We start from the raw sequence: 144,179 nt of genomic DNA on the forward strand, positions 1-144,179 counted from the left end.
AAATAAGTGTATGGTAGAAGCAATAGTACCAGATGTATTTAAAGAATGTCTACCTAGAATGATGATATTATTCGGGCAGACAATTTACAACAAAATATTGTGTATCTAGGATTGACATATAAAATGATAAGATACATAAAAGTAAAGCAATTTAAGTATATAGAATAGTGTATACGTTAAAAGAAATTATGATGTATTTGAAATTTAAAATAAAAGTTATATAAGCAAGCTAGATCATGTATGCACATTATTTTAATTTACTGTGGTATAAATGATTTATTAATTTGATCTATTGAGGTTATTCACGCTTGATTTGGCTTTATTCTAAGTTATTTTTTAATTTTTTTTTGTACCGAACATTGTAAACACATATTTTGAATTCAACCGTTAAAATTAAAGCTAAACTCCATTATTCTGAGAGCAAATGATTGAAGAAAATAAAGAAAAAATATGAATAAGACAGCATAAACTAATATCGAACAATCAAAATACGATTGAAAAATAAAATAATAATTATAACAATAATAACTAAAAAAAATTCATTTTAAGTTAGCTTAAATTATCCGGGTCTTAAATAATTTTAATCTTGATCATATATAAAAAATAAGAGTATATACCCATTTTGGTCCTCAAAGAATTTTAGACTGAACACTTTAGTTCCCAACTAAAATTAATTACTCGATTAGTCCCTAACAATTAATTCCGTCAGTCACTTAAGTCCTTTACTCCGTTAACTCTAATGGAGGACAAAATAGTCCCTGACAACTCTAACAGGAGACAAAATGGTCCCTGATCTCCTTTGTTCGTAAACGACACTGTTCTCTCCCAATTTCCATTATATCTCGCATAACACTAGCAGTCTAATACTATAACTTCAAACTACACAATGCACACTCTATAAATTTAATGTTCACAAGAAAAAAATCCTCAACTTGTTCTCAAAAAATTCATACTCAGGAAACTAATGCCTATATCTCTCAACTAGTTATCGTTTTCAATGGATCCTCTGAATCTAGACAGCAAGTCTGGTTTGTTAAGACCCGTCATCGTCGTTGCCATCTCCCTTCTCCTCTGTCCTATCATCTCCATGACTACATTGTCCACCACTCCGATTGCTTCCTTCAGCTTCTTCTCTGAATCAATGTTTAGCAATCACTTCAGTTTTCATATGAGTAGCAACGGTGACATTGCTCGTTGTACTGATAGCTTGGATGCAAGATCGAAACTGTCTGCCAACTTGGACTCTAGAAAAGAAGGAATGAAGCACTCAGTGTCTATTTCAAATGAGAATTTGCATATGATGTCGAAGGAGAATCTTCTCATGATGTTCTAATGTCCAACAATCTATATTGCTTGTCAGAGAGTGGAGAAAGGCATGTCCTTGGAGTAGTTGTGAAACTTGGTCTTGAGGATGTCGTGGACGTGTTGGGGTTGGAGGTGATGTTATCGAAGACGTAGAAGTGGATGCTTTTGGTGGGTGAAGTGCAGAGGAAGTGGATGTACCAGTCACAAAAATTTAAGAAGTGTGTGGTCCATGACATGTTGGGGTAGGTGCGACACGTGTGACAATTACACCATGGCTTAATCTTGGAGCTAAAGAGGAGAAAGAAAAGATGGAAAAGAAGAATGTGAAGGTAAAGAAGGAGAGTTTGAATGTTAGGGTTATGCAAGATATGATAAAAATTGGGAAAGAACAGTGTCGTTTTCGAATAAAGGGGTTATGGATCATTTTGTCCCTTGTTAGAGTTGTCAGGGACTATTTTGTCCCCTGTTAGAGTTCTCAGGGACTATTTTGTCCTCCGTTAGAGTTAACGGAATAAAGGATCTAAGTGACTGACAGAATTAATTGTTAGAGACCAATAGAGTAATTAATTTTAGTTAAGGACTAAAGTGTCCAGTCTAAAATTTTTTGAGGACTAAAATGGGTATATACTCAAAAAATAATAAAATCAATTTTATTATTTAATCGAATGCTTGTATAATTGTACTAACACTACCAAAAATAAGGGGTTTAGTCACGGATTTAATAAAACTGTGACAATTATGCTTTCGCAACAAATGAACATCCGTGGCTAAAGAGGGCGACGCGTTTTTAGTTAGTCACGTCTTTACTCCAATAGCCACGATTTTAATACCCGTGGAGACATTTTGTTAGCCACAACTTTGGCACGTTTAGCCACACTCTTTTCCGTGACAAAATAAAAGAATGCATAACGAAATAATTATTTATGCCACACTTTACCCGTAACAAAATTAACCAGGCCAGACTTTTTTGCCACAGTTTTTTTCATAGCTAACGATAAAAGTTAAATTAAAAAAATCATAATAAAAATGTTCCTTAATATAAAATTACATCATATAATATTAAAAAAATAATCACATTCCTATACGTATTATTCATAGTATAAAAATATAAAATTAACAAATACTTAATATTGAAAAATAAATATCCTAAATTAAATGGATTTAATGTTAAAAAAAATATCCAAATAAAACTATTACAAAATAAATATCAAATTTTGCTAAAATAATATCCATTTCTTATTACACAGACGATCCACATGCAAAAATATTTCTAGGTAAATAGTAAAAAAAATACATCACTTCAGCCACTGTTTGATACTCCAGTTGTCTTGTGTGCTCCAATAAAATCTGCTAAGCAAGATAGAGATCAGGAATTAAACTAAGAAAGATAGAGATCAGGAATTAAACTAATGTATTGATAGTTGATACACACAAGGAATATTGGGAAAAATAGTTATTAAGCATACATTTAAAAGAGTTGCTTAAATTCATCATTTTTAATCATGCCTCACTCATCTCCACCAACAACAAGATAAGAAGAGAAAACTTAAATCGACGCGAGACTTGTATTATAGTATTTTAGAGAGGCAAAATTCAGAGAGACAATTTAGAGCACTACCTCCGGAGAGAATGACGGTGAGGGAGGTGCAATAGAGAAACTTAGGGTTCCTTTAAATCTTCTTCGTGATTCGGATTTGTCGATAGAATCAGATTCCGTCGATTTTACTTGCTTCTTCGGTAACTCGGATTGTCGTACTCGAACTGCAAATCGTGGTCCCCTACTCTTCTACAAAAATGTCCACCTAAAACCTAAACAAGAATGGATTGAACGAAACAGATTTGCTCTGAAGGTTAGCTAGCGGAGGAGCTAAGAAATTACGATTTGGAGGAACCGAAGAGAAGGCTTTTATTATCAAACTCAGCTAGCAAACAGGGATTCAGGGAATAGTAGGAGGAAGTTATTCTTAAAACTGTGTGAGTGGGCCACTGGATAAAAGTTGCACTTAACATTGCCACTAAAAATTTCATTTATCTTATTATAGATGTTAATTTGAATTTTGTTTAGTGAATTAACTATAACTCTTTAATTTAGAGTAAAATTTAATTTTAATAAAAAAATATCAAATTGTAAAATTTATAACGTTAAATTATATTTCAAAAATTTCACATACTAATTAAAATTTTGACTCGTTGAATTTAAAAAAAAATTGACATCTAAAATAGATAAACTTAAAGCTTAAAAATTTGATACCTTTGGATTGAAAAAGAATAAAAATTTTGTACATAGTTAAAAAATGAACTTCTATAAAATTAATTTTAATTTATTTTTTTATTAAATTAATAAGATATAGGTGTGAAACTAATATTCTGAATTTTAAAAATTAGGATTCTATTCATTAATGTTGCCATAAATTAATAGTGAGTAATTAATAATGAGTAATTAAATTAGTTATTATTCCAATCAATCATAGTTAGTATTTTTTATTTTCTAAAATTAGTTAAAAATATTTTATCAAATATAAATATGTACTCTTTTTATACTCTTTTGGTGCTCTTTTTATATTTTTAACATTCATTTTCAATTGAATCATTTTATTCCATTACTAAAATCTCTAAATTTATACATACTATAAAATTGGGCACCAAAACTACATTTGATCAAGAAGAACACAGACAAAAAATGTAACTAAAAAATTTAAATAGTGAAATTGTATGTATATAATTTAATCTCTTTAATTACATTACAATTTAATTTTTATACAAGTAATGAATAACACAACTACGTTTAAAAATTACTGTTAAATAAAAAAAATTAACCAAATCAGCGGATAGTTGGTACTAGATAAAAAAAAACACATAATTCAAAGATATGGCAGAGTTTAAGAATCATAAGAAATGAGAAAATTGCACGTCATCAACAACATTTAAAATCAAATCATTAACATATTTTATTAATTTGTCAGTGGCACCACTCAAAAGGAAGGAGAAGAAACTAACAATTGAGAAATTGAAAAAGCTTGCACCCTGATAAATCAAATTTATCTTACATTAGAGTTTAAATTAAAAAAAGTATAAATTGTATAAAAATATTTTGAGAGAGATGGAGAAAAATACTAAATTAAGTACGGGAGGTGAAAATTATTTGATTTTACTACGGTAATCAATGAATCTGTGATAATTGAGAGAACTTATCTCAAATTAGCTACGAATAAACAAAATTCGAAAAATTGTACAAAATTTGGCTACACAAATACAAGATCATATAAATTTACCACTATTCTTTGTTCGTGGATATCTTTCCGTTGCTAATGACCCGTATTTCTAGTAGTGTAAGCTAGAATCCCTGATAAAAATATGAATGCCAAGTATGTGTTATATGGAACTAAAATTATATACTAGATGGTGTTAAAAAATGAGACATAGTTTTCCTCAAAACTATGTTTTTCTCTGCAAAATTGTAGAGATGTTACTATAATTGGGTGAAGTGGTATATATGTATTTGCCAAATAAAACTATATAGTCCATTAATTTCTAAGATAAATTAGCATATCTCCATCAATCCTTTCTTTCTCCCAACAAACATTCAAGTATCCCAAAGCTTTACTATGTATATTTTTTTTTGTTATTTTGTAGTCATGTCTCTATCAAAAAGAAAAAGATATTTAATATTTTTGGTTTTAGTACAATGATTCACCAGAAGACAATTGAGCCAACAATAATAAGCACCAACGAAAAGAATAATTTATTTTAACATTGTAAAATAATAAAACAATTATGACACTGAAATAATTTTCCATTCAAACTCTCTAAGAGAATTTGATCATTTATTTTATCATTGTAGAATAATACAACAAACTAATAGCGTGGGATGAACCATATGGAAAAAAATAATGCCTTGTAATACTCATTTTCAAAAACTTAATGGAGTCTACAACGTTCATCCACTATTGAAGTTCATCAAGTCTCTCGTCAAGGTCTGATGGATTTGCTGACCAATCAGAAAATATCAGTATCACCATTCTAAAAAAAAAAAATCAAGTATTTCATTGGAGAAGAAAATACGTGAAAAGAGATATGATTAAAAATTGAATTCTATTTAAATTAGATAAGAATCTAACTATATGAGAAGTTATTTCATAATAGAGAACCAATCCAAAGATAAAGTGAAAAACGAAGATTATAAATTCTATTTAAATTAGATAAAAAATCTAATTACTCCAATAAGAAGTTAATTTTATAAAATGAAAACTAATTAAAAAAAAAGTAAAGATAGATTTTATTTTAATTAATCAAAAACTAATTTCTAATAAAAAACAAATTTCATAAAATAAGAATCAATTAAAATATACTTTCTTAATGCAATAAGAATATCCTAAATAATAAATTCTCAAGATATTAAATGTTAAATCCTCAATTCACACGACTTGCTATTATATTAGATTATACACTTCTTTCTTACTTTTATATAGTTATATATTGTTAAAAAAAGAAACATAGCATCATTGGTTAATTTTCTAAAAGTCTCTCAGAGCTAAATTATTAAAAATGGAATAGGGAAAAATTATTCCGATTAATCAAAATGAAATTCCAATCCGACACGCCTACTTTTTCGTCATTTTATTATTTTATGGTAGTATATATATATATATATATATATATATATATATATATATATATATATAATAAATTTCTTTTGATCAATATAAAGCTTCCACCTGTAGATACATTGGATTAGGGATTTAGCTAGGGTACTTCTCCAATGAATAACTTGTTCAATGTTTTAGCCATGGTTGATTTTTGTGAGGTGGCTTAATGACGTGAAGCCACGTTAAAAAAAAACAAGTGATATTGTTAGCAGTGATAACTGAAAAAGGGTAGCATTTAATATGATAAGTGTGTGTGACCCCTGTTTGTATATATAGCAGGAAAAACCTCTTGTACATAAACTTCTAATACAATTTCAAAAAGCATTTTCTCTTTCAGTTTCATTTCTTTCATTAAAAATATAATATGGTATCAAGAGTCTCAAGATCAAGTTCTTGATCATGGCCTTTCTCATTTCTGCTTCATCCTCAACAAAACAACCTCTCATTCTCATCGCTGAAAAGCTTGATGACAAAAATTTCAACACATGGCGCCATCAAGCATGGCTCACAATTCAGAGTCTTTCAATGGAGACTCATCTTGATTGGGCTAATGCTCCTAAGAGATTTGAACCGATGACGAAGTCTCCGCCTGCAGCAGCATCAAAAGTTGATACAACAACCAAATCTGATTCTGCAACAGAGACTTCAACAGATCTGCTACAAGAAACTGAAACATTCAAGATCTGGAAGCAAGATGATCTCTCCCTTACCACATGGCTCATGGCTTCAATGACTACATCATACAAGAACAAGATTGTTCATTGTGCCCGCTTCTGTTATGCGTGGACCACCATCATCACCTACTTCTCCTCAACATCCAAGATAAGAATTCAAAGCTTGAAATCCCAATTAAAATGTGTCAAGAAAACAGGTACTGTTCATGTTTATCTCTCCAAAATTCAAAAGCTAGTTGATTCCCTTTCTGCTATTGGGTACCAATTGGATGATGATGATCATATCCAAGCTATTACTGATGGATTGCCTGAGGATTATAGTGGTTACATAACTTCTATCATGTCCAGATTGGGCACTTTCTCTGTTAGTGAGGCAGAATCTTTTCTTCAAGCGTATGATGATATTCTTGATAGATTCAAGACTCCATCCTCATCAATTCCCATGACAAACTTCACACAAGCTTTCTTGCCGTCATCAACTAGAGGAATGGGTGCAAGACGAGGTCGTGGTGGCGGTAGATCCCGAAGGGGTGGTCGAAGCTCATGGCAACCTCCAAGAACAATATGCCAAATTTGTGGCAGGGTAGGTCATGCAGCATGGAGCTGCTACCATCGCTTTGATCAGCAGTTCCAACCAAACCCACCACGTCCCACTCCTCCACCACAATTTCCCTTTTTCAATACATGTCCTCCATCACCTTCTGCATCATTCCATCAGCCACAAGCATATATGTCTACAACATCCTCCATTGGAGACTTATCCTGGTATGCTGACTCAGGAGCATCGCATCATGTCACTGCCGACCCCAACAATTTGCTCTCTCATTCTCCAAGCAATCTTGATCATGAGCAACTTTTTGTAGGTAATGGTGCAGGTATTTCTATTCATAAATCTGGTTCCTCTTTTCTCGTTAATAAAAACAACAATCTTGGCTTTAAATTGACAAATTTATTATATGTTCCAACAATCACACAAAACTTACTTAGTGTTTCAAAATTTGCTCAAGAAAATGGTGTTTTCTTTGAATTTTGGCCTTATCATTGTACCATTCGTGATCAGGTAACTCGGGCCCCTCTTCTTCAGGGAATCATTAAGAATGGCATCTATACATTTGATGATCTTTATGTACCAAAATCAGTTTTTTTGTCTGAAACCCAATTACATAATAACTCTCATACTGCTACTACAAATTTTTCTTCTTCTTTAAATTTTCATTGTAATTCAAACAACTTTAAGCATAGTTTTAGCAATCAAAATGCTGTTTTAACAGCAACTTGTACAAGTGTTCATGATGTAAAAATTTGGCACAAACGATTGGGCCACACTTCAATGAATAATCTCTTTCGTGTTCTTAAACAATGTGATATTTCTTTACCTACAAAACCAGCTCATTCTAAAATTTGTGAAATCTGCTCTATTTCTAAGATTCATGCTTTACCTTTTAGTGATTCTAATACTACATATAATTTTCCTCTAGAGTTAATCTTTGTTGACATATGGAGACCATCCCCTATTGCATCTAGAAATGGTATGAAATATTACATTAGTTTTGTAGATGCATGTACTAAATATACATATATTTACTTGTTGACTAATAAGTCCCAAGCTCTTAATGCCCTTCAGAATTTTAAAAATCAAATGGAGATGATGACTGACATAAATTAAAATCTTTGCAGACAGATAATGGAAGAGAATTTGTATTTGCTGCCTTCACTACCTTTTTAACTGATAATGGTATTAGACATAGACTCTCATGTCCATATACACATCAACAGCAGGGTAGTGTAGAGAGAAGACATAGAAGTATAGTTGAGATTGGTCTTTTATTATTGGCAACAGCATCTCTTCCCATGTAATTTTAGAAAGATGCTTTTGCTACTGCTGTTCATATAATGAATAGACTACCTACTGTTGTTCTTGATTTTATGTCACCATTTGAAAAATTGCATAATCGAAAACCAGATTATAGTGCGTTAAAGGTGTTTGGGTGTACTTGTTTTCCATTTCTTCGACCATACAATAAGCATAAACTTGAATATCGCTCTGAGAAATGTTTATTTTTAGGCTATGACACTAAATTTCATGGATATAAATGTATGAGTAAGTCTGAAAAAGTTTATATGTCTCGCCATGTGATCTTTGATGAGTTGAATTTTTTTTATCATGATTTGTTTCAAAATTATTCTGCTCATATTACTAACACTGAATCTGTTCCTAGCTATATTACTGATGCTTATTACAGCTTACCCTCCACATTAAAGCCACCAAATACTACCGTCACAAGTAACTCGTTCTCAAATCACACTCAAACTGGTGGAACAACTACACATTTGCAATCACCTACACCTACTAGCGTGCAGGACACTAGTGTTACTCCTAACCCAGTTTTAGAGACTAATGTCTCTATGCATAGTGAGGCCACTGGTCAGGGACTTGATCCCCCTCTAAGTAAGGTTCCTCATCCAACCACCAATATACACAATATGGTAACAAGATCAAAGACGGGTATACACAAGCCAAAGTCCTATATTACACATATTGATATTGATCTTAAACAACAAGTACCTACAACTGTTGCTCAAGCTATCCAAACCCCTCACTGGAAGGAGGCTATGGACGCTGAGCTTAAAGCACTAAGGCAATGCAATACTTGGTGTCTTGTGACTCCCCCACCGAATGCAACTATAGTAGGGAGCAAGTGGGTTTTTGCCATTAAACGAAACACTAATGGTGAGGTTGTTCGTTATAAAGCTCGTCTTGTTACCAAAGGTTTTCATCAAACCGAAGGCATAGACTATGAGCAGATATATAGCCCTGTGATAAGGCCTTCTTCTGTTCGTGTTGTACTTACTCTGGCCATCACACAAGGATGGGTTCTACGTCAGTTTGATTTTAATAATGCTTTCTTAAATGGAATTTTAATGGAATAGGTTTTTATGACTCAACCACAAGGCTATGAGGATAGTAATACTAACCTGGTATGCAAGCTGAATAAGGCCCTATATGGCCTGAAACAGGCGCCACGGGCATGGTACTTAACTTTAAAAGAAACATTGACAAAGTTTGGGTTTGAAAGTACTCGATCCGATATTTTCCTGTTTGTAAGGAAAAATACCAAATCAGTCGTATACATGTTAGTATATGTCGATGACATTGTTGTCACTGGAAATGATGCTAATGAAATTGATCTATTAATTAAGCAAATCAATACAATTTTTCCTCTTAAAGATCTTGGTAATTTAAATTTTTTTCTTGGCATAGAATTTTTTTATTTGCAGGGAGGACGTGTACACCTATCTCAAAGAAAATATGCAATGAAAATTTTGAAAAAGGCCAACATGGAAACGGCAAATGCCTTGCCTACTCCTATGGTTGGGAATTTGAAACTCTATACAAATGATTCTGAACCTTACTCTGATCCAAAGCTTTATCGTTCTATAGTAGGGGCTCTCCAATATTTGACTATGACAAGACCTGATCTTGCATTTTCTGTGAATAGAGTTTCACAATTTATGCACAACCCCATTCTTAATCACTGGAAAGCAGTGAAGAGGATCTTGCGGTATTTGAAAGGAACGGTAAGTGATGGGATTATCTTTTCAAAGTGTACTGATTTTAGACTCTTGGGTTTTGCTGATGCAGATTGGGCAAGTGATCTCGATGACCGGCGGTCTGTCACAGGCTACTGTGTATATCTAAGAACAAATCTAATTTCTTGGAAGTGCCAGAAACAATCTAAAGTCAGCCATAGTAGCACAGAAGCTGAGTATCGTGCGTTGGCTTCCGTGCAGTCTGAACTTGTGTCACTACAGCATCTTCTCAGTGAACTGGGAGTATCTCAAAAGATTGTTCCAACAATTTACTGTGACAACCAAAGTGCGTGTATGCTTGCAGCCAACCCAGTTCTCCATAACCGTTGCAAGCATTTGGAATTAGACTTGCATTCATTAAGAGAAATGGTGAATAAGAAAGAACTATTTGTAGTTAACATTTCTGCACTTGATCAAATTGCAGATGTGTTAACAAAACCATTATCTTCTAGGTTGTTTGAATTTTTTAAAGACAAACTTAGGGTCAGTAGTTTACTCTCCCAAAGTTTGAGAGGGAATGTTAGTAGTGTAACTGAGAAAAGGTAGCACTTGATATGATAAGTATGTGTGACCTCTGTTTGTATATATAGTAGAGAAAATCTCTTGTACATAAACTTCTATACAATTCCAAAAAGTATTTTTTCTTTCAGTTTCATTTCTCTCACTGAAAACCTAATAAATATAAAAGTGTTTTTGTGCGTACGTTGATAAAACTTTTTGACGGAGAATATTCAATTAATAATCTTATAAAATAGGAGTCAAATCTTAATTAATTCAGTTCGTCATCTAAAAATATCTAATTATTAATCATATTTATATGCAGTAATGTATACTACATATTCCATGGTTCCATCTTGTTGACCGTTTACTTTATAGACACAGTTCAAAATTATCTCCTTGTTGAAACACAACCATCAATAATTATGATATTAATTATATTGGTCAGCATTTGAATAGTACTATTCTATTACTATTATCTTAACATAGTAAAACTTGAGTGACAATTTTGACCTTTTTGACACCTTATTTTATCGTCATGCAGATTAGAAAGGAGAACAACATTGACAGATATTGTCGTTTTGCTAGTAGGTTTTTTTTAAGTTAAAATGAAAGATTGGGTCAACGATAAGGATTTTTTTTTTTGGGTGAATTTTATTTTATTTTTTTAAAATAATATATAATTTATTTTCTGAAACTTGTCAATTTTTAATTGATTGATATTTTAAAATAGATTATTGTCCCTATTTTTAATCTTACTTTGCCGTTGAACAAAACAAAAATTTTTCCCTCCAAATTTAATCACTCTTTTTTCTTCTTATGACTTTCGCTCCATTTTAAAACTATTATTAGTCTTAAACTATAGTGAAAATTATTTAATTATGGAATTATAACTATTCATTATTGTTATCGAATTATTTTTCTAATTGGTAAGGTGAGATAAATTGAGCAACTTTAAATTTAAATATCAATGCTTCTTTCTGTAAACATGGATCAAATTGAATAATTTATGTCCTCAAACTGATATTATGTGTATTCTTGGATTTTTGGCGCATTTACGATTTTTTTAGTTATTGAATTTTTTGTTGGGCTATCGAAATGAGACCCTCTTGTGCAGAGCCGAATCAAAAGATAGCCAGATGATTCAATTTTTATATTTGATAATGATCTTAAAATGGAGTGGAAGTTAAAGTCATGAGAGAAAGAAAAAGAGAATTACTGAGCTTGAATTTGAACCAGTAAAAAAAATAAAGCATTAATTAGGAGTTTTTTTCTTTTTTGTTGTTTATCGGCGATAAAAATTTGGGGGAGGAAGGAGGGTTTGTTTGTTAATTTTTTAAAAATTATTCAATGGTTTATTTTAAATAATAAGTTATTAATTAAAAACTAACCATATTATGATTAAATACTAGTTTTGGTTAAATTTAAACAACTCAAGTTATTAATATAGTGAGTAATCTTATTAAAATATCGACCAATCAAAAATTGACACATCATAAAAAATAAATTATATGTTAATTTAAAAAGGTAGAATAAAATTCATTTTTTTCTATATATTTAAACAATAATATTTCTAATAATAAACACATTTTGTTTTATATTTATTAAATAAAAAATCATGTATTTATATTTCTAATTTTTCAAAATTATGAGTGTTTTTAAAAGTACTTCAAAATTTTTTAAAATTAATTTATATTTATTAAAATTTTAAATTTTAATATAATCTCATACATTAATAAATATTTAAATTTATTCTTATAATTATATCTGTTATATTTTTTTAAATTTAAAAATTATTACTAAACATAATTATTTTTTGTGTGTGTAATTTATTAAAAGTCATTTTTATTTTAATTTACTAAATATAAATGTTATAATTTTTAAAAAAAAATTTAAAAGTCAACTTTAATAAATTATTTTTAAAAAATAAGAATTTTACGAAACCAAATCTAAATGGTAATGTAAGATTCCGGATTTTTAAAAATTAAATAATTAAATATTTATAAGTTATTATATTATATTGAGATTTTGTTTTTAAAAAAAAATTAAAAATTATTTATCATAAAAATAATTAAATAAAATTTATAATTATTAAAATTTAATTTAATTAAAACTCATTTTGTTAAATTTAAATTATTTATCTAAAAAATATATTTTGATAGACAAAAAAAATTAAATTAAATTTATTATTATTATTATTATTATTATTATTATTATATTATATTATATTATATTATATTATATTATATTATATTATTTATTTATTTATTTTCCTTTTGGCCGAAGCTAAAGGAACTAAAAAGAAAGAAAACCAAAGCATAACTTTTTTATATATATATATATATATATATATGAAATTAAAACTGAAACTTGGTCATATATACATGAAACGTGACATGTATGCATGTATATGTATATAATACAGATGACACCTAATGAAGCTTTGAGTTAATATTATCAATCCATACTCATCTTCCATTTCCCTTCATTAATCACCAATTGAACTAAAAAGAAAGAGAGAGGCCGAGAGTGTCACAGAAGAACCGTGACGTTCCATGAGCTTTTTGGCTCCGATTTTTTTAAAATCCATAACTCCAATAAAAAATCTAATCCGATAAAAGTGTTTGTATTTTTCTCTTCTACACATTGACGTTATTTTTATTCGGTGAAAACTGATGGTGACGTAGCTTCTCTTTTTCTTGAGTTCGATAGTTTTAGGAGGCACAGACGATTCTTAACGTTTTCTTCTTCAACAGTTCGGTCAGAAAATTTTTCCAAAGGTCCCGTTAGTTTGATTTCGTATGGAGGTAGGGTTTGATAACTTTATAATAATTAAATGTGAGTTTGATAAGTGAATGTTGATTTAGCTGATTATTGCGTGAATTTGAATGAGTTTATGTTAAATTATTGTTGAATTATTGTTGTTTGCTTGAGATTTTGATTCAGTTATGTATGAACAACTAGCTGGGACGCTTTGATTATTTTGGGAATAAAAAATAGAATTTTCAAAAGCTTAACGAAATATATTAACTGATTTTGAATTATTAAAGAAATATTTTTGCTGGTGGAGTCGGTTGGATTATTAATTGTTTTAAAGATTTTGGAGAATGGCATAAAGATGTGGTTTTAGTTTTAAAAGAAAAAGAGAAGATAAATCGACACGTGTACTTATGAGAATGATTGAAAGGTCACGAGAGAGTGACGAAAAGTAAATAGTTATGGTGCCGATGTGAAAGTGTTAAGCCGTGGGCTTTGTTTCTGAATGATTGTGCGGGGACGCCCGTGTGTATGGAACGGCTTCCAGGAGAAAGTAGCACATGCTTCAGCTGGAGAATCAGCGCCTGCAAGTACTTACAGAGGTCATGTTCGGCATACTTCAGCTGGAGAATCAGCGCCTGCAAGAAGTAAAAACTTGCAGAGGTTATGCCGCTGGAATGCCTTATCTGACTTGCGGGTCGGATTGCGTCGGGTGCGGGTCGAAACCGACAAATGAGCTCATCATAAAAAATAAATTACATGTTAATTTAAAAAGGGTAGAATAAAATTCATTTTTTTCTATATATTTAAATAATAATATTTCTAATAATAAACACATTTTGTTTTATATTTATTAAATAAAAAATCATGTATTTATATTTTTAATTTTTCAAAATTATGAGTGTTTTTAAAAGTACTTCAAAATTTTTTAAAATTAATTTATATTTATTAAAATTTTAAATTTTAATATAATCTCATACGTTAATAAATATTTAAATTTATTTTTATAATTATATCTGTTATATTTTTTTAAATTTAAAAATTATTACTAAACATAATTATTTTTTGTGTGTGTAATTTATTAAAAATTATTTTTATTTTAATTTACTAAATATAAATGTTATAATTTTTAGAAAAAAATTAAAACTCAACTTTAATAAACTATTTTTAAAAAATAAGAATTTTACGAAACCAAATTTAAATGGTAGTGTAGGATTCTGGATTTTCAAAAATTAAATAATTAAATATTTATAAGTTATTATATTATATTGAGATTTTGTTTTTAAAAAAAATAAAAATGATTTATCATAAAAATAATTAAATAAAATTTATGATTATTAAAATTTAATTTAATTAAAACTCATTTTGTTAAATTTAAATTATTTATCTAAAAAATATATTTTGATAGACAAAAAAAATTAAATTAAATTTATTATTATTATTATTATTATTATATTATATTATATTATATTATTTATTTATTTATTTTCCTTTTGGCCGAAGCTAAAGGAACTAAAAAGAAAGAAAACCAAAGCATAACTCATATATATATATATATATATATATATATATATATATATATATATATATATATGAAATTAAAACTGAAACTTGGTCATATATACATGAAACGTGGCATGTATGCATGTATATGTATATAATACAGATGACACCTAATGAAGCTTTGAGTTAATATTATCAATCCATACTCATCTTCCATTTCCCTTCATTAATCACCAATTGAACTAAAAAGAAAGAGAGAGGCCGAGAGTGTCACAGAAGAACCGTGACGTTCCATGAGCTTTTGGCTCCGATTTTTTTAAAATCCATCACTCCAATAAAAAATTTAATCCGATAAAAGTGTTTGTATCTTTCTTTTCTACACATTGACGTTATTTTTGTTCGGTGAAAACTGATGGTGACGTAGCTTCTATTTTTCTTGAGTTCGATAGTTTTAGGAGGCACAGACGATTCTTAACGTTTTCTTCTTCAACAGTTCGGTCAGAAAATTTTTCCGAAGGTCCCGTTAGTTTGATTTCGTATGGAGGTAGGGTTTGATAACTTTATAATAATTAAATGTGAGTTTGATAAGTGAATGTTGATTTAGCTGATTATTGCGTGAATTTAAATGAGTTTATGTTAAATTATTGTTGAATTATTATTGTTTGCTTGAGATTTTGATTCAGTTATGTATGAACAACTAGCTGGGACGTTTTGATTATTTTGGGAATAAAAAATGGAATTTTCAAAAGCTTAAAGAAATATATTAACTGATTTTGAATTATTAAAGAAATATTTTTGCTGGTGGAGTCGGTTGGATTATTAATTGTTTTAAAGATTTTGGAGAATGGCATAAAGATGTGGTTTTAGTTTTAAAAGAAAAAGAGAAGATAAATCGACACGTGTACTTATGAGAATGATTGAAAGGTCACAAGAGGGTGACGGAAAGTAAATAGTTATGGTGCCGATGTGAAAGTGTTAAGCCGTGGGCTTTGTTTTTGAATGATTGTGCGGGGACGCCCGTGTGTATGGAACGGCTTCCAGGAGAAAGTAGCACATGCTTCAGCTGGAGAATCAGCGCTTGCAAGTACTTGCAGAGGTCATGTTCGGCATACTTCACCTGGAGAATCAGCGCCTGCAAGAAGTGGAAACTTGCAGAGGTTATGCCGCTGGAATGCCTTATCTGACTTGCGGGTCGGATTGCGTCGGGTGCGGGTCGAAACCGACAAATGAGCTCATTACCTGCGATAGGAATAGACATGCATCATGCTTGTTTGCGCATATCTCTGTGCTGTGTAACTCTGTGATTGTGTGTGTGTGCTGCGTGATTGATTGACTTCTGAGTTCTTTTATTATTCATGCTTATAAGTGTTTTGTTGTTAGTTGCGGTTGGTTAATAATGGCAAAATAAAGTTAACATCTAACCCCGACCCTACTAAGAACTTCCCGGTTCTTATCCCCTATCTCCACCCCTTTCCAGCTACAGGTGCAAAGGCTCATTGTCAAGTTACGGGAGCACAGATCAGAGGAATATGTTTATAAGTTGAGTTGTTAGGATTTGTTTTCCCCTCGCCTTGTTAGTTAGAGTTTTTAGAGGGGTAGGATTTGTTTTTGGGAATCTTGAAATAAGTTTATGTATTTAATACTATGTGAATATATATACTTTTGTGATTTAGTGGCGTAAAATAAAGTCTCTTTTCATTTTCTTAATTAAAGTTTCGGTTCGTATTCGCGAAGGCTCAATATTAAATAAAGATAGTATACAATAAAAAGGTTTAGAGATAAGTAACACTCAGACTTTTAGTACGATCATGAGGTGCTAAAAGTTAGGGTGTTACAGGTAGTACTAGAGATATTTACGTGTATGAATAATCTTATTATCCACTCAAAACCAATTTGATCCGATTGTATTGGTTCTAGATCTGATGATAATTGGATACAATCGACTCTGATCCAATCAAATTCGACCTTAATTGATTCGGGTATTGGTTTTGGGATCGCAAGAACCCAAACCAACCAAATTACCTAATTAATTTAATATTAATTGAAATATAAATAAAATCTAATAATATATATACAAATTTATCTCTTATAATAGTTATTTAAGTTTGAATTGAGGATGTATTATTTTTTTAATATTATTATTACATATTTATAGTATTTAGATTTTTTTAATTTTATTTTCAATTGATATCCAATTACTCGAATCGATTCAATTTGGTTTTAATCGGTTTAGATTGATTTAGATCTACTCACTAAAAATCACAAATCTAAACCAATATAAACTAAATAAAATTTAATCGGTTCAATTATTTTTTTTTAAATTCGAACAAACCAGACCTGTAAACATCTTTATTTAGTACTTCGATAGTTTGATGACAATTTAATATTTTAATATAGTTATTAAAAAAATTTAAAATGTAAACTAAATAAAAAAATTCTCATTTATATATGAATAAAATATCAGAAAAATAAAAATAAAAATAAAAATTTTACATTTTAATTTAAATTTTAAAAAATAAATTATTATTTTTATTTAAAAAATTTAAAATATTGAAATACTTATTCATGAATTAATAAAATTGATTTTGTAATCATAAAAATGAGTAAATTACTTTTTTCATTCATAAAAATTTAAAATATTAATAAATCTATCGATGAATGAAATTAACGTTTGAATACTTTTAATTTTATTTCAAATATTATGCTTTGTGGATCACACTTTGGTTTATTTTTGAACAACTTTTTAGCATTTTAAATTTTTATGTGTAAAAAGAGTAGTTTATTAACTAAAAAAATTGTTTTAATAAACTTAATGCAAAACGAAATGTTAGTAACTCCAAAATATTATTCAAAATCATTCTTCAATTCATTAACATATATAGAAGCATATATTATTGGGCATTTTGATAATTTTTTTAAGAAAAAATACTTTAATATACGGGTCTCAAAAAAAAAAACATTAGAAACAAACTTATAATTTTAAAAAATAGTAGGATTAATATTTTATATTAGGTTAATAGTTTATTTTTATATTATTAAGATTTAGAGTTTGATAGTTAGAATTTTAAAATTTAGTATTTAAGAGCAATAAAGTTAGACGATAAAATATTTTACTAATCAAGTCAAATTTTCTTCTTCAACAGTGTTATCTTGTTTTTTTTTCATTTTTTTATACATGTTTAGTAAAATTATTAAGCACATAAATTTTGATACACAATATAAATATATTGGGATATATAATACAGAAATTTTAGCGCACAAAATATAAATTTTAAAGGATTATATATTCAGAACATTGATACCAAACCAATAAAATACATAAATTTTGATGCATAAATATAGTGTACAACATAAAAATTTTGTAGAAACTATATATCTAGAACATTATTAAATTATTCAACCAATAAAATACATTTGTATCAAAATTTTATGTGCTATATGTTAAAATTTTTTTTGTTATTCACAAAATTTTTTATGTTATATTAATGTTATGTGCTATGTATAAAAAATTATGTATCATGTGTAAAAATTTATATTATATTAATAAATTTTTGTAATATTCAACAAAAATGTCTATATTAAAAAAGTGTGAAAAAATAGAAGCAAAATATGTGACCTATGCTTGCGTTTTATTTATTTATTTTTTTAAACTTCTACTAATTTAATTAAATTTAATTAAAAAATATTTATACATATAGCATTACTATTTTAAAATTTAAATTTGGATAAATATTAGTTAAAAATAATAAATTTTATTAGTAAGTATTCTATAATTTTTTTGTTCGCAGAAAATGAAGTAACAAATTACAAGGTAAAACATCAATTTTTTCTCACCATAACTAAGGATGTATTATATATTATACAGCATTAGGTGGCATTCATGATGTCATCATTAGGCTAATTTTGATCATTTTGTGTATGACGGCATACCAATATAAAATATAAAACACAGATGGTGTAATAAACAAGCTGCTAACTGATATGTATTTAGTCTTATATTATTGACTAATAATAAACCTAATCAGGTCATGTGAGGTGAACAATTGACAAATTCGTGTTACGCAACACAATTTTTTTTCCCCTAAACACCAAAATAATAATAAGAAAAGGTGAATCAAGAAGCAACTTTCAACTTTGACATGGAGGCAATTTAAGGAAACCTTATATTAACACATTTTCTGATTTTTCTGCTTACAGAGAGACTCTTAGATTCCCACTGCAAATGGAAGGCTTTACAATAATGATTCTGTTCTTTCTGATGAACTATATGGTGGTGGCTTCAACTGCAAGGGACACTATAGATTCACTGCAATCTATCAGTGATGGTGAGATAATAGTTTCTTCTGATGAAATCTTTGCATTGGGATTCTTCAGCCCTGGAACTTCCAAGAACCGTTACGTCGGAATCTGGTTTAACAAAGATCCATCCAAGACAGTAGTTTGGGTTGCAAACAGAGAAAAACCCCTCACTGACTCGTCAGGAATTCTGAAGCTCAACAACACTGGAACTCTAGTCCTTCTTGATCGTAACAATAGTGTTATTTGGTCCTCCAACGCAACAAGATCCGTCATGAATCCAATTGGAAAGCTTTTGAATTCAGGAAATCTTGTTGTGCAAGAAAGAAGTAATAATGGTGCTAGCAAAGAAGATTTTGTATGGCAAAGTTTTGATTATCCATCCGACACGCTCTTGCCTGGACAGAAGTTAGGAACAAATCTAAAAACAGGACAGAATTGGTATCTAACGTCTTGGAACAGCTCGGACGATCCATTTCCAGGTAGATATACTTTAGAATTCGATATCAACGGATATCCTCAATTAGTCCTTAAAGATGGAGGATCTAAAAGATGGCGTGCCGGATCATGGAATGGAGTTCAATTCAGTGGAACGCCACAAGTGAAAGAAAACTCAGGCTTTAGATATAAATATGTTTCTAACGAGGAAGAGATATATTTTATGTATGAACTTATCAACAATTCAAACCCTCATAAGGTGGTTCTAACGCCGGAGGGAATCAACCAGAGAAGCCAGTGGAATCCGGACACATCGAGTTGGACCGACTTGGCAAGGCTACCCGCTGATGATTGTGACTACTATGAAACATGTGGAGCTTATTCTAGTTGTAATGTTAACAACTATCCAATGTGTAGTTGTTTGGATGGATTTGTGCAAGATAATAATAAGAAGGAGCAAGGTTTATCAGATGGTTGTGTAAGAAGAACATCATTGGATTGTTATGGAGATGGGTTTCTGAAGTATTCAGGGCTGAAATTGCCAGATACAGAAAGATCATGGTATAGTAGAAATATCAGCATTGAATATTGTAAGATGATGTGCTTGAAGAATTGTTCATGTGTGGCTTATGCAGCTCTGGATATAAGTGAAGGCGCAAGTGGTTGTTTGATGTGGTTTGGTAATTTAAATGATATTAAAGCTCTGACTCCATATTCTCTTGAAGATATTTACATAAGGATGGCTGCTACAGAACTAGGTATAAATACTTTCTAATTTTTTTAATTAATTAATTGTATATTTTTGTTTAACGGGAGTATTTTTCTTCTTATAGAAGCTATGCAGGAAAATGAATCACACAAATCAAACATCCGAAAGAAAAAGACTATCATCATAGTTTGTGCCTTATCTTTTAGTGTTTTAATCATATGCTTGGCCTTCATCGTCTTTAGATGGAAGATACGAAGAAAAGGTAGTTAAGTAACTCTTATATTATTTAAGTGATGTGGGGAAACAGAGCATGTATTGCATTTACATATCACATATGATACTACTTATGCAGGTGTAATGAATGACTATGAGGAAGATCTGCAATTGTCTTTGTTTGATATGTCTACAATTTCTTCTGCAACAAATAATTTTTCAGCTGATAATATTTTAGGAAAAGGTGGCTTTGGTTCGGTATATAAGGTAATGGAACCATTTTACTTTTGTTTTACAAAGCTATAGAGAATCATAATCTTTTGCCTATGTGTTTTTATAACTTTCAGGGTGTATTAAAGGATGGGAAAGAAATAGCAGTTAAGAGACTCTTACAAAATTCAAGTCAAGGAATCCAAGAGTTCAAAAATGAAGTTATGCATATTGCCAAACTTCAGCATAGGAATTTAGTGAAGCTCCTAGGATGTTGCATTTATGCAGAAGAAAGATTGCTAGTCTATGAATTTATGCCCAACAAAAGCTTGGACTACTTCATATTTGGTTTGATTTCAGAAATCCTTTATGATCATTCAATTAAGTTGCAACTGTACTCTAACTTGGTGAATGAGAATTCTTTGTTTTTTATTTTGAAAAATATATAAAAATGAATAGACCACAAAATATTATTTTTCTTTCCAACACTTGTTAATTCTTTTATCTATAGAAATTACATGAAACAGATTTTCCACTTATGATTTCTTATTAAATTTTGAGATAATCTATTAATGCATACACTATTTAATTACTTCTCAACTTACAATCTTACTACAAGAAAGATATAATTGGCTACCTTTTGGACAGATGAAAAGAAGAGTATGTTACTAGATTGGACAAGGCGCTTTGACATTATCAATGGAATTGCTCGAGGTCTTCTTTATCTTCACCAAGATTCAAGACATAGAATAGTTCATAGAGATCTCAAAGCTGCCAATGTTTTGTTAGACGGTGAAATGAATCCAAAAATTTCAGACTTTGGACTAGCTAGAAGTTTTGGAGGGAACGAAACAAAAGCAAACACTCGGCATGTTGTTGGAACTTAGTAAGTCTCTTATGCTTTGCTGATTATTAATATGGGTATGTTGTATGTATGATGGCTTGACTATAGGTTTGATTTTTTATCCTTTTCTTTTCCTTTGGTTGGATGTGCGCAGTGGATATTTATCACCGGAATACATAATTGATGGAGTTTACTCAATAAAATCTGATGTATTCAGTTTTGGTGTATTGGTGTTAGAAATAGTGAGTGGAAGTAGAAATAGAGGATTCATTCATCAAGATCATCACTTTAATCTTCTAGGACATGTAAGTGTGTAACTGAATTTTAATAATCACCTTTGTTACATATGCTTCTAATCTTAACAACAAGCTTTGCAAAATATATATGCAGGCATGGAAACTATTTATGGAAGACAAAGGGTACGAAATAATTTATGCTCCAATAAGAGATGCATCTAATTTATCTTCAATGCTAAGATCAATTCATGTGGGACTACTTTGTGTGCAAAAAAGTCCAGATGAAAGGCCAAACATGTCATACGTTGTTCAAATGTTGAGTAGTGAATCCACACTACCTCCACCTAAAATGCCTGGATTCTTCACAGAAAGAGAAATGGCTGATGAAGGTTCTTCTCCAAGTAATAACAGAACATACTCAATCAATGATGTCACTGACAGCATATTGGAGGCTAGATAGGTAAAGTTTCATACGGGGATAAAGAGATTCTTGTATATATACTAGAACATCTTAGACATCAATTGTATTTTAAAAGTTTTATATATGATTATTTGTATAAACTTACTACTGTACAAGTTAATCTAGTATACCAGTATACCACTATGAATATTGCTTCTTTGAAACAGAGTTAATGCAAGAAATGGTGAACCAGCTCCCATGTGCTCAAAGCAAATGTGGCTTCTGAAAATCAGATGATCAAGAAACTTGTCAAGAGCTTAGTAGGTTGCAGCAGGAAGCTGGAAATCAAATAAAGTGTTGAAATATATATAGTCTATATAAATCTGATTCTTCTAAATTTGTTTTTCAATTGTTATAAAGAAAAATAAAAGCAATCTACATACAATTAAAAGATAGTCAAATTACGACATAACTCTTCTTCACAATTTTCTTTTGAATTATCAACATCCATAAATTGTACATTATAATATTTATTCTTAAATTATTACAAAGAATAAAAAATACTAATTTCAACTTAATTTTCAAATATCAAATAAATTAATCTTGACTAATTTCATATTGTTATACTCTCTCTCTCTCTCTCTCTCTCTCTCTCTCTCTCTCTCTCTCTCTCTCTCTCTCTCTCTCTCTCTCTCTCTCTCTCTCTCTCTCTCTCTCTCTCTCTCTCTCTCTCTCTCTCTCTCTCTAAATAAGTAAATATGCAACGTTTCAACATATCTTGAATAAACAAATTAAAGCGAATGTCTACTTTAATTGTGACAAACAGCTATATAAAAATTATAAAAGTGTCTATAATGTGCATTTAGCTATTTAGAAATAATTATACACTTGCTTCTTTCTCACTTTTATATAGTTATATAATTGAAAAAAAAAAATTGAAACGTAGCATCATTGTTTAATTTTCTAAAAGACTCTCAGAGCTAAATTAACAATGAAATGGGAAACATTATTCCGATTATTCTATGGTATAATAAATTTCTTTTGATCAATATGTAGCTTCCACCTGTAGATACATTGGATTAAGGATTTAGCTAGGGTACTACTCCAATGAAATAACCTGTTCAATGTTTTATCCATGGTTGATTTTTGTGATGTGGCTCAATGATGTGAAGCGACGTTAAAAAAAAAAAAAAAACCAAAAAAACAAGGGATATAGAAGTGTTTTTTTGTGTACGTTGATGTTAACATTCTGACCGAAATAGGATTCGAATCTTAGTTATATTAATATGCAGTAATACTATATATTCCATGGTTCCATCTTGTTGACCGTTACTTTAGGGTAAGTTTATTTATAGGCACGACGTACTAACATACAAATATAAAGATTCAAAATCATATTTAATAATTGAGATAGAATATAAACATTATATCTAAGAATATTAAATTTCTATATTGTATGTTTTTTTTAACAAGAAGAATATCGAAATACTATTTTATTTTTTATTATTTTTTATAATTATATTTTTTATTAATATATATTTTTATTTTTTGTATAAAAAATTAAAAATAAATTAAACTTTTATAATTTATTATTTTTATACTTAATTTATTATTAAACAAAATTTAAAAGACCAATTTTTATGTTTCGATTTTTTATATCTTATTTTTAATATTTTATTTAATTCTATTTTCGAAACTAAATTCATCAGTCTCGCTCGTAGACACGGTTCAAAACCATCTCCTCGTTGAAACACAAGGCATCAACTATGGTATTAATAGGTCGGCATTTGAATAGTACGTACTATTTCTAATTTTCTATTACTATTATCTTAACATAGTAAAACTTGAGTGATAATTTTGACACCTTATTTTATGGCCAAGCAGATTAGAAAGGAGAACAACATTGACAGAGATGGTCGTTTTGCTGGCATTTTTTTTTTTTTGTTAGAAAGAAAGATTGGGTCAGGGATAAACAACTTTTTACATATTTAAATAACTTTTTTTATTTTTATATAGATAGATGCACCAATAAAAATTTTATAATTGTCTTTATATAGATATATTTTATTTTGACTATTAAATAATAAATTTTAGGATTTAATTTTTATATGCTATAAAAATATTATTTTTATTTAAAATGTAATAAAATAAATAAATTATATTTTTTAAATTAAGATCATCATAAAAAGATATTTTTAATATTTTTATTAAAATAGTTTCTTTTTATCTATTTATAAATAGAAAAATATTTATCAATATACATTCACTCTTTTAAGTATCTGGTTAAGAATGACCATATTAATTTACATCTATCACATCACTATTGCCATAAAAGAGAAAATCAGTATTGCACGACAGATAGAGCCTACTAGTTCGATGGTTTTCACAGTTTAAGTATTTATTGGTTTTGCCTTTAATAATATTAAGAAATTGAAAATTTTAAAAATAAATTGTATTTCAATATTTAATTTTTATTATAAATTCAAAAATTAATAACACTCTTATAATAAATATTAAAATTTTATCAAATGAAAAAAAGAAAAGGATATAAGATTCGCGTTATATTTTGATACTTCTTGTATAATGAACATTTTATGCGTTAGTTTTCTTTGTCAAAAGCGCCTTTCGGATATGCGCTATCTAATCAAGATACGAAAAAATAATAGGTACTACATGAAAAATAACGACATGTAAATAAATAGTTTTGAAAGAGTGGTATTTTGATAATAAATTTTAGGAATTGTGGCATATTATTAAAAGTCAAAAGAGATAAAGTGAGTGGAGAAAAAAAAAAGAGAACTCTTTAATTTAAAAAAAAAAGATAAATTTATTTTAATTATAATAAAAAATATTACGTTGACAAATTAATAATTAGTGATAATATACAGAGATAGTGGTGGAGTAGGTGGAGGAATAAGAAATATAGAAAAGAAAAGAAGAGAAAGAAGAGACCTTGATTTTGGAGAGAAATATTTTAATTTTGTTTTTGCTGAGGTTTGGGCGCTATAATCGGTGAATACTCGTAAGTTTTTTGTCAAGATGAGTTATATGTCGGCAAGAAGAAAACAAGGGGGTGGATACCTGTAAAAGATATTCTGACGCTCAAGTCAGTAAGTATTTAAGAGGTATAAAAATAATTTTATGAATATAGAATGTAAGACATGAAATAGAAGTTATCATATGTAGTGTGTCTATAATAATTCTATGAACATAGAATGTAAGACATAAAATAGAACTTATAGAACTTATCATGTGTTGTAAGTCTATAATAATTCTATAAATATAGAATGTAAGACATGAAATAGAATTTATAGAACTTATCATCTATTGTGTGTCTATCTTCAGATATAGAAATTGGTGCCTTTTATAAGCATGAAATTGATGAATGATATTCATGTCATGACCGTTTGGTTATTAAGATGGAAATGATGGTCATTAAGTCGGTAATGAAGATGTCAGTTACAAGCAAAGAATGAATGATAGTTAACGCTGAGTTATAACTCATAATGCACAATAAAGACCGAGTTATAAGGTGACGGATCACAACCCCCAAGTTTTGTTTGCCGATCATACGATCCATGCTAAGTTTAAAATAAAATAAGTTATAATTCGATTAAAAGATAAGTGAATAATGATATTGTGAGCTCCAAGTTAAGTCGGGTTATTAGGTCGGCATTTATTCAAAAAATAATTGAGTGATAAGAGCCATTCAATCAAGATAGTTGTATGGGGGATATTTTTCTGCTTAAGAACAATTTTAGCATTTGATTGTATGTGAATTGAAAAATTCAAAAATAGATATCCATTGACAGAATTGATTGTATGATCCGAAGATATAATGGCTATCTTGAAAATTTTTCGGCCCACAACAACTTATTGATGAATTTCTCGCTTGCTCAAAGTAATTAGTTATTGAATATTTACGATTTATAGCGAATGTTATATGACATGAATAAGATAAATTGAGAAAATAAATATGTACAAAGTCGCAGCATATATTGAATAATATATTGTAAAAGTAAAAGAATTCAAAGTAAAAAAAATATACCTTGAAAGTTGATAATTGTAGAGAAGAAGACGACATATATGAATATCGCACATGTCAAATATGAATATTTGAATTTTGTTTTGTAGGACATGTATTAATTTGATAATAAAACAACAAGATAATAGTTATTGAATGATACATTTAGTATAATATCTTTAGCAGTTACAGTATGATGAGGGATATTTCTAATGCAATAATAATAAATTTTGAATGTTTGCAATTTTTTTTAATTTTTTGTATTAAATCAATAGTAACATAAAATTTAATAAAATGAATACTACAATAGTGATATATTGCTAGAGAATAATATATAATCAATCAAATGACATAGAGCTATTAGGATTATTTTTGACCAATTTAATTTTGAATTTAAGTTCATGCAAAAGTACATTTAAATTTATAAATATTGTAGGAAAAACAAATGAAGTATTGATAATAAAATAAATAATAAAGATTGAAATAGTATTATTGAAAAATTTTATTATGAGTTTCGAAAGAATTTAATTACATTCCAGACTTGGACTCATCTAATTGTATAGATGATAATAATAAAAATAAATAAATATAATTTATGAAAAAAAAATTAGCATGATCGTATAGAAATTATAATGCCATATAGAAATGATATGTTTGGAATTTGTTCATAAGTGATGAATAAATTCATATATAAATTGAAATTAAACATACTTTTAATTTGATGTTGTAGTTTATCAAACGTTAAGAATGATTTTTACATTTTTTTTATAAATTTGCAGACTTTGATTTTGGAGTATAGAGAACAAATTTAATGAAACTTGAATAATAATAATTATTTAGAAATATTTTGAGTATAAAGAAATCTTTACGTAACTGGAGTATAGAAAGCAAAACAAGTTCGACAAGTGTGACACATGGATAAAAATAGCTAATGTAAATAATGAATCATGGTACATTTGGATTTAAAATGACAGTGATATATAGGGAGAGGTTTTATCAACACTTTCATGACAATAGATAAGGAAAATATAAGAGACGAGGCTACTGTGTAGTAGATGATCCCAAGAGTTGAAAACAAAATTATAAGTGACTATATAGTAGGTTTTATACTCTTTCCACTTTTGGTTAAAAATAAAAAATATAGAATATGGCAAGTAATTAAAGAAAGTTTGTATGTAACATACAATAGTTTATTTAAATTTTTAGGAGTTTGAAGTGCATATTTTTAGGTTTCAAATTATTGATAGAAAGTATAACAAATTAAAGATTAGTGTCAGTCATCTCATTATTCTAAATAAATTGTTTGTAAAATCCTCAATGAATATTATTTGGCCTTATGAAAGTGAGTTTTGAGTAGAGGTTGATAAATAAAAAAAATTAGAATACATAAATTACTATTATGCTAATGTTATTTAAAAATTGATTCAAGTATTTGAATGTAATTCAAATTCTTTGAATCTATTCGGTGGAGCAGGAAATTAGTTTACCGGCCCCGTGATGGGCGCCAATTATTTTTGTAGAGGTTTGGCCGCTGTATAGCTCATTCATCGGTGAATACTTGTAAACTTTCTGTCAAGATGAGTTATACGTCAGAAAGGAGAGAATAAGGAGGTTGACAAACCCCAATTTGACGGTTTATCTTATATTGATTTTAGGAGATTTTATAACCTTTCACCCACATTTATTCAATGAAATAGCATGATTTTGTATATTCTCCTTTAATTGTGCTTAAGAGTGAAAACATGCTTTTTAGGTCTTAAAATAGCTAAATCTAATTCTCCTTGATTCCATTAGATGCCTTGATATGTTTATTAAGTGATTTAAGGTTTAGGAGACAAAGATTGAATCAAAGGAATGGAGAAAGAAAGCATGAAAAGTTGGAGAACTCATGAAGAAATGAAAGAACCGGAAAGCTGTCAAGCCGACCTCTTCGCACTTAAACGACCATAACTTGAGCTACAGAGGTCCAAATGATGCGGTTCCAGTTGGGTTAGAAAGCTAACATCCGGGGCTTCGAAACGATATAAGATTTGCCATAGTTGCTACAAGTATGGTGGCGCGCACGCGCATAGTACGCGCACGCGCCGTTGCTGCCACCTAGTCCACTTGAAGCAAAACGTGGCCAGCGATTTTAGAAGCCTTGTGGGCCCAATCCAACTCATTTCTGATGCTATTTAACCCAAGGAGTGAAGAGGGAAACACAAGTTAGTTACCATTAGTTTAGTTTAGTAATTAGAATTAGTTTCTAGAGAGAGAAGCTCTCACTTCTCTCTAGAATTAGGATTAGGATTAGGATTAGTTCTTAGATCTAGGTTTTAATCTTTACTTTCTTCTACTTCTACATCTCAATTCTTTGTTGCTACATTCATCTTCTTCTATTCTTTTATTGTAATTTTCTTTATGTTGTTCTTATATTTTGTTGTAGATCTAGTATTGTTCCTTCCATTTTCTTTCAATTCAATAAGAGGTAATTCACAATAATTGTTCTTCTTTACTTTTCTATTGTTGATCTCTTGTTTTTGTAGTTGTAGATTCCTTTAATTCTTGCATTTGATAATGTTCACTTCTATTGCACTTTATGTGTTTGTTGAAATGTCTCTTTTAGTTTTAGTGTAGATTTTGTTCCTCTTGGCCTAGGTAGAGTAATTAGTGATACTTGAGTTATCTAATTCCTTTGTTGATTGATAATTGGAGAGATTGCTAATTGGTTTGGAGTGCACTAAAGCTAGTCTTTCCTTGGGAGTTGGCTAGGACTTGTGGCTCAAGTCAATTCATCCACTTGACTTTCCTTTCTTTAGTACGGGTTAACTAAGTGGTAGCAATGAACAATTCTCATCACAATTGAGAAGGATAACTAGGATAGGACTTCTAGTTCTCATATCTTGCCAAGAGCTTTGTTAGTTGTTAGTTTATTTTCTTTGCCATTTATATTTCTTGTCCAAAATCTTAAAAACCCCAAATATGATTCACAACCAATAACAAGACACTTTATTACAATTCCTAGGGAGAACGACCCGAGGTTCAATACTTCGGTTTATAAATTTAGGGGTTTGTACTTGTGACAAACAAATTTTTGTATGAAAGGATTATTGTTGGTTTAGAGACTATACTTGCAACGAGAATTCATTTGTGAAATTCTAAACCGTCAAAAATCCAATCGTCAGAGGTGAGTACCTGCAAAAGACACTCTGATGCTCAAGTCAGTAAGCGTTTAAGAGGTATAAGAATAATTCTATGAATATAGAATGTAAAACATGAAATAGAAGTTATCATATGTTGTGTGTCTATAATAATTCTATGAATATAGAATGTAAGACATGAAATAGAACTTATAAAACTTATCATGTGTTGTATGTCCATCTTGAGATATAAAAATTGGTGCCTTTTATAGGCATAAAATTGATGAATGATATTCATGTTATGACCATTTGGTCATTAAGATGGAAATGATGGTCATTAAGTCGTAATGACGGTGTCGATTACAAGCAAAAAATAAATGATAGTTAACGCCGAGTTATAACTCATAATGTACAATAAAGACCGAGTTATAAGGTGACGGATTAAATTTAATTGTAAAAAAGAGTGTCAGATGACATATTTTTTTATGAAATTAGTAATATATAATGGACCAATAATAATATATAAGAGAGATAGAGTGTGCAAAGGAGAAAGAAAGATAAAAAAAGAGAAAAAGAGAGAGCTACTTAAGTTTGAAAGAAAAAATTTCATTTCAATCAAAATGAGATAATATCATGTGACACATTTTGATAATAAATTTTAGAAATTGTGGTATGCTAATTAAAAAGCCAAGAGAGATAAAACTAGTGAAAAAAGGAGAGAAAATTCTTTAATTCTAAAAAAAAATATTTTATTTTAATTGAAATGAAATAGAGTATAATGTGACATATTTTAACTGTTAAATTAATAATATATAATAAATTTTAGTTATAATTATAATTAAAAAATATTATGTGATATATTTTAATTATCAAATTAAAAATTAATGATAATATATAAGATAAATATAGTGAATTGAGAAATAACAACATAGAAAAAGAGAGAGAAAGAAGAAAAAACTTCTTTAATTTTAAATTTTTTTAATTTAATTATAATAAGATAAAGAGAATATATTATTATTTTTATTTCTAAAATTTAGAATATAAATAAATTTATTCTTGAACAAAAAAAATTTACTTTGTATTCATAAAAAATGATTAAACTAATATTTTTACAAATAAAAATTTAAAATACTAACAAAATTATCCATAAATAAAATTAAAGTTTGAATATTTTTATCACATATAGAGGTTATTTTTTGTGGATACACAACAAATTTAATTTATTTATAAATGAATTTGTCAATATTTTAAATTTTTATGAATAAAAAAATTAATAATTTACTCAATTTTTTTTAAAAAAATATTTTATAAACTTATGGATGCAGATCGAAATGTCTAATGACTTCATAAAATTATTCAAAAGCATTGTTCAATTTATTAACATCTATAGAAACATGCATTCTCGAGCTTTTTTATTTTTTATGTTTTTAAAAAATAATATAATATATAGATCTCATAAAAAGGAACATGAGAAGGAGAAACTTTAATTTTTTGAGAAATTGAAGTAACAGGGTAACACTGATCACTATCAGTTTTTTCTCACGCGCAATTAAGTATGTATTATATAGCATTAGGTGGTATTATAAACAAGTATTTAGTCTTATATTATTGACTAATAATAACTTAATCGGGCCGTGTGAAGTGAACAATTGACAAATTCGTGTTACCTAACACAAAATAATAACAGAAAAAGTAAATCAGGAAGCAACTTTCAACTTTGACAGAGAAGGCAATTCAATGAAATTGAAACCTTAGTACAAGTTATTAAGACATTTTCTACATTTTCTGCTTACGAGAGACACTCAGATTCACACTGCAAATGGAAGACTTCACAATAATGATTCTCTTATGCTTATTTTGGATGAACTATATGGTGGCCTCCACTGCAAGGGACACTATTGATTCAGTGCAATCTATCAGTGATGGTGAGAAAATAGTTTCAGCTGATGAAATCTTTGTATTGGGATTCTTCAGCCCTGGAACTTCCAAGAACCGTTATGTTGGAATCTGGTATAACAAAGATCCAACAAAGGCAATAGTGTGGGTTGCAAACAGAGAAAAACCCCTCGCTGATTCCTCAGGTGTTCTGAAGCTCAACAACACCGGAATTTTAGTCCTTCTTGATCATAACAGCAGTCTTATTTGGTCCTCCAACGCAACAAGATCCGTCCTGAATCCGGTCGCAAAGCTTTTGAATTCAGGAAATCTTGTTGTGCAAGAAACAAACAGCAATGGTGCTAACGAAGAAGATTTCGTATGGCAAAGTTTTGATTATCCAGGCGACACGGTCTTGCCTGAACAGAAGTTAGGAATAAATCTGAAAACAGGACAGAATCGATATCTAACCTCATGGAGCAGCTCGGATGATCCGTTTCCAGGTAGATATACTTTACAAATCGATATCAAGGGATATCCTCAAGTATTCATTAAAGAAGGTGCAAAGAAAAGATTTCGTGCTGGATCATGGAATGGAGTTCAATTCAGTGGAACGCCACAAGTGAAAGGAAACCCAATCTTTAGATATAAATATGTTTCTAACGAGGAAGAGATATATTTTATGTATGAACTTATCAATAATTCAAACCCTCATAAAGTGGTTCTAACGCCGGAGGGAATCAACCAGAGAAGCCAGTGGAGTACGGACACATCGAGTTGGACCAACTTGGCAAGGTTACCGGCTGATGATTGTGACTACTATGAAACATGTGGAGCTTATTCTAGTTGTAATGTTAACAACTATCCAAGGTGTAGTTGTTTGGATGGATTTGTGCAAGATAATAATAAGAAGGAGCAAGGTTTATCAGATGGTTGTGTAAGAAGAACATCATTAGATTGTAATGGAGATGGGTTTTTGAAGTATTCAGGGCTGAAATTGCCAGATACAGAAAGATCATGGTATAGTAGAAATATCAGCATTGAAGATTGTAAGATGGTGTGCTTGAAGAATTGTTCATGTATGGCTTATGCAGCTTTGGATATAAGTGAAGGCGCTAGTGGTTGTTTGATGTGGTTTGGTAATTTAAATGATATTAAAGCCCTGAATCCAAATTCTCTTCAAGATATTTACTTAAGAATGGCTGCTACAGAACTAGGTATAAGTATTTTCCATTTTTTTTAAATATTCTTTTTTTTTCAATTTTCTGCTATTTATTAATTAATTGTTTATTTTCGTTTAACCGGTGCATTTTTTCTTCTTATAGAGGAAAATAAATCACACAAATCAAATGTCCGAAAGAAAAAGACTATCATCATAATTTGTGCGTTATCTTCTAGTGTTCTAATCATATGCTTGGCCTTCATCGTCCTTAGATGGAAGATACGAAGGAAAGGTAGTTAAGTTAACTATTATATTATTTAAGTGATGTGGAAAACAGAGTATGTATTGCATTTACATATTACATGATGCTACTTATGTAGGTGTAACAAGTGACCAACAAGAGGAAGATCCACAATTGCCTTTGTTTGATATGTCCACAATTTCTTCTGCAACAAATAATTTTTCAACCGATAGCATTTTGGGAAAAGGTGGCTTTGGTTCGGTATATAAGGTAGTGAAACCATTTGCCTTTTGTTTTACCCAAAAAAAAAAACACTATATATGAAAATGTTACATTATATATATCAACAATGCTAGGGAACCAACTCTATATAAGCTAAGAATCAGTCAATTGGTAACCGAATGTTGCTACTAATAGGCATACGGATGTTTCTTTTTCTTATAAATTGGATGGTTTTGGATATGATTTCTATGTTTCATGTGTTAAGCATTAATAAAACATAATTAATTATATGGAATCAACTAATGAATGATCAAAGCATCTGTTCCGTGATTCTCTCCTAACACTAACGTGGTCAACAATAATTTAACAAACAAATTAAATTATAAATTAATAAAACTAATTATAATTAATTATGTTGTTCCATTTTTGGCTGATTATTAATTGGTTCCATATACTTTTCCTATATATATTGTTACAACTTTCAGGGTGTATTAAAGGATGGAAAAGAAATAGCGGTTAAGAGACTCTTACAGAATTCAAGTCAAGGAATACAAGAGTTCAAAAATGAAGTTATGCATATTGCCAAACTTCAGCACAGAAATTTAGTGAAACTCCTAGGATGTTGCGTTTATGCAGAAGAAAGATTGCTAGTCTATGAATTTATGCCCAACAAAAGCTTGGACTACTTCATATTTGGTTTGATTTCAGAAATCCTTTATGATCATTCAATTAAGTTGCAAGGGTGCTCTCTATCTTGGTGAATGAGAAATTTTTGTTTGAAAAACATATAATAATGAATAGACTACAATATATTATTTTTCTTTTCAACAGTTATTATCTTTTATCTACAGAAATTATATATGCAAACAGATTTCCACTAGCGGTTTCATATTAAATTCTGAGATAATGTGTTAATCCATGCACTATTTAATTACTTCTCAACTTAAGTTTACACTCTTACCACAAGAAAGATATAATTGACTACCTTTTGAACAGATGAAAAGAAGAGCATGTTACTAGATTGGACTAGGCGCTTTGACATTATCAATGGAATTGCTCGAGGTCTTCTTTATCTTCATCAAGATTCAAGACATAGAATAGTTCATAGAGATCTTAAAGCCGCCAATATTTTATTAGACGGTGAAATGAATCCAAAAATTTCAGACTTTGGACTGGCTAGAAGTTTTGGAGGGAACGAAACAAAAGCAAACACAAGACATGTTGTTGGAACTTAGTAAGTCTCTTATGCTTTGCTGATTGTTAATATGGGTATCTATGATGGCTTGGCTATATGTTTGATTTTTTTTTTTCCTTTTTCTTTTTTTTTTCTTTTTCCTTTGGTTGGATGTGCACAGCGGATATTTATCACCAGAGTACATAATTGATGGAGTTTACTCAACAAAATCCGATGTATTCAGTTTTGGTGTATTGGTGTTAGAAATAGTGAGTGGAAATAGAAATAGAGGATTTATTCATCAAGATCATCAATTTAATCTTCTAGGACATGTAAGTGTGTAACTGAATTCTAATAATCATTTGTTATATATGTTTCTAATCTTAACCACAAGCTTTGGAAAAAATATATGCAGGCATGGAAACTATTTATGGAAGACAAAGGGTACGAAATAATTCATGCTCCAATAAGAGATACATCAAATTTATCTTCAATGCTAAGATCAATTCACGTGGGACTACTTTGTGTGCAAAAAAGTCCAGATGAGAGGCCAAACATGTCATATGTTGTTCAAATGTTGAGTAGTGAATCCACATTGCCTCTACCTAAAATGCCTGGATTCTTCTTAGAAAGAGAAATGGTTGATGAAGGTTCTTCTTCAAGTAATAACAGAAAATGCTCAATCAATGATGTCACAAATAGCATAGTGGAGGCTAGATAGGTAAAATTTCATATGGGGATCAAGAGATTTTTGTATATATACTCTAGAAGTTAAGAACATCTTAGACATCAATTATATTTTAAAAGTTTTATGTAGTTATTTAATTATATATATGATTATTTGTATAAACTTACCACTGTACAAGTTAATCTAGTATACCACTATGAAAAATATTTCTTTCAAACACAGTTAATGCAACAAACGGTCAACCAGCTCTCATGTGCTCAAAGCAAATGTGTGTTCTGAAAATCAGATGATCAAGAGACATGTCAAGAGCGTAGCAGGAAGCTGGAAATCAAAGTGTTGAAATATAGATAGTCTTCATGAATGCATTTCTTCTAAATTTGTGTATAATTATTAAGAAGGGAAATATAAACAATCTACGTATACTTCAGCACTTGTCTATTAGTGAAACACATTTGGAGATCGAAATTTTTAGGTATGATTATCAATAAATAAACTCCGCCTATTCTACACCTGGGATACATAGTCGGTTCGAAGTCCAGATAAAAGAGAAGGATTGTATTAGGCCTTCGACAACTAATATAAAAATTTTTCGTCGAATCTTCATGACATGGATCAAAGATGTTATTGGGTTAAAGTTAGATCGTTGCTCGAAAATAACGCACTATATGACTTACATACAGTGTAACGTCCCCTCTAACAAAATACCTTACTTAAATCATGGTATTTCCACTAGTAAGAACATTACGTAACCTTTCCTAATATTATCTACTTAATTACTGAGCCTTCATATCGAGGTTTCCTGAAAATACTAGAAAATTTTGTTCAAATAAAACCATTCATCCAAGATCCTCTAACAAATAATAGCCACATAATTATTAATAATAGGAAATATTATTCAAGTAATTTCAAATAAAGTTCAGATACAACACATATCCCTTTAAATAAAATAAAATCTTAAGCGATAAGTGTGAGAAAACTCTATGAAAACACTTACTTTAAAAACAAACTCCACTATTCGTCTGCAGATGTATACTGAGTCTTCAAAACCTGTGTCACTGAAAGGGGGAGAAATTTTGGGGTAAAAACTAACCACTCGTTCACAGTAGAGGATGAGAATACCATAATAGTAAAGAATAAAACACAACTAATCAACTTAAAAGTCAAGAATGATTATCCTAGTGAAAATCTTAAAATTCCTCGAGTGCTAATTTAAACAATGTAGTTATTTTTCCTTCAAATTACATTATTTGATCAATTTTCAGTTACATTAATCAATCCACATTTATATCAGTCCTCAATCATCTCAATTAACAGTCACATTTATAAACTAACAAACACAAATAAGGTACATAATGCAAAAGCATAAACAATTCACGCAAAAAAAAAAAATTACAGATAACCTAACGCAGCAATAAAAAGCACACCTAAACAATTTATACAAATGCATATGATGAATGTCTATTCTTATACAGACCGTGAGCTCACTTGTCGGTTTGTTATCCATTACCCAACAGTGGTCTTGAGATAGACGTTACGTATTGTTGTTCCTACCTCAGCCAACGTCTCTTCTATCAACATTACGTATCACCATCTTCATAGGAATCTTCTTTCAGATCTTAAGTGGGCGTTAAGTATCACTGCCCTCATTGAGCCTCATCCTTCTTTAATTCAAATCATTCAGTATTTTTCTCAATCTTTGTTCCTCAAACTACAATCCTTGATTCCTTAAACCTTTAAACTTTATTCCTTAAGCCTTAATTCTTAAATCTTAATTTCTTAACCCTTAAACTTTAATTTTTTAAATCTTAATCCTTAAACTTTAAATTTAAAACCTTAACCCTTAAATCGTACTTCATTATAAACCTTAATTATCTCTTTCCCATTCAAACTCGATTTGATCTCTTTACCCTCATATATTAAATGATCTTAAATGATTATTTTAACCTTGTTCTTTTATTAAAAAAATCATTACATCCTCACTAATGTTTAACTTTAATACCCTAACTTCTTTGACTGAAACCTATATCCTTCTTTAATATTTCATCTCTTTTTCTGTTTCCTTTTTATTCTTAATATTTTTCTTTAAATTTTTTCTTATTTTTATAAAATTTTCGTACATAATCTCTCTTAAAAATAGGACTTAACCATCCTCAAGAATTCCCTCAATCACAACAATCCACCAATTTTTTTTAACGATTACCAACAATAATAATTCTGCGGAAGAGAAAAAAGAATTGAGAGACTTCTGCAGAATACTAACGGTTTCCTAATCCTTTTATAAGGGTTTGATTTTTGTTCTATTCTATCTCGTTTATTGTGTAAACATTTTTTTCCCACATATCTCGTTTATACTGTAAACAAGATATGACTAAAAAACTATTTCCCACTTATCACGTTTATATGTTTGTAAAGGTGATACATTGTCACATACATATTTGTGACTTATCTCGTTTATACTGTCAATGTAAACAAAATAAAACACTTGATAAAAATCGATAAATATTTTCAAATTAACGTATTCGTAATTAAAATATTTATTTTATTTATTTTAAAAAAAACCAAGCATTTTGGGAGGGAAAAAAGCGAAAAATATTATATATGTCAGGGATTTTCATAAATGAGAAATATGGACCTATTGAAAATAATATAAAAATATTATAATTAATAGAGTATAAAATACTAACAATGCTAGGAAACCAAGAGGGTACCAACAAAAAACCAGCCAAATATTTTTGGATGAATCCAAAATCTCTACGTAGATAGTGTTTATGCTAGGTATTAGTATGTTTCTTTTCTTTGTAAATTAGATGATTCTGAATCTATTTTTTGATTTATCATATTTTAGGCATTTGGAAAGGGAAGGAGGGTAAAGAGACGGAAATTAATTGAATCAGTTTCCGTAATTCACGTTGCAATGATACTGAACGTATCTCCTCCTAATTTAAATGTGGTAAAACATTTAATAACCAATATTTTAAATCATAAATAAATAAAACTAGTTACTATATTTATAATTAATTAAGTTGTTCCATTTTTGACTGATTTAAAGTTAGTTCCATATACTTTTCCATAAAATACAGGAAGAAGATAACTGTCGTTATTAAGAGGCTTTTAGAAAATTCATCAAGCCATATACTACAACAATAATTATTCAAAAATGAAGTGGTGAAACTACTTGGCTGCTACATTCATATAAAAGAAAGATTGCTAGTTTATGAATTTATGTGGAACAAAAGCTTAGGCCTTAAGACTCTCTCATAATTGGTCTGGTCTTAAAGTAAGAACTTTATGATTATTCAATTCACCTTCAAATTAAACTTGTAATTGTACTGTTAGTGAATAATTCTTTTTGGCTTAAAAAATATACGAAAATATGACTATGCTAAAAAATTGTTATTGTTTTCGTTACCAAACTTTCACTAAACCTTTAATTACATGCAGAAGGCATATATCTGATGCATTCAACTTTGATGTGTGGGCCGGGTGCCCAAAAAATTCAATGATAAAATAAAGAAGGGAAAGTACGAGGAGCTAATGGAATATTTTTTTTCATCAGTTGAAATTTTTGGGATGAGTGGTATCATGACATGGTATTAGAGTGCTAGATTCGAAAGGTCAAGAGTTCGATCCTTAGTGAACCTCAAAATCAAAGATGTTTATTATCCCTAATACTCGGATGATTATTTTAGATAGTATGGAGGATATTCATTTTGTAACTCAATAATCTATTGTCTCCTTAGAGGGATCCAATAAAAAAATAGAGGATTTTGTCATTAAAATCACCACTTTAATCTTCTGATGAGGCATATAAACTTGATCAATTTGAATCACTTTTCATATGGTTCTTATTTAATATTGATCATAACCTTTTAAAAAATGTGCAGGCATGGAAATTTTTCATTAAAGGCAAAGGGTGCGAAAAAGTCTATGCTCCAGTAAGGAGTAAGTGACACATCAAATATATCTTCAAGGGTAAGACCAATTCATAAGCTCAGATATCGTGTAAGCACTAATTTATGTTGTAGAATAAAAGATATATAAAGATTAATAAATAGAAGACTCTAGTATTAAAATAATTAGCTCAATAATGATTTATATATATATAATAATATTATATGTTGTAATTTGTATATATATACAAAGATAGAAAGAAATATTAAAAGTAAAGAGAGAGAGAATTGCATATGTTTATTGTTACTATCTTAATATAATAAAAATGATTAATATTGTTATTAATATTATATGTAAAAAATAATAGAAAAGAGAATTTAAAATACTTATAAAATAAAAGAAGAGAAAGAATTGTAGTAGAAATATAAAGAGAAGAGTATTTGATTGCAACATAAAGAGAGAATTGATTTATTATTACTTGCTTGTGTAACATCAACGGAGGTTAACCTCCTATTTATAAGCATGTAGGATGAAAATTTTCCACCTTCATTAATATCATTCTCTCTTGAGAATGTAAGTTTCATATAGGAAATGGGCATCCACGTCTCATTCCTATCACAACACTCCCCCTTGGATGACCATTTGGGATTATTGCCTCATTAAAACCTTACTAAAGGAAAACCCTGTGGGAAAAACCTTAGTGAAGGAAAAAGAGTACAATATCCTTTGTGATGGGGACTGCCTCGTTAAAAACCTTGTCAAGAAAAACCCAATGGGAAAAAACCTTACCAAGGAAAAAAGAGTACAGTCTCCCCCTCTTGCCGACATCATTTAATGTCTCGAAATCGACGCATCCCAATCTCATGTACCAATCTTTCAAAGGAGGATTTTGGGAGTGACTTTGTGAATAAATCTGCCAAATTGTCACTTGAGCGAATCTGTTGGACATCAATTGTCCCTTGATTTTGAAGATCATGAGTGAAGAAGAATTTGGGAGAAATGTGTTTTGTTCTATCGCCTTTAATGTATCCGCCTTTAAGTTGAGTAATGCATGTTGTATTATCTTCAAACAGGACAGTTGGGGCTATCTTATGATCAATCAGTCCACATGATGACATAATATATTGAATCAGACTCCTCAGCAAAAAAAATGCGACTAGCTTCATGAATTGCCAGTATTTCAGCATGATTAGAGGATGTTGCAGCAATTGTCTGTTTCGTGGACCTCCAAGATATAGCTGTACCACCATATGTGAACAGGTATCCTGTTTGAGATCTCCCTTTATGTGGATCAGACAAGTATCCGGCATCTGCATAGCCAACTAGTTGTGACTTGGATCCGTAGGGATAAAATAATCCCATATCAACCGTTCCATGGAGATATCGAAAGATTTGCTTAATTCCACTCCAATGTCTTCTGGTTGGAGAGGAATTATACCTTGCTAGTAAATTCACCACGAATGATATGTCAGGTCGCGTATTATTAGCAAGATACATTAGCGCTCCAATGGCACTAAGATATGGTACTTCAGGACCAAGGATATCTTCATTTTCTTCTTTAGGACGGAATTGATCCTTTTTCACATCCAAAGATCTTACGATCATTGGGGTACTTAATGGATGTGACTTATCCATATAAAATCTCTTCAAGATCTTTTCTGTGTATGTTGTTTGATGAATAAAGATCCCGTCTTTTATATGCTCGATCTACAGGCCGAGACAAAATTTAGTCTTTCCAAGATCTTTCATCTCAAACTCTTCTTTTAGAGTTTTTATAATTGTTGGAATCTCTTCAGGAGTCCCAATGATATTTAAATCGTCAACGTACATAACAATTATAATGAACCCAGATGTAGTTTTCTTTATGAAAACACACGGGCATATATCATCATTCTTGAAACCGTTTTTGGCCAGATACTCAGTAAGACGATTATACCACATTCGTCCAGATTGCTTTAGACCATATAAAGATCTTTGCAATTTGACTGAGTATAACCCTTGCGAATATTCCTTAGATGGTTTAGATATCTTTAGTCCTTCAGGGACTTTCATATAGATATCCCGATCTAATGAGCCGTATAAATAGGCTGTTACCACATCCATTAAATGCATATGCAGTTTATGATATGCAGATAAACTGACCAAATAACGCAATGTTATCGCATCCACTACAGGGGAATACGTTTCTTCATAATCTATACCGGGCCTTTGTGAAAAATCTTGTGCCACAAGTCGGGCTTTATAGCGCACAACTTCATTTTTCTCATTTTGTTTTCTCACAAATACCCATTTGTATCCAACAGGTTTTACATCTGCAGGTGTACGGACTACAGGTCCAAAGACTTCACGTTTTGCAAGTGAGTCTAATTCAGTCTTCATGGCTGCTTCCCATTTTGGCCAATCATTTCTTTGTCGACATTCTTCAACTGATCTTGGCTCAAGATCCTTACTTTCATGCATGATATCTAATGCCACATTATATGCAAATATTTCATTGACAATTGTCTTATTTCGGTCCCATTTCTCTCCTGTAAAGACATAATTTATCGAGATCTCATCATTTTCACTATTTTCAGGTACCTGAACGTCTTCTGGCATTATATCATGATTTTGGACAACTGCAGGTGTCTCTACTATGTCTTTTTCAACAGGAATAGTATTTATCTCTTTTCTCTTTCGAGGATTTTTGTCTTTGGAACCGACAGGCCTGCCACGCTTCTGGCGTAAATTTGCTTCAGTGGCTACTTGTCCTATTGGGACATCAATTCGAATTGGAGCATTTTCCGCTGGTATATAAGATTTGGTTATTCTCTTTGTATCGAAAAATGCATCAGGCAAGTCATTTGCTATTCTTTGCAAATGTATAATCTTTTGAACTTCTAGTTCACATTGCCCTGATCGAGGATCTAAATGCATCAACGATGACGCATTCCAATTAAGTTCCTTTTCAGGAAACTTCTTCTCTCCCCCTAATGTTGGAAATTTTGATTCATCAAAATGACAATTCGCAAACCGGGCTTTAAATATATCTCAAGTTTGTATCTCAAGATACCTCACTATAGAGGGAGAATCATATCCAACATATATTCCCAATTTTCTTTGGGGTCCCATTTTGGTGCGATTAGGTGGTGCAATGGGAACATATATCGCACACCCAAATATTCTTAAATGGGAAACATTTGGTTGCTGGCCAAAAGCTAATTGTATAGGAGAGAACTGATGATAACTTGTTGGCCTCAAACGAATAAGTGCTGCGGCATGTAAAACAGCATGCCCCCAAACCGAGGTTGGGAGATTTGTTCTCATAAGTAAGGGTCTAGCAATTAATTGGAGGCGTTTAATAAGTGATTCTGCTAACCCATTTTGTGTGTGAACATAAGCTACTAGATGTTCAACACTTATTCCATTAGCCATACAATAAGCATCAAAAGCTTGGGAAGTAAATTCACCAGCATTATCAAGACGAATTGCTTTGATTGGATTTTCTGGAAATTGTGCTTTTAATCGAATAATTTGAGCCAGTAATCTCGCAAACGCCAGGTTGCGAGAAGATAATAAGCACACATGTGACCATCTCGAAGATGCGTCTATCAGGACCATAAAATATCTAAAAGATCCACATGGTGGATGAATAGGTCCACATATATCACCTTGAATCCTTTCTAGGAATTTAGGGGACTCAAATCCAATCTTTACTGGTGATGGCTTTAAAATTAACTTTCCCTGAGAACATGCAGCACAACAAAATTCACTAGTTTTAAGAATCTTTTGGTTCTTTAGTGAATGTCCATGAGAGTTTTCAATAATTCTCCTCATCATGGTTGTTCGCGAATGACTCAATCGATCGTGCCAAGTTATGAACTCATTTGAACTAGTAAACTTCTGGTTTACAATGGCATGTGATTCAATTGCACTAATCTTGGTATAATACAACCCAGATGAAAGTGAGGGTAATTTTTCTAATATAACTTTCTTTTTTGAATCATGAGTTGTGATACATAAATACTCATGATTTCCCTCATTCATCGTCTCAACATGATATCCATTTCGGTGAATATCTTTGAAACTCAACAAGTTTCTCAGAGACTTGGTAGATAATAGTGCATTATTTATTATAAATTTTGTTCCTCCAGGAAACAAAATTATAGCTCTTCCGGAGCCTTCTATCACATTGCCTGAGCCAATAATAGTATTAACATATTCCTCTTTTGGCACAAGATGGGTAAAATATATATCACTTTTGAGAATAGTGTGCGAACTTGCACTATCCGCAAGGCATACTTCTTCATTACATATTCTTGCCATTTTCTTCAAAAACAAATAATAATAAAATGAGTAGTATGCACAGTTAAATTGAATACTTGATCAGAATTATTTTTCTAAGAAACACTGTACATAAAATAATGTCATATACTAAAATTTTATTTTAAAATTTGACACATTTAATAATTTTAAAATTCATAAACATTAATATTTCATTATTTATGTACATCACATTTGAAACTTAAATACATAGAAAATAAAACTTAACAATAAGTTCTTTACATTATTTATTTACATAAATACTTCACAATCCCACATATTAAACTTTTCCATCATTGATCAAATGACCAATATTTCCTTCAGGATCCTCAAAGAAATCAGATACATCATAATGAGTGGTGGAGTTCTTAGCATCATTTGAAACAAAATTTGTTTCCTTTCCTTTATCATCATTTTTCAAAGATGCCTGGTAAAGATCGACTAGGTGCCTTGGGGTACGACAGGTACGAGACCAATGGCCCTTTCCACCACAACGGAAACACTTATCCTCTGTTGATTTATTCTGTCCGATATTCCTTTCTTTATCCCACTTCTGGTGAGATCCTCTCTTTTGAACATAATTCTTTTTCTTTCCATAATTTTTCTTGTTATTAAAAGCTTGCCATTTACCTCTTCTGGGATAATGATTTGCCGCATTTACTTCAGGAAATGGGGCGGCGCCAGCTGGGCGCGCTTCATGATTTTTCAAGAGTAACTCATTATTGCGTTCAGCAACAAGAAGGCAAGAAATTAACTCAGAATATTTTTTAAACCCCTTTTCTCGATACTGCTGCTGCAGGAGCACATTCGAGGCATGGAAGGTTGAGAAAGTTTTCTCCAACATATCATGATCAGTTATCTTTTCCCCACATAATTTCATTCGTGAGGTGATTCGAAACATTGCAGAATTATATTCATTTATAGATTTAAAATCTTGTAGACGCAAGTGCGTCCATTCATATCGGGCTTGAGGAAGTATCACTGTTTTTTTATGATTGTACCTCTCTTCAAGGTCTTTCCAAAGATCTGCAGGATCTTTTAATGTGAGATATTCATTTTTCAACCCCTCGTCAAGATGACGACGAAGGAAAATCATGGCTTTGGCTTTATCCTTCTGGGATGCATTATTTTCAGCCTTAATGGTATCTTCAAGATCCATTGAATCAAGATGAATTTCAGCATCTAGTATCCATGATAAATAATTGTTTCCAGATATATCAAGAGCATTGAATTCAAGATGAGAGAGTTTCGACATAATGAAAAATTGTTACCTGAGTCTTCCTAAAAATTTGATCAGAGTCTCGTGCTGATAACGTGTTGTAGAATAAAAGATATATAAAGATGTATGAATAGAAGACTCTGGTATTAAAATAATTAGTCCAATAATGATATATATATATATATATATATAATAATAATAATAATAATAATATTATATGTTGTAATGTGTATATATATACAAAGATAGAAAGAAGTATTAAAAGTAAAGAGAGAGAGAATTGCATATGTTTATTGTTACTATCTCAATATAATAAAGATGATTAATATTGCTATTAATATTATATGTAAAGAGTAATAGAAAAGAGAATTTAAAATACTTATAAAATAAAAAAGAGAAAGAATTGTAGTAGAAATATAAAGAGAAGAGTATTTGATTGCAACATAAAAAGAGAATTGATTTATTATTACTTGCTTGTGTAACATCAATGGAGGTTAACCTCCTATTTATAAGCATGTAGGATGAAAATTTTCCACCTTTATTAATATCATTCTTTCTTGAGAATGTAAGTTTCATATAAAAAATGGACATCCACGTCCCATTCCTATCACAACAATTTAGATATTGTTTTCAATAGAGTATCGAATACGCGCGTATTATAATTATTATATCTAACACGAAGAGAATGCACACAAATCTATTTTATTTTGTTTTGAAATATATTTTTTTAAGAAAAAATAAGAGTAACATACATGAATTGAAAACTTTTTTATCATAAACATATCATATTATAGATATTTAAACTATTAGATAAAAGCAAATGAATAATTTATAAATCTATCACTGCAAATAAAGACTCTAAATATATAAATATTGTTTAATTATTAGCTAAAATCATTTCCTCTTAATTACTGATATTTGGACTGGTCAAAACAAAGAGTAATCTTAGAAGAAAACAATTAGAGGCAGTATTTTTTAAAAAGAGTCTACACTGTATATATATAAACACCAAAAATCTCTTTCACTTCGTCCACAAAGAAACAAAGAAAAATAATGTTAAAATTAAACACTTAATAAAAATATGATGTTGAGTCGTTACGTTAGTTGAATTCAAAAGGAGATAAAATACAAAATGATTTTAGTTTAATTTAAATGCATGACGATAGAAGATATATATAAAACAAGAGGCTTACTACACATAAAAGCCTTTTTGGCTTACAAAGTTTACAAGTTGCGTGAGCTCAACAAAACACATGCGCATTACACTCCAAATTCAAGAGTAAATATACGCACGTTATTCAACTATTTTCTGCTTTTAAAGCGCTACTTACCATGCATTATGAACGACTTTTCTTTTTCTTCCTCCATGAAAACGAGTTTCTTGCCAAATTTGTTCGATCTCCTTCGTGCGTTCTCTCTTCGCCTTTTCATTCGTTGTTTTACCTGCATTTATCACCGGTATTTTTGCTTTGTTTTTTTTTCGATTTTCATGATTTCTGAAATCAAGCTTTGAAATCATTTTGAAAATAATGGAACTTCAGAAATACACCCAAAGGATTACAGAAATACACCCAGAGGATTACAGAAATACACCTAAGAAATACACTCAAAATTCGTTGAAGTACACCTTATGTATAATTCAGAACTCTTCCTCTTTCTTCTTTTTCATTTTCTTATTTCATATTCTCATAATTCTTTTTGGGAGGAAAAAATCAAACAAAGAAGAAAAGAATACATAATGTTACAAAATCAAAAGAACAACGAGAACCACGACGATGAAGATGAAACACTTCAAAAACGATTTCAGAGCTTGATGTCAAAAAATAATGGAAATCGAGAATAATGAAGAAAAAAAACTGAGAGAAAAGCACGTAAATGAAGAAGGAGAAAGAGAAGACAAAAAATTTGAAAAAGAAAACAGAATCTTTTCAAAAATTAAAAATCTGTTAAAAGCGCATTTGAGCGTAATATCAATTAGAGAACTTGTAAAATTTATATAGCAGAATCACTTATATGTAGAGATTAATCCATAAAACAATCGTTTTAATTTATTGCACGTCATTTTAGTTGACAAATTCGCGTTACGCTGATAATTGGGTTTCATATACTTGAGGTAGATGGGTACTAATTGAGTACTAAGGAAGATATAAATATCATATGGTAGTTCAAACTTTCACTTGCACTCCATAAACAAGACTCCATTCCCTTCTTTAATTTCCATCTCCAAAAGCATGTGTAAGTTGCTCCATATACCCACGACCACAAGGTACGTTAGTATGAGTAAATTCTTTTAAATGAACATGAAAATAAAAAGCTAAATCTGAATTATGTATGTTAGACCAGAAGTTATTAATAAAAAAACAAAAGGTTAATTATTATTCTATTTTTGAATTTACATATCCTAAAGTAAAAAATTAATAAAATAATAAAGTAAAAAATTAATCACTTGATTTTATAATTTTCATAAAATATATCTCATTATCTTAATTTAAAAATAATTAACTTTTTACTTTATCATTTTATCAATTTTTCACTTTATAAGATTTTGATCCATTATTCGTAATTAATCACTTTTATTTTATGAGTAACCTATTAAATGCGTTAATGGTAGTTAATTTTTTATCTTTTGCGATTAGAAAATGCTGAGAGAAAATGCTGAGAGTCAATACCTTCTTATTAACTGTAAAAAAGTAGAAAATTAATTAGGAGCCCTCACATAAAAATAGCTAAAATATTTTTTTATTTTTTTAACAATTAAAATTTAATAAATATAATTGATTAAATCAAATTATTTTTATTAAAATTAGACCGGACAAATCAATTTAGTTAAAAGATCAGTAAATCAAATTTTGAACCGGTCTAAATTAATATTTTTTTCATAAAAAATAACTATAATACCTTATTATAGAAAATGACTAAAATACTTTTATTATATATATTTTGAGAACTCTAAATCCTAATCCTTTTCTTTTCTCTATGTTGTTATAAGGTTAGGATTCAGAAATTTTAAAATTAATATATATATATATAAAATAAGAGAATTTTAGTCAATTTTTATAATAAGAGTATTATAATCAGTTTCTATAAAAAAGAATATTAATTTAAATCGGTTCAAAGTTTAGTTTATCGATTTTTTGATTAAATTAATTTATCTAGTCTAATTTTAACAAAAATAATACAATTTAATCGATTATATATATATATAATTTTAATTATTAAAAAATATCTTTAAAAAAATACTTTTAGCATTCACTCAAATACAAGAAAAAAAAGTAAAAGAAACAGTCACTCAACATTTCCCTAAGAAGTAAATTGCTATGCGGTTTCACATACAGGTGATATTAACAAAGTGAAGAAGAAAATATGGAAGGTTTTAGCATGTTGCTACTGTGCCTTTCTCTCGTGAACAATGTAGCAGTCTCTATTGCAAGAGACACAATTGATAGAGTACAATTTCTGCGCGATAATGGTGAGACCATAGTTTCAGCTGATGAAACCTTTGCACTAGGGTTTTTTAGCCCTGGAACTTCTAAGAATAGGTATGTCGGAATTTGGTATAACAAAGTTCCAAAACAGAGTATCGTATGGGTTGCCAACAGAAACAAGCCCTTAACAAACTTATCGGGGGTCCTGAAGGTCATCGACAACGGAATCTTAGTTCTTCTTGATCGTAACAACAATAATGTCACCATCTGGTCCTCTAATACAACTTCATCAGCAACACAGGATCCAATTGCAAAGCTTCTGAATTCAGGAAATCTTGTAGTGCGTGAGAGAAGCAAAGGTGATGATGACAACAAAAATTTTTTGTGGCAGAGTTTTGACTATCCATCCGATACAATGCTACCTGGACAAAAGCTAGGGAGAAATTTGGTTACAGGTCTAAACCGGTACCTAAGATCATGGAACAACTCTAATGATCCATCTTACGGTAGATATAGTTTACAACTTGATATAGATGGATGTCCACAGCTTATGATCCGAGACGGCGCAACCAAAAGCGTTCGCATCGGATCATGGAACGGCGTTCAATTTAGCGGACAAGCAGCGGTGGCTAAAAAAACCTCCATAGTTAAATATAACTATGTTTCCAACGAGGAAGAAGAATATGCTACTTATGAGCTTATCAACAGTGTAGCTCCTCATAAATTGGTGTTAGAAACCGATGGAATCTGCCGTCGGGCAACATGGAGTAATGAGGAATCATCTTGGATCACCATTTCAAAAAAGCCTGGAGATTCTTGCGACTACCACGCAACGTGTGGGTCTTATTCTCGTTGTAATAGCAATAGTAACCCTATGTGCGATTGCTTGGATGGATTTATACCAAGTAACGAGCAAGATTCGTATAGCGATTGTGTTAGGAGAACTTCGTTGAATTGCCATGGAGATGGGTTTTTGAAGCATTCGGACTTGAAAATACCAGACACGGAAAAATCATGGTGTAATAGAAGCATTAGCCTTGAAGATTGTAGGGGTTTGTGTTTGAACAATTGTTCTTGTACAGCTTATGCAGCTTTAGATATAAGTAAAGGGGAGAATGGGTGTTTGCTATGGTTTGGAAATCTTAATGATATGGAAGAGTTGACTCCGTCTCTCCAAAATATCTATATAAGAATGGCTGCTACGGAATTAGGTGTGTATATAACTATATATATGCCTCTGTTTTTTTCTTTAGATACTTATTATTTATTATTATTTTTTTTTTTGTTGTAACTGTATTATCTTATAACTTTTTAACTTTTCTTTCAACAACACATTTTTTAGAAACTATTCAAGAAAGTAAATCGCGCAAGTCCAGAATCCAGAAGAAAAAGACTATCATCATAAGTTGTGTACTGTCGTTCGGATTTTTGGCCTTATTCGTGCTCTCCATTCTCATTTATAAATGGACGTTACAGAAAAAAGGTAAGTATTATTAGATTATTACTGTGTCATTCTTGGAAATGTTATATACTATATTTATCCAAAATAAATATTGCGACTTTTATCTTCCATTTTGGTTCGCCTGTATGAATGTGTGACTTTATATATATATGAATTCTAGTATCCTATGGTGATTATATAAGTGTGTTTTTAAAATTAAAGTCATATATTTTTTAAGTAACACTTTTTAAAAAGTGTTGTTTAATAATAAAAAAATGTTACTTTAATTTTGACCACACTTTTTAAAACATTATAGTCATGGTAGCTAGTTACCATAACATAGTCATACTAGAATGACCGATTCTAATATGCATGTACTACGGTGATTATATTGTTACGATGGTTATAGTATTTTAAAAAGTGTTAAAATTAAAGTAATTTTTTTATAATTTAGCAACGTTTTTTTAGAAAATATTACTAAAAATGCTATCAAAATATATAAAAAAAAACGTGACTTTAATTTTAACAATATTTCATAATCATTGTAATTACCATAAACATAAATATACTAAAATTCAATATATATATATATATATATATTAGAGAAAGTGCGTATTTAATTTTAATACACTGATAGTATAAAATATTTTACATAATTTTTTAATTATATTTATTTTTTTAATGATTATACATGTGTTTAGTATAGAAGATAATTATTTTTTTATATAACAATACGTAATTAAATATATATAAAACATTTGTGAAATAATAAAATAATATTATTTATTTTAATAGTAATATTTTTTAAAACACCACCTTAAACTGCTGTAGTATAAACACCTTATATATATATATACCTTATTAAAGTAATATTTTTTCATTATTTTATAATTCTTTTGAATAACACCTGTAAAAAAAATGTAACTCTAATTTTAAGAAGAGTTGTATTTCGAATTTAGGACAGTAACCACCTCACATTTTCCTACAAGAATCTCCCATAAATATGTCTCGTTGAATTCATCATCTCAGCAGACAAGTAGACCATAATTACTTTAAGGGCCTTCAAGTTGACTTTGTCTGTTGTGCTTTGCTAGTTTTTGCCTATATATGTGATTTTATTTTAAAATATTTTTATTTTTTATTTTTCTTTTCAATGTGAAAGTCAGTTTGTTTAAGAAAATAAAATGAAATGAAAAAGGTAATTCAACAAAAAAGAAATTTAATTATCACAAATATTTGAATCATAGTGAGTCCACTTTTCTGTAAGATGTTGGCTAACGAGCAATGGCAAAACGGTAATGTGGCTAGCCCTATTCTTTCTATATTTTAGGTAGAGCAAAATGTTTTAGTGAAGAGAACACTGTGCATGATCTATTCAATTATATATTTCATTTTTATTTACACTACACCATATGTTACACTGCAGGTACAGTAAGTGGTCACCATAACGAAGAAATAGAATTACCGTTGTTTGATATGTCCACAATTATTTCTGCAACCAATAATTTTTCTGCTGACAACATACTTGGAAAAGGTGGTTCTGGATCAGTTTATAAGGTAATGTCTGAAATAAATATACAATGCCTTTAGCCTATAATACAACATAAAAATATTCTTTATTACTTTTACTTATTATGTCAGTGTTCAATCATTGAAAGTGCCATGAAACTATTTGATTATGTTGTTGGTCTTATATTTTATTGCTAGAATCATTCCCGATTTATTTGGTGGGTTCAATATTTTGCCTTATAATATTTATAATGGGTGCAAATCTATAAGGGAGTCACTTAGATAAAAACATCAAAAACGTCTTTTTTTTTTAAGATATTTTTTAAAAATTAAAATTTAACACATATAATCAATTAAATTGTATTATTTTTATTAAAATTAGACCGGACAAATCAGTTTAGCAAAAAAATTAATAAATTAAATTTTAAATCAGTATAAATTAATATTTTTTTATAAAAAATTAGTACAATTATATATATATATATTAATTTTGAAAACTTTAAATTCTAACTCTATAACGATAGAGAAGAAAATTGCTAGAATTTAGAATTCTCAAAATTAATATATATAATAAGAGTATTTAAGTCATTTTTTATAAAAAATAATATTAATTTAGACGGATTCAAAATTTAATTCACTATTTTTCGGTCAAACTAATTTGTCTGACCTAATTTTAACAAAAATAATATAATTTAAGTGATTATATGTGTTAAATTTTAATTATTAAAAAATATCTTTAAAAAAAGACGTTTTCTGCGTCTTTACAGGAGCATCCCCAGTCTATAAAACTGATATGCATATTTTGGAAATTTGATTCCTTCTATCAACGAGGAAATTCTTAGCCCTTTTGTCACTTATTCTGCTTAAATATATAGAAAGATTTTATAACTTATAAATGGTTATAATTTCTAGGGTATTTTAAAAGATGGACAAGAAATAGCTGTCAAGAAGCTTTCACGAAATTCAAGTCGAAGACTCCAAGAGTTTAAAAATGAAGCTATGCACATTGCCAAACTTCAGCATAGAAATTTAGTGAAGCTATTAGGATTCTGTATTCAAGAAGAAGAAAGATTGTTGGTTTATGAATTTATGCGCAACAAAAGCTTGGACTTCTTCATATTCGGTTTGATTCTCATAAAACCATTCTCAGCATCAATTTATTGAATGATTATAGTCTAGTTTAGGTAATTAGATATATTTATTTATGTGTGGAAATTTAGGTGCAATAAACCTTACGTGAAGTTGATAACTAAGAATGATTAGATAAAAATTTAGTCAAATTATTTAAGTCATTTAAGAGCTCTCAATTATCAATTTTACGTAAAATTGATTGTACCTGAATTTTCACTTTATTTATGTATGTCACAATATTTAGTTAAGTCAATAACTTGAATTAAGTCTGGCAACACATATGACTTCATTTTTATTGATTAAGAAAGTTAAAAAGCTATCTACTAACACTAATTGAAATCTGATCTAAAATTCGGCTCATCATTGTTTATTGTCTCTCTCATATAATTTAGAACTTTTTATCTAGGTCCAACTCACTTTTTTTCCTTTTTTTTTTTCAAATAGATTGCGAAAGAGGAAAACTATTAGACTGGCGTAAGCGTTTTTTTATAATAAATGGAATTGTCAAAGGTCTTCTCTATCTTCATCATGATTCAAGGCATAGAATTATTCACAGAGATCTTAAGGCTGGAAATATTCTGTTAGATGACGAATTGAATCCCAAAATCTCAGACTTTGGACTAGCAAGAAGTTTCGTAGGAAATGAAAATGAAGATAACACAAGCCATATCGCTGGAACTTAGTAAGTCATTGATTCTATATTGCTAACAAACAACTAATATTATGATTTTCCTTGATTTTAAATTATATATGTTTGATGCTGCATAACATACAGTGGCTATTTGTCACCTGAATACATTATTGACGGACTGTACTCAACGAAATCCGATGTCTATAGTTTTGGTGTACTGGTATTAGAAATAGTCAGTGGAAAGAGAAATAGAGGATTCACCCATGTGGATCACCACCTTAATCTTCTCGGTCATGTAAGCATAAGTTGTTGGTTTGTTTCCCTTGAAGTTTATTTGCAATTTCCATCTAAATAGCATAATCTATTTGTGTAATTAGTCGATTGTAGTCAACGAATTAACTCATAACTAAATGTATATATAGGCATGGACACTTTTCGCTGAAGGCAAGTGCTTAGAAATGGTGGATGTAATGATTAAAGACTCGATTGATTCACGAGAAGAAGTGATAAGATTAATTCATGTAGGTTTATTATGTGTTCAACGAAGACCAGAAGACCGGCCAAGCATGTCCGATGTGCTTATGATGCTAAGTAGTGAAGGGCCATTGCCTCAACCAAAGAAGCCAGGGTTCTTTATTGAGAGAGATGTGGATTTTGGTGATTCTTCTTCCTCAAGGAATGATAAACTACTATCATCAGTTAATCATCTTACAGTTAGCGATGTCAATCCGCGGTAGAGTATGTTAGTATTCCTTATAGAATTGATTATCGCACAACACACACACTATAAGAAGCATCATTTTTTGTGACAAGAAATTTAGTGACAACACAAAACCCATCATTTAAAAGTTAAATTATTATAGTTTTGCCATGATTTTTATGTATGTTTGTCATGAAACGTGGCCGTGCATTATTTTTAGTGACAACATGATATAGTTGTCACAAAAATTAAGTCATTTTGTAATAACAAGTTTAGGGTGTCTAAGAACCTCTGTTAATTTAGTCATGAATTTTATTCGTTTTCATAAATTCAATTATAGAATATACAACGTAATAAAAGCGTCGCAATAGCTAAATAATTTAGTGATGACGTATCTGAGATTTTACAAAAAAATATGTAGACTTTATGTGGTAATGTATGTATTTATGTTGGTTCTTGCATTGCATGATATATATATATATATATATATATATATATATATATATATATATATATATATATCTTCGATGATCATATCTTCGTATTACATCATTTTGATTCACTTTTTTTGTAAAACACAATTTTTACATTCATTTAAAAAATAAAAAGTGTTCAAATCACCAAACTTTCTTTAGCTGTATCATGGTTTTTGGCAAGACTGCAAGAGAAGTATTAGGGGTTAGCAACTTTTGTGATTTATAGCTATTAAATAGCTATTAATGATATTTTTAATGGTGTAAGATTTCATCCAATAATATGGGATTACTCACTCTTCTTTTGTTGGTTATATATTAGCCAAAATTTAATAAAATTTCTGGCTCCTAAATTTTTTCAGACTGAAAATCCCACTTTCCACTTCCCACTCACTCCCCCGCGTGTATGGTTATTATTTTTGTCGTATCCAACAATCTCGTGCTTTATAACTTCATATCTTATCTAAAGTAACATTCTCAACCAATATATAACACAGTAACACGGATGTAGACAACACTTTCAAGTCCAAACTCCAAAGACATCGCAGGGAATTCTCCCCCTTTAGAATTATCTCATGTTTGATTACAAGAAAAGAATTATAACATGGGCCTTTTCAACTCATTGTAACAACTTATTTTCAACAAGATTCAATTTTTCTCTTTTTCTATTCTTCACTTCCCCTGTTCATTATTTCGACTTCACCTTCCTAAGAAAACAGAGGTGATTGGGTGGTCGGAGAGTGAGGCTGCACACGAAGAGAAATACACATGGTGATGTAGTAGTTAGGAAAATTATTTTTTGTCAATAAAATTTGTTAAAAGTTTTAAATATACTTTTAAATTTTATTTTGTTTCAATATTATTCTAAAAGTTTTTAATTTACACCAAATATATTCTTAACAATTAAATTTTCAAAAATTATAATAATTATGTTTGATTTACTTGTGTTAAAAGTTGTTTTTATGAAATTATTAGTTAATTAGTCATAATTTTTTTAAAAAAATTAGCCACTAAAAGTGTATTTGAGGCAAATTAAAAATTTTTGAGACAAAATTAAAATAAAATAAAATTTTGAGATATTTTTAATAAATTTCAAAAAAATATATATATATTTTATCATTTATTTTGTTTTTTGACCCATTTTGGTAATTGTTGATTGCTTAAGAGATTCGGTTTAATTTTTTATGTAATAACAACATTTATTTTAGTTTAGTTCCATAACTACTAGGCATTCATCTTCTTCACTCTATGCTTTAACCTAATATACCATCTAGCTTTGGTAGATCATAATTAATATAGATTCCATTCTTCTTGTAATAAACAAGATTATTAAAATATTGATGAAACTCTGTTTTCATGATCACATGTACAATTGAAAATGTAAACAGCCGAACGGAAGGCATAATTACCTTATTCCAATTGTACCTGTCCATCATTTTATTGAGGGTGAACTACAAAAAAATCATTCCAAATATTTTAGTGTTAACAAAAATATTCAGAATTTTGTTATCGATAAAAACGTTCTCAAGTAATTTAAAACATGTTAAAAATATTAACTTGTAAACAAATACTTGTTCAATTAACAAAAAACTGTGATGTGACTCATTTACCAATCTCAAAATTTCACTTGCCACATAAAAAGCTTCGTTTGGCGCATTACCTTTTCCGTTAACATATATATAACGTTTAAGTTTATAAATGTGCATTTCTGTCACGTTTTTAAATAATTTAAAAATATTTTAGTCGATAATATAATTTGAGAACATTTGTGTCGACAACAAAATAATTTTTGTGCAATTTTAGTGATTTACCTTTTGTTGTTGAATAACATTATTGCAGATTCTTTTGCAAGAGATACACTATTTCTGTTAGTGAGACTGGACATGTGTAGTATGCAGAGGTTTCATACTTTGCAATAGTTTAGGATGCAGAGGTTTCATCATTAGTAAGACTGGACAAGTCTCAAAATTGATTAAACTTATATGTAATACATTTAGAACTTACAATTCTAATAATAATAGTAGGCTCACGTTATTTATATACATATGCATCCTGAATCTTCATCTACATACTAACTAAGGAAGTATCTCTTGAAACCAAGATTGCTATAAATAATGTCTTTTAAAAGTTTAAACTGATAAGTAAAATTAATCATGTGTCGCGGGAGTTTGACCTGGTCCGCTGTTGGTGGTAGGAGATGGAGGAGAGAAGGGAGGTGTCCTCCTTGAAAATACTGCAAAAGCCACATGGAAAAAAAATAAAATTAATAATAATTATGGCTTTTTATATGTATACACCTAGAATGAATATACATAGATGTGTGGTGGGGTGTGCTCTCAATCATGCATGCGTACCTGGGGTAATTTGAGTGGAAAGCAGGATGAACAAATGAGCAAGTATGATTATTGTAAGCACAATGAAGAAACGGCAGAAGGAAGAGAGTGAGAAAGAGACGATTCCCATGTTATTGTTGTATGGCAATGTGTGTCTTACTAGTATTATTTTATAGACTCGTGAGAATTGCTAGCGAGTATTTCATTGACTCTGTTTTTCAACATAATTTAGTTTAGAATAATGCTAGAAACAGTCAAATACTTTTGGTGAATCCAAAATCTCTATGGATTAATATATATAGATGTTTTTTCTATCAAGTATCAGAATGTTTCTTTTCATATTAAATGGATGTTCTTTTATATATTTTTTGAATTTTTTTGTATTGCAAATGTAAATGTCTCTATCTCTTTAAGAATTTCATAATTTTTTTTTATTTTATAAATATTTAATTATTTTTACTAAAATATAACTGAATATTTATTTTGTTAAGTATTAGGATGTTTTTTTTCATATTAAATGAATGTTTTTTTATATATTTCTTTTCAAGAAGATCAATTAGGCATGCATAGTGCTCTAAAATTAATTGAATTACAATCTGCACTCGCTTGTTTGAATACCATTTCATGAAAAAGTTGCAATGCTTGGTCACCACATCCATGAAGACCGTAGGCACTGATCAAAGTGCTCCATGAAACAGAGGTTTTCAATTTGAGTACATAGTCATAGAATGGACAACCATATTTCAGTGAAGATAAGTTTTAGCAACTCCGATAATACATCTGGTTTACGAAAGGGATGCGATTTTTGTTGATGGTGGCGAATTCGACGAGTCAGATGTCGGTGATAAAAGAGGAGTGGGTCACGGTGGGAAGGCGGAGAGGGTCTAACGGTGAGAGAAAGAGATCTGTGTATGTGATTGTTGGAGGTGGGTAGATTAATGTGGAGAGAAGATAAAGATTTTTATAGGTATTAATTAAGTTTACTTAATCAATTTTAAATTTTTTAAATTTTATATTTAAAAAATTTTAAATTAATTATTAATATAAACTAGTGTATGTTCCCATACTTTGTACGGGATAATACATAAAATTATATTAAAAATTTTATTAAAAAATTAAATAATATATATAGTAATTATTATTATAAATATTTTATAAAGTTATAATTAAAATCAAATTCTCAAAATTTTTAATATTAAAATATTAAAAATAATTAGTATTTATCTTAATCAATTTGAGTTTGTTAAGTGATCATTTCACTCGTCCGTTTAAACAACTATTAGAAGTTAGAATCTCGCCTTGTGTATATAGCAATCCATTGGCTAGCGATAAACCCTTAATAAAAGGAGTATCAATACGTAGTTAGAATACGCAGGTACCCAATCCGTCTATACCCGAATGAAAATGGTAATAACTTGATCCGAATCGGGGCAGATTTTGCTCAAGACAGGTATCGTCGGGTTTAGGGTGTACCCACCCCGAATATATACATATAAACACTTTTTAGAAATTAGGATTTGCCTCACATCACACATGATTCATAGCTTCAGTCTATACTTTATACCCTTGCAAGATAAACTCAATCATCCTCACCTAAAATCTTCTTTCTTCTTGACTTCTTCACAAAAAAATCGCATAGCTCCTGTCATGTTGTTGTTGAGTCCATCGCCGCTTATCTATTCACAACTCCCATCTTCCTTCACAGCCAGAGACAAACTCACGTTTAATATAGAGGGGGCATTTGCCCCCACAAATTTAAAAAAAAATTAATACTTATATACATATATACCACTTATTATATTATATTTGTCTCAAAATAAAATATAAATAGTTCTTTTGTATTTTATGTTAAAAAATATTTTGTTAAACTTAACACATAATAATAATTATATTGTTAAATTTGATTTAGTATGAAAAATAAATAAATACACTAAAAAATTAGTGATAATTAATTATATTATATTAGTTAATTAATTAATAATTAAATTAAAACTTAGTTTTCTAATTAAATACAACTTAAATTATTAGTGATTTTTTAAAAATTGTTTAAGATAAAAAAATATATTATCTATGTATTAATATACTGTAATTATTTTGGTTAAAAAAATTATTTATACTATAAAAATTATAATAAGTAGATTTGACAATTAAGTAAAATAATTATTTAAAAATATATATAAAAAAATAATATTTAATCTTGTTAAAAATAAAAAAAAGGTTCTTATAAATATTTTTTGGTTATTTTAAATATTATAATATGTGTATAAAATTATATTTTTATTATTTTAAATATTATAATAATGATTGTGTGTATATTTCTAGTTCTTATCAATATGTATTAGATAGTTCTAATTTTAAATTTTGAATATATCTAAACCAATTTAGATTGATCAAGTAATCAACTTAGTCGTCCGCTTAAATAAGTATTGAGGGTTCGAATTCTGTCTCGTATGTATAGCAACTAGTTGCCGGCCAATTGTAGATTCTTAAATGGAATTCAAATTTATGACGGATTAGTCCTTAACTTGTTGAATATCGTGGGAAGCAAAAAAAATATCTATACCTAAATTTTATTATATTTTTGTCCCCGTTACTAAATTTTTCTAAGTCCGTCACTATTCACATCTTATGTCATCATCGCTGCTCATCCCGTTACCGTCGTTGTTGAGCCCGTCGCCACCATTCTCATGCCAAGTTTCTTTTCTCTAAGTAAATCTCTCTCTCTCTCTCTCTCTCTCTCTCTCTCTCTCTCTCTCTCTCTCTCTCTCTCTCTCTCTCTCTCTCTCTCTCTCTCTCTCTCTGAGTCTGTTCTTCCTTCTATTCAAACATTGATATTTAAATTATAAAAAAAATTAATTTTCATAGCATACTGACGGTAATTGTAAATATGACGCTACTTAAAATTAAATAAAGTAACATAGATACAATAAATAAATAAAATAAAAAATAACTTAATTTTATATAAAATTTACCTATAAAATTCTATATCAAAAAATGAATTTAATTTTAGTATATTAATAATATAAAATATTTTATATAATCATTCAATTCAATTAAATTTATCTATTTAGGTCATTATTGAAAATAAATTTAAGATACCAACATACAATTACTTTAAATTAAGCAACAATTATCAATACTATATAAGGGACACACTATTACACTAAGAATAATTGCCATAAGGAATAATTTTCCAATTTTCTATACTAATATTAAAAAGTTTATATAATACTATATAATAATATTATCATTATTAATACTATATGATATCAAAACAAAAAAATCACCGTACTAATATAATATTATTAATATTGTATAAATCATCTTTGTATTTATTTTTCTGTGCGTATATAATATTTAATTAACACATTAAGACATATATAATATTTTGTTAATATATATATATATATATATAATATAAAGTGATTTACAAATTATTATTAATTCGTATATAATGTATAATTAAATTTAATGAATTTAATTAGAATAAATAATAAATTATTTATTTTATTTTAGACTTTATAAATGAATAAATTAATTAACTAATATAACAAATTACAATTAATGTAATAAAATTAATTAAGTAATATATATTATAATAAATTATATTAATATTTAAATATCTAATCAAATCAATTAGCTGATATAATTAAGTCATGGTAATAAATTGTATTGAATGAGTTAAAATAATTAAATCGAAAAACACTCTTTAGAGCATGCTATGTCAGCTCTATCATTAAGTGCAGACATTCGATTTTTATATAATAGAATAGATAGATTAATATAGTTTTGTTTAGTTTTTGGCTAATAACCTCTTGGTTCCATATACTTTTCCTTTAATTTAATATAATTTAAAAAAAAAAGACTTATGTTGGATTATTTTTATATAAATTAAAATTAACAGTTAAAAATTGTTAAATAATTTAATAAATTTGACTAAATTATTATTTAACAGTTTTTAAGTATCAATTTAAAAAAAAGACCACTTACAAAACTTTACCAATTTTCTAAAAAAAAAAAGAGGCCGGTTGCATTGCAGCAAAGGCTACCTTGAGGTCAATGGCAAAGTCACCGGTGAAAGAAACTTCATTAGTCAACGTATGAAAGTTTAAATTTATAACTAAATTTTTGGAAGAATTAGTCAATTAATAATATCATAGTAAGCCAAATTAACCAGCAACCTTTACATTAGATGATTAGAGTATACGTTTTACTATAAAATATATTTTATAAATGTATGAAACAATATTTTTACTTTTTATTATTTCTAATAATTTCTAAAATAACGTTAAAATTATTTTTTAATTATTTTTATTTTTAAAAAATAATTTCTTATAATTATTTTTATTTTTATTTTTATCAAAATAATTTTTTTATAATTATTTTTTCTTTTTATAATTTTAAAAAACTAACACCAAAATAATATTCTCTCTTATAATTTCTTATGATTATTTTTAAACTAACACCAAGAGAGAAAATATCATTTTGATGTTAGGTTCTCAAAATTACAAAAAAAATAATTATAAACAAATTATTTTGGTTAAAAAATAATAAAAATATTTATAAAATCATTTTGGTGTTATTTTAGAAATTATTACAAATAGTAATAATAAAAAGTAATTAAAAAATAAAAATAATTATAAAAACTTATTTTAGTAAAAATAATTATAAGAAATTATTTTCTAAAAATAAAAATAATAATAAAATAATTATTATAAATATAATTAAAAAATTATTTTAGTATTATTTATTTTTTTATTTTTTTATAATTATAAAAATAATCATTGAATTTATAAGAGAAAGAGAATTATGTTGGTCATAGATTTATTATGTCATGTATCAATATTTTACTTATAAGTCAAACTTATGTTATTTTTAATCACCAAAATCAATACCACCATAGAACTTTCTATTCTTTTATTAACAATAATAAAATAATTATTATAAATATAATTAAAAAATTATTTTAGTATTATTTATTTTTTTATTTTTTTATAATTATAAAAATAATCATTGAATTTATAAGAGAAAGAGAATTATGTTGGTCATAGATTTATTATGTCATGTATCAATATTTTACTTATAAGTCAAACTTATGTTATTTTTAATCACCAAAATCAATACCACCATAGAACTTTCTATTCTTTTATTAACAAAATGTTTTTATAAATGAAACTAGTGGCATCTAGAATTTTTTTTTGGTTGATTACTTATATTTTTAATATAATTTAATAATTATTTTAAGATTTGTGCAAAATAAAAAAAAAAACTGAAACAGAAATTATATTAAAATTGCTGCTAATCTATTATACTTTATTATATATTTCTAATTTTACAACCAAAATGTGTCACATATCATTTTTTCATTGTAATTAGAATTAAATTTTTTCTTCCAAAATTAAAGAATTCTCCTCTCCTCCTTACTAATTTTACAACCAAAATGTGTCACATATCATTTTCTCATTATAATTAGAATCAAATTTTTCCCTCCAAAATTAAAAAATTCTCCTCTCCTCTTTACTAATTTTACAACCAAAATGTACCACATGTCACTCCCTCATTGTAATTAGAATTAAATCTTTTGCTCCAAAATTAAGAATTCTTTCCTCCTCTATACTAATTTTTAACCAAAATGTGTCACATATCACTCCCTCATTACAATTGAAATCAAATCTTTTCTTCCAAAATTAAAGAGTTCTTTCCTCCTCTATACTAATTTTACAACCAAAATGTGCCACATGTCACTCCCTCATTATAATTAAAATCAAATCTTTCCCTCCAAAATTAAAGAATTCTCTCCTCCTTTCTTTTTCTTTCTCTATCTCTATCATTCCTTCAACCACTTTATCTATTTTATATATCATTATCAATATCAATGACTAATTACTAATTTGACAATCAAAATTTGTAACATAATATTTTTAATTACATTAAAATTAAAATTAAAATTAAAATATACCATATATTACTATTTAAATTAATAATCAAATGTACCACATAACTAGGGATGTTCATAGTTTGGTTAATCCAAAAACCAAACTTGTTTTTGGGTTAGCCAGAAATATAATTTGGTTAATTAACCAAATTGGTTTTATATGATAAAACTGGTTATTAACCAGTTAGAAAAATCAAAAATCGATTTTCAACCGGTTATAAAAATAAAAACTAGTTTTAAAAAATAACCAATTTTAAAAAAATCGGTTTTTTACATAAAAAATGGATTTTTTAAAAAAAATTTAAAAATTAATTTTTAACAGGTTAAAAATCAGTTTTTATAAAAAAATCGGTTATCCAATTTAAACACAAGAGTTGTATAAAATTTGGTTTTGATTTTGATTAATCGGTTAAAAACTGATTTTTAAAATTTGGTTTTGGTTAAGAACTTTTTAATAATATGGATATGATTTTTAAAATTGTTTTATTAAATTGGTTAATCAAAATGTGGTTATAATTTTTTAATCGGTTAACTATAATTTGGTTATTTTATGAACACCCCTACATGACACTCTCTTATTAAAATTGAAAAAAATATTTTTTTTTCAAAATTAATAAAATTTTTTCCTAAATTCTCTCATCTATCTCTCTCCATTTTGCTATTTTTCTCTACTATTTTCACTCTATATATAATTTATAGTTTATATTAGTAGTTTGACAAATCAAAATATGTCATTCGATATTCTTTTATTATAATTAAAATAAATTTTTTTCTTTCAAAATTAACAAACTCTCACTCTTACTCTCATTCTTCATCTTTATCTTTCTCTCTTTTCTCTTCTTTTCTATTTTTTCTACCTTTCTATAGAAAACAAAATTAACAAAATAATATAATTCAAATAAAAAATTTTATGATTATTATATACATATTTTTTTTAACTTTTTTAGTTTTAAATTTTCACCACTTATCTTTTTAATCTATATTTTTATTTCTCTTCTTTCAAATATTTATTATATATAATTTAGAGAGAATACTAATGTTATAATTAAAAGTTAGAATCAAGATTCAATTTTTTAAAAAAATAAATTTTGAGTTAATTTTGTAACTATTAGTATAATTTTTTTATACTAATATCTAATTATATTTTTATATACATAGAGAGAAAAAATATTAATTTTATAACTATCAGTATAATTTTTTTATACTAATATCTAATTATATTTTTATATATATAGAGAGAAAAAATATTATTTGTAAATAACAAGTATAAAAATTAATTATTTCTATTTATGCAACAAATTTAACACCTAATTAAATATAAAAATATACACGTTAAATTATTTTAAATTTTAGATAATAAATGTTAAAATTAATTATTAATAAAAAATTAAATTTTTTTATATAAAATAATAACTAAAAAATTTATTAATTGATTTTTTATCTATAGATATCTTAATTTTTTTAGTCAGAGACTTTTGTAATCTACGATTTTTTTTTGTAAAAATAGTTTGATTTTATAAATTTTTTGTGATATGTATAATTTATACTATTAGAATAAAATAAACCATAATTTTAAAAAATTTAGATTCTTGTAATATTATTATGATCGAGTAAAAATACTGGTATAAAATTAATTATGTACGAACGGGTAGCTACAAAGAAGTTCAGATGATAGACGACCAAGCTTGTCAACTGTGGTAAGTGGTATCGAGTAGTTGCGAATCCACACATTAGTAGGAATCTAGGAGGTATTCAATTTTGGATCCACCCAGTACTATAAGGTATTAATTATTATTAATTTTTTACATTTGAGGAATAGATTTTAATTAACTAAATAATGAAAAATTATAGAAAAAAATTTTAAATAATTATTTGAGTCAATGTGCTAGTAAAAAATAAATAATAAATAAAATTATGTAAAAATTTTAAAAAATGAATATAATAAAATAAAAATCGTTGGACCTATGTTACTTTTTTCTAACCATTTATTTTTTGTGTATCAACTTTTGTACAAAATAATAAAGCATCAAGAAAGAGTTAATATTTAAAATGTCTCCTAAAATTTGACTTTTGACGCAATTTAGTTATTAAACTTTTAATTGATTCTAATTGTATCATAAAATACTGACTCATGTTTTAATTTGGTTCTTTCGTCGTTTTCTGTCGCCGAAAAGTTGACCTAATAATTTTAGTTAATACTTGACATTGTCAAAACGACGTCGTTTAACTCTTGGCGCCGAAAATATTTAGAAATGTCTTTGTGTGACATGAGAAGGGGTTTAAACAAAAACCCGAACGTTAATTACTTCAAAAGTAAAACCTCAATTGATCCTTCTTCTTCCTCCTCCTTCCCTCGTATACGTACCCTCAGAAAAGAATCATAGTTATCACTGTAACTGAAGTTTGAAACTTTTTTTACTTGTTTCTCGCCCTCCCCCTCCCCCCTCCCATTGTGAATAAGACAAAGTACTTGGGAATCACCATTTCTTCAAAAATAGGTTAGTAACTAAATCGTTGCTCTCAATATACCATGCTCTATTTTTTGTAAAATGTTAGTTGAGGTTTTTTTTTCGCTCTACTTCATCAATGAAATTTTGGGGGATTTTGGTTGATTATAGTCATTGGTGATGGTAGAATTCTTGCATGCTAGGGTTTATTTTTTTTTTTTGTATGTATATCAACTGAATCTTTCAATTCTTTGTCTATTTAAATAGTTATTGATTCTTCATATTCCATTTTAAAATGACAATCTTACTCCTTCATATCTCATTTTAATTTTTTGTCCAATATTTTTTGGTTGAAATTACATATATTTATTTACCGAAGCAACCATTGTTAGAATAATTGTATTACTCCTTGATCAATTTAAAATGACAATCTTATTCTTTCATGTTTCTCTAATAGTATTATTGTACTTCACAGAAGGAGTACAATTACATAAATTACATATATTTAGACAATTATATTACTATAGCAACCATGATTCTCGTATAAGTTTATCATTTTAAATTATTAGAGCAATGTAGAAGGAATATAATTACTGTACATGATAGAAACCTGATAAAATCAGTAGTGAGAGTTCTTATTATTGATAAAAAATTGGTCTTGGTAGAATTTATTTGTAGTGAAATGAGAATCAATATATTAGAATTAGACCCTAATTGAATTGTTTGTAATCTGAATTATTATTTTTAATATATTGAAATTAGTGTTGTTTCTAATCATTGTGTCTTTTTGAATTTTATTTGTAGATGGATGAAGGTATAACGATTGTGTATAATCATGGAGATAGTATTGTCACCAAACCAAATGGCAGTTTGGTTTATGATAATAATCACACTGATGAGTTGAATGGGCTAGATGAGGATTTACTAGATGTATTTTCACTGAGAGATTACTACAACATCCTAGGTTATGATAACATGGTTGAGTGTTGGTGGCTTGTTCTTGGTGACCTATGAAGAGTGGATTGCGAGCATTAAGTCATGACAAGGAGCTAGTAGAGATGTGCTTCTAAACAAAGAATAATGAAAAAAGAGTGCACATATACTATGAGCATGGAATTTTTCAACCCATGGTAGATAAAGTACCTGAATTGATAGAGTTAATACCCAATGTTACTGGTGTAGACAAGGATGTCAAAGAGATCACACCTACCCCAAAAAATGATACACCAACCATTCCTTCTGAAGAAACCAATCCTAAACCACCTGAATTTATTACAATCCATAGCAAATCATACATTGACTCCACAACTGAAGCCCCTTCCAATGCAGCACCTAATTCCCCACCTCAATCTGCTTCCAACCCCCCATTGAAGGAGACACTCCAATCGAAACCAACACCTAAGCCTATATCTAAGGAGACACCTACGCCCACACCTAAGTCCAAACTAGCACCTAAGGAGACACCTAAGCCCACACTCAAACTAGCACCTAAACCCAAGTCCATATCCAAACCAACACCTAAGCCCAATTCCATATCAAATACAACTAAGTCCACACCCAAGTTCAGACCCAAACCCAATCCAACACCCAAATCAGCATCTAAGCCCAATCCAATACCCAACTCAGCACCCAAATCTAAAGTCACTTCATCCAAATTAACTCCTATTGCAACCAGGTCTTCTGCTAGACTAAAAAAAATGGTGGGACAAACATAGAATACTGGCAGCAAGATAGTCTATATAAGCCTCGATGACAGTTATGGCAGTGACATTGACATACATGACTCCTACGAATCAATAGAAGATAGCTTATATAAGCTTGGACTATAAGACAATTCTACTGAATCAGATATTGAAGGTGTCCTATCTGGAGCAAGGTTGAGAGAATTTAAGTTGAAGTATGTTCCAGGTGCTTCCTAGAAGAAGGGCAATGAGAAAATAATGAAGGAAGATAACAGTCTTGTTGTGGAGAATTCAGATGAAGAAGTAGATTGGCTGCAAGTGTTGGGTAACAGAGGAAACAACTAAGAATCTTATGATGCATATGATCTAATTCACAATGATTCTGATGAAAATGACCGTTGGAAGTTTGAAGAATTGAAAACCCCCCAAACTCAAATGAGGAATGGAGTGATGATGATGCTGATGTTGATGACGTGTTTTCAATCTTTTCTGAGGGTGGCTGATTTGGTCAACTAAAGCTTCAAGTTGGAATGAAGTTCAATAACAAGAATGAATTTATGGATGGGAATTCATCATTCAGAAGATAGAGAGATTAAATTTAGAAGGAATGAGAGCTACAGAGTCAGAGTTATATGCAAGCGGATAACCGAAAAAGATGAGGATATGGTTAGATGTCCATGGTTGCTTATGCATCCAGAGATTCTGAGGAGACATGCTGGCAATTGAAAACCTTTAATAATGAACACATATGTCCAAGGATGAGAAAAAATAGGGCTGCCAACAGGAGATGACTTGCTGGCAAGTTGGTTAAGAAATTGAGGAGGTATCCGAGCTTAAAACACAGTGAGAATAAAGCATATTTCAAGAGAAGTTGTGACCTGGACCTAAACAAATCATCACTCACCAGAGCTTTAACAGACATAAGAAATGTTGTTTATGATAATGCAGCTTCTCAGTATGGTTTAGTTAGAGAGTATGCAGAAACTCTACTTAAGAGTAATCCTGGTTCAATAGTAAAGATTGGTACATATCTTCAAGAAGAGGATCCTATCTTTGAAAAAATGTATGTGTGCCTGGATGGATGTAAGAGGGGTTTCAAGGCTGGCTACCGCCCACTGATCGGACTCGACGGAGCCTTCTTAAAGATTCGATTTGGGGGACAAATACTCTCAGTAGTGGCTCAGGATGCCAACAACCATATATATCCAATTGCGTGGACAATTGTTGATTTCGAGAATAAAGAGAATTAGAGGTGGTTTTTGGACCTGCTGCTTGATGACTTGGGTGACTACATGGCTAACAAATAGACTTTTATGTCAGACATGCAAAAGGTAAATTAATAAATGAATTTATATGTTTTATTGATGTTTGTTGCGAGGACTATTAGTAGTACAGTTAAAATATTTCGGTGGTTGATTTGAGTTCATTTAAGTTAATTGTGGCGTCTGATTGAGGTCATCTAATATATTTGGGGGGTCTCTTTAAGGCACGACTGAATTTGCATGTGTTATTGGTTTAGGATTTGGCTGCAGCAGTAAAGGAGCTCATACCCAATGTACACCATAGATTCTGCATCTGGCATCTATGCAAGAATTTTAACAAACAATGGAAAGAGCAGGAGTATAGATGACTATTATGGGAGTGTGCTAGAAAAACAACTCGCCATGGTTTTGATCAGAAGATGGATAGGTTAAAGAGACTTAACGACGGAGCTTGGGCATACTTGGATAAGTGGCCTAGAGAAGCATGGGCAAGGGAATATTTCCGACACGATAGAAAAATTGACAATATTTGTAACAATGCTTGCGAGATTTTTAACTCGAGAATCAAGGAATATAGAGCTAAGCCAATAATCACCCTGTTAGAGGAAGTTCGGATGTTTGCAATGCAGTTGATTGCAAAATACAAGGTCAAGTTAACCCACCATGTTGGTAAGCTCCCACCAATACAACATAGTAGATTGCAAAAAATCCGAAAAGAATCTAAAAAATGGACACGGATTTGGAGTGGAGATGAAGAGTATCAAAGATTTGAGATCCACGATTAGCCTACCAACATGGCTGTTGACTTACGAAGGAGCATCTGTACTTATAGATTTTGGCAAATAATAGGTAATAAAGTTATTATTAACTATTGATTTCTATTTGCTTATATCATTTGATTAAACAGATTTTAGAATAGATAGTGACTGGTTTGTATTTAATTTAAGTGTTGTTCATTGTTTAACTAGTGATTGGTCTCTTGTGATTGGTCGCTATTTATTTATGCCATTTGATTAAATAGATTTTGGAATAGATAGTAACTGGTTTATATATTTAAGGGTTAAATTACACGGTTGGTCCCTACACTTTTAGTGAAATTGCAAATTGTTCCCTACACTTTAAAAGTTTGTAATTGGGTCCCTAAAGAGAATTAAAATTTGTAATTTAGTCCCACCGTTCAAAAAGTGTTTGATTTAACAGAATATTCTCAGCATATTTTCTATTTTCTGTTAAATCAACACTTTTTGAATGGCAGGGACTAAATTACAAATTTTAATTCTCTTTAGGAACCTAATTACAAACTTTTAAAATGTAGAGACCAATTTGTAATTTCACTGAAAGTGTAAGGACCAACTGTGTAATTTAATCTATATTTAAGTGTTGTTATTTGTTTAACTAGTGATATTGGCCTCTATATATTTATACCATTTCATTAAATAGAAATTTTAGTAATGTTTCATAATATTTGTCTTTATAGGCATGCCGTGTGTCAATGCATGTGTAGCCATCTCCAATATAAATCGAAATCTTGAGGATTTTTGTCATTATTGGCTCACCATGCAAACCTATAGAGATACCTACAAGCACTTTCTCAATCAAATACTAGGACAGGATCTTTGGGAGAGAAGTCAACACAATAGGCCTCATGCACCCAATATGAAGAGAAAGCTAGGGTTAATAACCAAAAAAAAGAAGGAAGGATGCTGATGAAGAGCCCTTTAGTGTTAAGAAGTCAAAAACTTCAACCAAGTTGAAGAGGCAATACAAGAAATTCACGTGTACTTACTGTGGTACGAGAGGGCATACAAAGAGAAGTTGCACTCACAAGAAGGCTGATGACCTTACAAGTGCCCTTGTATCATGGTCCAAAATGAACCATGACCGGCGCTCAGGGAAACAGTTCCCTAGCAAGGCTATCAGACTCAAATATAAATTAAATAAGAAAGTTTCAAAGATTTTGAATAATTTACAAGTTCTAAAATAAATACTTATACATCTTTAACAAAAATTAAAATAATTAAGAATGGTTGAATCCTGCCTGTGACATATGGAGCATACAATGTCTAGGAACTCAACAAGGAACAGATACCCATTACAGATCATAATTCTTGAATAGAAGAGCTCACATATTCAAGTATTTATTCCTGAAAAATATTTTTAGAAAAACGGAATGAGTTTTGCAACTCAATGACTAGACAATACATTTATAATCCACATGAGACCATATAAATATTATTATTAAAGTAATATTTAATTAGAAAATAGTGATTAATCATAATAAGTGAATCAACAAGGGAGTTCTCATACAGAAATCTAATAAAAAAATCCACACTAGAGTGGCTCCACCTCTATGGGTAGCCCTTTCCTCTTGTGTGTCCTAACAGAATAACAGATCTAACGTGTGGCCTACATGTTAGGCTAACAACACCCCTGCTAGCTGGAGTTTGAGTTAGATGAATCTAATTTAATGTCATAACCGCCATTAACTACGGTTTTCTAATACGAGCCTCAGAGAGGTAAACCTCGTATTCCTCTTAAACCTATTAGGGAACCTGATATTGACCCCTTTGCACACAAATCACACTTCATGACGTCCCATTCAAACTACAACCCTTATCGTTTTAGATCTGCCATGAATAATGATTTCTATGAAGAGGTTAGTACTCATCGCTCCTTGTGTCCCACGTTTCTTGTTGATTTACCAAATTTGAAAAAGAAAGATTTTAAGTTTGTTAATAATCTTATTTTTCTGGATTGGAACCACATTTTTAAAATAAAAAACCTGTTTACCCAATATTAGTCAAGAAATTTTATGCAAACATGACTTACTATGAGGGGACTGTCCATTCCTATGTAAAAGGCAGTGATATAATTCTAAATAATGAGACCATCAGTGATTCTCTAAAATACACTAATATTGGTGCATGTGCCTATACATCTGGTAAGTGGGATGAAGGGGTAGGTCTTTCTTTCAGTGATACTTTGACCTATGTATGTGAACATATTTTTTTGATTGATGACATCACTCCAACTCACAAAGTCCTGGGTTACACTCGTGCTCAGTTGCACCGCATAGTGAACCATATCATCCTTCCTCAGAGTGGCTCATATCAAAGGGTGTCTTACACTGATACTCTAGTTTTGTATGCTATTCTCACAAAATCTGAAATCTCTTTTGCATATTTAATGGTAAGATATATGTTTGATTGTGTTAAAAGTGAGAAGAAGGATAAAGCTCTTCCTTATGGCATGTTCTTAACCTGTATTTTTGAACATTTTGGTGTTGACTTGTCAAATGAGTCATATGAAAATAGACACTCTTACTTAAAAGAAGGTGGTTTAGTGAAACAGCAAAAAAAGGTACCCACTCGTTCTGAAAGGGTGGTTCTTTATGATGATGATGATGATGATTTCATTCCTGAGGAATATCCTCCTCCATCCACCACGGGAACTTCGGCCTCCACTGGACACAAAACTGTTCTATATGAAGTTGTTAAGGATGTGGTGCAGGAACTTATTTCTCAATCCAACCATCTTATTGCAATGAGCAAAGAAAAGAGGAGACTTATTATGAAACATGAGAACTTTCTTAGAATATCAAGAGATAGAGTGACCGTTTTCATGAAATTCATTGACAATCTCCAAGAGGATGACAATGCTGCCATTGATCCTGAAGAAGATGCTAATTCTGAAGAGGATGGTTCAGATGTCTGAAATTGTCTTATATTGTTGGAGCCTTTTGTTCACTTTTGTCTCATAAAAACTGTTGTTTACTTTTGAACTACTCTATGTCTTTTTCGGATGATTGTAATACTTTTAACAACTGTTGCACTTAATTTCAGTTAACTCCCTGTTTTGGACTTTGAACTAACATTTTGTTGCAGGTTTTAATTCAATTTTTGTTCCACCCTTGATGACAAAAAGGGGAGTAGTAGCATATGGAGTTGAATTTTGAATTTTTGAATTTTTGTTGCTGCTGTGATTTTTGGCATGTGAATTTGAATTTGCTTTACATGATCTATTGATGTTTTGCCTTTGTTAGTCTTGATGCTCTATTTGTTTAAGGTTGAATGGTTTTGAACTGAATATTCTTTATTATTGCTGATATGGTTTGTTCAGTTTTGGAATGCACAGTTGAGTGTTTGCACACTCCCTTGATTCAGCTTCATAAGATGATAAACTGTTTGAAAAACCTTGCTGATTGCTTCATCTATGGATAACATATTATAGATAGTCCATTATTGTGTTTCCTATGAGAATATCCAAACAGGAAAGAAGAGAAGAGCACAAATCTAAGGGAAACTCTTGAAAGGAAAAGGGGAACAACACAAAAGCAAGTGACATCACTCAAAGGGAAGTTTCCTAACTTTATCCAAATTCAATTCCATTTGATCAATGTTATAATTATGTTTGTCATCAAGGAGGAGATTGTTGAGTTAAGAAGTTAACTAATTTCAATTGATGATGACAAACATTATTTTATTGGGTTAATCATCCAATTAGTTTTTAATCATGTTTGATAAAGTGATGCAGGCCAAAATTAAAAGAAACAGCAGCCCAAATACAAGAAATCAAAATCATTGTTGGTGGGTCTTTCAAACCAACCAAGTGCAAAAGAAAATAAAGCAAAGAATTCAGATGAGCTAAATGAAACAACTCCAACCCAAGTCCAAGAAGACTCTTTCAAGCTGAAGCCTTCCAAAGCTCATCACAAGTTTGCTTCGGTTAGAACCAAAGAGAGAGAGAGAGAGAGCTTCTTCTTGCTCATTTCATCAAAGAATAAAGAAAGAGAAAGGGCTAAGTAAAAAATAAATGTCTAATCGCCAAAATCAAACCGTGTTAAGCTAAGTCAGAAGATAAAGGTGATTCATTTCCATTTGCATGCAATTTATTTTCTTCACTCCATCTACAACTCTCTGCGACACCATTTTGGGATAAATGAAAAAAGGTATTTCTGATCTATGCTGCTGTAAATCAATGGTTCACAAAGTTGCTTGGAGCAAAAGCACATTCCTAATGGTATGGATTTAGGGCTTATCAGTGAACAACAAACCATGCTGCTCAGTTGACCTCGGTCAAGTAAGAAAATCAGAAATGAAATCCCTAATTTTGGGGGTTAATTGAAGAAAGCAAAATGACAACTTTGGGAAGCACACAACTCAAGGAGTTGACTAAGGAAAGATCCAACACAGCAACTTAGGAAGAGGTACAAAAAGAAAAAACTAATTTTTGAAAGACCAAGGAGAAAGGACCAGGGTTTGAAGTTTTTATTCGGAGAAGTTTTTTCTGAGTAGAGTTCATCAACTTGGACAGTACTTTCTAGTTAAAAGAAGCATGTCTCCAGAATGAGGAACGAAATCAGAGTCAAGTGAATCCGGTTCAATCTATAACAACAGAGGCTGTTGAAGCATTAATATCCTTCATATTTTACATATTGTAATTTTATTTTCAATATATATCTTTCTGTAATTTCTTGAGTGGAAAAATGCTGAAAGAGAGGAATCAAGAAAAAGTCAAAGAGTGATAAAAGGCTGAGTGATAAATTTGAGAGAAAAGCCTAGAGTGATTTCAGATTTCTTTAGGTTATTTCTATTGTCTTGTATCCAATACCTGTGAAGCACCCCTTTCTTAGTTGGGTTAGCACTAAGAGTGAAGAGTTAGGTATTAGCTTAACTAAGTCAAGTTAGGTTAGAACTTGAGAGGGAAAGGATTGTGTGAATCCTTTGGAATTGGTGTATGTAATACTTTAACTATAGTAGAAATTCCACCACTGTTGTGATAGAGACTAGATGTAGGTTGCATTGCCTTGAACCAGGATACATGATGGTGTTAGTTTCTCTCTTTCCTTCTCTGTTCTGTTTTCCAAAATTCATGAGACAAAACCAAATTGTCTCATAAATGTTCCACTGTTGAGTTCAAATAGATTCAAATGTAAAGTTTGAAATTAAAGGGTTATTTCATTAAAGTAAAAGAAGGCTATAGATTCAACCCCCCTTCTCTAAGCCTTCTACAACTTTCAGTAATACATGTTTGTTTTGTTGAGGCCCAACTTATTGCTCCACTACTTAAGGTGAAAATCCATCCTGAAGTGGATTTGTTATTACTAAGATTTGTAATCTAACTTGTGTCAAAATAACCTTCTAAAACTGCGGGATAATCACTATAATGTAATCTCAAGTTTATGATTTTCTTGAGATAACCAAAAACTCTTGTTATAGCTTTCCAATGTTGATTGCTAGGTTTTCCTGTAAATCGTGATAATTCGCACACAGCAAATGCTATATCAGGTCTGGTACAATGCATTGCATACATTAAACTTCATTTCTTACCAGCTGTAAAATTTAATTTCACAGTTCCTTGACCACAAACTTTGGTTGAGTTGTCATTACCCATCAAGACTTCTCTATTATTCACTTCTTCTTATGTTTTGAATTGGTTACAATAATTGCAAACGTGAACAATAAGCCCATAATCTAACCACCACTCAAGTGATTTTTCTTGTGTTGCCATGTTGAGTTCTGTAACCATTCCAATATGCATATTTTGTACTTTTTTTTGTGATCATAGAAATTAGATCCTTCTCTTCCACTAGGTTAGTCTTTGGTGCTTTCTTTTTCAAAAATCTACATTCTTTGATGTAATGTCCTTTTTTCTAACAATGATAACACTCTCTTTGTCTTTTTTGTCTTGCTTTTAATCTTTTGAGAACTTTCTTTTCTTGTTATTGGTGTTGTCTTCACCAATATGATTCATTTTAATATTTTGAGAAAGACACACAACATTACATTTTCGAGTTTCTTCCTCTACTATACGTATATGCCTTAATAATTTCTCAATTGTGAAGTCCTCACCAAAATGTAAAAGTTTCTTCTTATAATTATTCCAAGATAAAGGTAATTTTAAAATAATTACTCCAACTTGTAATGATTCAGAAATCACTACTTGTAGATCATGAAATCTATATACAAGGATTTGTAACTCATGAATTTGATCAATAGCAGGTATAGTATCATTCATAATAAATTCAAAATATTTCGTCATAATAAACTTATATGTTCCTTGTCTTTCAGTATTGTACTTTTCTTTCAAAGATTTCCAAATCTCAAATGGTTACTGAATTGACATGTAGATATCATAGATTCGGTCAGATAAAGTATTGAGAATATAACCTCGACATGCAAATGTATCTTCATCACGTTTCTTCTTTAATTGAACAATCTTTTTTTCTCTTCTGGTGTAGAATCTTCAGCGGCATTGACAATTGGTGTAGTCTTTAGGTCAATTACATATGCAAGATTGAGAACCGAAAGAAGAAACGTCATCTTGTCCTTCCAACGGTTGAAATTTGTTCCGTGAAAGCGATCCAACTTGACAAACTCTTGATTCATGACCTTAAACGTGGTGTTTTGATTTTGTGCCATCTTCAAGAAATATCTCTCTAAAATGGTTAGGTATATGAAGATGGTTTCAAGGCACGATTAGATCGCTTTCTTTAGAGAGATATTTGTTTTGACACTTAGTTGCTATAGGGTTGATGATAATACTCTCTCAGGATACAATGAAACCTAAGAATTTTTTAATTAGCAATATAAGAAATTCTCAACTCTCTTGAATAAAGAAAATCTCTTAATAGTTAAGTAAAATGTACGCTTAGTATTTGTGTGTTTGAAATAGTGGACAAAAACTTATTTATACATATTGCATGTAACAATTATAATTTATTACATACACAAATGATTTTGTATTTTCTATTACCAATTCTTAAAGATTTGTGTCGATTTACCCAATAAATATAATGTTTTAAACATATACAATTCTTAAAAAATTGTGTCTTTTTAGCCAAATAATACTAAACAGTTAATAACCGTTTATTAATATTAATAATAATATTAATAATAATATCAATAATATTAATAATATTAACTAATCAAATTTATAAATATCTTTTAATTTTTAATAAATGTTATTATAAATATTTAATCTTTAAAATATTATTATAAAACAAATCAATCCTATTTAAAATGACAGAAGAATCAATTTATCTTCTTGAGAACCTCTTAAAAAAAAAGTTTATTACATAATAAAGCGTCCAATCTAAAACTCTTTAGCATCTTAGCCTATAGAACGGTAAAGAGCTTTCCTTCTTCTACAATCTTTGTAGATGTTGTACAAAATAAATAAAAGAATAATATACATTTTGGTATCAACTAAATAATAATAATAATAATAATAATAATAATAATAATAATAATTTGAAAACGAAAGAATAAAACGTAAAATAGGGGGCATTTTGTGAGATAATGCTCCAGAAATTCAAAAAACAATCATGACTTATGAGGCAATGGCTTAATAAGCCAAAAGTAAAAAAGACAAGAAGATGATGAAATATAGGAAAAGATGGTACCGTGCTCCGGGGTTTGCAACAGAAAATCTAACATTATTATTAATCGACTTTTATTTATTTGTTTATTTTTACTACAATTAGGTGATTATTATGCGAAGTAAGACTAAGGCTGCCGGGATTTTTTACTATTTGGAAAGCAGTTAATTAAGACCCCGTGTCTGAACAAGAAAATTTGTTAACATAAAAATTTCATAACGATTATTATTGTCTTGAACCTAAAAGATACAGACTAACTAAGGGAAAAAAAAAAAGAAAAATATTGAAAATATTAAAAATTGTGACAAAGAAAAATTACATTCGTAAAAAATTTAATTATTTCAATTAGTGTTATATTTATTCTAGTTCTTAAAATCATATCATTATTGAGTGTATAAATGAAAAGAAAATTAATACGATCTAAATAGTATAAATATAGTAAATATTTTTAAAGCCTTAAAAAATTAAAAATAGAACGATTATTATTATCAAAGGGATGAAGTAAATGTTAACTATTGAATTGATAAAAGATGGTATTAGATATTAAAAAAAGATTATTGTTAAATTCGTAATTTTATTACATATTGACTTTATTGTCTTGAAGAGTAATTAAATTTTCACTTTTTCTTTCTTCATGTTATCCATCTCAAGACAAATTCCATCACACCGATACCTAAACAATACAACGTCACACGTAATTTGTTTTCAAACTTAAGAAATACGTCTTGGAAGTCAATACTAGAGACGAAGTCAGTCAACTCATCAACAAATAATCACAAGTCCACAACTAGTAGTTTACACTAATTTATCATCACAAAATAGATATTTTATACGGTAAAATATTATTTTGATGTCTAATATTTTAATTGAATTTTAATTTAATTTTTAATATTTTAATTATCGTATTTTAGTCTAAAAAAATTTTAAATATTATATTTTAATCATACAAAATTTTAAACGAATTTAGTGTTGTTTTTGATATGAATAATTAGTATAATAAAAAATCAATAAGATTTAATTTTAATATATAAGTAAAATTAATTCATCAATAATAATTAATGTAAAAGTTTTTCATTTAATTCTAAAGGATTGATGATTCAGAGATAGCATTTGAAATTTATTTACAAGAAAATTGAAAAGAAAAAATATTTAAAAAAATTTTAATTTATTTTTTTAACACAAAAAAAAATATGAGTTACCAGCAACTTGTTAATGACTTAATATACACATCATTCATTGCATTAACTATTTATATCAAATTTAATAGTAAGATAATATTAAATTTATTTAAAATTTTTAAAATAAAAATAAAATATTTAAAATATTATAGACTAAATTAAAATTTAACATAAATATTAAAAACTAAAATAATAATTTACCCTATTTTATGTTATTAATTCTATTATTTATGCTTCTTTAGGATAACATTACTCAATTTTATTCTTTATACCTAGGTGCATCTTTTCATCGCAGCCTAACTAAAATAATCATATTGACCATTATATCAATTACTCTTATAGTATATATATTGAAACAATTATATTACAGATATACTAAATTAACTACTAAAATTAATCATTAAAATAAAATACATATTAAAAATAAATTAAATAATACATATATTTATATATAAATACATAATTTTAATATATAAATAATATTTTAATATTAAAATATAAATTAATATAAAATAAATATTAAAGATAAGTTAAATAATATATATTTAATATTTATACACAAATATATTGTGATTGATTTAATAACTAATTTTTTGGGCGGATATAACATTTTTAATACTCAAAATCTTCCATGTATCTTAGCTTCTAGTATTCTAGTTGTTTATGTATTTGTCCCTCATAAACTATTACTATGGAAGGGTTCATCACCTGGCTTCTGTTGTGCTTTTCATTGTTGCACGATACTGCCATCTCCATTACCATAGAAACCATTAGCACTTCACAATCCCTCACTGATGCTGACATCATGCTTTCACCTAGCGGAACCTTTGCATTGGGATTCTTCAGTAGTCCAGAAAATTCTAAAAATCGTTACCTTGGAATATGGTACAATAGAGTATCAACAACCACCGTTGTATGGGTCGCCAATAGAAACAAACCACTCTACCACTCATCCGGAGAGTTGAAGATCGCCCAAGACGGGATTCTAGAGCTTTACAACAGTAGCACCATTGTTTGGTCTTCCAGCTCATCAAGATTTTCACAGAAACCCGTTATTGCGGTTCTTTTGGATTCTGGTAACTTCATTGTGAAGGAAGCAGTCAGAAACAACGACGATTCAACAAGTTTTCTTTGGCAGAGTTTTGATTACCCTGGTGACACTTTGCTACCAGGGATGAAGCTTGGAATCGATTTAACAACCGGCATGAATAGGTACCTAACTTCGTGGACAAGCCACGATGATCCATCTTCAGGCAACTACACATTTCAGCTTGATATCACTGGTTATCCGCGATTATGTATAAGAAATGGCGAATCCAAGGAGCATTGTAGTGGATCTTGGAATGGTGTTCGGTTTAGTGGAGTTCCTCTGCTAAAACAGAATTCCATATTCAACTATTACTTTGTCTCTAACCAAGAAGAGATATATTATACATTTGAGCTTGTTAATAGCTCAGTCTATTCAAGGTTTTCGCTAACCGTGGATGGAATCATGACGCGTTATGTCTGGAATGCTAAGAATCAAAGCTGGAGCATCTATCTAGCAGTACCAAAGGACTTGTGTGATTATTATGGCAAATGCGGCGTGTATGGTAGTTGTAACATAGACAGCTCTCCAGCATGTGGATGTTTGAAAGGATTTGAACCTAAGGTCCCAGAAGAATGGAATCAAGCTGATTGGTCTAGTGGCTGCAACAGAAATAATTCGTTAAGCTGTCGCGGAGATGGATTTGCAAAATTTTCTAGTCTCAAGTTACCGGACACAGAGAGGACATCATGGTTAAACAAAACTCTGAGCCTTGAGGAATGTGCTGAAATCTGCATCAGAAACTGCTCTTGCACTGCTTATGCTGCATTAGATATCAGGAAAGAGGCAAGTGGATGTTTACTGTGGTATGGTGACTTAATAGATATTAGAGTACTGAATGATCCACAACAAGATATTTATGTCAGAATGTCAAAGAAAGATCTAGGTAGGTTTTGAAGTTCATCATTTCATCTTTATCTCCCAATTTTGGAAGTACCTTCTTTTTGTTTCTCATTTGTTATTGTTTTCAGGATATCATATCTTCTGTTTGTTTGTGGTTTTCTAGATGAAGATGAAAATTTGAAACACAAATCTGACATCCGAAAGCTGCAGATTATTGTTTCTAGCTCAGTCATATCTGTAGGGATTTTGATCCTCTGCCTATCCTTCACCCTGTATAGATGCAAGAAGTACAAAATAAACTATAGTAAGTCACTTTAATATGCATGAGAAAATTTAATTAGCAGATTTCTTTTCTTTTTGTTATGCTTTGCTATTTGATCTTTACATGTTGCTTTTGCTTACTGAATTCAGGAAGCATGAGAGGCAAACCAGAAACAGATGCACATGCAATACAAGAGCATCAAAAGGAGGAAGAACTAGATCTACCCTTGTTTGATTTAGCTACACTTATTTCTGCAACCAATAACTTCTCTATCAATAACATCTTGGGAAAAGGTGGTTTTGGAACTGTTTATCAGGTAATATTGTATATCAGCCAAGTTTTCAGCTTCAGTACATGATTTATGAATACATGAACCCGGAATGTCAAATCTTTGTAATATTTTTCCTATGTTGTGCTACTCATGCTTGAAATAACTGGCTATTGGTTAATACTATGATGGTCAAGTAATTTAGTCTGAGTATTAATGAAAGGCTAGGAAATTTAATTTATTGAGATGACCAACAAGTCCATCATTTGAAAAGAAACACTTTTTTGTTTCTGTAGTAAATAATTTTTGTAAAACAAAAAATTTCAAACTAGAAAATTTTGCATTTGATATTGAATTAAGATCAACATATATAGGTTGCCATTATGTTAACAGTATTTAACTTAAGAAGCCCAACTGAATCTAGGATCCAATTCACCATTATGTTAACAAATATTTAACTCAAGTATGTTTCTTCCAAAGATTGATGTTCCCATCAAATATATATTATTGCAATATTCAGGGTATGCTGGAAGATGGAAGAGAAATAGCTGTTAAGAGACTCTCAGAAAATACTAGACAAGGTCTTCAAGAGTTCAAAAGTGAAGTAATGCATGTAGTCAAACTTCAGCATAGGAATTTGGTGAAGCTTCTAGGATGTTGCATTGAAGCAGATGAAAGGATGTTGGTGTATGAGTTTATGCCAAATAAAAGCTTGGACTACTTCATATTTGGTTTGTTTCCACTTGATACTTAGTTTTGGTTTCATTTACTGTTGAATATTTTCTAAAGTTTGGGTAATAGAGCTTATAGATTTCTACCAGATGTAGTTAGAGTAACTAGTTTAATGTTTAGCAATCATAAAATGAAGGGAAATAAAGTATCTTCAAAACTAATTTCCCTAATGTTGGTTAAGTTGTTTTCCCTAAAATGAACTGTCTAAAATATGAGCTACAAAAACTACTTCAATATCAAAATTTGGCTAATCAATTATCAACTTTTATCATTTTTATGTGGTTTGAAATCTCCCAAAATAATCAGTCTATAACATCAGTATCATATCCCCTTCTCACATAGATTAAGTGACATGTGCTCTATTCTTTTTTTTTTCCCAGATAATGAAAGGAGCATATTATTAGATTGGCCTCAACGCTTTCTTATCATTATTGGCATTGCACGAGGTCTTCTTTATCTCCATCAAGATTCAAGGCATAGAATAATTCATAGAGATCTTAAAGCTGGAAATATTTTGTTAGATAATGAAATGAATGCTAAGATTTCTGACTTTGGATTAGCCCGAAGCTTTGCAGGAAATGAAAATGAAGCAAGTACAGTAACTATTGTTGGAACTTAGTAAGTAGTTGATTACTTTGTAAGTAGTTAAAAATCAGCTTTCTAACCAAAAAAAAATATATTTTTCATATATTTGTATAAATTTTAAAAAATAGCCAAAATTTCAAAAATATTGGTTCACAAACTTTTTTGAAAAAGCTAAACAAATTAGCTACCGATTAAGATTAGTTTTTGACTTCTTTTCAACTATATACAAAATCAAATTGTAATTTTTTTTAAAAAAATAGAAACCAACACAACCAATAGTTTACCTTGTTTTATGGTTTTGTGCAGTGGATATCTATCACCAGAGTATCTTATTGATGGAATATTCTCAACAAAATCTGATGTCTACAGTTTTGGTGTGCTACTATTAGAGATTGTTAGTGGAAAGAGAAATAGAGGATTCAGCAATAAAAATCATCGCTTTAATCTTTTAGGGCATGTAAGCTTTACTTTTATTTTTTCTTGTTATTTATCGACTGTGAAGTATGAATGCTTAACTTATTATTTGGTTTTAGCCTATAAAATTTCAGTTCAAACATCTTTTTCAGGTAAATATAGTTCAACCATTTCCAGCATTTACTTTTTATCCTTACAACAATTCAATTTTGATATATGTTCATAAATTTTCAAAAACTTTTAGTCTTATTAATTCTTGAAAAATTATAATAATTTGGTTTTGTTATTCTGAAAATAATATATTTTGGAAGACTTAAACCGAATTATCATCCATAATTTTGCAGGAATTGATAGGGACTTTTGCAAAATACTTTGATAAAAAAAATGTTTGTATAGATCAAAATTAAAATTTATGATATTTATTAATCCTATTATTATTAGAGTTTAACTTTAATATATTTATCATTTAATTGATTGAATCTATTCAGGTGTGGACATTTTTCATGGAAGGTAACTGCATAGAAATAGTTGACACATCCATTAGAAATGCAGCCAATTTATCGGAAGTCATGAGAGCAATTCATGTGGGCCTCTTATGTGTGCAACAAAGTCCAGAAGACAGGCCGAGCATGTCGTATGTGCTTATGATGCTGAGTAGTGAATGGATATTGCCTCAACCAAAAATGCCTGGCTTCTTTACTGAGAGAGATTTGGTTGGTGGCAGCACCACTTCATCAATTAATGGACTCACAATCACTCAGATGGTTCCACGGTAGATCTTGTTTTTTGAGGAGAAAAATTTAAGTAACATAGTTAAGCTGTTTAGGATTATTTTATTAACCTGTTTATGGAAATAATATAAATATATGAGCAACTAAATTTCCAATTAAATTTGAACTATAATCAAATGATATAATTCAAGTTTATATATGTTAGATTAGAGTTTTCTTTTGTTTATAAATGAAAATAAAAATAAAAATTTTAAAAGGGTTTGTTTGGGTGTCATTTTCAAAAAAGATTTTTTTTAAATGATATTTTTTTAAAAGATCTTTTACAATATTTCATATAAAAAAATATTTTTATCTATCAATTATGTTTGAATAAAATAAGATAAAAGTATTTTTTTATTTATTTATTATGTGAAAAATATCTTTTTTAAGAAAAAAAAGATCTTTTAAAAAAGGATTTGGCAAAAATTTAAAAAATATATCTAAGTTTTATTTTGTTTCAGTTTTGTCTCTGAAAGTTTTTTATTTGCATCAAATATACTCTCGACGCCTAAATTTCCAAAAAATTTAAGACCAATCTAACAATAATACATGAAAATTATGCTTGGTTTGCTTGTGTTAAAGGTTGTTCTTATGAAATTGTTGTTGAATTGGTATTAAATTTTTTGAAAAATTAGCCGGCAATGGTATATTTGATGCAAATAAAAAATTTTTGAGACAAAAATTAAAACAAAATAAAACTTAAGAATATTTTTAAAATTTTTATTAAATTTCAAGAACAAAACATATACTTTATTCTTTAAAAAAGATATAAATTATAGCTTTTCAAAAAATATATTTTTTATTTTTCTAATATTTTTATTTTTACTATTAAAAAATTATCAAACATACTAAAAAAATAAAAATAAAAAAATCTTTTTTCAATATTTTTTTTTTATTGATTGAATGCCCCAAACAAGAAAAAAGAATAAAGTCAAGACAAAACATTTTCGGCGGTCAACAATATTTATGTGGGATCATAATCAACGATTCGTAGTGACTCCACAATGGAGGAATTCTATTGCCAACAATGGATTCCATTTGTGCTCCTAGTGTTAGAAATCATGTCCAAGTATTTTGGGAATCTTGATCACACCAAATCACCAATCGATTGTTACAACTTACAATTTTATTAAGAAATTCTATATTTGGTAAAGTGGTCTTATCTATAATCGTATATATTCATATCAGTAAAAACATATTTTTCATTAAAATAAATTTTCAGTGAAAAGTCAGGGAAAAGTGACCAAAGATAGATAAAATAAAATAAAGAGATGGTTATTTTTTACGACTTAAAATATAACTTATAATATTAATTTTAATTTATTGCTTCAATTTCTGTGCAATAATCTAAAATAAATAAATAAATATACGCCGCCAAAGCATCATATAATTATGTAAAAAAAAAAAATATGAATCAATGTATTATTAGTCTCATCCATTATTTTTTAATGTTTTATTATTAGTATAATATTTAAAAGATAAATTAACATATATAAAAAAATCAAACACGCTACTTATCATAATGAGATGGAATACAGTATGAACTCTTAGAATTAATGTGCAACTGTCAATTATTCCATAATATCTTCCTCTGTCATGTTCATTTTATTCAAGTCTTTCATATTAAGAAAAGAAAGAGTGATTAAGACTGAAGTCAATAAAAGTTAACAAACAAATAAAAAAAAATAGTTAATTATCACTATATTCTATTATCAGAAGTCAAAAACTATCATCATAAAATTGTTTCTGGTCAGAAAACGCGGCCAGGAAGTGGTGCAGACAATTATTTTTTCCCAATAATATACAAGAAAGAGTAGAAAGAATTACACATAAATCATAATCCACAAAATTTTCAAAAGCAGATATAATATTGTGTTTTGTTCACGTTGACTGACTTGGTCAAAGAAAATATTTCCAAGTTTTCAGGTCACAAAATTCAAACAGTGTTCTGTCACTCACATGAGTTTCATTTAATGCTAATCATAGATATTCAATCCAGCATTCGTAAATCATCAGAAGCTGGAAAATGACATGAACATGTAAGACATGTATGCTATTTTCTCTTACTCTTTGATTATTAGGTTAATTTGTACATCATCTTGATTATTTATTTAATTTTTTTTTGAACAGGGAATGAACATGAGCATAATGATGAAAAGCTTCTTCACCTTGCTTCTGTTTGGTTTTTTCTCTGTTCTGAACAATATGGTGGCTTCTACTGCAAGCGACACTATTGATACCTTGCAATCCATAAGTGATAATAAGGGTGACACCATGGTTTCAGCTGATGAAACCTTTGCACTTGGATTCTTCAGCCCAACAAATTCCAAGAACCGTTACATTGGGATTTGGTATAACAAAGTCCCAATACAGACAGTTGTATGGGTTGCCAACAAGGATAACCCCCTCACTGACTCCTCAGGGGTCTTGAAGGTCAACGCCACCGGAATTCTCCTCCTTCTCAACGGTAAGAAGGAAGTAATCTGGTCCTCCAACACAACCGGACCGGCGAAAGATCCGGTTGCAAAGCTTTTGAGTTCTGGAAATCTTGTGCTGCAAGAAAGAAGCAATAACAGAGCGGACGGCTTTTTATGGCAGAGTTTCGACTATCCATCCGACACTCTTCTGCCTGGACAGAAGTTTGGAGTGAATCTAGTCACAGGACTGAACCGATACTTGACATCGTGGAAGAATTCGGATGACCCTTCTCGCGGTAACTATACTTATGGACTGGATATCCATGGGTACCCGCAGTTATTTATAAGGGAAGGTAGCGCCAAAAGATTTCGTTTCGGATCATGGAATGGTGTTCAGGTTAGCGGGGTAGCTCAGTTGACAGAGAATCCAATATTCATTTATGAATTTAGTTATAATGAGGAAGAAGCATATTTTATATATGAGCTAATCAATAGTTCAGTTCTTCATAGGCTTCGATTGTCACCAGATGGATTTAGCCACCGTACTACTTGGAGCTATGAAAAAATGGAATGGGTCACTTTTTTCCACATACCAGCGGATTCCTGTGATTACTATGCAAAATGTGGTGGTTATGCGAGCTGTAATGTAAACAAATCTCCTATATGTAATTGCTTGGATAAATTTGTGCAAAATGGAACAAAATGTGTAAGGAGAACTTCACTGAACTGCCACGAAGACGGGTTCTTGAAGTATTCGGGGCTAAAATTACCGGACACAGATAAATCATGGTTTGATAGAACCATTAGCCTTGAAGAGTGCAGGGTTTTGTGCTTGAAGAACTGCTCATGTACAGCTTATGCACCTTTAGATATCAGCAGCGGTGCAAGGGGGTGTTTACTTTGGTTTGATGATTTGATGGATATGAAAGAGTTGAATTCATCTCTTCAAGATGTTTACATAAGGATGGCAAAGACAGAATTAGGTACACTATCTATTCCTCAAGCTTTGTTTTGTTTCTTTTGCCTTTTTAATTTGTTGAGTTTAATTTTAATGTTTTTGATAGTATAAATTGTTTAATCACATCTGTTTTTTTGGTTGATCATTCATACGGTCGATGTAAAAGTAGTTATTTCTATTAATATAGTGTTACGTAATTGGATGCACATGTAAAATTGTTTTACGCTGACAATGTATCAAAATTACATTCTTAATTTGTTTGTTTCATGTTATATACCTTATCAAACTTTTAATAACTATTTCAAATTTCTCTATTTTCTTATAATGCCTGCTTTCTTAGGAAGTTTAGAAGTGCAGAAATCAAACAAATCCAACACTAGGAGGAAGCAAGAGGCTATCATCATAAGCTCCTCTTTGTTGTCTTTTGGGGTTTTAGTCTCTTGCTTGGCATTGGTCTTTTATAAATGGAAGACAAGGCAAAAAGGCAGTTAAGTGATTTCTTAAATTGTGTTAACATTGAACATGTTCTACATTTCTTTTTGTTCTGATATTAAACACAACATGTTACTTTGCAGGAAATATGAGAAGAAATCAAGAAACAAAAGCAAGTGTAACAAATGATGATCAGCATGAGGAAGATATAGATTTACCCTTGTTTGATATTTCTACAATTGCTTCAGCAACAAATAACTTTTCAAGTGATAACATACTGGGACAAGGTGGTTTTGGATTAGTCTATAAGGTAACCAAATGTTAAAATTGTCATTTCTAGAATCTAGAATGCATAATGTTTAGTTAATCTATTATATACTACTAATTTTACAACTCAAATATGTTCTATGTCACTCTCTTATTATAATTGAAATCAAATCTTTTCTTCCAAAATTAAAAAATTCTCCCATTCTCTCTCTCTCTCTCTTTCTATCTCTCTCATTCTTTCGTTCACTCTATCTCTTTTGTATATCATTATCAATAACTAATTACAAATTTGACAATCAAAATATATATGACATTCTCTAATTATATTTAAATTAAATTGAAATTAAAATATAAAATTGAAATATAGCTATATTATATATATTACTAACTAATTCAATAATTAAAATGTGTCACATGACACTCTCTTATTAAAACTTAGAAAAAATATTTTCCTCTAAAATTAGTAAACCTCTTTTTTGCATTCTCTTATCTATCTCTCTTTTTTTTTCTTTCTCTCTATCATTCCCACTCTATATATAATATATAATTTATATTTTATATTAGTAATTTGACAAATCAAAATGTGTCACCAGATATTTTTTCATTATAATTAAAATAATTTTTTAACTTCCAAAATTAACAAACTCCCTCTCTCATTCTTCTTCTTTATCTTTCTCTCTTTTCTCTTTTCTTTCATTCTTTATTTTTCTCTACTTTTCTATTCTGCAAAAAATAAAATTAATAACATAATATAATTTAAATAAAAAATATTATTATATGCATATTTTTTTATTTAATTTTAAATTTTTACTGCTTATCTTTTTAATCTATATTTTTACTTCTTTTTCTTCAAATATTTATTACATATAATTTAGAGAAAATACTAATGATGTGGTTAAAAGTTAGAATTAAGATTCAATTATTTAAAAAAAATAATTTAAGTTAATTTTATAACTATCAATATAATTTTTTATACTAATATCTAATTATATTTTAAAATATTTAGAGAAAAAATATTATATTTAAATAGTAAGTATAAAATTTAATTATTTCTATGTATGCAACAGATTTAACACCTAATCAACTATAAAAGTATATACGTTAAATTTTTTTAAATTTTAGATAATGAATATTAAAATTAATTATTAGTAAAAAAATAAATTCTTTCATATGAAAATAATAACTAAAAACTTATTATTTAATTTTTTTTATCCACAAAGATCTTAATTTTTTAGTCGATAGAGACTTTTGTCCTTACATCTTTTTGTAAAATTAGTTTAATACTATAAAACTTTTGTGTCCTAATCTATAATGTCATGAAAGACATAGTTTTAAAAGATTTATATTTCTGTAATGTTATTACGAGAAAAAATACTAGTTTAATTTTAATTTATATTTGACTGGCCCTTAACAGAATAGATTTTAATACATCAGATTGTTATAACTTTCAGGGTATTTTAGAAGATGGAAGAGAAATAGCTGTCAAAAGACGTTCACAGAATTCAACCCAAGGACTCAAAGAATTCAAAAATGAAGTTAAGCATGTTTCCAAACTTCAGCACAGGAATTTAGTGAAGCTACTAGGGTGCTGTATTCAAGCAACAGAGAGGCTTCTGATTTATGAATTTATGCCCAATAAGAGCTTGGACTTCTTCATATTTGGTTTGATTCTACAAGCCTTATGCATTGTTCGAAATAACTTTCTTAAAGTTTATTTTTTATGTTGTTAAAATTTAAAAATGCAGTTAGTCCTTGTTGCACAATTCTTTCAAAGTCACAGTTGATAATCTTATTAGAAAAATTTTCTAACTTGGGAATTATAACAGATGAACAGAAGGCTATGTTACTAGGTTGGCCGACGCGTTTGCATATAATCAATGGGATTGCTCGAGGTCTTCTTTACCTTCGTCAAGATTCAAGACATAGAATAGTTCATAGAGATCTCAAAGCCGCCAATGTATTGTTAGACGCAGAAATGAACCCAAAAGTATCGGACTTTGGATTGGCTAGAAGCTTCGGAGGAAATGAAGTTGAAGCAAGCACACAAAATGTGGTTGGAACCTAGTAAGTCTTTTGAACAATCAACATAATAATGACTCAACTTGTCTAGTTTCTATTATAATACCATCCTCCCAAAAGCTTAAATTAATAGGAAGAGATACATAAACAGTTATATCTCCAACACGCACCTTAAGCAAAAGTCTCTTTTTGAATTTGTTTTTATTTTTTTCGCCAAGGCTTTCTTTCTCTTTTCATTTGCTTTATGTTTATGTTTATGTTCTTCCTTTTTTTCTAAATAAATTTTGGAATATGAATGTGCAGTGGATATCTATCACCAGAGTATGTAATCGATGGAGTGTACTCAACAAAATCCGATGTATTTAGCTTTGGTGTGTTGGTATTGGAAATCGTAAGTGGGAAGAGAAACAGAGGCTTCAATCATCAAGATCACCACTTTAACCTTCTTGGTCATGTAAGCATGGACTTGAATTATAATTAATCAAGCTTGATATTCTTCTAAGTTCTATTATCAACCAAACGTTTGAAAAATGTGCAGGCATGGAGATTGTTTACAGAAGGCAAAGGCTATGAAATAGTTTGTAATGCAATAAGAGACACATCGAATTTATCTTCGGTTCTAAGATTGATCCATATAGGACTACTATGTGTGCAGCAGAATCCAGATGACAGACCAAGCATGTCAAGTGTGGTTTTAATGCTGAGTAGTGAAATTGCATTACCTCAACCTAAAATGCCTGGATTCTTTACAGAGAGAGAGATGGGAGGTGATGTTTCTTCATCAAGTAGTTATAAAGCAGTCTCAAATAATGATTATACAGTTAGTTTATTGGAAGCTCGATAGACGAAGATAGGTGACATTTTCGTGCACGAAATCGTGCAATATTTAATAGATATGTGTATTTTATTTAATTAGAGTGAGACCTGGCGTTGTACGAATTCAAATAAATAATAAAAGTGATTGATAATATTATAAAAATAATTTTAAATACATAAATATGAATGCAAATTATAAATAATTTTTTGAAAAGTATATTTCTTGAAATTATGGAACTTTAATTATATGAAAATATGAGTCATAACTCATAAACATTTCAAGGTTTTATGTAATATAGTTATTATTTATATAATCTCTAAAGTTATCTTTATTAATTTATGTTTCAAAAGTTAAAATCTTTTATATCTATTTGATAAGTATTTTTCATTGAATAAGATTAAAATATAAATATTTAAATAAAATAAAATAATATTCAATAACTATCTTAACTTGAATCAATTCAAAAATAACTGTGGTAAAGATCTACGGAAGGACCTAGAGGAGGGGTGAGTAGTGGCCTCGACTCCCCCAAAATTTTAAGAACCTACATTTATATATGAAATATGTATTTAAAAAATAAAAAATATTATGTAATTTAATAGTTTTATATGTATTATATTTTATTATGTGATAAATTTATATCTTAATTGTTTAATTCACTAATATTTTTTACTTAACTAATTTAATATCATACTCTCAAGTCTTTGTACATTTTGAATTAGTTTTTATATAATAATCACTATATTTATTTTTAAAAAATTATTTATTTTTTATATTAATATATTTAATATTTATATTATTATATCAATAATGACTTACGTAGTTATATTTTGGTAATGTACTTTAAATATTATTTTCTTATAAAAAATACTCATTTTTTTAATTTACGTTGTTAAAAGAAAAAATTTTATAAAAATATTTTATATTTTGTATTTTATAAGGATACTGTGTCTTTCAAATAATTAATAATTTATAATTTATTTTAGTTAATAAGATATGTGATAATTTTTAACTAAACACGTTATAAATTATTAGTATTTTATAATTTTATAATGCACTATTGATATTGTTATATTTTTTTATGTAATTATCATATTAAAAATAAAATTATAAAAAAAATTATAATTATATATATTTTAATAAATCTTTTAAAAAACTAACTCTAACTCTAATAACTATATGTTAATTATTTTTATGAAATAAAAAAAATTATCTAAAATTCGACTTCTCCGTATTAAAATTTCTGGATCCGAAAAGATCGAATACAAATTATAATTTTATTTAACATTATTATAGTTATTTGGGTGTTTTATAATACTATTAAAGTGCATGCAAAAAAGTATTGGATTATCACTTAATTAAGCATAAAATTGATTATAATAATCTAAAATTAAGAATTAGCAGTAATATTTCTTTTCCTGTAAAACAAATTATATAAGAGTAGTTTGACGTCTTTTAATTATAGTATAAGGCTATAAGCCTTTTATCAGTTTTTATTTTTTGAAACATTCTAGCATACCTATTTCCTATAAATTATTTTTAAAAAATTGTGATTGTAAAAACAAATGAATAATCAATTTATTTCGTGTCTCTACAAAAGATTTAAGATATTTTAATATATAATTTTAGGATCTAACACATATGTAATGCTTTAGATAAAAAAAATATTAATTATTGTGAGAACAGCTAAAAAATATGAATTGAATCATGAAAAGAATATTTAACATTATTAAAAAGAGATTTTAATTGCGAGGATTATGTTGCTAATTATTATGAAAACTGTTACAAGAATTTTTTTTTTTTTACCAAAAATAGGAGACTCGAATCCGCAACTTCTTAATTGAGTATGAGAAGACTATGACATTTGAGCTATTACTCATTGACATTAAAGTTGAAAAAAATTTTTTGATTTCATAATAGAATTACATCTATATTAATATGCTGATATGGCAAAATTCTAAAGAATCTATATGTCATTATTTAAAGAAAAAGTATAGTTGAACAACGTAAATATTAAACAACGTGAACAACGGTTTAAAATAAAAATGATTTAAATCAGATTAATAATTAATTAAATTTATTTAAATTTTTGAATTTAAATAATTAGAATTAATTAGTAATATGTTCTAAAATACGTTGGGATCCCTTCTCTCTAACCGCACCGTGACCATTCGCATTTTCCACCATTACCGGAGAGAGCGCCAACCCAAGATGACCGACCACCACCACTGGAGAGAGCGCCAACCCAAGGTGATAGAAGCCGCAATTGTCGCCAAGCGTGCCTTTCCTTTCGAGAACACTGCTGTCCCCGCACCCCGTGCAGTCATAGCCTTACGTTTTTCACGAATTCGTGCTACCGCTGTCATTGTGATTCACAACACTAGAACTGTCGCCGCAACTGCTGGCTCATGACTGCTGAGGGTGGCACCACTGTTGCTAACCCAAGCTCATTACTCATTTTTAGTGTTGAAGGCATGCTATTGAGACTGTTGATGAAGTTATCATTCCAATCAATCAAATGGCAATATTGTAAATCTAAGCGTTGATGAGAGTCAACGTGATGACAAATTATGCCGTGAAAATTTTATACGCTATGTAGATGTTTATTTTTCATGCAAATGGGATGTTTATTATTCATGTAAATTGGATGTCTGTTCTTAATGTAAATGGGATGTTTATTCTTAAAACAAATGGCTTACCTGCATTCGGAATTGGTAATGGCGGGAGGCAGCAGCACTGGGGAGCTTTTTCGCCGGCGAGGGAGACTGCATGCTGGGGTAGGTGACGGACGGCTGACTACAGTGAAAAAGGGGTTTGAGCGAGTTAGAAGGGGGTGTAATTAGGTCAAAGTGAAATTAGATAAAGAGAAAGTTTAGGGGCCAATACTTTTATTAAAATCTGGCCAGCACTTAACCAGTAAAAGAAAAGTGAATAATTCCATACCATTAGATGAAATCTTACACCATTAAAAATACTAATAATGAATAATTGATGGTTACAAATCACAAAACTTGCTAGCTCTGACACTCGATAAAAGTGGTGAATTTATGGTGAAAGTGAAATTGAATGGTTAACGAATTTGAAACGTAACTTGTTATTCATATTGTTCATATATACCTCTCATTGTTTACTTAGCGAAATTGTTACTTAAATATAGAATGACTTTGATATAAAATAATTTTGGAATTAACTTTTATATAGATAAAATAGACAGATAAATATTTATTCTTATGTTAAACTAATAAAACTCTTCTTCCTTATTAAGCTCTTGTTACATTTGTGATTTTGGACTTTGGAAATGAATACAAATGTCCTATAAGCTATGTTGAACTTAAAAGACTAATAATTTTAATTTTTATTGGCCAATATTTTTAAAAATATAATATTTTTAGTTTAATAATTTAATATTATTTTTTATTAATAATTTTAAATATTAGTGATTAACAGCTAACTAAAAAATAACAACTTGTATTGGCCTTATAACATTGCTTTTGTTGATTTTATCACGGTTGGCCATCTAGTTATTTCTACCTCTTTGAAATTAAAAAAAAAATTTCAAAAGCCAATCACCTTTAGCTAACAGTTATCTACTTATCTTCGTGAGGTGCAAACGAGAGTGCAGAGCCACAGAGCAATCAATCCAATCATGTTATTATGCTTCTAAAACTTAAAACACCTTTTTTTTTGGCTGGTATGAATACGAAAAATGATATATGTACATTAAAAGTCATATATCTTTTTATATTGCATTAATTCTTTTTTAATATTAAATTATTTTTAATTTTTTTAGAATAAAATATAATTTTTGTCATTAATATTTTTAAAATTAAAATAAAATAATAAATAACTCTTTTGAACATTTATATTTTAAATAGATTAATCTTAAAAATAATTCAAATAAATTTTTTAAAATAATAAATATGAACACATTATTTTAAAGTTAACTCTTTTAATTAGGATAGAATATTTTAATTTAAATTAATTTATCTTCATTTGTTATTGTAAAAAACTTTGTTAGTATTTTTTTAGTTATTAATCTGTCCGAAGTATAAATTTTTAGGAATTTATTTGTCATTTTATTTTTAAAATTATCTCAAACGTCTTATTTGATTTAAGAGAAAAACACAAATATGTTTCTAATTTTTTAATTAAAAAATATATAAATTTTTAATTAATTAAAAATATAAAAATATTTCAAATTTTTTAAAATATGAGATATTTAAGTCTTTTCGTTTAAAATATATAAGAACCAATCGGTCTCCTAAAAAAATTTAGATGCAGGGATGGAAGCATATATGGCTCTCCAAATTTTAATTTTTTAAAAAAATAATAAATTTAATAGAGATGAGCCCTTCTTTTATTACTCAACTTCTCCCTGGACAAAAAAAACATTAAATTATAATATATAAATATAATTCATTAATCATTTAGAATAAATCCAAAAAATAAGCTCATTTTTGTATAGTGTTAATAAGATATAATAATATAGTCCATTTTATTTAAAAAATAAAATATAAACCATTATTTTCTTCTTAATGTCCTCATTTAGACAAAAAAAATCTTTCACTTTTACTTTGCAATTGTAACAATTTTTTTATTTTTCTTTTTTTTATCTCTTTAATTTTTTATCTTCTACTCTTTGACATTTTTTTTGTAAATTAAAAAAAAAATTATAGTTTAACAAGTGATTTTTCACTTTTTTTACAAAAAAAAATCCTATTTTTATTTTTTGTATTTCAAAAAACTATAACAAATCCAATTTCTACTTCATCCATCCGACTAGTTTCGGGTTCGAGTCCCGGGTAACCCATATAATATATGGAATATATATATTAATTAATATAGATATAATGATATCCATATTAATTTTAATTATAAAATCTATAAGAAAAATACATCGAAATTATATTTATATAACGGTATATGTATATATCATAGTGAATTCATAATCATTTTCATTCTTTGTTTATTTTATTAGAGTGGGATAAAAAAAGTCAATTTAGATCAATCTAGATGAATAAAAGTATTTTCAACAGATGTATATCAATATATCTTCTTGTTAAACTAACAACTAAAACACATAGTTATTCAAAAGTAGAATATATTTAATATTTTTTTTTACTTTTTTTCTTAGCCTTGCTTAATTCTGATATTTTTTATATATTTGATTATTTACTTAATTTATTATTTGTTAAGTTTGTATGTTATTATATGTTAGTTTGTATAGGTAATTTTTTTATTAATTAACTATTAATTTACAATTTTGTATTATTTATACTACAATGTTAGTATTATTGTTTTGAATTTTAATATCTTATTTTAAATTGAAATATAATTTTTATCTTTTATAAAGATTATAGATTGTAATTTGTACTTTTTACTAAATATATTTTTAATTATAAAATTTTATTTGACTATTTAAATTATGTGTAAGTTTAAAATTGTTGATACATTCTAAGAAAAAAAGATCAAAAGAATGAAAATACGTCTACTATTATTAGTCTATTACTACTCCAATACTTGAGAGAATATTAAATTTAATTACTTCAAATTCTCTAACAAATAGTTCAAGAGATCTTGAAATGCGACCAATTATTTGAAATAAATGAGTATTACATATACATGTCGATAAAGACAAAGTTAGTAGTATCTCTTTTTTTTTTTGAAACAAAGAAAGCTTAACACAATAGAGTGGAGCATAAATAACAGGAAATAAAAGAAATCTCAACACAAAAGAAAACTGCTACACGAGAGACATCAACTTCCTTGGCCCCCAAGTACTGCCATTAACACCCACCAGGATCACTGGAAATCTATTCTTGGTAGCTCAAAGCCGTCATGCTTTGTACTTTCGCAACACCTGCTTCTTTATTTTTGAAAATTTTATCGTTTCGTTCCCACCAAATGTTCCAAATCACTGCAAAGAACCCAGTCAGCTATTTTCTCTTCTCTTGGTTGCTAGTGTGCATTCCAGTCCAGCTTTCAAACAGCCCTTTTATGGTACCAGGAACAGCTCAATCTGTACGAAATGCCTCAATCATGTGCACCATACCTGCCATGTAACCTCACATAGGAGAAATAAATGTTGTACAGATTCTACCTATTTTTTACACAGGATACAAGTATTATCAATATTAGGAATAACACCCAATATGCTCAATCGCTCCTTGGTATTAACTCTCCCAACTAGCACAAATCCAAATAGCTCCACCCTCAGGGGGGATCACGCTGCTCCAAATCGCACTGGTGAAACTATAACTTGTGATCTCATCAGTCAGAGTTTCCGATTGGATGACTTGCAGAACAGAGCTAGTAGAAAAGACACACTTCTTATCAAACTTCCACACAACAGCATCCTCTCGATCCGTTGAGAGCTTCACTGGTCGTAACCTCTCGTGAAGTTGATGGACTAGGTCCATCTCCCATTGGAACAACTCCCTCCTCCAATGAAAGTTCCAAATCCACTCTAGGCCATCCTAGAACCCACAGTCCCGTATCATATCACCTTGTTGGGTTGAAATGGAGAAGAGTCTTGGAAAACTCGCTTTCAGAGGACTGCCTTGAACCCAGTTATCTTTCTAAAACAGGGTTCTGCTTCCATTCCCTACCTCCATTGCCATGCCGCTAGCCATTTTCTGTCATACCCGTTGTTCTTTTATATTCAATTGACATATGTCCTTTCAGGGCCCTCCATTTACCGGTAAGTGCTGGTAAGCTAACATCTCATTCGGGTTCAAATTATAGCATGAACAAACAATCTTTTTTCCACAACGGACACTTCTCCTGCGAGAACTGCCACCACCATTTAAACAGGAGCACTGTGTTTCGAAGCATTGCATCCCCAACTCCCAAGCCGCCAACCTTTTTTGGTGCCTGAACCAGCTCCCACTTAACTAGGGGTGTACCATAATTTTCATCCTCTTTAGACCACAAAACCTGCCTCTGTAGGCCAATCAGCTTATCAGCAACTGCCTTCGACATCTTGTACAGACTAAGGTAATACATTGGTAGGCTATTCAGCATAGATTTAATTAGGACAAGTTTACCTACCTTGTTGAGAACCTTCGCTTTCCATAAGCTTAACTTCGCTTCCACCTTATCTATAATCGGTTTCCAAGTCTTTACCAGGCGCGGGTTTGCTCCTAAAGAAATCCCCATGTATCTAACAGGTAAAACAGCTTGCTTGCATTCCAGGATATCACTTGCCTGATCTACCCATCCTTGCTCGCAGTTCACCGAGATCAGATTCGACTTGTCAAAGTTGATACTCAGACCCGATGGTGGACGAAATTGTGATCACTACAACTTCGCACAACTAACCAGCAAGTGTACTGGGTCGTCCAAGTAATAAACCTTACGCGAGTAAGGGTCGATCCCACAGAGATTGTTGGTATGAAGCAAGCTATGGTCACCTTGTAAATCTTAGTCAGGCAGACTTAAATGGTAATGGATGATGAATAAAACATAAAGAATAAGATAGAGATACTTATGCAATTCATTGGTGGGAATTTCAGATAAGCGTATGGAGATGCTGTGTTCCTTCCGTCTCTCTGCTTTCCTACTGTCTTCATCCAATCCTTCTTACTCCTTTCCATGGCAAGATGTATGCAAGGGTTTCACCGTTGTCAGTGGCTACCTCCCATCCTCTCAGTGGAAATGTTCAACGCACCCTGTCACGGCACGGCTATCCAGCTGTCGGTTCTCGATCACGTCGGAATAGAATCCAGTGATTCTTTTGCGTCTGTCACTAACGCCCCACAATCGCGAGTTTGAAGCTCGTCACAGTCATTCAATCATTGAATCCTACTCAGAATACCACAGACAAGGTTTAGACCTTCCGGATTCTCTTGAATGCCGCCATCAGTTCTAGCTTATACCACGAAGATTCCGGTTAAAGAATCCAAGAGATATCCACCCAATCTAAGGTAGAACGGAGGTGGTTGTCAGGCACGCGTTCATAGGTGAGAATGATGATGAGTGTCACGGATCATCACATTCATCAAGTTGAAGAACAAGTGATATCTTAGAACAAGAACAAGCGGAATTGAATAGAAGAACAATAGTAATTGCATTAATACTCGAGGTACAGCAGAGCTCCACACCTTAATCTATGGTGTGTAGAAACTCTACCGTTGAAAATACATAAGAACAAGGTCTAGGCATGGCCGTGAGGCCAGCCTCCCAATGTGATCAAAAGATCCAAAGATCAAAAGATGTCTAGATCAAAAGATGAAAATACAATAGTAAAAGGTCCTACTTATAGAGAACTAGTAGCCTAGGGTTTACAGAGATGAGTAAATGACATAAAAATCCACTTCCGGGCCCACTTGGTGTGTGCTTGGGCTGAGCATTGAAGCATTTTCGTGTAGAGACTCTTCTTGGAGTTAAACGCCAGCTTTTATGCCAGTTTGGGCGTTTAACTCCCATCCTTGTGCCAGTTCCGGCGTTTACTTTGAACGCCGGTTTGGGCCATCAAATCTTGGGCAAAGTATGGACTATCATATATTGCTGGAAAGCCCAGGATGTCTACTTTCCAAAGCCGTTGAGAGCGCGCCAATTGGGCTTCTGTAGCTTCAGAAAATCCACTTCGAGTGCAGGGAGGTCAGAATCCAACAGCATCTGCAGTCCTTTTTAGTCTCTGAATCAGATTTTTGCTCAGGTCCCTCAATTTCAGCCAAAAAATACCTGAAATCACAGAAAAACACACAAACTCATAGTAAAGTCCAGAAAAGTGAATTTTAACTAAAAACTAATAAAAATATACTAAAAACTAACTAGATCATACTAAAAACAATGCCAAAAAGCGTACAAATTATCCGCTCATCACAACACCAAACTTAAATTGTTGCTTGTCCTCAAGCAACTGAAAATCAAATAAGATAAAAAGAAGAGAATATGCAATGAATTCCAAAAACATCTATGAAGATCAGTATTAATTAGATGAGCGGGGCTTTTAGCTTTTTGCCTCTGAACAGTTTTGGCATCTCACTCTATCCTTTGAAATTCAGAGAAAAGTGAATTTTAACTAAAAACTAATAAAAATATACTAAAAACTAACTAGATCATACTAAAAACAATGCCAAAAAGCGTACAAATTATCCGCTCATCACAACACCAAACTTAAATTGTTGCTTGTCCTCAAGCAACTGAAAATCAAATAAGATAAAAAGAAGAGAATATGCAATGAATTCCAAAAACATCTATGAAGATCAGTATTAATTAGATGAGCGGGGCTTTTAGCTTTTTGCCTCTGAACAGTTTTGGCATCTCACTCTATCCTTTGAAATTCAGAATGATTGGCTTCTTTAGAAACTCAGAATCCAGATAGTGTCATTGATTCTCCTAGTTAAGTATGATGATTCTTGAACACAGCTACTTATTGAGTCTTGGCCGTGGCCCAAAGCACTTTGTCTTCCAGTATTACCACCGGATACATACATGCCACAGACACATAATTGGGTGAACCTTTTCAGATTGTGACTCAGCTTTGCTAGAGTCCCCAATTAGAGGTGTCCAGGGTTCTTAAGCACACTCTTTTTGCCTTGGATCACAACTTTATTTCTCTTTTTCTCTTTTCTTCTTTTTTTTTCGTTTTCTTTTCTCCTTTTTTTTTCGTTTTTCTCCTTCTCTTTTTTTTTTGTATTCGCTGCTTTTTCTTGCTTCAAGAATCATTTTTATGATTTTTCAGATCCTCAGTAACATGTCTCCTTTTTCATCATTCTTTCAAGAGCCAACATTCATGAACCACAAATTCAAAAGACATATGCACTGTTTAAGCATACATTCAGAAAACAAAAGTATTGTCACCACATCAAAATAATTAAACTGTTATAAAATTCAAAATTCATGCAATTCTTCTCTTTTTCAATTTAAGAACACTTTTCATTTAAGAGAGGTGATGGATTCATAGGACATTCATAACTTTAAGGCATAGACACTAAGACACTAATGATCACAAGACACAAACATAGATAAACATAAGCACTAAAATTCGAAAAACAGGAAAATAAAGAACAAGGAAATTAAAGAACGGGTCCACCTTAGTGATGGCGGCTTGTTCTTCCTCTTGAAGATCCTATGGAGTGCTTGAGCTCCTCAATGTCTCTTCCTTGCCTTTGTTGCTCCTCTCTCATGATTCTTTGATCTTCTCTAATTTCATGGAGGAGGATGGAATGTTCTTGGTGCTCCACCCTTAGTTGTCCCATGTTGGAACTCAATTCTCCTAGAGAGGTGTTTAGTTGCTCCCAATAGTTTTGTGGAGGAAAGTGTATCCCTTGAGGCATCTCAGGGATTTGATGATGAGAGGGGTCTCTTGTTTGCTCCATCCTCTTCTTAGTAATGGGCTTGTCCTCATCAATGGGGATGTCTTCCTCTATGTCAACTCCAACTGAATAACAGAGGTGACAAATGAGATGAGGAAAGGCTAACCTTGCCAAGGTAGAGGACTTGTCTGCCACCTTATAAAGTTCTTGGGATATCACCTCATGAACTTCTATTTCTTCTCCAATCATGATGCTATGGATCATGATGGCCTGGTCTAGAGTAACTTCGGACCGGTTGCTAGTGGGAATGATTGAGCGTTGGATAAACTCCAACCATCCCCTAGCCACGGGCTTGAGGTCATGCTTTCTCAATTGAACCGGCTTTCCTCTTGAATCTCTCTTCCATTGGGCGCCCTCTTCACATATGATTATGAGGACTTGGTCCAATCTTTGATCAAAATTGACCCTTCTAGTGTAAGGGTGTTCATCTCCTTGCATAATGGGCAAGTTGAATGCCAACCTTACATTTTCCGGACTAAAATCCAAGTATTTCTCCCGAACCATAGTAAGCCAATTCTTTGGGTCCGGGTTCACACTTTGATCATGGTTCTTGGTGATCCATGCATTGGCATAGAACTCTTGAACCATTAAGATTCCGACTTGTTGAATGGGGTTGGTAAGAACTTCCCAACCTCTCCTTCGGATCTCATGTCGGATCTCCGGATATTCACTCTTTTTGAGTTTGAAAGGGACCTCGGGGATCACCTTCTTCAAGGCCACAACTTCATAGAAGTGGTCTTGATGCACCCTTGAGATGAATATCTCCATCTCCCATGACTCGGAGGTGGAAGCTTTTGCCTTCCCTTTCCTCTTTCTAGAGGTTTCTCCGGCCTTGGATGCCATAAATGGTTATGGAAAAACAAAAAGCAATGCTTTTACCACACCAAACTTAAAAGGTTTGCTCGTCCTCGAGCAAAAGAAGAAAGAAGAGAGTAGAAGAAGAAGAAATAGAGGAGATGGAGATGGCCTTGTGGTTCGGCCAAAGGGGGGAGAAGTAGTGTTTAGGGTGTGTGAAAATGAAGGAGTGAAGATGGGTTTATATAGGAGTGGGGGGAGGGTTATGGTTCGGTCATGTATGGGTGGGTTTGGGAGGGAAAGTGGTTTGAATTTGAATGGTGAGGTAGGTGGGGTTTTATGAAGGATGGATGTGAGTGGTGAAGAGAAAGATGGGATTTGATAGGTGAAGGGTTTTTGGGGAAGAGGTATTGAGGTGATTGGTGAATGGGTGAAGAAGAGAGAGAGTGGTGGGGTAGGTGGGGATCCTGTGGGGTCCACAGATCCTGAGGTGTCAAGGAAAAGTCATCCTTGCACCAAGTGGCGAGCAAAATTGCTCTTTGTGCCAATTCTGGCGTTAAACGCCGGGCTGGTGCCCATTTCTGGCGTTTAACGCCGAGTTTTTGCCCTTTACTGGCGTTTAACGCCAGTCTGGTGCCCCTTTCTGGCGTTAAACGCCCAGAATGGTGCCAGACTGGGCGTTAAACGCCCATCTGCTAGCCTTACTGGCGTTTAAACACCAGCAGGTTCTTCCTCCAGGGTGTGCTATTTTTCTTTCTGTTTTTCATTCTGTTTTTGCTTTTTCCATTGATTTTGTGACTTCTCATGATCATCAACCTACAGAAAACATAAAATAACAAGGGAAAATGGATAAAATATAACATTGGGTTGCCTCCCAACAAGCGCTTCTTTAATGTCAGTAGCTTGACAGAGGGCTCTCATGGAGCCTCAGAGATGCTCAGAGCAATGTTGGAACCTCCCAACACCAAACTTAGAGTTTGAATGTGGGGGTTCAACACCAAACTTAGAATTTGGTTGTGGCCTCCCAACACCAAACTTAGAGTTTGACTGTGGGGGCTCTGTTTGGCTCTGTTTTGAGAGAAGCTCTTCAAGCTTCCTCTCCATGGTGACAGAGGGATATCCTTGAGCCTTAAACACAAAGGATTCTTCATTCACTTGAATGATCAATTCTCCTCTATCAACATCAATCACAGCCTTTGCTGTGGCTAGGAAGGGTCTGCCAAGGATGATGGATTCATCCATGCACTTCCCAGTCTCTAGGACTATGAAATCAGCAGGGATGTAATGGTCTTCAACTTTTACCAGAACATCCTCTACAAGTCCATAAGCTTGTTTTCTTGAGTTGTCTGCCATCTCTAGTGAGATTTTTGCAGCTTGCACCTCAAAGATCCCTAGCTTCTCCATTACAGAGAGAGGCATGAGGTTTACACTTGACCCTAGGTCACACAAGGCCTTCTTGAAGGTCATGGTGCCTATGGTACAAGGTATTGAAAACTTTCCAGGATCTTGTCTCTTTTGAGGTAATTTCTGCCTAGACAAGTCATCCAGTTCTTTGGTGAGCAAAGGGGGTTCATCCTCCCAAGTCTCATTTCCAAATAACTTGTCATTTAGCTTCATGATTGCTCCAAGGTATTTAGCAACTTGCTCTTCAGTGACATACTCATCCTCTTCAGAGGAAGAATACTCATCAGAGCTCATGAATGGCAGAAGTAAGTCCAATGGAATCTCTATGGTCTCATTTTGAGCCTCAGATTCCCTTGGTTCCTCATTAGGGAATTCATTGGAGGCCAGTGGACGTCCATTGAGGCCTTCCTCAGTGGCGTTCACTGCCTCTTCCTCCTCTCCAAATTCGGCCATGTTGATGGCTTTGCACTCTCCTTTTGGATTTTCTTCTGTATTGCTTGGAAGAGTACTAGGAGGGAGTTCAGTAATTTTCTTGCTCAACTGACCCACTTGTCCCTCCAAATTTCTAATGGAGGATCTTGTTTCAGTCATGAAACTTTGAGTGGTTTTGATTAGATCAGAGACCATGGTTGCTAAGTCAGAGGTGTTCTACTTAGAACTCTCTGTCTGTTGCTGAGAAGATGATGGAAAAGGCTTGCCATTGCTAAACCTGTTTCTTCCACCATTATTATTGTTGAAACCTTGTTGAGGTCTCTGTTGATCCTTCCATGAGAGATTTGGATGATTTCTCCATGAAGGATTATAGGTGTTTCCATAGGGTTCTCCCATGTAATTCACCTCTTCCATTGAAGGGTTCTCAGGATCATAAGCTTCTTCTTCAGATGAAGCTTCATTAGTACTGCATAGTGCATTTTGCATTCCAGACAGACTTTGAGAAATCATATTGACTTGCTGAGTCAATATCTTGTTCTGAGCCAATATGGCATTTAGAGTGTCAATCTCAAGAACTCCTTTCTTCTGATTAGTCCCATTGTTCACAGGATTCCTTTCAGAAGTGTACATGAATTGGTTATTTGCAACCATTTCAATTAGTTCTTGAGCTTCTGTAGGCGTCTTCTTCAGATGAAGAGATCCTCTAGCAGAGCTATCCAAAGACATCTTGGATAGTTCAAAGAGACCCTCATAGAAAATACCTATGATGCTCCATTCAGAAAGCATATCAGAGGGACACTTTCTGATTAATTGTTTGTATCTTTTCCAAGCTTCATAGAGGGATTCTCCTTCCTTCTGTCTGAAGGTTTAGACTTCCACTCTAAGCTTACTCAATTTTTGAGGTGGAAAGAACTTTGCCAAGAAGGCATTGACTAGCTTTTCCCAAGAGTTCAGGCTTTCTTTAGGTTGTGAGTCCAACCAAGTCCTAGCTCTGTCTCTTACAACAAAGGGGAATAGCATAAGTCTGTAGACCTCAGGGTCAACCCCATTGGTCTTGACAGTGTCACAGATTTGCAAGAACTCAGCTAAAAACTAATGAGGATCTTCCAATGGAAGTCCATGGAACTTGCAATTCTGTTGCATCAGAGAAACTAATTGAGGCTTAAGCTCAAAGTTGTTTGCTCCAGTGGCAGGGATAGAGATGCTTCTCCCATAGAAGTCGGGAGTAGGTGCAGTAAAGTCACCCAGCACATTCCTTGCATTGTTGGCATTGTTGTTGTTTTCGGCTGCCATGGGTTCTTCTTCTTTGAAGATTTCTGTTAGGTCCTCTACAGAGAGTTGTGCCTTAGCTTCTCTTAGCTTTCGCTTCAAGGTCCTTTCAGGTTCAGGATCAGCCTCAACAAGAATGCTTTTGTCTTTGCTCCTGTTCATATGAAAGAGAAGAGAACAAGAAAATATGGAATCCTCTATGTCACAGTATAGAGATTCCTTGAGGTGTCAGAGGAAAAGAAAAATAGAAGGCAGAAGTAGAAGAATTCGAACTTATCAAGAGAGATGTAGTTCGAATTGTGCATTAAGGAATAGTGTTAGTCCATAAATAGAAGGATGTGAGAAGAGGGGAAGAAATTTTCGAAAATTAATTAAAAACATTTAAAAAAACATTTTGAAAAACACTAATTGATTTTCGAAAACCAAGAATAGAAAAGAAATCAAGTGATTTTTGAAAAAGATTTTGAAATTAGAAAATAAAAAAGATATGATTGAAAACTATTTTGAAAAAGATGTGATTAAAAAGATATGATTTGAAAAACATTTTAAAAAGATTTGATTTTAAAAATTAATGACTTGGCTAACAAGAAAAGATATGATTCAAACATTAAACCTTTCTCAACAGAAAAGGCAACATACTTGAAATGTTGAATCAAATCATTAATTGATAGCAAGTATTTTTAAAAATGGAAAGAAATTGATTTTGAAAAAGATTTGATTGAAAAGATATGATTTGAAAAAGATTTGATTTTGAAAACTTAAAAAAAATGATTTGAAAACAAAATCTTCCCTCTTGTGCCATCCTGGCGTTAAACGCCCAGAATGGTGCACATTCTGGCATTTAACGCCCAAACTACTACCCTTTTGGGCGTTAAACGCCCAGCCAGGCACCCTGGCTGGCGTTTAAACGCCAGCTTGCCTTCCTTACTGGGCGTTTTGAACGCCCAGCTTTTTCTGTGTAATTCCTCTGCTGTATGTTCTGAATCTTCAATTCTCTGTATTATTGACTTGAAAAGACACAAATTAAAAATATTTTTGGATTTTCAATAATGAGGAATAATCAAAATGCAACTACAATCAAATAACAATGCATGCAAGACACCAAACTTAGCAGTTTGTATACTACTGACACTAACAAAATGAAAATGCACATGAGAAACACAAAACACTCAAGTCAAGAGAATTTAAAGATTAGAGCAATGAAATCATCAAGAACAACTTGATGATTAATGAAGACACATGCATGAATGCAAAAAGAACAGAAACATGCAATTGACACCAAACTTAACATGAGACTCTAGACTCAAACAAGAAACATAGAATATTTTTGGTTTTTATGATTTTGTAAATTTTTTTTGGATTTTTCGAAAATTAAGTGAAAAGGAAAAATAAAAATATCAAAATTCTTAATGAGAATTCCAGGAATCATGCAATGTTAGTCTAAAGCTTCAGTCTAAAGAAATTAGACATGGCTGAACAAGCTTCAGCAGGACATTGCATTCAAGAGCTAAATTGATGAAAATTAATCAGCTTTGGTGATGATAAGAACATCACCTTGAAACACTAGAATTCATTCTTAAGAACTCTGAAGAAAAATACCTAATCTAAGCAACAAGATGAACCGTCAGTTGTCCAAACTCAACAATCCCCGGCAACGGCACCAAAAACTTGGTGGACGAAATTGTGATCACTACAACTTCGCACAACTAACCAGCAAGTGTACTGGGTCGTCCAAGTAATAAACCTTACGCGAGTAAGGGTCGATCCCACAGAGATTGTTGGTATGAAGCAAGCTATGGTCACCTTGTAAATCTTAGTCAGGCAGACTTAAATGGTAATGGATGATGAATAAAACATAAAGAATAAGATAGAGATACTTATGCAATTCATTGGTGGGAATTTCAGATAAGCGTATGGAGATGCTGTGTTCCTTCCGTCTCTCTGCTTTCCTACTGTCTTCATCCAATCCTTCTTACTCCTTTCCATGGCAAGATGTATGCAAGGGTTTCACCGTTGTCAGTGGCTACCTCCCATCCTCTCAGTGGAAATGTTCAACGCACCCTGTCACGGCACGGCTATCCAGCTGTCGGTTCTCGATCACGTCGGAATAGAATCCAGTGATTCTTTTGCGTCTGTCACTAACGCCCCACAATCGCGAGTTTGAAGCTCGTCACAGTCATTCAATCATTGAATCCTACTCAGAATACCACAGACAAGGTTTAGACCTTCCGGATTCTCTTGAATGCCGCCATCAGTTCTAGCTTATACCACGAAGATTCCGGTTAAAGAATCCAAGAGATATCCACCCAATCTAAGGTAGAACGGAGGTGGTTGTCAGGCACGCGTTCATAGGTGAGAATGATGATGAGTGTCACGGATCATCACATTCATCAAGTTGAAGAACAAGTGATATCTTAGAACAAGAACAAGCGGAATTGAATAGAAGAACAATAGTAATTGCATTAATACTCGAGGTACAGCAGAGCTCCACACCTTAATCTATGGTGTGTAGAAACTCCACCGTTGAAAATACATAAGAACAAGGTCTAGGCATGGCCGTGAGGCCAGCCTCCCAATGTGATCAAAAGATCCAAAGATCAAAAGATGTCTAGATCAAAAGATGAAAATACAATAGTAAAAGGTCCTACTTATAGAGAACTAGTAGCCTAGGGTTTACAGAGATGAGTAAATGACATAAAAATCCACTTCCGGGCCCACTTGGTGTGTGCTTGGGCTGAGCATTGAAGCATTTTCGTGTAGAGACTCTTCTTGGAGTTAAACGCCAGCTTTTATGCCAGTTTGGGCGTTTAACTCCCATCCTTGTGCCAGTTCCGGCGTTTAACGCTGGGAATTCTGAGGGTGACTTTGAACGCCGGTTTGGGCCATCAAATCTTGGGCAAAGTATAGACTATCATATATTGCTGGAAAGCCCAGGATGTCTACTTTCCAACGCCGTTGAGAGCGCGCCAATTGGGCTTCTGTAGCTCCAGAAAATCCACTTCGAGTGCAGGGAGGTCAGAATCCAACAGCATCTGTAGTCCTTTTTAGTCTCTGAATCAGATTTTTGCTCAGGTCCCTCAATTTCAGCCAGAAAATACCTGAAATCACAGAAAAACACACAAACTCATAGTAAAGTCCAGAAAAGTGAATTTTAACTAAAAACTAATAAAAATATACTAAAAACTAACTAGATCATACTAAAAACATACTAAAAACAATGCCAAAAAGCGTACAAATTATCCGCTCATCACCCGACATCAGCTCAAAGCACCTCATCAAACTCTTATAATTCATAATCATTTCTGTCTCCAGGGGACAGAACAACATGGTATCATCTGCGAACTGGAGATGTGATAATTCAATATGATTTCCCCTACCAGTAGCAGAGCAATGCGTCCATTTCTGACAGCTTCCCCCAACATCCGATGTAAAACGTCGACCACAAGCACAAACAGAAGTGGTGATAGAGGATCCTCTTGCCTCAGGCCCCTCTCCATATTGAACGGCTTGGATGGGGACCCGTTCATGATAACTGACATAGTAGCTGTGCTGACACACTCCCTTACCCAACTCCTCCATCTTTGGCCAAAACCCATCCTCTGTAACACAATATCAACAAACCTCTATCTGACTTTATCATATGCTTTTTGGAAATCCAACTTGATTATAGCCATTTTTTTCCTTCGCGTCTTAAGCCAATGAACCATCTCACAAGCTATAAGCGCCCAATCATGAATTTTCCTGCCTTTGACGAATGCAGTCTGAGTCTCTCCTGCCAGTCCCGGCATAACTGAGATCATCCTTCTTACTAAGACCTTCGAAATCACCTTATACACACACCTCACCATACTAATCGGCCGAAAGTCTGTAATCTCCTTAGCACCCATAAACTTTGGGCTAGTGTCACCCACGTGACATTCACATCCGCAGGTAACTTGGCACTTTGGAAGAACCCCACCACTACTGTAGTGAACTCCTGTCCAATGTCATCCCAACACTGCTTGATAAAGTTCAAATTATACCCATCACTACCGGGCGCTTTATACGAGTCACAGTCCCACACTGCCTCTCTGATCTCCTCCACAGTCGACAATACCTCCAATGCCTCAGCCTTCTCCCTATTAATCTGCTTTACCACCCCCTCCCTAATCCCAATCGTCGGAGCATAGTCCTGCCTATTATAGATCCTTGTAGAACCCCCTAATTGCAATCTTTATTCTTGCCTGATTTCTTACTAGCCGTCCATGAATCATAAGTGCATCAATTCTGTTATTCTGCCTTCTAGCTGAAGCAATGTTATGAAAATACCTGGTATTCTTATCCATGTTTGTAGCGTGTTTGGACTGAGACATCAACTTCCAGTGGAGCTCCTTCCTAGTGTACCATCTTCCACAGAAGCTCACCAACGCCTTCCTTCTAGCCTCCGTCGTACCATCATAGACCCCCTCACTAACCATAGTATCAAGCTTCTTTATTTCATCCTCAAACATCATCAGTCTCTTATCCATATCACTGAAGTTATCCTTGTGCTATTTCCGCAACGGTATAGTCAACGCCTTCAGTTTACATGGGAACGGAGCATCTCCCAAGCTTCTCCATTCAATTTTGACCATCCTCAAAAAGCTCGTATGCGTAAATCAGGAATCCAGACTTCTAAAAGGGCGGGGGCCTCCTCTTACTCTTGCATCTTCCACAACCAGTAGTATCTCTTTTATTTAATTGGATATTAAATACATATATGTATATTTTTGTATGAATATTTGATTGAGATTATATATATAGATATTTTTTAAAATTTTATCATTAGAAATAGTAATATAAAATATTTTTAATAAATTATTAAACACGGCGCCCTTAATAATTAGCCTAGTTCCGTCCTTGTTGAAATGTTTCACGTTTTAGAAAGTAAAAGATGTTATATTTTTAATTAGTCGAAAACTTATTTATCTTTAAGATAAAAAGTTAGGGATAATTTTATTTTATTTTTTAATTTTAACTTTATTGTTAATTTTTTTTACGGTTATTAGTTAGTTAACGTTGTAAAATAAATAAATATAAAAAGTGTAAATAAAAGACTCTAGAATTAATGTTTACAAATATTATTATCTCACTATAATACTATAATAGAAGTGATTCATATATTTACTAATATTATATATATATATATATTTTGTAACTCAAACCCACGAAGAGATAGAAAAGAGAAAAAATTATGTATTGTATAAAGAGAGAGAAATGCTTGTTATTGATGTTATTTTATTATCCTTTTGTCCTGTTCATGCTTTTATAGGCATACAAATTTAACTTTTTTAACTTCATTAATTTTACTTCGTCATAAGAACTTGCTCCTTTTAACATAGGAAAATTGAGTCGTGTAACACCCTACCATACAGAGTCTTATGCTTAAGTCATAATTCAGAGATGGTAAGGTATTACGACCTCTAAAATAAAAATTTAGTACGTATAGTAGTATGAATGATTGATTATAACTAGGAGCCTTTGTAGAAAGAGGGGTAAACAAAAAAAACCGCAACTCAAAAGCGCAACACTCCGATCGATAACGTAACGAACAAGGATAAACCAACGCGAGATTATATATATACAAAAGAGTGTCAAAAACAGGAATATCAAGACTCAAAATCTGGCTGCGAAGATAACCGATTCAAGCATAGCAATATATACATATGATAAAATAAGGAAAACCCCAAAGGAAACCCAAAGGGACACAAAAACAGAAACCTATTCTCCAAAATCTCCCATAAGAGGAGTCATCATAGTTTGTATTATTTAATGGAGATAAAAGTGTCTAAGCAAAACATATAAACTAAAACAGAGTCCCCGAGAACAAGGAATCTTCGCAAGTCTAGAAGTCTCCAGCATGCCTCAGCGGAAAACCACACGTCCTGCATCTGAAAACCACAAAATCCGCATGGGTGAGAACCAGAGGTCCCCAGCATGGTAACAGCTTCCACATATATGATACATAATAATAGAGGAAAGCCGAAAGCAATCCTAGAACTTCCTCCAGATAATATCAAAGCTTATTAAATAGGATAAACCATAAAGGGCATCTGACTAAAGATCCTTCGGTCTAACTAATACTTCCCTTTTCGATTCCTTCAAACCTCCCAACCACCAGTAGGAGTATAATGTAGCAAACACAGTTATATCAAACAAAGAATATACAAATAGGAACAGTTAAGGCATTTAGACAATTAGCAAGTAATATGCAGTCAAATAGGCAATCTCAAACAATTCATATAGTATGCATATGATGAATGCCTGTCCCTAGTGGCTGATGATATCATCTGTCGGTTATAGAGCCAACCCGACAAGTCCAGGCAGCTAACCATTGGACTGTCCCTCTGTCACGCATCCCCAACTCGAGTTATACTCATCATAAACTTGATCATAATCATGATATATATCCATCACCCTCGCTGGTGAATATTTACGGGGGCGAGCTCATCCGGGTCTTTCACAGTGCCCGGCCACACTTACGACATAGGGTCAACAGAGTATCAAGTCTCAACTTGGAGCACGTGGTGGCTAGCCACTGCTACTACCTAGGGAAACTCGTATCTCAGATAGTGGAAGTGCAAATCACAATTATCAATAATTCAGCATAAACATGCATGAATTCTCATCCATGGATCAACATCCATATCAGCCATCCGGCTCACGGTTCAGTCCAGAACCAGCCAATATTCATATCATACACAGCCATTCCGGCTCACGGTTAAATCCATAACCAGCCACACAGCTCACAGTTAAATCCATAACCAGCCGTTTCATTAACAATTACAGCCTTTCGGCCCATGGCATAACAAGCACTTCCACCACCATCCTCCGCATCTCACATAATCATCTTTGATCCTCATTGATCATTCATTTTTCCCTTGCTTCACTCGCAAGTTATCACATTCACTAGCCTTTTTCTAATAGCTAGGCATATCATAATGATTTAAGATATAAGTGGTGAGATCGGAGGCTTAGAAGTATGAGATTTGGCTTTTAAAACTCAAAAAATCAACTTTGGGATGAAAACAGGGCCACGCGTACGCGCACTCCACGCGCACGCGTGGATGGCCTCAAAAACTCATCGACGCGCAAGCGTCATGCACGCTAACGCGTGGATTAAAAGTTTGCCAATCGACGCGTACGCGTCAACCACGCGTACGCGTGGGTGTTCTCGTGCCCCAGGCACAATACTGGCACAGTTCTAGCATAACTCTCTGGAAAATGGCTGGGCATTGGGTGCAGCACAATCGACGCGCCCGCGCATATCACGCGCACGCGTGGATGGCGCTTTCTGGAAGATCGGCGCATACGCGCCAAGTGCGCCTACGCGCAAGGGGTTATTCTGCTAAAAATTTTCTAAGTTAAAAACTGCAGAATTCACAAATTTAAACCCCAATCTTCCGACGGGCATAACTTCCTCATTTTAAATCATTTTTCACCCGTTCTTCGAACGGCATGGACATCCCGGATCCAATTTCATTTCTAAACCGATTTGGCACAAAACAGAGATCCGTAGTCCAAGTTATGTCCCGTCAAAGTATGCTCAAAAACCATGTTCTTCATAAAAACCACAAAGTGCCATTTTCAAACAGGCCATTTTCAACTCTTTTCAAAACCAATCAAAACATGCCAATTTCATCCCTTTTCTTTGAAATCAATCAATATATATCAAATTCAACATCAAGCCTCCTCAACTCACACATTGACACATTACCACAATTTACAAAATCACTATCTCATCATTTTAACCCACTTCACCCAAGTGGCTCAAACTCAAACATATTGACATGTCATATACTCTTACTCATGCCAATTCTCAACAACACCAATTCCAATAAATCATCATTGTACACAATCAATATCATACTCACTATCAACATGGTTCAACCCCAATTCAACCATAACCAATCATCAAGCATATATCACAACATGCATATTTGTCATACATCATACCATCAAGGCATCATTAATCATCATGACATATATGACCACATCATATATCTCAATCATTCAACAACATCAATCATTCAATGCCTATCTTAGGGCCTCTAGCCTAAGTATTTCCTACCACATTACATATTAGATACGGGAAACCGAAACCATACCTTAGCCGATTTCCTAAGCTCAACCGGAGCACTTCCAAACCACTTATCCACAAGCTCTCAAGGCCTCAAAACCTCCAAGAACAGATTTTTCACCACCAAATCCTTTTTTCAAGCTTTTCAAAATCACCAATCAAGCTCCAACATTCACATATACACAACCTAATAAGCCACAATCATCATACCCATACACAACATCTCAAAACCAAAACATCATAAAACAACAAAATTACACTAGGGTTGAGAATCTTACCACACCCAAGGTCTAAGGAGACAAGATTAACCTTCTCCTTCAAGAGAGTTGGGTCCTATAACATCAAAGAGCCCAAAATCTCAACATTTCACCCATGAAACTCGAAAATAAGGGCTGGAATTTCGAACAGCAACACGTAGCTTACCTCAAGATTGATTGTATGGGTTTTGTAGAGCTCTCCGCGGTGAACACGTGGCCGCAAACGGAGCGGCAATCGGAGCTCTAGATCAAAAGTTATGGTGGTTTGAAGATCAAGAGAGAGAAAGAACTTGAGAGAGAGTTCTCCCCTCCATGGCCTCCATTTTCAGCATGTGAGTGTGTTTAGTGAGGAGAGAGAATGCTGAAAACTAGGATTTTGGTCTAGTTATGTTGGGCCAAGGGCCCACTTTGGGTCCGGTTGGCCCGGTTTGGCCCGTTCGGTCCAATCTTGGTCCGATTTCTATAAAATTGGTACCGAAATTCTCGTCTCAATCTCCTCTATCACATTTAGCCATAAAAATCACATTTTGGGCTTTCTAGAATAAATTCTCATTTATGGGTTAATTATCCGTTAATTAACTGGGTTTTACATTCTACCCACCTAATTGGGAATTTTGCCCACAAAATTTCAAATGCAATTACCTGAGAATAAATGCGGGTAATCAGTTCGCATCTCCGACTCGAGTTCCCAAGTGTGTTTCTCAACACCACCTCGACTCCATGCCACTTTGACTAATGAAACCTCTTTTCCACGCAACCGTTTAATACTAGTATCATCGATTCTGACCGGAGCCACTGGAAGCGTCAAATCTTCCCTTAACTGAACCGACTCGGGTTCCAACACATGGCTAGCATCAGGAGTGTACTTCCGAAGCTGCGACACATGAAACACGTCGTGCAGATTCGAAAGATGAGGTGGTAGAGCCATCCGATACGCCACCGGTCCAATCCTCTCTAGGATCTGAAATGGACCAATGTATCGAGGATTCAACTTCTTTGCCTTAATCGCCCTACCTACTCCCGTGGTCGGAGTAACCTTAAGGAAAACATGGTCTCCTTCCTCAAATTCTAAGGGCTTCCGCCTCTGATCGGCGTAACTCTTCTGACGACTCTGCGCCGTAAGCATCCTATCACAGATTTTCTTGACTTGTTCAGTAGTCTCAGCTATCATTTCCGGCCCCAACAAGCTTTTCTCTCCAGCTTCATACCGACATAGCGGAGATTGAAATTTCCTCCCATACAAGGCCTCATACGGAGCCATTCCGATGCTCGCATGATAACTATTATTGTATGCAAACTCCACTAATGGCATATACTGATCCCAACTCACTGGTTGGTCCAAAACACAAGCTCTCAACATATCCTCTAGTGTTTGGATCGTCCTCTCGGATTGACCATTTGTTTGAGGATGGTAAGCCATGCTCAAGCTTAATCGGGTTCCAAAAGCTTTCTGAAATGCACCCCAAAACCTTGAAGTGAAACGATGATCTCTATCAGAGATTATAGTAGCAGGTACACCATGAAGTCTCACAATCTCCTTTATGTATAACCGTGCTAGCTTCTCAAGGGTGTAAGTCATCCAAATGGGTAAAAAGTGAGCTGACTTCGTCACTCGGTCCACAATCACCCAAATAGCATCAAAACCAGCCCTAGTCCTTGGCAATCCCGACACAAAGTCTATTGCAATACTTTCCCACTTCCATTGTGGAATCTCTAAAGGTTGCAACATCCCGGAAGGTTTTTGATGTTTAATCTTTACCTTTTGACAAGTTAGGCACTTTGAAACATATTCCGCCATATCATTCTTCATACCCGGCCACCAAAACATCACCTTTAAATCATGGTACATCTTAGTACTTCCCGGGTGAATGGAGAATCCGCTTTTGTGTGCCTCTTTTAAAATATCTTGCCTCAAAGTGCCAACATCCGGCACAATGATCCTACCCTTGAATCTCCATAACCCATCTTTTTCTTCCGACACTCTCCACCGTTTTCCTTGCTCAATAGCCGGTAACACCTTCCATAACGCTTCATCATTTTGATGAGCCTTTAGGAGTTCGGACTTAAAGTCACTTGAGATTTCTAATCGGCTCAAACACAAAGTTCCGGATACTTCTCGAGCACCAATTTTCAGACTCTCAAATCCCTTGAGCAACTTCTCCTCTTGAAGCATCATCCAAGCCGCATATAATGACTTCCGACTCAATGCATCTGCCACTATGTTCGCCTTTCCCGGATGATAATGCAACTCAAAATCGTAGTCCTTCAACAATTCCATCCACATTCTCTGCCTCATATTAAGCTCATTCTAATCAAAGAGATATTTCAAACTCTTGTGATCGGAGAAGACTTGGAATTTAACCCCATAGAGATAATGCCTCCACACCTTCAAGGCAAACACAACCGCAGCGAGTTCCAAATCGTGCGTAGGGTAACTAACTTCATGAGGTCTCAACTGTCGTGAGGCATACGCCACCACATTATGGTGCTGCATCAGCACGCACCCTAGACCCTTCAATGAGGCATCACAATACACCTCAAAAGGCTCGTTCGGCTCGGGTAACACTAACACAGATGCAGTGGTCAACTTTTTCTTCAATGCCTGAAAGCTCTCATCGCACTCAGGAGTCCAAACAAACGGAGTGTCTTTGCGGGTTAACTTTGTCATAGGCAAAGCTATCTGTGAAAAGCCCTTGATAAACCTTCGGTAATAGCCAGCTAAGCCCAGAAAACTCCTTATCTCTGTTACGGTGGTTGGTTGCTTCCAATCCATCACAACCTCCACCTTAGTTGGATCTACGGCTATTCCCTTCTTACTCACCACGTGACCCAAAAACTTCACCTCACTCTTCCAAAACTCGCACTTAGACAGTTTTGCATAAAGTTTCTTCTCCTTTAGAATCTGCAACACGGTCCTCAAGTGTTCCGCATGCTCTACTTCAGTCTTGGAATAAATCAGTATGTCATCAATGAAGACAACAACGAATTTATCCAAAAACGGACGGAAAACTCTATTCATGTAGTCCATAAACACTGCAGGAGCGTTCGTCAACCCGAAAGACATTACAGTGTACTCGTAATGACCATAACGAGTCCTGAACGCGGTCTTAGGGATATCCTCACCCCTTACCCTTATTTGGTGATAACCGGATCGCAAATCAATCTTGGAGAAAACTCCAGCTTCTTGTAACTGATCCATGAGATCATCAATTCTCGGCAATGGGTACTTATTCTTTATTGTAACCTTGTTCAGCTGCCTGTAATCCACACAGAGCCGCATACTCCCATCCTTCTTCTTCACCAGTAACACTGGAGCACCCCACGGAGAGACACTTGGTCGTATAAAATTCTTTCCCAACAAATCCTCTAACTGAGACTTTAGCTCGTTCATCTCTAACGGTGACATCCTATAAGGAGCACTTGAGATTGGTCCCGCCCCGAGCACCAATTCAATAGCAAATTCAACCTCTCGGTTAGGTGGAAACTCATCAATATCATCGGGAAAGACTTCCGGAAACTCACACACAACCGGAATCTGTTCCAACCTTTGATCATCACCCGAAACACCTGCGGCTAACAACAGGATACCCTGACATTCGATTCCAGAACAGTTCACCATCATCAAATTCAAGTAATAATTATTCACCACGACCGGCCCTTCAGTATCTTCCGGCATAAAGTACACCGACTTTGTAGAACAATCAAGCAGGACATGGTTCTTAGATAACCAGTCCAATCCCAAGATAAGATCAAGACCGATCATCGGCAAGCAGATTAAATTATGAACAAAATCACGCTGCTTGAACCAAAAGGAAACTTCCGGGCATCCTAGCCTAGTTACCGTGGCTTCATGGGTAGCATTGTACACTCTTAGATCATAACCTAATGTTACAATCTTCAGTCCTAACTCATGGGCTTTCTCAAATGCAATGAATGAATGCGATGCTCCCGAATCAAATAAAGCATTTAAAGTTTGACCTGCCATTTCACAGTTACCTCTAATGAGTGTCTCAGATCCCTCAGCTCCTACAGCTGAAGTGGTGAACACCCGACCAGTCTGTTGTGCCTTCCCAACACCTTGTTTCTACTTCTCCGGGCAGCTTGCGACTTTATGCCCCGCTTTTCCACAATTGTAGCACAACCCCATCCGGCCTTGCATGGTGCTCCTGGATGGTGACTTTCACACCTAGTGATGATTGGATTTTTGACGGTTTAGAATTTCACTAATAAAATCTCGTTGTAAAGTATAGTTTCTAAACCAAACAATAATCCTTTCATACAAAAAGTTGTTTGTCACTAGTACAAACCCCTAAAATTTATAAACCGAAGTATTGGACCTCGGGTCGTCCTCCCTAGGAATTACAATAAAGTGTCTTGTTATTGGTTTGAGTTGTTTTGGGGTTTTGATAAGAGGCGTGAAAAGTAAATGGCAATGAAAATAAACTAATCAACTATAAAAGGCTCTTGGCAAGATATGAGAACTAGAAATCCTATCCTAGTTATCCTTCTCAATTGTGATGAGAATTGTATATTGCTCCCGCTTAGTTAACCTCTACCATGGAGGGAAGTCAAGTGGATGAATCAATTTGATTCCTCAAGTCCTAATCAACTCCTAAAGGAAAGACTAGCTTTAGAGGCATTCAAATCAATTAGCAACTTCTAATTATCGATCAACAAAGGAATTAGATAACTCAAGAGTCACTAATTACTCTACCTAGGCCAAGAGGAACAAAACCTACACTAAAATCCAACCAAGCATTTCATCGAACACTTGGAAGGCATAAAAGAAAAACATAGTAAATTCATAACAAGAATAGAATTTAACAACAATTATTACAAAGAATTAATCAACAACAATCAAGGAAATCACAATTATCATGAAGTACCTCAAATTGTATTATTGAAAGAAAACAAAGGGGCAACAATCTATCCAAAACAAAATGAAGAATTACAATTATTAAAGCACATAACTAGAAAGAGAGAGATGAGAAGATTAAGAATTGATAAAGGAAAAATTGAATCAAAGCATGAATTAAACCTAGATCTAAGAAGAGAGATTAACCTAAACCTAATCTTAATTCTAGAGAGAAGTGAGAGCTTCTCTCTCTAGAAACTAACTCTAAACTAATCCTAATTATGCTATATATCCATCTCCTCTTGAACCATCATCATTTTATTCCTTTCTCTTAGCAATTGGCGCCAAAAGTGGGTTCAAAAACCCTCTCAAATCGCCAGGCACGTGTTGCATTAGTGAGGTCATGTGCCGTCATCGACGCGTGCGCGCACGGTACGCGTGCGCGTCCTTGGCTTGTTTTGCAATGTGCGTGCGAGCGCCTTGTGCGCGTGCGCGTGCATGGCTGACTTTGCTTCTTTGACTTTTTATGCTTCTCTCCACTTGTATGCTTCCTTCCTTGCTTCCTTTGATCCATGCCTAGCCTATTTCAATCCTGGAATTACTAGCAAACACATCAAGGCATCTTATGGAATCAAAGAGAAACTAGAATTCATCAAAATAAGGCTTAAAAAGCATGTTTTTACACTTAAGCACAAATATGGGAGAGATAACAAAACCCTGCTAATTCATAGGCTAAATGTGACAAAAGGTTATCAAATTACTCTAAATTCAATACAAAACAAACCGTCAAATTGGGGTTTGTCAACCTCCCCACACTTAAACCTTAGCATGTCCTCATGCTAAATTAGGAAGGAACTAAGGGGTATGACATTTATTGAATGCAACTAAACTATATGAATCCTATCTAAATGCAATTATCTAAGCAAATGGAAATGCTTAGTTCAAACAAATCAATTCCCAAGAGATATGTATAAGCGCAAGAGCTAGGCAATAAGAATTAAGTTCAAACCACAATTGTATTGAATTATCAAAAGGAGTTCAAACTTGCAAGAATATAGATAATATAGGTGAACACATGTGATTGAACTTTTGAACCCTCACCAGATGTGTATCCGCTCTATTCACTCAAGTGTTTAAGTGTCAATCCACTCAATTCTCTTCTAATCAAGCTTTCCAAAATTTGATTTTCTTCTAACAATCAACATTTATTCAATGCATGCATACATTTATCATGAGGTCTTTTATTTAGGTTGTAATGGGGTTAGGGTCAAGGTAGGATCATTTATGGTTAAGTGGACTAGGATTTGAATCTTTGATTAGCATAGACTTCCCCACCTAACTATATAAATTCAAACTATTCTAACTACCCATTCTTCACTTTTTCTCACATACTCATGCATTCTTATATCTTGATCCATAACACCTATGCATTGATTCCTTTTTGTTGACTTCACTTTGGGGCATTTTGTCCCCTTTTTTATTGCTTTCTTTTTTTTCTTTTCTATTTTTTTCTTTTTTTTCACTTTTATTCCCCTTTTTTTTTCTTCATTCTTTTCTTTTTTTTTCTTTCAAATTATACACAGGAACATCAATGCCTAAGGTCTCTACATTTAATCAATACATGAATATGTACCCAATTCCTAAACATGAGAGTGTACTACCCCTTTTATCCCATCCAATGTTCCCAAGCCTTACCAACTTTGAATAATAACCACTCTCACTAGCCTAGGCTAATCAAAGATCCAAACAAGGACTTTTCATTGGTTTTCCGCCTTGGGCTTGTAATGTGCTAAAATAAGAACAAGTTGGTTAAGCATAGGCTCAAAATTGGCTAACAATGGAGAATAAAAGGTTGGCTATTTGGGTAAGTAGCTAATGAAATAATGGCCTCAATCATATAAATGCATAAATACAAGAAATAAATGGATATATAGAATCAAGCAAATCAAGGGTCACAATCATAGAAAGAGAGCAAATTCACACAAGAATGGAAAATAAGTGGTTATAAAATGTAACCACATCAATAGGCTCAAGTCTCACAAGCTTGTGTTCTTAGTTCAACACATGCTTCACAAAGTATGAAATTCAAGCAAGTTTTACCAAAAATTTTCTTTCAATCAATTGGGTTAATGCTCTATATTTAAACTTCTTGGAAAATTTCAATATTTGACTAAGCATTGTTGTGATTTGCAAAATTCAAAAATTTCCTTAGTTCACCCTTTTCTTTTTTTCAGTTAAAACCAATGTATTATGCAAAAAGGGTGACTAAATATTTGCAATTCAAAGTATGATTTCTAATCACAACCACAACTAAAATAAAGATAAACAAAAATGTATAAAGAAAATTCCAACTAAAAGTACGGAATCTATCATCCAAAACATCTACAAATATCCAAAAGCATCAAGATATCTAAAATCCAAAATAAGCAATAAAAGTATCCAAAGCAAACTAGAAATGCATCAAAATATATACAAAGATGTGCAAAATAAGATAACTAGGCCGAAAAGTTCACCGGTTCCCAAATAATGCTACCGGTGCCCTCCCCACACTTAAAACCAAGCATCGTCCTCGATGCTAAACCGGAGGATCAGTGGGAGGTACAACGATAGGCTCTGGATCTGGCTGTGGGACCGGCTCCTCATGAGTCCATGGTGGCTCTGTAGTGTCAGGGGCATCCTGCTGAACTGGTGCCTCCGCATCCTCCTCCTGATGATCCTGCTCATCGGAGGCCGGAGAATCGGGAAGCGGAGGTAGCTCAGCACCCAAAGAAATAAGTGCCTGGTCCATCCGGTCTAAACGGCATCTGACATGGCGTCTCTCGCGCTCTAAGAACCGGAAAAGACGCTGGACCAGGAGATAGGTCGGCTCAGGGGCTGCTGGTGGATCTGTAGATGAGGAAGGAGCTGCGGCTGTAGAGGATGATGGGGCAGCTGTAGGGGCTGATGGTGAAGGTGTCCCCACGACAGCTCTAGCCCGAGAGCGGCGTCTAGCAGGTTGTCTCTCATGCACCCAACCACCCCAGGGGATAGTAACCTCCCTGTCATCAGCATCAGGGGGTGGTGGTCGCACATCATCGTCCAGCCATGGGACCTCAGCTAGTGCCGCCATACTCATGACCAATGTAGGAAATGGGAGTAGGCCACGAATATGCGCCCGCCACATACATTGTCTGATAAGTCTAGGGAAAGATACATCCTTCCCCTCCATGACACACCCAATCAGTAGAAGCATCTCCATAGGGATCTCAGAGAAGTGGGTGGTGGGTAGGACATAGCATGCGAATATCATCTGCCAAGTCTTGGCCTCACGAGTCAGATGAGTAAAGAGCATCCCTTTCGGCTTAGTATTGTTTGCATCCATAACCCATGTGGCATCTGGTAACCCAATGACGCTCCTAAGTGCCTCATAATCAAAAGTCATGCTGTGTATGGCCAACTCAGCCTGCTGATGGGCACACAGCTCATCAGGGACATGCCGGCACTGTAGCGCCTCCTCAATAGCAGTCTCAGTAACCATGACCTCTCTACCCCTCACCTGAACCGAATCCAAAGTCGGACGGAAGAAGTTGCAGTAGAATTCCTTCACCCATGATATATTGATATCCCCCAAATCTCGGTCAACAAAGTCGATACCCAACTCAAGGATCCGACCGGTAATGGACCGTCTCACATCATTAGGTAGGAGCAACTTCTTCTCAGTATTCAGCTTTGTTGTTCGATTTCTAGAAAACCGAAGCTCACAGTAGAGATTGGGGAATTTGTTTGGATTGATAGAAGGCAATTGCTGATTTTCTTTTTCTTCATCATTCAATGGATTCTTAGCATAATGCTTGTAGATGGAAGGAATGGAGGGTGTAGAGAGTTTTCTTTTCTTGGAGGCAGTGGCTATGGCTTTGCCCTTATTTGACATCCTGAAAAATATGATTGAATATAAGCGATAAAACACTTAGCATGTAACAAAGAGGGCATGTTCAGGATACAGATGTCAAATAACAATCATGATGTTGCAATGAATATGCAAAAGTAAACAAGGAAAACATAAGTGGACAAATGAACCAAAAAAATGCAATCCTCATTAGGGCAACAATTCTTATTCAAAAGGCAATAATATCATCAAAGTGTAAAAGAACTGTTAAAGAAGGTTAAAGAGGAGTGGAAGGTAAATGGTTAAAGAAGTTAGTGAGTTAGAAAAGTAGGTTAGGAATATGATGATATTTTTGCGCGATTAAAAAGAAGTTGTGGTTCATGTTCACAAAGATTGTGCAAATCTGGGAAGTCAAAAGGAAATGGAAATTTGCCCAAAACTGAAATAAAGACCAAAAGGAAACAAATTTTCTTGAAAATTGGGCAGCATTCCGGCTTAAAATTGGACGTTCCCGGATAGCAAATTAGCACAATTAGCACAGAAAACAACCTCAATGAGGTACAGCAGTAGTGGGATAGTACTCCGGCAACAAGAAGTGCATAAGAACAGTTCAAAATCAGCATACAACATCCAAATAAGCAGACAGCAAATTATGCACGAACGGAGCACTTCTCAGGCCTAGAATCCTCTATCCAGCCCTAGCTACCTAACCGCAATTATTTCTATCTAACCTAACATGGAAAATTTGAATTTAACTAACTAACGTGCAATTACAGAAATGAACATAAGCGAATAATAAAAAGGAAAAACAAAAATGGAGCAGGAACCTGGAGCAGGGGAACTAATAATGGCAGAGAAAATGGGGGGGCAATAGGGCCAGGAGCTGCGCCGCCGTGGACGGTGGCGGGGAGTGGCCGGCGGTGGTGTCGCGGAGGGATGAGAAACTAAGGAGAGGAAGCTGGCTGGGTGACAGAAGGAACGTGATGGGAGAGCGTGAGATGGAAGATGAGAACGTCGCCGGTGGTGAGGGTGGGACGGCGGCGAGGCAGAGGCGGACGGCGATGATGCTGCCGCGGCTATTATGTGGGAAGAAGGGAGAGAGAGCGAGTGGAGGGGGGAGAAAATGAGTGGGGTTGATGGTCGAGAGGGGTAGTGAGTTGGCCGTGGGCGGTGGCTGGCGCTGCTGCGGTGACGGGAGTTGGGGGAGAGAAGAGGAAGAAGAAGGTGGAGGTTGGGGGAAAGGGGTGCGCGACTGCGCAGTATGTTTCGCGTGCTAGGGTTATCCTACTTTTTTGAATCGGCGCGCGCACCTCTTGTGCGTCCGCGTCCATTGAGAAAACTAGGGACCTACGCGTGCGCGTACAACGCGCTTGAGCGTGGATGAGTGAAACCAGGATAGGACGCGTGCGCGTACAATGCGCGCACGCGTGCATGGAGTTGGGCTAGAGGCTTAGAATTGGCCCAACTCAGGCCTAACTCTTTGGAGAGTGGCCTGGAAGTCGTGCTACCAGATCTGCGCGCACGCGGCATATACGCGACCGTGCGCATTGGGGAGAATGGAGATCCATGCGTGGGCGTGCAGTGCGCTCTAGCGTGGGTTGGCAATTTAGGCAACGTGCGTGCGCGTACAGTGCACGCACGCGTACATGAGATTGGGCCTGAAGCTTAGAGTGGGCATGAGGCACGCCCAACTCTCGGGTTAGAGGCCTAGACTGGTGGCAGCACGTAAGGACGCGCGCGCGGCAAGTGTGCGTCCGCGTATGTTGACTATTTGGGATAGGTTGCGCATGCGCGGTGCGTGCGCTCGCGTCGTGTTCTTTCTTTGGCATATAAGCGCGCACGCGGCAAGTGCGCGTCCGCGCGAGTTGATTTGGGCCAGGGGCTTAAGAATGGCTCAGAGCTGGCCCAACTCTCTGGGGATTGGCTTAACAATTTGCAGCAGCAGATCGGTGCGGACGCGGCTGGTGCGCGTCCGCGCGAACTTCCATGGTCTAATAGTCGGCGCGCACGCAGGTAATGTGCATCCGCGTGGGTTAGGTTGGGCTTAGGGCATAACGTTTGCCCAAGAGAGGCCCAACTCTCGGGTATGTGGGCGATGTTGCATCCTCACAAGGACGCGTGCGCGTACTTTGTGCGCACGCGTTCACCCCCTTCTTCTTTTTTTTTTTTCAGAAAAAATTATGCTGGGTGTTCCCCATAGTGTTCACAACTCTTATTCACTCAACCATCATACAATTCACAAAAATACAATTTTGATATTATTCATCTACTACTAAACACAACATGCATGTGACTAAGCTAACAATTAAGTTGTATAAACAAATTTGTATGAAACATCTACCTACAATGGTAACTCAAATCACTTATTAGGCAAATTTAAAAGAGATTGGAAAGAGTTTACCATGGTGGGGTGTCTCCCACCTAACACTTTTAGTTTAAGTCCTTAAGTTGGACATTTTGAAATGCTTGTTGTCATGGTGGCTTATGTTTGTACTCATCCTTGAGTCTCCAAGGATCTTTGCTCCCCAATTGGTTGACAGAATTTCCAACCATTTTTATTAAGCTTGGGCAAAGTTCCACCCAAGATATGAGTCCCCAAAGTTGGTCTTCACATAGCGAACCGGGATCCCATATCTTATCTTCACATCCGTCCGTTGGTTTAGTTTCATGATTTTGCTCCCCAATTGGTTGACATAAATGTGGTGGACACACAGAATTCTCTTTACTCCACCAATGCTTCCTTCTAGACCCATACAAAGTGATTCTTGTCCCAACATCATCCCTATACCTTGGGGCCTTGACCTTGATAAGCTTAACACCTACTTTCCAACCACTACACAACTCCTTTTCACTTGGAATTCCACAAAGAGTTCTAAGTTGACCATCATTTTCAATCAAACCATATTCAAGTGAGAAATTAAAGCTTAGAGATAGAGATTTTACCCACTTAAATGTTGTGTTGGATGGTAACTTGGGAAGGGAGGCTTCCCCACACTTAGACAATGCAAGGTCCACCTCCTTGTGCTCTTCTTTAGTTGTTTCCATCTTTTCGCAAGCTTCTTCAAATTTAACCTCATCCCTTTTGTTGCGTGGTTTGGTGTTGTCTTCAAAAACTTCATCTCGCCCAATGAGAGGTGATTCAATTTTGGATAGAAATTCATTGATGAATGAGTTCGTCTCTTGATCAACCTCTTCATATTCTTCAATTTCAATATACACCATGCCATTTTCGCTTTCCTTGGAAGGTTGTGTACACTCTTTTATAGTTTCAACTTCATGTCCAATGGGACAGGATTCCATTATAGAGAGAAATTCATCCATGATTGAATCCATCTTTTGATAAGCCTCTTCCAAGTCTCCAACGATGATATGCCTTGGAGGTTGCGCACCCTCTTCAACATCAATTTCAAGCTTCTTGGAAGAGTGCTCCATGATGCTACATTCCCATGGACTTTCAACATCTCCTAAATCTTCAACCACTTCTTCCTTTTCTTCAATGATCATAGGCTCCTCCAATTGTTCCAACACGTAATTCGAGTCCTCCTTCTCCACTGGATTTTCCAATTTCTCCTTCATGCTTTGCTCTTCAATCGACTTTTCACATGTGGTCGCGGAAGTATCTTGAGTATTCAAACATTGGTGGGCTAAGGTGTGCACCACCTTCGTCAAAGTGGTCACAAACTCAAGTGTATCCCGCTTCATGGCCTCTTGTCCTTGAAGTAACAAAGTGAGAGAATCGTCTAATGAGGCTTGTGGTGGGTAGGAGGGTTCATCATTTTGGAGAGGGGATTCATAATAGGAAGGTGGTTCTTCTTGGTAAGGTTGTGGAGATTGTGTGTATTGAGGTGGTTCTTGGGAGTAGTCTTGATAGGATTGTGGTTGTTCTAAGGATTCTTGCTCAAAATGGTCATAAAAGTATGGTATGGATGATTGGTCATATGATGGATATGGATTATGGGAAGGTGCTTGGTGTGGAAGGGCTTGTGAGAATGGTTGGGGTTCATGTTGAGGATATGGTTCATAGGCATATGGTGGTGGTTCTTGAAAGTCACAAGGTGATTCACCATAGCCATAGGATTGGTATGCATCATAAAATGGCTCTTCTTCATAGTGTATTGGTGGAGGTTGTTGCCATGAAGATTGGTCATATGCATATGGCTTCTCCCACCTTTGATAGTTCCATCCATGGTACATGTTGCTATTAAAGTTCACATTTCCTACAACACAATTAGAACCAAACTCATAGCCAAAGTGAGAATTCATTATGGAAAAACAAAATAAAACTAACAAAATCTAGTAAACAAGCAAAAGACAAACTATTTACACTATTCACATATGTACAACAACCAATAACATAACACCATCGCAAGTCCCCGGCAACGGCGCCATTTTGATGATTGGATTTTTGACGGTTTAGAATTTCACTAATGAAATCTCGTTGTAAAGTATAGTTTCTAAACCAAACAATAATCCTTTCATACAAAAAGTTGTTTGTCACTAGTACAAACCCCTAAAATTTATAAACCGAAGTATTGGACCTCGGGTCGTCCTCCCTAGGAATTACAATAAAGTGTCTTGTTATTGGTTTGAGTTGTTTTGGGGTTTTGATAAGAGGCGTGAAGAGTAAATGGCAATGAAAATAAACTAATCAACTATAAAAGGCTCTTGGCAAGATATGAGAACTAGAAATCCTATCCTAGTTATCCTTCTCAATTGTGATGAGAATTGTATATTGCTCCCGCTTAGTTAACCTCTACCATGGAGGGAAGTCAAGTGGATGAATCAATTTGATTCCTCAAGTCCTAATCAACTCCTAAAGGAAAGACTAGCTTTAGAGGCATTCAAATCAATTAGCAACTTCTAATTATCGATCAACAAAGGAATTAGATAACTCAAGAGTCACTAATTACTCTACCTAGGCCAAGAGGAACAAAACCTACACTAAAATCCAACCAAGCATTTCATCGAACACTTGGAAGGCATAAAAGAAAAACATAGTAAATTCATAACAAGAATAGAATTTAACAACAATTATTGCAAATAATTAATCAACAACAATCAAGGAAATCACAATTATCATGAAGTACTTCAAATTGCATTATTGAAAGAAAACAAAGGGGCAACAATCTATCCAAAACAAAATGAAGAATTACAATTATTAAAGCACATAACTAGAAAGAGAGAGATGAGAAGATTAAGAATTGATAAAGGAAAAATTGAATCAAAGCATGAATTAAACCTAGATCTAAGAAGAGAGATTAACCTAAACCTAATCTTAATTCTAGAGAGAAGTGAGAGCTTCTCTCTCTAGAAACTAACTCTAAACTAATCCTAATTATGCTATATATCCATCTCCTCTTGAACCATCATCATTTTATTCCTTTCTCTTAGCAATTGGCGCCAAAAGTGGGTTCAGAAACCCTCTCAAATCGCCAGGCACGTGTTGCATTAGTGAGGTCATGTGCCGTCATCGACGCGTGCGCGCACGGTACGCGTGCGCGTCCTTGGCTTGTTTTGCAATGTGCGCGCGAGCGCCTTGTGCGCGTGCGCGTGCATGGCTGACTTTGCTTCTTTGAATTTTTATGCTTCTCTCCACTTGTATGCTTCCTTCCTTGCTTCCTTTGATCCATGCCTAGCCTATTTCAATCCTGGAATTACTAGCAAACACATCAAGGCATCTTATGGAATCAAAGAGAAACTAGAATTCATCAAAATAAGGCTTAAAAAGCATGTTTTTACACTTAAGCACAAATATGGGAGAGATAACAAAACCCTGCTAATTCATAGGCTAAATGTGACAAAAGGTTATCAAATTACTCTAAATTCAATACAAAACAAACCGTCAAGTTGGGGTTTGTCACCTAGCACAAGCTTGATCATCCTGAGGTTGTTTCCCAAACTTCTTCCCTTGGAAATTGTTGTTGTTGTTGGGCCTCCTGAAAGAGCTTCCCCTCTTGAAAGACGGGCCTCTAGGTGCAAAGCTCTTCCCTCGGTTCTGTGGGAATGATCCTTTGTGACTCCCTTTCTCAGCGGTTGCCCTTTTCACACACTCTTCAGCAACCCTACACTTGTTTACCAACTCGGAGAAAGTCCTGATCTCCATTGGTCCCACTGAACTGAAGATATCACTCCGGAGTCCTCCTTCATACTTAACACACTTCCATTCCTCATATTCCACCGGAGTCCCTTGGCACATACGAGAGAACCTGAACAGCTCCTCAAACTTGTCAGTATACTCTGATAAAGACATAGTACCCTGCTTCAGCTGTAACAATTCAAGTTCCTTAGCCGTCCTAGCAGAAGTCGGAAAGTACTTCTTATAGAACTCTTCTTGAAAGACATTCCAAGTGATATAGTCATCACCCTGCTACAGAAGACGTCGGATACCTTGCCACCAATGCGACGCTTCACCTGTGAGCATATAGGTAGCAAACTCGACACGCTGTCCTTCAGGTACCACTTGTGCTTGCAGTGCTCGCTCTATAGCCTGAAATCATGTATCAGCCTCAGTCGGACTAGCAGTTCCCTTGAACTTAAGTGGATTAACCTTCAAAAAGTTTGCCAGTGTCATCGGGCCCTGAACTCCACCTCCATCATTACCATGGTTGTTCATCTGTTGACCAAGAGCCTCAGCAGTGGCTTGCATAGCAGTAGCCATATTCTCCAACGCAGTCATAAAGTTCACCAGGTCATTAGGGTTATTCTCCGGTGCACGAGCATTTGATGCCAAGGCATCTTAGGCTAGTTTCACTAGCATTTTTCTGTTAGTTTTAGTTGTTTTATGCATTTTCTTGAGCTTAAAGTAACCAAGAATGGTTAAATGAATAACAAAGCAATGAACCATCCAAACAGTATGATTTTGATGCAAATTCCATGAGTTTTTAGTTATATTACTTGAATGCTATGCATGGAAGAATCCTCATGAAATTTTGCAAGACTTTGATGCAGTTGTTTGGATGATTTCAGGGAAGAAGAGGCTAGGCAAGGAAGCAACAAAATCAATAAAGGAAGCTTGAATATCACATGTGGAGTTTAAGTTCCAGTTTAAGCTTAAACTAGAACTTAAACTACCAAGCCATATAATGCTGGGAAGTGGCGTTTAAGCTCCAGTTTAAGCTTAAACTGGAGCTTAAACGCCAAAATCATGAAGGCTGAGAAGAGTTGAAACTGGCGTTTAACCTCCAGTTTAACCTTAAACTGGAAGTTAAACGCCAGAAATGAGAAATGCACCAGGGAGCTTAAACGTGTTCGACTATTTTTCTACTCCAGGGTTTGCTTTCTCATTTCCACGTTTAAGCTCCAGTTTAAGGTTAAACTGGAGCTTAAACGTGTTCGACATTTCTCCTCCAGGGTTGTTTTCTTCATTCTCACGTTTAAGCTCCAGTTTAAGGTTAAACTGGAGCTTAAACGTGTTCGACATTTCACCCTCCAGGAAGCACTTCCACGTTTAAGCTCCAGTTTAACCTTAAAATGGAGCTTAAACGTGTTCGACCCAATTTCTCCTCCAGGGTTGCGTTTTCCATTTCCACGTTTAAGCTTCAGTTTAACCTTAAACTGAAGCTTAAACGTGTTCGACCATTCCACCCTCTAGGATTGCTTTCTTCCATTTCCACGTTTAAGCTTCAGTTTAACCTTAAACTGAAGCTTAAACTGCAACTTAAACGCCACTTTTTGAAAGGGTTTCTGGGCCAAAGATATTGCAGTTTAAGTTAGCATTTGAGCACAAACATTGACTTAAACATAATCTGGTATGAAACCCAATTGAATATCATGGTTTATGGGATTGGGCCTGAAGAACTGATGAGTCTGGAATTTCAATTTGTTGAGTCATGTGTCATTACTTGTTTATCACTAAGTTTGCTCAATGAATGTTACAGAATTGGATCAGCAGCCTCATCAGAATTATGGATCATAAACCCAAAGCAAAAGGAAATCAAGGAAAGGCCTCAAAGCCCAAGAAACACAACAGAAGCTCAATTTAGAAAGTGTATAAATAGGATAAAATTTAAGTTAGAAAGAACTTTTTTCTTTTGGATCATTTTTGCTAGTTTTGATACTTTTTGTAATTGAATTCAGAGCTATGACTCACTAAACCCCCTTTCATTGGGTTAGGGAGCTCTATTGTAATTCAATGAATCAATAATAGTTTTTATCTTCTTCTTCAACCTTTTCTCTTGAATTTTGTTAGAAAGCTTCTCGATCTAAATTCCATTGGTTAGTTGTCTTGGGAAAGAGACTATCCATAATTGGAATCCTTCGGAACCTTGGGAAAGGAATGGAGGATTCATGCTAGAGAAGCTTTCTCACAGTGAATTGGATTGGGGTTTGGATGGATATTGTGACATGTAATCCTACCAAATTGTGGTTCATGAAACTGTGTGGTATAATCAGTGATCGAGCATCATCTCTTCTTATGAACATTTAAACCAAGGGATTGGGAATTTGTTTGTTTTTAGAGAGAATTGGTGAGCCAAGGGATTGGGATCCAATCATATAAGATTGCCAAGCAAAATTCAATGAATGCATTGGTTGAGGAAGGGATAAAAATGTTTTGATTCGGAGATCTCAATATCTCCTGAAACCCAATGAATTCCCCATTTCTGATCTACACTTTCTCTTTACATTCTGCAATTAAATTCATGCAATCACCCCGATCCCTTTTTAATTTTAGCAATTTAGCTTCTCGCTCTTTAATTCATGCAATTTAAGATTCCGCAATTCTCATCTAAATCTTGATTCCGCTCAACTAGAACACACTTCTAATCCGAATTGCTCACTCAACCAATCCTTGTGGGATTCGACCTCACTCTATCGTGAGTTTTTACTTGACGATAATCGGTGCACTTGCCGGAAGGAATTTTTGTCGATTGTGCAATTTCCTAAAATCGTAGTTATCAGCATTCGTGCGACCTCTCGCACTACCTCTACCGCGTCCACGAGGTGCCATCTGGTTCCTATACACACCAAACAATCGATATTAAGTTGATCAGTCTCAATATCGAAAGTCTAGTGCTTCAAAGTCCCAAATGCATGCTCATGAACGTTTATGCCAATTATATCAAGCAGATATACTAATAGCACATAACACACATACAGAGAATACACATAAGCATAGTCAGTCCATCCCTCAGGCTCTACAGGAACGAACTGCTCTGATACCATAATGTAACACCCTACCATACAGAGTCTTATGCTTAAGTCATAATTCAGAGATGGCAAGGTATTACGACCTCTAAAATAAAAATTTAGTACGTATAGTAGTATGAATGATTGATTATAACTAGGAGCCTTTGTAGAAAGAGGGGTAAACAAAAAAAACCGCAACTCAAAAGCGCAACACTTCGATCGATAACGTAATGAACAAGGATAAACCAATGTGAGATTATATATATACAAAAGAGTGTCAAAAACAGGAATATCAAGACTCAAAATCCGGCTGCGAAGATAACCGGTCCGAGCATAGCAATATATACATATGATAAAATAAGGAAAACCCCAAAGGAAACCCAAAGGGACACAAAAACAGAAACCTATTCTCCAAAATCTCCCATAAGAGGAGTCATCATAGTTTGTATTATTTAATGGAGATAAAAGTGTCTAAGCAAAACATATAAACTAAAACAGAGTCCCCGAGAACAAGGAATCTTCGCAAGTCTAGAAGTCTCCAGCATGCCTCAGCGGGAAACCACACGTCCTGCATCTGAAAACCACAAAATCCGCATGGGTGAGAACCAGAGGTCCCCAGCATGGTAACAGCTTCCACATATATGATACATAATTATAGAGGAAAGCCGAAGGCAATCCTAGAACTTCCTCCAGATAATATCAAAGCTTATTAAACAGGATAAACCATAAAGGGCATCTGACTAAAGATCATTCGATCTAACTAATACTTCCCTTTTCGATTCCTTCAAACCTCCCAACCACCAGCAGGAGTATAATGTAGCAAACACAGTTATATCAAACAAAGAATATACAAATAGGAACAGTTAAGGCATTTAGACAATTAGCAAGTAATATGCAGTCAAATAGGCAATCTCAAACAATTCATATAGTATGCATATGATGAATGCCTGTCCCGAGTGGCTGATGATATCATCTGTCGGTTATAGAGCCAACCCGACAAGTCCAGGCAACTAACCATTGGACTGTCCCTCTGTCACGCATCCCCAACTCGAGTTATACTCATCATAAACTTGATCATAATCATGATCTATATCCATCACCCTCGCTGGTGAATATTTACGGGGGCGAGCTCATCCGGGTCTTTCACAGTGCCCGGCCACACTTACGACATAGGGTCAACAGAGTATCAAGTCTCAACCTAGAGCACGTGGTGGCTAGCCACTGCTACTACCCAGGGAAACTCGTATCTCAGATAGTGGAAGTGCAAATCACAATTATCAATAATTCAGCATAAACATGCATGAATTCTCATCCATGGATCAACATCCATATCAGCCATCCGGCTCACGGTTCAGTCCAGAACCAGCCAATATTCATATCATACACAGCCATTCCGGCTCACGGTTAAATCCATAACTAGCCACACAGCTCACGGTTAAATCCATAACCAGCCATTTCATTAACAATTACAGCCTTTCGGCCCATGGCATAACAAGCACTTCCACCACCATCCTCCGCATCTCACATAATCATCTTTGATCCTCATTGATCATTCATTTTTCCCTTGCTTCACTCGCAAGTTATCACATTCACTAGCCCTTTTCTAATAGCTAGGCATATCAAAATGATTTAAGATATAAGTGGTGAGATCGGAGGCTTAGAAGTATGAGATTTGGCTTTTAAAACTCAAAAAATCAACTTTGGGATGAAAACAGGGCCACGCGTACGTGCACTCCATGCGCATGCGTGGATGGCCTCAAAAACTCATCAACGCGCTAGCGTCATGCACGCTAACGCGTGGATTAAAAATTTGCCAATCGACGCGTACGCGTCAACCACGCGTACGCGTGGGTGTTCTCGTGCCCCAGGCACAATATTGGCACAGTTCTGGCATAACTCTCTGGAAAATGGCTGGGCATTGGGTACAGCACAATCGGCGCGCCCGCGCACATCACGCGCACGCGTGGATGGCGCTTTTTGGAAGATCGGCACATACGCGCCAAGTGCGCCTACGCGCAAGGGGTTATTCTGCTAAAAATTTCCTAAGTTAAAAGCTGCAGAATTCACAGATTTAAACCCCAATCTTCCGACGGGCATAACTTCCTCATTTTAAATCATTTTTCACCCGTTCTTCAAACAGCATGAACATCCCGGATCCAATTTCATTTCTAAACAGATTTGGCACAAAACAGAGATCCGTAGTCCAAGTTATATCCCGTCAAAGTATGCCTAAAAACCATGTTCTTCATAAAAACCACAAAGTGCCATTTTCAGACAGGCCATTTTCAACTCTTTTCAAAACCAATCAAAACATGCCAATTTCATCCCTTTTCTTTGAAATCAATCAATATATATCAAATTCAACATCAAGCCTCCTCAACTCACACATTGACACATTACCACAATTTACAAAATCACTATCTCATCATTTTAACCCACTTCACCCAAGTGGCTCAAACTCAAACATATTGACATATCATATACTCTTACTCATGCCAATTCTCAACAACACCAATTCCAATAAATCATCATTGTACACAATCAATATCATACTCACCATCAACAGGGTTCAACCCCAATTCAACCATAACCAATCATCAAGCATATATCACAACATGCATATTTGTCATACATCATACCATCAAGGCATCATTAATCATCATCACATATATGACCACATCATATATCTCAATCATTCAAAAACATCAATCATTCAATGCCTATCTTAGGGCCTCTAGCCTAAGTATTTCCTACCACATTACATATTAGATACGGGAAACCGAAACCATACCTTAGCCGATTTCCCAAGCTCAACCGGAGCACTTCCAAACCACTTATCCACAAGCTCTCAAGGCCTCAAAACCTCCAAGAACAGATTTTTCACCACCAAATCCCTTTTTCAAGCTTTTCAAAATCACCAATCAAGCTCCAACATTCACATATACACAACCTAAGCCACAATCATCATACCCATACACAACATCTCAAAATCCAAACATCATAAAACAACAAAATTACACTAGGGTTGAGAATATTACCACACCCAAGGTCCAAGGAGACAAGATTAACCTTCTCCTTCAAGAGAGTTGGGTATTATAACATCAAAGAGCCCAAAATCTCAACATTTCACCCATGAAACTCGAAAATAAGGGCTGGAATTTCGAACAGCAACACGTGGCTTACCTCAAGATTGATTGTATGGGTTTTGTAGAGCTCTCCGCGGTGAACGCGTGGCTGCAAACGGAGCGGCAATCGGAGCTCTAGATCAAAAGTTATGGTGGTTTGAAGATCAAGAGAGAGAAAGAACTTGAGAGAGAGTTCTCCCCTCCATGGCCTCCATTTTCAGCATGTGAGTGTGTTTAGTGAGGAGAGAGAATACTGAAAACTAGGGTTTTGGTCTAGTTATGTTGGGCCAAGGGCCCACTTTGGGTCCGGTTGGCCCGGTTTGGCCCGTTCGGTCCAATCTTGGTCCGATTTCTATAAAATTGGTACCGAAATTCTCGTCTCAATCTCCTCTATCACATTTAGCCATAAAAATCACATTTTGGGCTTTCTAGAATAAATTCTCATTTATGGGTTAATTAGCCGTTAATTAACCGGGTTTTACAAGTCGCTCATAAATAAGTATCCATCATTATCCATCTTTGTCACAACATTCTCCCTTGGATGCTCATTTAGGATTATACCTCATTAAAACCTTATTAAAGAAAAATCTAATGAAAAAATATTTTAGTGAAGGAAAAAGAGTACAACATCCTTTGTAATGGGAATCGCCTTATTAAAAACCTTGTCAAGAAAAACCCAATAGAAAAAAACCTGACCAAGGAAAAAGGAGTACAGTCCCCTGCTCTTGTCGACATCATTTAATATCTCGAAATTGGCACATCCTAATCTGATGTACCAATCTTTCAAAGGAGGATTTTGAAAGTGACTTTGTAAAAAAATCTGCAAGATTATCGCGTGAGCGGATCTGTTGGACATCAATTGTTCCTTGATTTTGAAGGTCATGAGTGAAGAAGAATTTGGGAGAAATATACTTTGTTCTATCACCTTTGATGTATCCACCCTTAAGTTGAGCAATGCATGCTGTATTATCTTTAAACAGGACAGTTGGTACTATCTTATGATCAATCAGTTCACATGATGATAGAATATATTAGATCAAACTCCTAAGCCAAAAATACTCGCGACTTGTTTCATGTATCGCTAGTATTTCAGCATGATTAGAGGAGGTTGCTGCTATCGTCTATTCCGTGGACTTCCATGATATAGTTGTACCACCATATATGAACAGGTATCCTATTTGAGATCTTCTTTTGTGTGGATCAGACAAGTATCTTGCATCTGCATAGCCAACTAGTTGTGACTTGGATCCATAGGGGATAAAACAATTACATATCAATCGTTCTATGAAGATATCGAAAGATTTGTTTGATTCCATTCCAATGTCTTCTGGTTGGAGGGAAACTATACCTTACTAATAAATTGACAGCAAATAATATATCAGGTCGTGTATTATTAGTAAGATACATTAGTGCCCCAATGGCACTAAGATATGGTACTTCAGGACCAATGATATCTTCATTTTCTTCTTTAGGACGGAATTGATTCTTTTCCACATCCAAAGACTTTACAATCATTGGGGTACTCAAGGGATGTGATTTATCTATATAAAATATCTTCAAAATCTTTTCTGTGTATGTTGTTTGATGAATAAAAATTCCATTTTTTGTATGCTCGATCTGCAAGTCGAGACAAAATTTAATCTTTTCAAGATCTTTCATCTCGAACTCTTTTTTAGAGTTTTTATAATTGTTGGAATCTCTTCGGGGGTTCCAATGATATTTAAATACACATCAATTATAATGAATCCAGATGCAGATTTTTTTATGAAAACACATCGGCAAATATCATCATTCTTGAATCAGTTTTTAGTCAGATACTAAGTAAGACGATTATACCACATTCGCCCAAATTGTTTTAGACTATATAAATATATTTGCAATTTAACTGAGTATAACCCCTGTGAATATTCATTGGATGGTTTAGACATCTTTAGTCCTTCAGAAACTTTCATATAGATATCACGATCTAATGATCCATATAAATATGCTGTTACCACATTTATTAAATGAATATGTAGTTTATGGTATGCAAATAAACTGGCCAAATAATGCAATGTTATTGCATCCACTATAGGGGAATATGTTTCTTCATAATCTATACCGGACCTTTGTGAAAAATCTTGTACCACAACTCGAGCCTTTGTAGCGTACAACTTCATTTTTCTCATTTTATTTTCTCAAAAATACCCATTTGTATCTAACAAGTTTTACATCTTCTGGTGTACGGACTACAAATCCAAAGACTTCACGTTTTGCAAGTGAGTCTAACTCAGCCTTCATAGCTTCTTCCCATTTTGTCCATTCATTTCTTTGTCGACATTCTTTGAATGTGCTTGGCTCAATATCCTTACTTTCATTCATGATATTTAATGCCACATTATATGAAAATATTTCATTGACAATTGTCTTATTTCGGTCCCATTTTCTTCATGTAAAGGCATAATTTATCGAGATCTCGTCATTTTCACAATTTTCAGGTACCTGAACATCCTCTGGCATCAAAATTATATCAGAATTTTGGACAACTGCATGTGTCTTTACTATGTCTTCTTCAACAGGAATAGTATTTACCTCTTTTTTTCGAGAATTTTTGTCTTTGGAACCAATCGGTTTAACATGCTTCTGACGTGAATTTGTTTGGTGGTCACTTGTCCTACTGGGACATCAATTCGAATTGGGACATTTTTCGTTGGTATATAAGATTTGGTTATTCTCTTTGTATCAGAAAATACATCAGACAATTCATTTGCTATTCTTTGCAAATGTATAATCCTTTGAACTTCTAGTTCACATTGCCCTGATCGAAGATCTAAATGCATCAAGGATGATGCATTCCAATTAAGTTCCTTTTTAGAAATCTTATTCTCACCCCCTAATGTTAAAAATTTTGATTCGTCAAAATGACAATCTACAAATCGGGCTTTAAATACATCTCCAGTTTGTATCTCGAGATACCTCACTATAGAGGGAGAATCATATCCAACATATATCTCCAATTTTCTTTGGGGTCCCATTTTGGCGCGAGAAGGTGGTGCAATGAGTACATATATCGCACATCCGAATATTCTTAAATTGGAAATATTTGGTTGCTGACCAAAAGCTAATTATATAGGAGAGAATTGATGGTAATTTGTTGGCCTCGGACGAATAAGTCCTGCGGCATGTAAAATAGCATGCCCTTAAACTGAGGTTGGGAGATTTGTTCTCATAAATAAGGGTCTAGCAATTAATTGGAGGCGTTTAATAAGTGATTATGCTAACCCATTTTCTTTGATGCTCTTCTAGGTTATTTTCTTGTTTTTGGTGCATCCTTCGAGTCATTTTCAGAATCATACCGGATTCAGCAACAATCATACTTTTCTTTTCCTTCTTTTTTACCTTTTTTCTCTGTTTTAGTTGTTTTCTGACCTTCTTTTCACAATTCTCTAAAATAGAAAAAAACATGTATCTACACAATATATCTATAAGAAATACACCGAAATTGAAGAAGGAATTCTCTTCAGTTACCATGTCTTGCTTGATCTCAGCTTGTATTCTTTTAACCAGCAATTTCCTGGTCCAATGTTGGACCCATGGTGGTACAAGAATTGCATCTGCCGTTTGTGTGTTGATTCGTACAAATATACAATCATTAGAGCAAAAATGCAGCAATTAACAACATATATTTCTTTTCAATTATGTGCTGTCTAATGCCCCTTATGAGGAAGTTCAGTACATGAACACCCTAATTATGTTCAAGTATTGTGTCCAAGTCAACAATCGGCAGCAAGTGAACCAAAAAAAACTTTGTTTACCGTTGTTGGCAATAAGGACATTTGAATGTAGAGGATGAATAAGCTCTTGAATCTTAGCCAATTTTTCTCCCCATCAACACTCATCTTCATCATAGGCGTTGGTAATTGGGATAAAGTCTTACTTTGGAAGCTTTTAATAGCTTCCTTGCCCTCTCACTAAGTTCTTGAAAGTTAATTTTTTTTGGATAGAGTGGACCTACAAAAGCATCAAAAAATATATCAAAAACACAAAAATAAGTTGAAAATACACTTAAATTTGAATTTCACAATTTATTACAAAATGGTTTTTTACTTTATGCAGTCAAGCCTAGTGCAACTGCTATATTTTCTGGCATGATTTTGATTATACCATACCGTGTGTTCACTCTGTTACAGGACATATCAAAAGAATATGCCAACTCTTTTAAAAGCTTATGTTGCACATTCATCGAAGGGATATGCATCAAACCTCCAAATCCTAATTCTCAAACAATGACTTTCTTCTCATGTTCTGGAAATTTTTGTTAATTAATCTGGTCGAGCATCTCAAATCACGATTTTTTTGTAAATAAATTAGAATTATGTAAATAAACTACATTTATTCAAAATAAATTGAGTTGTTCAAATATATATATATATACTTACATTATATTTTGGTGCTTCCTTTTTTGCCATTTCTTTTGTAAGGAATAAAAAAATGTTAATAGGTGACAAGAGTAGCAGATACACATCAATTCACACGAAATACACCCAAAAACCTTTTAAATACACTGGAATTATATCAAACAATGTGAGTTCAAAATGACATGCAATTCAATGAAACAATACATAAAATGGACAAAAACAGTTGCTGATCTCTCAAATATGTGCAAAAATAACATCACAAGTAGAATAACAATATTCTTTTCTCTAGTTACATTATAAAGCGGACAACAGATATAGTACACCTCAATTCACACGACATACAACCAAAAAACTTCCAAATATACCAAAACAGAAACAAAATACACCAAAAATATTTTCAACAAGTTATGAGACCAACGTGGTTCGAAATATGCAAACACTCAAACATGCACAAAAACAAATTCAAATGCTTCAAACACATGCAGATATTAGTTAAACTATAAGAGAAAAATTACGTAACATTTTACGCTAATTTAACATAACAGTTACACCGACTTAACAATTTTACTTCGAAATGAAGCGTATAATCAGAACAGTAAACATTGAAAGGCAAGCACACGATATGATTGTACTAAATAAAGAGATTTATGAGTATGTAGGTTTTGCAATTAGAATTAGAGAGAGAAAAGTGAGAAAACTGTAAGATTAGTGAACATTACCTTCAATAATTTTTCGTGTTTTTTTTTCTGTCTTTGTTGTTGAAGATTTCGAATTCAATTTTAAAACTTCCTTGACTTTTCGCGACGATTTTAAGAGATTTTGATCCTTATTTAAATTTTGAGCATTGCAGTTTTGCTTGAGGAAAAAGAATCGTTTGCCATAATGGTTTTTGCGCTATTCAAGAGTTGGGAGAAGTGTGTGTTTATACGTTATCGAAATTGAGGGTTGTTTTTGTTGGGTTGGGCCAATTTGTATGAACTTATATGCTAAAAAACTTATATATGTAACACATCTATTAGAGTTATTCTTAATTTATTAGCATTAACTTGTGAGTAGAGTTTATATCTATAATTATTTTGTGTATCCTCTAATTATTTCTAATTATATTTATAAACTTAGTATTTAAAGAATTTTAATTTGATTATAATATTTGACTTAACTATTTTAATAAAATGGTTAATTTTATATAGATTATCTTTTAAAAAATATACATCAGACAATATATATATATATATATCATGAAATTTGTATAATTTCAGAGTATTTGATTTTACCCAATTATATATATATATATATATATATATATATATATATATATATATATATATATATATATATATTAGAAAATTAGAATATTTTTAGTATTCATTTATATATTTTGAACTTATGAAAGATATTGAAATATTTTATAATTTAGAATGGATTTATTTAAAAAATATTATTTAATGTAATGATGTGTATCTGAAATAAATTAATGTTAAGTTTACTTGAACTACAATATAAACCAATTTAAAAATAATATCGAATAAAAATATTAAGTCCGACTAAGTTTTGTATATCCTTAACTATAGTTATGATAACTATATGACCCCATAAAAGTATTAATAATAAAAACTATACTTTTAATTTCAAATATATTTTTTAAATATTATCATCATTTTATAAACGCCGTAAATTCGCCTTATTTCTTTACCAATAAAATAGTCATATTCAAAGGCACGTTTGCCGTACCACGTTGAATGTCTTCTTATCCTAAGGCTATAAAACATTAAAACCATAGAAAAATCAAGGCTCGTAGCTTGACCATGGCTAAAAGATTTGACAAGTGCATTTAGTATATTTAAGAAAGTTTTAACTCTAAGACTGCAATCCTAAAGCTAGAATTAGTGAGTGCCGGTAGGCATGAAATACCCTAAAGTATTATTGAATCTAAATCAGGTGTACGTCGGTGAAAGGCTATTAAACAGAGATATTTTATTCAGTTATTGTACTTGTATATTGAATATATTTTGGGTGCAACACTCATTGCACGCTTCTCTGATATGTTTGTTGTGTTCAATGGTGTTGTATTTAATTGTATTTTAATAAAAAATTATTTTTTATTAATTACATATTAGTGTATTTAATTTTATTTTTAATATATATATTTTAAATAAATTTAAAAATAATATATATTATTATTTATTAAAATAAAAATATTTTAAATATTTTATCTATTTAAAAAAAGATATTAAAAATAATTAAATAATTTAATTTATATTTTAATATTAATAAAATATTAAAATATTATTATAATTTATTTAAAAAATACTTTATATTTTATATATATATGTGTATTCTCGTGTCTTATAAAATTTTAAAATTTGTGTGTATCCCATGTTTATATCAGTGTTTGTGCATCATACGTCAAAGATTTTATTTTAAATTTGGCTGTTTAAAAGGTTTGACCAAATTTAAAATTTATTTAAAAAAATAACAAAACTTTTTATCACTTTTGCAAAAATTTTAATTATGTTACAATAGTGTATTAATAATACCAAAGTATTTATTAATCTATATCTTTTAATAAATTAAAAATATGTAATAATAATAAATTTAAAATTAGTCAAGATCATAAATATAATATATTAAAACTAAAAGGTCATAAGATTCAACTTATGGATTCAACAAAATAGTTTCTTTTTTTATAGATTATATATGATATGATGTATGATGAAGGAAATTTTAGAAAAAAAAAATATATACCAGCTTTCTTTTCTATTTTTATTATATACACTAGTATATTAATAGACACACATTAATCCACCTTTTTGTAAATTAAGTATGAAGAATAATAATACTTCAAAATTAGTTAAGATGATAAATATGTTATACTAAAATTAAAAAGTCCTGAATTTAATTCTTGGTGTTAATAACTTTTTTATAGATTATATATGACAAAGAGTATTTTGCCAAAGAAAAATTGTATTCCAACTCTCATATTCTCATTATATATATAGTATAGAAGTATAGATATAGATTTTTATTTAATAAATTAAATATAGATATGATCATATGAATGATTGGCTTAGTACATTAATTAGAAAGTAAGAAATAAGTTTAAAATAAACAATATGAATCTCTATTTAAATCCTAATAAAGCAATAAATTTTTAGGCATAACAAGTAAGTCAGTATATGAAACATAAAAAATTAATAATAATTAGTCTATTTTAAATATTGATGACGGTCATTACTTTGAATTTGAACAAGTATGTTCGTAACGCAATTAATCTAACTTTGCCAGTCTAAGAATGTCAGCTAGTGTGTGCTGCATCTTATCTCTAGTTCTTTATCTACTAATCCTCTAACAAAATAAGCAACGACAATTTAAAAAAGAAAAAAAAGTAAGCACCAATGGAAAGGTTTCCTTTGTTTCTATTGTGCTTCTCATTGATGCACGATGCTGCCATTTCCAGTACAATACAAAGCATTAGTACTACACAGTCCCTGACTGATGGTGACACCATGGTTTCAGCCGGTGGAACCTTTGCAGTTGGATTCTTAAGTATTCCAGAAGGTTCCAAGAACCGTTACCTCGGGATATGGTACAATAAAGTGCCATCTAGAACAGTACCATGGATTGCCAATAGAAACGCTCCACTTAATGACTCGTCCGGGGTCTTGAAGATCACTGCCAATGGAACTCTTGCTCTTCATACTCATAACGACACCATCATTTGGCATTCCAACTCATCAGGAATCGCGCAGCGACCGGTTGCAGTGCTTTTGGATTCAGGGAACCTGGTTGTGAAGGAAGATGGGAGCAATGATGATGATTTGAAGAGTTTCATTTGGCAGAGTTTTGATTACCCTTATGACACGCTACTGCCAGGGATGAAACTGGGAAGTGACTTAACTACAGGCCTTACAAGGTACCTAACATCACCGATTAGCTCTGATGATCCTTCTGAAGGTAGCTATACTTTGCAGCTTGATATTGTTGGATATCCACAATTTTGTATAAGAAATGGCGAATCCAGGACATATTGTGCTGGACCTTGGAACGGTGTTCGGTTCGGCGGAATTCCCCAGTTAAAACATAATACTATATACACCTATTACTTTGTTTACAACAAGGAAGAGATATATTACTCATATGAGCTTGAGAATAGCGCTGTATATTCAAGGTTTGTGCTAACCGCAGACGGATCAATGATTCGTTATGTGTGGAGTGTTACGAATAAGAGTTGGAGTGTCTATCTAACATTACCAACTGATATCTGTGATGATTATGGTAAATGTGGAGCATATGGTATCTGTAATGTAGCCAATTCCCCTGTATGTGGTTGCTTATTGACAGGATTTGAACCTAAAGTCCCTGAAGAATGGAATCAGACGGATTGGTCTGATGGTTGTGTTCGAATCAATAAATTGAATTGCCAGGATGATGGATTTGTACAGTTGTCTGGTTTGAAGTTACCAAACACACAAAGAGCATCAGGGTTAAATAATAGCATGAGTCTTGAGGAGTGTGCTAATTTATGCATGAAGAATTGTTCCTGCACGGCTTATGCTTCCTTGGATATCAGGAATGGAGGAAGCGGGTGTTTATTCTGGTATGATGAGCTGATAGATATTAGAGTTCTGAGTGATCCACAGCAAGATCTTTTTGTCAGAATGTCAAGGAAAGATATAGGTATAGAAATTCGTCTCACAATTTAACAAGTTCCTTCTTTCTATATTTCTTTTTGCATTGTTTTCTTAGTTGTAAATGTTCAATTGTATTTTTTATTTTTTTTCCTAGATGAAATTATGAAGTCAAAACATAAATCCAAGAACAAGAAGGTGCTGATTATTGCTTTCAGCTCAGTCATATCGGTAGGAATTTTGATCCTATGCCTATCCTTCATCGTATATAGAAGAAAGAAGAACAAGATAAACTATAGTAAGTCACTTCTGCAGCCTCATGTTTCATGACTTTCCTTCAAAATTATTTCTGTCAGACAAATTAGTTCCTTCATCGGCTTTAATAAAATTTTTAATATGCATACTAGACAAAGTCACTAATAAATTTTATTAGAAAATAATTAGGTCTCAAAAATTATCATTATAAGAGTCTCCCTTATGCAGGGATCAATTTGCCTCAAGAATTTCTAGAGTAACTAAAATTTGTTTGGAACCATAGTGTCAGATCTAATTATTAGAAAATTAACGTATAGTTGAATTTGATGTAAATTTACAATAATATTATAACATTAGGGATAAATGGAGGCTCCATAGTAAGTAGCAACAGGATTATCTAGCAACATATTTTAAGAGGCATGAGAAAATCTAATCCAAAGATTTCTGCAATCTTTCATCTGCCATGCTATTTTTGTTCTTTTCTTAATGTTTACTGCTTTGTAGGAAGCATGAGACACAGTACAGAAAGATATGCACATGCAATAGAAGACCAGGAGGAAGACCTTGATCTACCATTGTTTGATATGGCTACACTTATTTCTGCAACCAATAACTTCTCCACCAATAACATATTAGGAAAAGGTGGTTATGGAACTGTTTATCAGGTAATATATATCAGACAAAATATCAGTACATGAACTTGGAATTTCAAAATCTTGCTATATAATCTGTTCTCTTCAGCCACTTGTGCTTGTAAGTTAAAATGGTTAGTGCTTTATACTTAATAGTATGAACTTAAGCATATTGTTTCTAAAAGTGGATATTCGCATCAAATACCGCAATATTCAGGGTACACTGAAAGATGGAAGAGAAATAGCTGTTAAGAGGCTCTCAGAAAATTCTAGACAAGGTCTTCAAGAGTTCAAAAGTGAAGTAATGAATGTAGTCAAACTTCAGCACAGGAATTTGGTGAAGCTTCTAGGGTGTTGCATTCAAGCAGAAGAAAGGATGCTGATCTATGAGTTTATGCCAAATAAAAGCTTGGACTACTTCATATTTGGTTTGTTTCTAAGTAGATACTTTAGTTTTGATTTTTATTTACCAACAATTATTTTCTAGTTTGGGTAATAGATCTACATGCACATAAGTTCCATGGTTCCTAGGACATTTTCTCTTGACATGTTAAGGGCAATACTGTTTCTTCTAAAACATTGTGGGATATGTTGTTCCCCTAAAAGAATATGTTCAAAATTTGAGCTACAAATACTACTTTAATCTGAAACTCAGCCTTACTTTCTTTTTTCCTTTATATATATATATATAAAAGATAAACAAAGAAGCATGCAACTACTTTGGCCTCAGCGTTTCCTTATTATTGTTGGGATTGCACGGGGTGTTCTCTATCTCCATCAAGATTCAAGACATAGAATAGTTCACAGAGATCTCAAGGCTAGCAATGTTCTACTAGATGACGAAATGAACGCCAAAATCTCTGATTTTGGACTAGCCAGAAGCTTTAAAGGAAATGAAAATGAAGCAAACACAACAAGAGTTGTTGGAACTTAGTAAGTAATTGATTACTTAACATGTTTCTATATATATATAGAGAGAGAAAATTCCTGCCTTGTTCTGAAGCTTATACCTGTATGTTGATGTTTTGTAGTGGCTATCTATCTCCAGAGTACCTAATTGATGGAATTTTCTCAACAAAGTCTGATGTTTATAGCTTTGGTGTGCTTGTACTAGAGATAGTAAGTGGAAAAAGAAATAGAGGGTTCAGTGATAAAAATCATCGCTTTAATCTTCTCGGACATGTAAGCTTAACTTTTGTTTGTTATTCATATCTATTTTGTTCATTACAAACCAAATAATATGTGTTCCTTCACCTAATTCATGTCCTAACTCTACCTGGTGTGACAAAACTTGTTATTGTATTAAGTATTAACTAAATAAATGGACACATACAGGTATGGACACTCTTCATGGATGGTAATTGTTCAGAAATAATCGATCCGTCCATCAGAAATTCCTCCGAATTATCTGGAGTCATAAGAGTACTTCATGTGGGTCTACTTTGTGTTCAACAGAATCCAGAAGACAGGCCAAGCATGGCACATGCTCTTATGATGCTGAGTAGCGAATGCACACTGCCTCAACCGAAAATGCCAGGATTCTTTACCGAGAGAGATCCTGTTGGTGACACTTCTTCATCAAGCAATAGTAAACTAGTGTCATTTAATGAAGTCACTGTTACTGTGGTGCATCCACGGTAGATTCTGTTTCTTAAATCATGATTAGCTGAATTCAGCACGTTAGATAACATTTCATGACAGTAGCACAGATTCCTTTTACAATAATACAGAAATTTTATACTGTGATGTTTAGGGGATTTTGTTAATTGATTACATGTTTGTTATATGCTATTTTAAGGACTAAGGTTATGATTCATGGGAACAGACATAAATATAATAAATGTAAATAATATTGAGTATTAGACATATATAGAGAAAGTATATATACATATACGCATATAAATCTAGTAAAAATATAGTACTCACACTAGTGTTTGTGTTTCAGTCCAAAAATTTGAAAGTATATTCCGCAAAAAGTCATAATAAATAGAGAAAATAACAAATAGGTTCTTGATTTTTTGGTCTGCGGATATTTCCTTGAGAATTTGAAATTACATTTAAGTTCCTGACTTTCTCAAAATCTA

The 144,179-nt window shown here is 32.4% G+C and overlaps 7 protein-coding genes and 1 non-coding gene across 10 annotated transcripts; all 8 read left to right on the plus strand.

The window, feature by feature from the left end:
- Positions 1 to 18,936: 18,936 nt before the first annotated feature.
- On the plus strand, positions 18,937 to 22,717 carry LOC112707309 (G-type lectin S-receptor-like serine/threonine-protein kinase At4g27290). Of its 2 annotated transcripts, XM_072201709.1 has the most exons (9): positions 18,937 to 19,083; positions 19,172 to 20,466; positions 20,542 to 20,679; positions 20,770 to 20,897; positions 20,978 to 21,188; positions 21,489 to 21,726; positions 21,839 to 21,989; positions 22,075 to 22,380; positions 22,548 to 22,717. In XM_072201709.1, the coding sequence occupies exons 2-8, from the start codon at positions 19,197 to 19,199 to the stop codon at positions 22,378 to 22,380; spliced, it is 2,442 nt and encodes an 813-aa protein (XP_072057810.1). In that variant the 5' UTR covers positions 18,937 to 19,083; positions 19,172 to 19,196; the 3' UTR covers positions 22,548 to 22,717. The 2 variants fall into 2 exon arrangements, with proteins under 2 accessions (XP_072057810.1, XP_072057811.1); XM_072201710.1 differs by lacking the exon at positions 22,548 to 22,717 and having other exon boundaries at positions 22,075 to 22,544.
- Positions 22,718 to 31,264: 8,547 nt separating this feature from the next.
- Positions 31,265 to 35,042, plus strand: LOC112707311 (G-type lectin S-receptor-like serine/threonine-protein kinase At4g27290). Its single transcript, XM_025758991.3, has 7 exons — positions 31,265 to 32,555; positions 32,664 to 32,792; positions 32,881 to 33,011; positions 33,449 to 33,659; positions 33,960 to 34,197; positions 34,319 to 34,469; positions 34,553 to 35,042. The coding sequence occupies exons 1-7, from the start codon at positions 31,283 to 31,285 to the stop codon at positions 34,856 to 34,858; spliced, it is 2,439 nt and encodes an 812-aa protein (XP_025614776.1). The 5' UTR covers positions 31,265 to 31,282; the 3' UTR covers positions 34,859 to 35,042.
- Positions 35,043 to 47,600: 12,558 nt separating this feature from the next.
- LOC112705340 (G-type lectin S-receptor-like serine/threonine-protein kinase At4g27290) lies at positions 47,601 to 53,111 on the plus strand. Its single transcript, XM_025756173.2, has 6 exons — positions 47,601 to 48,873; positions 50,530 to 50,660; positions 51,525 to 51,735; positions 52,188 to 52,425; positions 52,519 to 52,669; positions 52,797 to 53,111. The coding sequence occupies exons 1-6, from the start codon at positions 47,601 to 47,603 to the stop codon at positions 53,109 to 53,111; spliced, it is 2,319 nt and encodes a 772-aa protein (XP_025611958.2).
- A 13,091-nt stretch (positions 53,112 to 66,202) lies between these two features.
- Positions 66,203 to 67,194, plus strand: LOC140174724 (uncharacterized). Its single transcript, XM_072200226.1, has 2 exons — positions 66,203 to 66,269; positions 66,893 to 67,194. Exons 1-2 carry the CDS (start codon positions 66,203 to 66,205, stop codon positions 67,192 to 67,194), a joined length of 369 nt encoding a protein of 122 aa, XP_072056327.1.
- Positions 67,195 to 77,359: 10,165 nt separating this feature from the next.
- LOC140174903 (G-type lectin S-receptor-like serine/threonine-protein kinase At4g27290) lies at positions 77,360 to 81,895 on the plus strand. Its single transcript, XM_072201712.1, has 7 exons — positions 77,360 to 78,737; positions 78,858 to 78,998; positions 79,106 to 79,272; positions 79,745 to 79,955; positions 80,337 to 80,574; positions 80,848 to 80,998; positions 81,444 to 81,895. Exons 1-7 carry the CDS (start codon positions 77,456 to 77,458, stop codon positions 81,729 to 81,731), a joined length of 2,478 nt encoding a protein of 825 aa, XP_072057813.1. The 5' UTR covers positions 77,360 to 77,455; the 3' UTR covers positions 81,732 to 81,895.
- Positions 81,896 to 83,456: 1,561 nt separating this feature from the next.
- LOC112705341 (G-type lectin S-receptor-like serine/threonine-protein kinase At4g27290) lies at positions 83,457 to 88,797 on the plus strand. 2 transcript variants are annotated; one of them, XM_072201713.1, is made up of 8 exons: positions 83,457 to 83,764; positions 83,856 to 85,125; positions 85,441 to 85,587; positions 85,676 to 85,842; positions 87,251 to 87,461; positions 87,626 to 87,863; positions 88,122 to 88,272; positions 88,357 to 88,797. In XM_072201713.1, the coding sequence occupies exons 2-8, from the start codon at positions 83,859 to 83,861 to the stop codon at positions 88,660 to 88,662; spliced, it is 2,487 nt and encodes an 828-aa protein (XP_072057814.1). In that variant the 5' UTR covers positions 83,457 to 83,764; positions 83,856 to 83,858; the 3' UTR covers positions 88,663 to 88,797. The 2 variants fall into 2 exon arrangements, with proteins under 2 accessions (XP_072057814.1, XP_072057815.1); XM_072201714.1 differs by having other exon boundaries at positions 83,555 to 83,773.
- Positions 88,798 to 102,368: 13,571 nt separating this feature from the next.
- On the plus strand, positions 102,369 to 102,476 carry LOC112708547 (small nucleolar RNA R71). The gene has a single exon (XR_003156401.1). It is a non-coding gene; the product is annotated as a small nucleolar RNA R71 (small nucleolar RNA).
- A 37,352-nt stretch (positions 102,477 to 139,828) lies between these two features.
- On the plus strand, positions 139,829 to 143,841 carry LOC112707312 (G-type lectin S-receptor-like serine/threonine-protein kinase At4g27290). Its single transcript, XM_025758992.3, has 7 exons — positions 139,829 to 141,257; positions 141,366 to 141,506; positions 141,968 to 142,128; positions 142,313 to 142,523; positions 142,791 to 143,028; positions 143,127 to 143,277; positions 143,431 to 143,841. The coding sequence occupies exons 1-7, from the start codon at positions 139,976 to 139,978 to the stop codon at positions 143,734 to 143,736; spliced, it is 2,490 nt and encodes an 829-aa protein (XP_025614777.1). The 5' UTR covers positions 139,829 to 139,975; the 3' UTR covers positions 143,737 to 143,841.
- The last annotated feature ends 338 nt before the right edge of the window (positions 143,842 to 144,179 follow it).

This window comes from Arachis hypogaea, chromosome 8 (genome assembly GCF_003086295.3).
Source record: "Arachis hypogaea cultivar Tifrunner chromosome 8, arahy.Tifrunner.gnm2.J5K5, whole genome shotgun sequence".
Lineage (NCBI taxonomy): Eukaryota > Viridiplantae > Streptophyta > Magnoliopsida > Fabales > Fabaceae > Arachis > Arachis hypogaea.

What these genes read in the sequence shown, in the direction of transcription:
- LOC112707312 (XM_025758992.3), top strand. Translation starts at nt 139,976, where the DNA reads ATGGAAAGGTTTCCTTTGTTTCTATTGTGCTTCTCATTGATGCACGAT. An exon ending in CTTGGACTACTTCATATTTG is followed by an intron (nt 142,524 to 142,790) that starts GTTTGTTTCTAA and finishes TATATATAAAAG; the next exon opens with ATAAACAAAGAAGCATGCAA. An exon ending in ACAAGAGTTGTTGGAACTTA is followed by an intron (nt 143,029 to 143,126) that starts GTAAGTAATTGA and finishes GATGTTTTGTAG; the next exon opens with TGGCTATCTATCTCCAGAGT.
- LOC112705341 (XM_072201713.1), top strand. Translation starts at nt 83,859, where the DNA reads ATGAACATGAGCATAATGATGAAAAGCTTCTTCACCTTGCTTCTGTTT. An exon ending in CTTGGACTTCTTCATATTTG is followed by an intron (nt 87,462 to 87,625) that starts GTTTGATTCTAC and finishes GAATTATAACAG; the next exon opens with ATGAACAGAAGGCTATGTTA. An exon ending in ACTTTAACCTTCTTGGTCAT is followed by an intron (nt 88,273 to 88,356) that starts GTAAGCATGGAC and finishes AAAAATGTGCAG; the next exon opens with GCATGGAGATTGTTTACAGA.
- LOC140174724 (XM_072200226.1), top strand. Translation starts at nt 66,203, where the DNA reads ATGAAGGAAGATAACAGTCTTGTTGTGGAGAATTCAGATGAAGAAGTA. An exon ending in AGATTGGCTGCAAGTGTTGG is followed by an intron (nt 66,270 to 66,892) that starts GTAACAGAGGAA and finishes ATGATAATGCAG; the next exon opens with CTTCTCAGTATGGTTTAGTT.
- LOC140174903 (XM_072201712.1), top strand. Translation starts at nt 77,456, where the DNA reads ATGGAAGGGTTCATCACCTGGCTTCTGTTGTGCTTTTCATTGTTGCAC. An exon ending in CTTGGACTACTTCATATTTG is followed by an intron (nt 79,956 to 80,336) that starts GTTTGTTTCCAC and finishes TTTTTTTCCCAG; the next exon opens with ATAATGAAAGGAGCATATTA. An exon ending in GTAACTATTGTTGGAACTTA is followed by an intron (nt 80,575 to 80,847) that starts GTAAGTAGTTGA and finishes GGTTTTGTGCAG; the next exon opens with TGGATATCTATCACCAGAGT.
- LOC112707311 (XM_025758991.3), top strand. Translation starts at nt 31,283, where the DNA reads ATGGAAGACTTCACAATAATGATTCTCTTATGCTTATTTTGGATGAAC. An exon ending in AATGGCTGCTACAGAACTAG is followed by an intron (nt 32,556 to 32,663) that starts GTATAAGTATTT and finishes TTCTTCTTATAG; the next exon opens with AGGAAAATAAATCACACAAA. An exon ending in AGACATGTTGTTGGAACTTA is followed by an intron (nt 34,198 to 34,318) that starts GTAAGTCTCTTA and finishes GGATGTGCACAG; the next exon opens with CGGATATTTATCACCAGAGT.
- LOC112705340 (XM_025756173.2), top strand. Translation starts at nt 47,601, where the DNA reads ATGGAAGGTTTTAGCATGTTGCTACTGTGCCTTTCTCTCGTGAACAAT. An exon ending in GTTCTGGATCAGTTTATAAG is followed by an intron (nt 50,661 to 51,524) that starts GTAATGTCTGAA and finishes TATAATTTCTAG; the next exon opens with GGTATTTTAAAAGATGGACA. An exon ending in AGCCATATCGCTGGAACTTA is followed by an intron (nt 52,426 to 52,518) that starts GTAAGTCATTGA and finishes CATAACATACAG; the next exon opens with TGGCTATTTGTCACCTGAAT.
- LOC112707309 (XM_072201709.1), top strand. Translation starts at nt 19,197, where the DNA reads ATGGAAGGCTTTACAATAATGATTCTGTTCTTTCTGATGAACTATATG. An exon ending in GATGGCTGCTACAGAACTAG is followed by an intron (nt 20,467 to 20,541) that starts GTATAAATACTT and finishes TTCTTCTTATAG; the next exon opens with AAGCTATGCAGGAAAATGAA. An exon ending in CTTGGACTACTTCATATTTG is followed by an intron (nt 21,189 to 21,488) that starts GTTTGATTTCAG and finishes CCTTTTGGACAG; the next exon opens with ATGAAAAGAAGAGTATGTTA.